The sequence below is a fragment of the Leopardus geoffroyi genome, chromosome B4, assembly GCF_018350155.1.
Source record: "Leopardus geoffroyi isolate Oge1 chromosome B4, O.geoffroyi_Oge1_pat1.0, whole genome shotgun sequence".
NCBI classification, from domain to species: Eukaryota; Metazoa; Chordata; class Mammalia; order Carnivora; family Felidae; genus Leopardus; species Leopardus geoffroyi.
Window position 1 is genome coordinate 26,235,515 of NC_059341.1, and position 144,179 is coordinate 26,379,693.

The window sequence follows — 144,179 nt, forward strand, 5'->3', positions numbered from 1 at the left end:
ACAGTAATTCAATGTTTAAACTTTGAGGGCCCCAGAAACTGTTTTCCATAGCGGCTGCATGATTCTACATTCCCACCAGCAATTTATGAGGGTTTCAATTTCTCCACATCACTGCTAATACTTGTTTTCAAATTATAGCCATCCCAGTGGGTGTGAAGTGGTATTTTACTGTGCTTTTGATTTGTATTTTCTTAATGGCTTACATTGTTGGGCATCTTTTCATATACTTCTTGGCCATTAGAATATCTTCCTGAGAGGAATATAGTCAAATCCTTGCCTATTTTTAAATTGGGTTGTCTTTTTATTGATGACTCACAAGAGTTATTATATACTTCAGATTACAGACCCTTAACAGATATATGACTTGCAAATATTTTCTCACATTCATTGGGTTCTTTTTCTTGATAATGTCATTTGATGCATAGAAGTTTTAAATTTTGATAAAGTCCAATTTATCTATTTTTCATTTTGTCACTTGTGCTCTTGATGTCATATCTAAGAATCCACTGCTAAATCCAAAGTCATGAAGATTTACGCAAATATTTTCTGACATCTGTACAGTTTTGCTATTACACTTAGGTCTGTAATTCATTTTGAGTCAATGTTTTTACATGGTGTGAGAAAAGGGTTCAAATTCAGTCCTTTGCATGTTGATATCCGGTTTTCTCAGCAGCATTCATTGAAAATACTATTCTTCCCTCAGTGATCTGTCTTGGCATCTTTACCAAAAATCAGCTGATCATATGTGGTGCCTAGGGGGGTCAGTTGGTTAAGCATCTGACTCTTGATTTCAGCTCAGATCATGATTTCATGGTTTGTGAGATTGAGCCGTGTTGGGCTTTTTACTGACTGCACAGAGCCTGCTTGGGATTCTCGCTCTCCCTCGCTCTCTACCCCTCCCCTGCTCATGCTGTCTCTCTCTGTCTCTCAAAATAAATCAATAAACCTAAAAAAAATCAATTGACCATAGATGTATGCGTTTACTTTTGAGCTTTCAATTCTATTACATTTACGTATCTATTCTTCTGCCAGGACCACACTGTTTTCATTACTATAGATGTGTAGTAGGTTTTAAAATCAGGAAGTTGAGGTGCCTGGGTGGCTCAGTCAGTTAAGCGTCCAACTTGGTTTTGGCTCAGCTCACGATCTCATGGTTCATGGATTTGAGCCCCACATTGGGCTCCATGCTGGCAGCACAGAGCCTGCTTAGGATTCTGTCTCCCTCTCTCACTGTCCCTCTCCTGATCTCTCTCTCTCAAAATAAATAGACATTTAAAAACACTACAAAAAATAAAAATGAAAAAAACATCAGGAAGTATGAATACTCCAACTTTGTCCTTTTTCAAGATTATTTGGGGATCCTTTGTTATTCCATATGAATTTTAGGATCAACTTGTCAGTTTCTGCAAAAAAAAAAAAAAAGATGTTGGGATTTTGGTAGGTATTACAATGAATCTGCAGATCAATTTAGGGAGTATTGTCATTCTAACAATATTTGGTCTTCCAATATACAAACATAGAACTGTCTTTCCATTCATTAGGTCTTCTTGAATTTCTTTCAAAAATGTTTTGTAGTTTTCAGTGTACATTTTTTACACCTCATTTAGACTTAGTTCTTGGTATTTTATTCTTTTTGATGCTGTCAATGGAATTGTGCTCCTAATTCCATTTTTGTAATATTCATTGCAAACGTAGAAAGGCAACTGATTTTTATAGGTTGATCTTGTGATTTTGCCAAATTTGCTTATTAGCTCTAATAATATATTTTGTGGAGGGGCGCCTGGGTGGCTCAGTTGGTTAAGCGTGTAACTTCAGCTCAGGTCATGATCTTGTGGTTCGTGGGTTCTAGCCCTGCATAGGGCTCTGTGCTGACAGCTCAGAGCCTGGAGCCTGCTGTGGATTCTGTGTCTCCCTCTCTCTCTGCCCCTCCCCCCACTTATGCTCTGTCTTTCTCCCTCTCTCTCAAAATTAAACATTAAAAAAATTCTTTTTTTAAATTGAAAAATATTTTTTGTGGATTCCATTTAGTCATGGAATAGAATCCTTTTACTATGCTGCTAAATTCACTCTTGTTGAGATCTTTGTATCTATATTCATTAGAGACATTGGTCTGTAGTTTTATTTTCTCATGGTGTCTTTGTCTGGGTTCAGTATCAGGGTAATGCTGACCTCATAGAATGAGTTAGTGTCTCCTCTTCATCTACTTTTTTTTTTTTTTTTTTTTTTTTTTGCTAAGACTTTGAGTCTTCAAAGAAGACTTTGAGAAGGTGTTGTTTTTTTAAATGTTTGATAGAAGCCACCAAGGAAGCCATATGGTTCTCAGCTTTTCTTGTTGAAAGTCTTTTTGATTACTGATGCAGTCTTGTTACTTGTGGTATTATAGGTCCGTTCTATTTCTAATTGAGTCAGTTCTGGTAGTTTGTTTTTAGGAATTTGTTCCATTTAGATCATCTAATTTGTTGGCATATAATTGTTAAACAATTCCATTTATTTCAAGGTTGGTAGTAGTAGTAGTAATAGTAGTAATGTCCCACGTTATTTCTGATTGCAGTAATTTGAATCTTCTTTTTTTCTGGTTTATTCCATTTAAAAGTTTGTTAATTTTATTGATCTTTTTAAAGAACCAACTTTTGGTTTGATTGATTCTTCTGTTTTCTATTGTTTATTTCATTTATATCTATTCTAATATTTATTATTTCTTCCCTTCTGCTTGCTTTGGATTTCATTTATTTTCCTTTTTCCAATTCCTTAAGGTGGAAGGTTAGGTTATGGATTCTAGATCTTCTTTTTAAATTTAGGCATTTAAAACTATAAATTTCCTTCTTAGCTCTGCTTTTGCCACATCCATGTTTTGGTGTGCACTGTTTTCTTTTTCATTCCTCTTATTTTAAAATTTCTGTTGTAGTTTCATACCATTGTGGTGAAAGAAGATAATTGATATGATTTCAATCTTTTTAAATTTATTGAGACTTATTTTATGGACCAACCTATATTCTATACCTGAGACTGTTCTGCATGCATCTGAGGTATCTTGGAATATCTCCTTCTATCCTTTCAACTCATTGGTTCTTTGGTTCTAGAGTGAGTCCCTTGTAGAGAGGATATAATTAGAACATTAAAAAACATCCATTCTAAAAAAAAAAAAATCCATTCTGCCTGTTAATTGGAGTTTAATGCATTTATATTCAAGGTGATTAGTGATAAAGACTTACTTTGCCATTTGCTTTCTCATATGTTGTATATCTTTTATGTTGCTCAGTGCCTCCACTACTGACTTCTTTTGTGTTAGCTATTTTCTAGTGTATCTTTTACTTCTCTCATCATTTATTTTACTACATAATTTTTAGTCTTAATAGTTGCCCTGGGGACTATAATTAGCAACTAATAACAATATTGTTCAAATAAAAATCAACTTAGCTTCAAGGGTATAAAAAAATCTTTGCTCTTAGGCTTCATCCTATGTTATTGCCAATTACATCTTTATACACCATGTGCCCAATCATATAGATTTATAATTACTGGTTTTTGTTGTTGTTGTTGTATTTTAAGTCATACAGAAAAAAAGCTACAAACCAAAAATACATTAACTCTGACTTTTACATTACCTATATAGTCACCTTTAACAGTGCTTCCTCATGTGGATTCAAGTTATTGCCTAGTGTCCTTTCATTTCAGGTTGAAAAACTCCCTTTAATATTTCTTGTAGGGAAGGTCTACTAACAACAAATTCTCTCAGTGTTTGCTTCTCCGAGACTGTCTTAACTTCTCCTTCATTTTTGAAGGACAGTTTTGCTGGATATAGAATTCTTGACTGACAGTTGCCTTTTCTCTTTCAGCACTTTGGATGTCATTCCACTGCCCCCTGGTTTCCATAGTTTCTGTTGAGAAATCAACAGTTAATTTTATTGAGGATCCCTTGTATGTGAGGACTTGCTTCTCTCTTGTTGCTTTCAGGATTCTCTCTTTGTCACTGGCTTGTGACAGTTTGATTACAATGTGTCTTGGTGTGAGTCTCTGAGTTTATCCTACTTGGAATTCATTGAGCTTCTTGGATATTTAAGTTCATGTCTTTCTTCAAATCTGTGAAGTTTTTGGCCATTATTTCTTCCCTTTCTCTCTCTCCTCTCCTTCTGGGATGCCCGTTATGCATATATTGGTATGCCTGATATTGTGGCACAGGTCTCCTATATTCATTTTTCTTCATTCTTTTTCTTTTCTGCTCCTCACGTTAGGTAGTCTTACCTGACCTATCTTGAAGTCTGCTGAGTTCCTTAACTGACAGCTCACACATATTGTTGAATTCCTCTAGTGAATTTTTAGTTTCAGTTATTATATTTTTCAACTCCAGAAGTTCTATTTAGTTCCTTTCTGTAATTTCAACCTCTTTATCAATATTCTCTATTTGGTGAGACTTCAACCTCTTTATCAATATTCTCTATTTGGTGAGACATTGCTGTCCTGATTTCGTTTAGTTCTTTGTTCACGGTTTCCTTTAGCTATTCCAGCATATTTAAAAGAGTTGGTGGAAGGTCTTTGTCTAGTAAGTCCAGTGTCTGTGCTTCCTTGGGGACAGTTTCTATTAGCTTCTTCTTTTTTTTTTTTCCTGTATATTGGTCACACTTTTTTTCTTTCCTTTTTTTTTTCTTTTTTTTTCTGCCTGGTTATTTTGTGTTGAAAACTGGACACTTTGATTATTACAATGTGGCAAGTCCGGAAATCAGATTCTTCTTCCTCCCTGGAATGTTTTCGCTGTTTACTGTGGTTGCTTTTGTTTGTTTAATGACTTTTCTGAACTAACTTTATGAAGTCTGTATTCCTTATTTGTTACCACTGAAATTTCTGTTCTGTTGGCTTAGTGGTCAGCTAGTGATTCAACAGAGATTTCCTTAAGTGCCTAGAGTCAAAAAATGAAGAAAACAATTTCCAGGCTTTATAGAGGGCTCTTTGTGTGTGTTGGAGCATGTCTTTATCACCCAAATGGGCAATTTATAAATCTTAGATTTCATTAAGCAAATCTGAGCAGATCCTGAACATTAGCCAGAGGTGAGACTTTAGGAAATTTGCAGGGTTTTTTCTGACCATTTGCCCCAGGTAGTCTTTTAGATTCCAAGGAATATGTAGGAGCTTTTCAAAGATTTTATTCTCCAAAGTATTTCACTCTTCAGCCTTTCCTCCCAGGCCTTCTGTTGTGTCTATTGTTTGCCCTAACTGTTACTCCTTTCCCCAACTAGCAGCAGCTAATAAACTTGCCTTTAAATGTTCTTGACAAACATCCCCTCAGTAGTCACCTTTGACTCAGGAGAGTTCCACATCAGGCAAAATAAGGGCAAGCCCTTGCCCCAGTCCTTCAGGGAGCCACCAGACAGGTCAAAATAAACTACTACAATTCTCCAATAACAAGGTCCATTTTGCTACCTCTGGTACCAGGAACCTACACCAGAAATGCAGGCTGTTGTCTTCAAAACTGTCACTGAACTGGGGGTGAAGAAATGGGGCTAGGGTTAGTTTAAATAACACAAAGCTCTCCCAATGGGATTCTACCACCTTGTTCTTGATTAAATGTTTGCCTGGTTACTGTAACCTTTTACTAATTTCCAGTTCACGTAAACTTGCTTTTGACAATAATTGCCAAATTATTTGCTGTTTATGTGCAGGGACAGGTCCCTGGAGTTCCACAATGGACATTTTTGTTGACATAACCCACAAGAGACTGATTCATGGAGAACTTCAACATTTGGTAGTGGAGTAGAAGAGGATGAATCTGCAAAGAGGAATGAGAGGGGCTGTCAGAGAAGAAGAAAGAAAACAAAGAATGTGATGCATTATAGAAGCTAAGAGAGAATGTAATGCAAACAGTAGCTATTCCTGCCAAATATTCTAAGACCAAGTAGGAAAAAGATTGGAATGTGTTCAGTGAAAACAGGTATATAGAAGTCATTTGTGACCTTAAGACTGTTTTTCAAGAAGTTTTCTTTCTTCCTTTCTTCCTTCTTTCCTTCCTTCCTTCCTTCCTTCCTTCCTTCCATCTCTATGCCCAATGTGGTGCTTGAACTTATGACTCCAAGATCAAGAGTTGCATGCTCTACCAACTGAGCCAGCCAGGCACCCAAGACTATTTTTCAACATGATACTGGTATTTTGAGAAGGGTAATTCTTCTTTTCTTTCTTTAAAAAAAAATTTTTTTTTTACATTAATTTTTGAGACACAGAGCACAAATGGGGGAGGGGCAGACAGAGAATGAGACACCGAATCCAAAGCAGGCTTCAGGCCCCAAGCTGTCAGCACAGAGCCCAATGTGGGGTTTGAACCCACAAACCGTGAGATCATGAGCTGAGCCGAAGTCAGATGCCCAACCGACTGAGCCACCCAGGTGCCCCTCTTTTTTTCTTTTAATAATTTTTTTAAAGTTTATTTATTTATTATTGAGAGCACAAGCTGGGGAGAGGCAGAGGGACAGAGAGCTATCAGCACAGAGCCCGAGGCGGGGCTTGAACCCACAGACTGTGAAATCATGACCTGAGCCAAAGTCAGATACTTAACTGAGCCACCCAGGCACTCCAAGGAGGATAATGCTTAAAGGTGAGGGACTGTCCTACACATTGCAGTATGTTAGGTATACTTGATCCCTGATAACTAAACAGCAGTGGCATTCTTCAGCCTTAAGTCATAACCAAGAATATACAAATCAAAACCAAGAAGTACTGCCACATAGCTCCAAATGCCCCCTAGAGAATAATTAGCACTATCTCTTCAAGAACCACTGCATTAGAAAACTGTATTTTGGTGATATTATGGGGGCAGATGACAGTAACCTGGAATGAAACCAGTGAGGTGCCAGAGACAAGGCTTACTGGAAGTTCAGCTGAACTGAGGAATGGGACAGTGTAGCAACTGGGATCAAGGAGGGGATGGGGTTTTTTGACATAGGATTCAGGCATGTTTTTAAAAAAATGGATACAATCCAAATAAAAGGGAGAGTTTAAACACACAAAGAAAGGGGTAATTGTTAGTGTAAAGTAACTTAAGAGGTGGAAGGAAAGCATGGGGGAAGGAAATAACCTTAGAGAAGCTTAATTCCTGTTTTGAAACAGGGACCTTGGGACGATGCAGTAGCATCCCAGCTAATTTCTCTGGCTTCTTCCTTGCCATATAGACTATTCTTAACACAGTAGCTAGCATTACTTTTCTGCTTTTAACTCTCCAATGGCTTCCCATCTCACTCAGAATAAAAGCCAACCTTCTCACAATGGCCTGTTAGATCCTTCATGATCTGCCCCTTAATCCCCCTCCTTTAACCTATTTGATTGCATTTCCTAAAACTTTTCCCTTTTGCAAAAAGGAATGAGAGGAGAGGAGCTGTCAGAAGTAGAAAGAAGCAACCACTCTCCCTCCCCCCCCCCCCCCCCCCCCCCCCCCCCCAGCTTCCTTATTGTTCTTACACACCAAACTCCTGCCTCTAGACGTTTGCTTTTGCTGTTCCTCCTGCCAGGAATACTCCTCTCCAAACTGCCAAACAGCTTGCTCTCTCACCACCTTCGAGTCTTTCTTCAAATGTCATCTGCTCAATGACTACTCTATTGATTACTTCTTAATCAAGTCCTTCTTATAACCTTCCGCTCTTCTCCATAGTACTTACTACTTTGTAAATTGCCATACCACATATTTGTTTTATTCCCATCTTCCCCCACTAAAAGGTAAGCTGGTGAGGGGGAAGTAAAGATTTTTCTTTGTATGACTCATTGATGTATCCCCAGCACATAGTGGCTACTCAGTAAGTTGTTAAGTAGGGAGGATGAGTGTAGGTAGATCTGCAAATTTGGAAAGATAAAATTTCTCTTTGATGGCTTCAGTTTGGGAGGAAAGTGATGATGTGATCTTCTGAGAGTGTCGGGGAGGTAGTAAAGTGAGGGGGGGTAGATTTGAGGAGAGTGGAAGTTTGAAAACCTGGTTAAAAGTTGAAGAGATATATAAATAGAAGATTATCTAGATGTACTTAGGGTTCATTTGATTTTGGTGATTATGAAATTTTAGTGGAATCAGACTGCTGTATTTTCCAATAGCCTTTGGCAGTGTGCAATTGCTCAGATGTTTGGTCTAATTCAGGCCGCAGTTCTGCCAGACAGAGTCAAAGGGTTTAGGGTACAGTTCTCAGTCTTGGCTGTATTTTACCATCTATCACTTGGAAGGACTTTAAAAAGTGGCTAGTTTGTAAATTCAGACCTCACATGAGTAAATAAGGCCCTCTGGACCGGTTAACTATTTACACTATTATCTCTGCTTAAAAAGATACACCATTTACTAATATGGTGCTGTCCTGGAGATTTTTACTCCCCTTTTCTAAGTACTGATTTTGGTTGCAGCTTTCCTAGTTTTCCACATATTTGAATGAAAGCCTTACATCACAACTCTGAGAACTCAAACGGTTTCTTTTTAGTTATATATTGCATTTAAAATACAAACTCTCTTGGGGGCACCTGGGTGGCTCAGTTGATTAAGCATCTGACTTCAGCTCAGGTCATGATCTTGCAGTCCGTGAGTTCGGACCCCACATTGGGCTCTATGCAGACAGCTCAGAGCCTGGAGCCTGTTTCAGATTCTGTGTCTCCCTCTCTCTCTGCCCCTCCCCTGCTCATGCTCTGTCTCTGAAAAATGACTAAAACGTTAAAAAAAAGTAACAGAAACTAAGTTAATTTGCTTAATATTGTGTTCCCAAGACATGATACACAGGTCAATGTTTTTGTTTTTTTTTAATGAATGAATAATCACCACCAGCAGTAGGGCATGTATATGCCAGGTGCTGCCAAAGTATTTATGTAATTTCATTTACTTCTGACAAACAGCCTTATACCCGATCAAGCCAATTTTAGAGACAAGGAAGCATAATCACTGAAATTTTAGTAATTTACCTGACGTCAGTAATTTACCTGACTGCTTGCTAGTCAGTGAATAATGTAGCCAGAGCTTTACATTATGTCATTCTGATTCCAAAAGCCATGCTTTTAACCACTATACTATGCTGTATGGGAGGAAGGCAAGGACAGAGAAAATAGGTAAAAATTTCAGGGAATACATTCTTATTTTGTGATCCTTTAGAAATTCTAGCAAAACTGGGGCACCTGGGTGGCTAAGTTGGTTGAGCACCTGACCGTTGATTTTGGCTCAGGTCATGGTCTCCCAAGTTGTGAGACTGAACCCTGTGTCAGGCTCTGTGCTGGGTGTAGAGCCTGCTTAAGATTTTCTCTTCCTCTCCTTCTGCCCCGTCCCTGCTCTCCCTGTCTCTTTCAAATACTCCCGCCCCTTCAAAAAACAAAACTAAAAAAATAAATTCTAGCAAAACCTTTTTAAGTCACTTTTACAACTAGAGGCTTGAGGACTTCACTTTTTGACTCTCCTCCATGAATAGGATCACATTAAAATCATGGTCACCTACAGCCTAATGGGCCAATAGTTCTTCCTCTCTATTGGCTGATACGTTAATCTGTTGAAATATGGATCTTTTGTGCACATACAAACTTGCAATCTCTCAATAGAGAGGAATGTAAATAGTTTAAGATTTGTTATACATGTAAATTTTCAAATGTTATCTAATACAATATTTTATCCGCATTAGGAATAAGCCAGCTTTTCTCTATTTTATTTGTGACAGCCAGACTGGATCTTATAGCCACATGTCTTTTCTTAAGATTACAATACTTTGCTAGTTTCCTTTTTTAGTGTTTATTTATTTTGAGAAACAGTGAGCCCAAGCAGGGGAGGAGCAGAGAGAAAGGGAGAATCCCAAGCGGGCTCTATGCTGTCAGCACGGAGACCAATGTAGGGCTTGATTTCATGACCATGAGATCATGACCCGAGCCGATATCAAGAGTCAGACGCTCAACCAACTGAGCCACCCAGGCGCCCCTTCTATTTCTTTTAGCAATTTTGTAGGTAAATATCCTTTCATTCAACATATTTTTCTGATGTCACAGAGATATCATTATAGTGGGGGACAACCAATAAACAAAATATGTATTATATGGCAAATAGTTTAAAAAAAAAAAAAAGAGGATGACAGAGAGAGAATGGTGGGGTGCCATAAACAGAGTCTTCAGAGGAAAGACCTTTCTAAAAGTGAAATAGTGTGAACCACTCAGGCGGCCCAAGTTTTTTTTTAAATGATGGCAACTATTAAAACATGTTTTTAAGTTGACAGGAATGAATCACTTAAGAGTGAAAAAATCGTAAAGTAGACAATTCCAAGAGTTAAACAGAATTCAAGGCAAAGGTGGCCAAGTTTGCTCTTAGTAATTTTGACAGTTTATCCATAGTTACTGGAGTATAGCAGCATATTCAGAGATAGAAAGGTTGGTAGATGCAATGGTGAGTAGCAGACAGCTGTTATTGATTTCTGATTTTTTTTCTATTTCCCTGGAGAGATTAGAAGCATGATAAGGATCTACTCAGGAGGAGTGGGATTAAGAAGTTAAACAGCTGTTTAAGAGAACAGGCGTAAACGTATTAGGGAAATTAGACTAAGGGTATGGGGAGAACACAAGGAGCTCAATCCGGAGTTAGCAGGGCTGTGTTTTTCTCCAGCCAAGTTCAACTGCTCCGCAGCAAGCATACAGTGAATTAACCAGGACTGTGGATTAGAAAGATAAAATGGAAGAGAGAAGGAAAGGATTGAAGGTATTCACAAAGGGTTTATAACAATGGATAATGGAATCTAAAAATAGGCAAGGAATTTTTTAAAACATGGGTATAACATTTAGATGTACCTTTTGGTAAATAACTGATTCTTATTTTGTGAGGTAGTTCTATGAAGTCACTGTGAACACTGATCTGTTCCTAGGGGAAAACAGGGTTAGGTTCCAGAAACACTCTGGTCACAACATTTTCATCAGTTTCTATTTAAACATCTTATATTCATTATTGATTCCTTAACACTGAACTCATCCCAGTCAAGAGCACAAATACGAAGCCTGAAAGTTTATCTAGGGCCTGTGTTTTCTCCACAAGGCACATCACATTTTGTGCTTAGGGGTACTAGACAGCACTTTAGCACTACGCTTGGAGGGGCATTTAAAACAGCAAAACCAATAAAAAGCATGAAAAGTGCAAAAACCACAAAAGTATATATATTATGAAAAGTACATTTATTTACAATATGAGAGCTGAATTAATAAGGGAGTGCTATCTTGTTCAACACAGCTGGGAATGTTACATTTTTTGCCACTGTGTGCATGCCCATGAATGCTATGCACACTGATTTGGTTACAAATTTTTAGTGAGTAGGCAAATTTGCAAATATGGAATCTATGAATAATGAAAACTGTACATTGCCTTGTAGTTTCCTCCAGTTCGCGGCTTTTGATCAAACGGTGTATGTCAAAGTTTCAGCACACGATTACCATCAAGAAATTAGTAATAATTTTTGCTGCCAGTTTTCAAAAAGATTCTGCAAAGGATTTATATATTTGTGTGTACTCTGCTAACCTGTATCTTCAGTGCATTTGTTACAAACGTGTTAGAAATTGCACGTAAGACTCTAGGTTTTTAATTTTTTTCCCCATTTCAGTCACTAGCAGTTTTGTTTTAGTTACCAATAGCTCACAAGGGGTATTAAGCTTTTACTGGTCCTCACAAAAAGCAATAATCTTAACACCTGGCAGGGGGACTTGACAAATGAGGGTATGTAAGCATTTTTTCTTCAATCAATTGTGATTTCAGGGCCTCTTCCCCACTTCATTCCTTCTCTTTATTAGGCCCAGCAATAAGGATAATTGTTGGAAACCAAGTCAGCTACTTTTGGATACTGGTTTTTGGTGGGGTCTTGTTTTTTTCTGGTTTCCCGTTTTACCTTTCTCTTTTACGCAAATAAGTATATACTTCTTTTATGTTTATTACAATCTATTCGTTAAGTTAATGCTAACGAAGCATTATAAGAAATATAAGAAATTTCTTATAAGAAATTCAGCGCAGGGGGAAAAAAACCCATCTGAATATCAACCACTAACCACCCCACGCTTAATTTTGGGGGGTACACCTGACTTTTCCCCTCCCAATACGCCAATGTTGGCATTGCGCCGGTAGCGGTTTATAAAATTCAATTCGTAGCAACTCCATTTAGCACCCCCTATGCCTTTATTCACATGCAGAACGTTCGAATGAGTTTTCTTTCACCAAAGGACTTCAAGGACAAAGAGGAACTAGAAGAGAAAAATGGGAAATAAAGGTGAGGGTGGGGAGGACACTGCCGCGGACGGAAAATACTCCTCAAGGATGAGGCGGGTCAACCCTTTTCCCCTGGAACCCATCCCGCTCCAGATCAGTTTCGGTTTTAATTCACTGCCCCGAGCCGCGCGGGCGCGCGCGCGCGCGCTCCCTCCTCGAACCGGGCACCTTCGCCTTACAGCCGCTGGGGCGCCCGGTCTTCCCGCATTCCGTACGACACCCCGTAACGCCTGCGTCTTTCCTCGCCCGGCAAGCTCGCTTTCCTGCACGCCTCCGGGGGTGACACTTACTTCTAGCGCGTCGACGGGCGAGCTCCGCGCAGCCCCTGCCCACCGAAGGCCGGCCGCGCGCCCGGCTTCCGGTCTGAGGCAGGTGCCCAGGCCCGGGTTCCGGCTCCCGGGAGCGGGCCAAAGGGAGCAGCGGCACGCTCCCCACCTCCCCGAGGGCGGCTGCTGTCGTTGCCAACCGAGGAAGCTCCTTGGTAACCGTCCGCCCGCCGCCTAACCGGGGAGTGGGGGAGGGGGGGTCCGACCACCCCGCCGGAGCCCGAAGGGGCGGGGGCCGGCGGCCGAAGAGCTCACTCAAGGGCACCCGCCCACCCCCGCGCCTCTGGGCGCACGCGCAGCAGCCGCAGACTCCTTTATTTAGTCCGCGATGGCTTCTCTCGCGCCCCACCGTCCTCCTCCCGAAGGCGGCTCCCTCCCCGCGCATCCCGGAGCCCCCGGGAACAGCCTCGAGCGGGTCCCCGAGCGGGACTATCCCTAAACTGGAACGGCAGCGGCCAGATTTGCGTGTGAGGAAAAGAAGCGGCAACCGGAAAGACCTGCCGGGTAGCGAGGAGGCGAGCCAGGCCTCAGAGGAAGAGGAAGGCCGGGGCGGGCCGAGGTTTGCCGAAGGCGGCGTTCCGGAGCCGCGCGGGGCGGGGAGGCAGGCAGAGGGTGGGAGAGGAGGGGCGCGGCGGAAACTGCCGAGGTTTTCCGAAGGCCGCGGCGTCCGAGTTGCCCGGATGTAGTTGGTGGAGCGGCAGCGGCGGCACCAGCGGCGGCGGCGGCGGCGGCAGGAGGCGGAGGAGAAGGACCAGGCAGCGGCGGCGACGGGGGGAGGAGGGGAGGAGGCGGCGGAGCAGGAGGAGGAGAAGGCGGAGGAGGCGGTAGCTCTCCGCGGGGCTGAGCCGGACGCGTCTTCTTGCCCCCTCCCCCCGGTTCGCCGCTGCCGCCGTGTAGTTGGCGCCGCTGCCCGGGCTGAGAGTGAGCGTGGTGTCGGCAGAGGGAGATGGCCCGGGAACGCCGGCGCCACTAACGGGGAGGTGCTGAGAGTCGCCGAGGGCGCGCCGGGCCCTGGTGCCGGTGCTGCCGCCCGCCCGCCGCCTGCGCGCCCGCCCGCCCGCCTCTCGCGGCCGCTCTCCCCCTCCCCCGACACACACTCACAGGCCGGGCATTGATGGTAATGTATGCGAGGAAACAGCAGAGACTCAGTGATGGGTAAATTGTCTTTTCGTTTCGGGCCGGGCCGCAGCGCGGGCGGGGGGCGGTGGCGGCGGCGGCGGCGGCGCGGGGAGGGGGGGGGGGCTGTTCCTCCTTATCTGGTGCTGGCCGAGCCGCCATTTTTGTTGTTAACCCTGATCCGGATCGGGCTGGGGAGGAGGAGCAGCCGCGCGAGCAGGCGAGGACTGAGTGAGTGTGGAGGCAGCGGAGGGCCGGGTTCGCGGCGTTTCGCCCTCGTTACCGCCTTTGAGTCGTGTGTGTGTGTGTGTTCGTTGCCGGTACGTTTGATAGGTCTCCCGCGGGGAGGGGCGCTGGGGGGGCACCCGTTTTCTTCCTCCCCGCCCGAGGTGTCTCATATCGCCGTCTCTCTTCCTGTTTTTCAGCTGTCACGACCGGAGGGGGGACTCGCAGCCTTACCAGGTACCAGCCGAGGCCGGGGTGGAGGGGTGGGTGGGGGGACGGAGGGGGAAGGGAGGAACTGCTACTCGAGCGCAGGCTTCAGAAGTCGCTACAGGCCCTTCGGTGCAACAAATCTGAAACTAGCACCGCGGGTCCCCTTAAAATTTGTGTTTAGTGCCATTAGCGCTCTCCAGCAACGTTGAGTGACTTATTTTGACAGGTGACTGGAGGAAGTTCAGGGTTTGTTTTTTCTTTTTCTTTCTTTTTTTCTTTTTTTTTTTTTGGAAAAATATTCTTAGCCAGGAAGGACCTGACTCGATTATTTCAGTGTGAAGGAATCGATGGGATGAGGTGATAGGTGACTTCTAAGCAGTATTTATTTATTGTATTTGGGCACTAAAAATAACGTAATGATATTTAAATTAGGAGGGCCTAGGAAGAAATGATTAATCGATCTGCAGCTCTTAGTATGTCCTAAACTATCTCCTCCCCGTTTGAATGGTTTTGGTGCAAGGAATTGCCTTACTAGTGAGAGATAGTGCTTTTCTCTTTGTACGAATTGAGATCTTTGGATACTTGGATAATTCATTCTAATATAGATGGCTCTAGGTATGTAAGGTTCCTTTTTGTTACTGCGGTTTCTGCATATCAAGTTTTTAAAAATTATAGAAGTGGGCCCTGTTTTGAGGGGGAAGAATCTCATAAACGGTAACTATCAGATGACACCAGAAGTAAATACATTCTACTTAGTACATTTAATCGCTGAAAGGGGTTTCTAAGCTGATAGTTCTGTTACTGGCTAGCCGGAGTTGTTAAAGCTCAAGTTAAAAGCCTTAGGTCCCTTGAAGTGTAAAATCGTTGTTCATTACCTTTGGATGGTCAAGAGATTAAACTCTCTTGAATCTGCTCCTCTGAAACGTTGTAATTACACACTGTGAAAGACTGGTCTATTATGGTTGTCTTAAATGTGTGTTAGAATAAAACTGAACCATTTTTCTGAGGGAGTTCCATTAAGTTATGTTAGGAAATAGGAAGTATTGACCAATGTTTTTATACCTTAAAATTATTTTTCCACACCTGCAAGAGTAGGTGAGTTAGGCCTGAAATGTTTTATTTGAATCAGAAAGCTGGAGAACCTGATGCTTTCTTTTTTTGTAGGTTTTCAGAAACCTGCTTCTGCTTATTTATGCCTGTCAGTTGTAGAACACAAGATTACACTAGTATACAAGATCACAGACGATGGAACTAGTACATGAGTTTCTACTTTGGGCTAAACTTTGTAATTTGCAGAAAAACTTACTATGGAATAAATGTGCCAAGGTGTTTGGTTTCTGGTATTTACAGTATATTTAATGAAGTGTTTTTTTGTTTCCTTTTTTGAACATGATTTGTATGAGGAGCCTTATCATAACTCTGGGGCATTTAAGTCTTGTCTGAATAACTTAGAGGCAGAATTGAAAATGGAAATTTTAATTTTATTGATAAAAGTTCATGAAACTGAAGTTAATACGCCATATGCTACAATTGATTTGGTTTATTGTTAAGTTTAAAGTTTCAATTCTTTCTCTCTTTTTTTTGGGGGGGTGATGTTTTACAGGCACTTAAGTATTCATCGAAGAGTCACCCCAGTAGTGGTGATCACAGACATGAAAAAATGCGAGACGCCGCAGATCCTTCACCACCAAATAAAATGTTGCGGAGATCTGATAGTCCTGAAAACAAATATAGTGACAGCACAGGTCACAGTAAGGCCAAAAATGTGCATATTCACAGAGTTAGAGAGAGGGATGGTGGTGAGTAGCTTTTTTAATGAAACTTCCACATATATTTAACAATAGCTCTGTGTAAAACAATAGGTAGCAGTGATATTTCCAGCCTGTGGACATGACCATATGGTTGTGTCATCAAAATATTTTATTTCCATCAATTAATCCCTAAACAAGTCACTATAGAAGTAAGGTGCTGATCTGAGGAGCATCTTAAAATGGATACCAATGACATGTAATAAGAAAATGCCTTTATGAATATAACCTATCAAATGCTTTATTAATGATGAGAGAAATGCAGAACATTTTTCCAAGGAAGGAATTTTCACCTTTTCAAGTAAAGATTTCAGTTTATTTGGCTCAGTTTAAAATTTTTATTGCTGCTTCATTTACTTTTATAAGGAGTTCAAATGTATTTCCTACTGATACATTATGAATTTAAAAGTTCAGTAGGGTTTTTGAGATAGTTTACAGGTTTAAAAAACCACTTGTGATTATAAAATTCTTATGGGTTTTTGTTGTAAGGATTTAAAATGTTACTTTCTGTATTCTCCAGGGTCTTATTAATGTAATTTCTATGCTGTGTTCATACAAATATTCAACTTTTTAAAAGTATGCCTCATTTCTTTTGTATAGTGCTGTTACCCTTAAGTTACTACCTTACCTCATCTTAAGTTCATTGTGGTGGGAGGCTAAGAAAAAGTAAATAAAGTAAATTCAATAACTTCAGATTTAATTTGCCCAGAATTTATCAAAAAATGCAATTTCATGTCTAAAGCATGTATTGAGCAACAAACCAATTTCACTAAGGTGATTAAAACATGGTTTTTTCTCCACTATAAAATTTCTCGTTAATAGGTAACATGTTTGATATACAAATATTCAACAGTGATTGTGCTTTTAGAAGCTACTAAGGAAACTCGAGTGCCATGTGGCTTTCTGCCTCTGGCTGCCAACTACCTTCTCAATACTTCCTTTTAAAAAATATCCTGCATCTTCTGGTCTTCTTTTTTGCCTCTTGGGATGGAGAACTGCTTTGTTCAGTGTGCTCAGATAACTCGGAAACATGGGTCTCCTGTGTACATAGTTACTGGGTTGAGGAAATTAGCGATGGTCAGAAGATGGTCAGATTGTGTTGAGATGGAAGAATTTAGATGGTTATTGGATGGGAGGTGAATATAGTTCTGATGAACATAGCTGTAGTTCTGTGCTACTTATGCAGATAAACTATATTTTTGTTTGTAAGTAACCAGTAGCAGGTGGGTTTGGTTATTGTTAGAAGTTCTTTGATGGCAAAATTACTTAAACTATTAATATTTTTAATTTTGTGGATAAATTTTCCCTAGTGTTATGTACAGTCTGAGATGGTACCATTCTCAATCACTCTTATGTAGTGGATTTCATCTTAAACGTTAGCTCTTGGAAGGCAGGTACTGTTTGCATTGTACTGTGCTTTATTTTTCAAATTTTGGTGATTGTGACAAAATAGGATGTGGCACTTCATCTCCTTATGGATAAGTATCTTGGGTTCTCTTTTAGTGATTGTGATCTGGTTTAATGTATCCTCTATTTCTAAATCCAGGAAGAAGTCAGTTTAGGTACTCTAGGAAAGTTCTGTAAATGCTTTCAAACATTTATAGTTAACTGTACCTGATAATTCCTTTATAGGTGAAATAATCCCAAGACCATTCTGTTACTTATTCAACAAACATGGGGCAACAATTGTGTTGTATTCCTGGAAGTAAAGATAAAATGTGATCCTGTCCTGGAAACAAGTTTGGAAGACTGACTCTTGTCAGCTAGTGGTGGTTTTAGCTTAACTGCTTACTTTCTCTGTACTCCTTTTTTCTTCATTTTTATTTTAATTTTATTTCTTATATGAATTCCAGATACCTTTTCTAGGCTTTTAGTTTTCTTTCTTTGCATCTGTTTGCTGATTCTTCCATTTGTAAGAAACTTCCTTGTTTTTCTGATAGTCATTTGCCGAGTTAGGCCCTACTTTCTGATTTGCTTTTTAGCTGCTTATCTGTCTTCCTCTGGAGACTTTAACTAATAGAAGCTCTGTTCTGAAGTTTGGAGTGCAGATTTGGTGTCCATTCTTTTAAAGATATGAAATCATTTTCTCATTTTAATACTTACTTTGTCATTATACATTGACTCCAGGTGTTTGCCTTGATTGCTGATACGTGTTTGAAATGGAGTTTTTCAAAGTGTATAAGTATCATCTTATTACAAACATTTGTATCTTTTTAGATTTTAATTTTTAAATATACATTTATGTATAGGTATCTGTACATAGATAGGTATTTGTGTATTTTAAACGCAAAGCCATTACCCAAAGTCAGATGGAAGTGAGTTGGGTTCTCTGCCCATGTGTTAAGAAACAACTTGATATAAGAACGGGTTACTACATTGTTTATTGATTTAATATCAGATGTGTTTTCATTTTAGCGTTTTAAAAAAATCTAATGAGTTTAGTAAATACCTAATAACGTAAAAGCCTATGTGCTATGCTTTGTAACTTGCATCTTACAAAACAAACGGATGTGGAACTTAGAAAATGTGTGTTTTTTCCGAGATTGGATTTTACTGGCATCTATCCACATCGCAACATATTTTTTACAGTAATTACTAGATGTCTTCTATAGCACCTTGGATTTCCTTGAAAAGTGCCAGTTCAGATGTATAAAATGACTTTAATTTACCATGAAAAGTAAGAAAGCAATTATTGAGAAGGATTGTCTATCGGATTGTTTGTCCTAGAAATCCTTAGCTAAAAGACTGACTGCAACATAATATGTGCAGTTAAGAGTTAAATTTTGTCCTTTAGGATTTATTAAAGGGAATGTGGTTTATTGTAAGTAAAGGGAAGTTCTGTGAGAGTATAATATTTTAACTTCGTGAATCAAGCTATTTTTTATGTATTCTGTGATTTATTTGCAAAGCAGTCTTTTGTTTAAAATGCTTTGTTTAAAAATAACCAAAAACAAGAATCTTAAGGGTTTGTTTTTTTTTTTTTTATAGCTTAGACATGTTTTAAAAGTGCAGCTGACATCTAGACCTTAGAAGTATGAGCATACAATTCAGGTTGAATTTGTATTTTCGTGGCATTTTAAAAACACTTTCTGTTTGGTTATGAAAGTATTTTTTCTGGAGAACGAGTTTCAAATGATTATTTTACCAAGTAACTAAATTTAAGAATGATGATAGTACAGATGAGTTTAGGAGGGAAAGGTATCTTTACAAGGATTCTGGAAAGCTGTTCCACAAAACTTCAGCCTCGTGGGAGTTGTTCCATTTTTCATACTATTCCTCTCAGAATTAACTGTTAGGAAACTTACAAGATACATTTGGAATACTTTTTAGAAACCTCTTTTCTGGGGAGACAGCTCAATTGACTGATAGCAGAATAATCTTTATTGGTTTTCTGATTTGTTGGACTTCATTGAATTTGCATAGCTTTTTAGTTAGCATTCAAATGTCTTTTGAGTACAAAGTAAAGTACCCTTAATGGTTTAGTAATTATTGTTCTAAAGATTTTAAAGTTTTTAGCTGCATAGTGAAAGCTTTTATCTTGTTTTGTCATTTAGCTATATATTTGGAGATATTCAGAAATGTATTTTCATCTAATTTTCAAACGAAGGATACTTTAACATTTGAAATTGTTCAGTAGAAACTATTTGGGGATAATGGGTACTTTTATAGTTTTTAAAATATACTTTAGTAACATTTGAAGCTTTTCATGTTGGATGATAGACTGGTACTTGTGAAACATGGCCTTATAGTTACTCAGATAACTTTGTTTTGAATAGAAAGGAAGTATGCTTTGCATTTATAATGCTAGAAAGTATTATAAAAATAAACAGTTTAATTTGATCCTCATGTTGCTCTTGGGAGGTAGAACAGATAGCATCCCTGTTTTACAGTTCTACAAATGAGGGAAAATTTACTTGTATAAAATTGAATAGTGGACTCTAGAAATTGGTCCTTTATACTCTGGTAGATTGTTCACACTCTCAGATGAAACATTTAAGCATATTGAAAGCTTATTTGGTGGGTGTTTACTATAGCACAAATTAATTTAAAGTCAGTTTGCTTGTATCCTCTTAATGCTTTCACCCAGCATCCCCTGTGGTTACATCATACCTAATTTAGTACATTATCAAAACCATGACATTGGCATTGGTACAATATATGTGTGTAGTTCTAGACCAAGTTATCAAGTCCGTGTTTTAGTTTTAGAAAGAGTTTTAATGTGAAAGTTGACCAGAGTTTTTGCTTTGATATTTAAAGTCTGTCTTGATTGAACAAAATGTTTTTTAGTTGTGTAAGATAAATTTAAAGTTTTTGGTGTAACATATTTAGGATTTTTGGTCCATAATTCACAGGAAACTTATTCTAGATTGTCTCTGTTAAGCATCTGCTTCTTCTGTTGTGCAGAATGGTTGTGGTGTATGTAGTTTATCATGTTATGCTTGAAAGAGTAAAGATAACAATGAGCTGGGGCATCTTTACAGGGTTTCTGTAAGTGGGACTCACATTCTATAAGTGGGACTATTCCGCTTCTGGGATTCTGTCCTAAGAACTGGAGATAACTCTTTGTTAATCATTTCAAAACCAGTTACTTAGGTCTTGCAAATGTATCCTAAGAAGAGTCTCCTTTCCATTTATGATTTATGTGATAAATCATAATTTCGAAAGCTCTTTTACATTGTTTCTCATCTCATTCTTTAACAACTCTTTGTGAAACAGGCTGATGAGGATTATTCCTGTTTAAGTGGTTGTTCTTAGAAATATAATTTGAAGATCAAGCTAAGGTTTCATATAGTGCTAAAAACTTGCTTTCCAGTTTCAATAATTAATAGTAACCTAAATACTTCACTTGGATTGCACTTATAACCACTTTTTAATAGTTAAAATGCAACCATTATACTCCTAGCTACTATCTTCTCTTACCAGGACTGTGTAAGAGCCTGCTGAATGGTGTTCTTTTTGCTTCACACAATCATTTGCCCCCACAGTCCAGAGTGGTCCATTAAAATACTGGTCAGTTCACATCACTCTTGCTCAGAACCCTCCAGTGACTCTCTGTTACTTACAAGGCCTATATGAAAATACTCTGTGTAATCTGGTGTCTGAGTTTCTTCAGCCTCTTCACCTACCACTCTTTCCCCTTGTTTGTGCTTCTCCATTCTGGCCTTACAGGAAGAAGTTCGTTCTTATCTCAAGGATACTGCATGTTATGCTCCTCCTCTCTGGGATGTTCATCTTTCTGTATGTCCTCCTGGTGCGCTTTCACTGAATAATGTGCTTAAATGGCACCCTCTCCCAGAGGCCTTCCCTAGTGTTTGTTCCTGGTTGCTCTGAAACAGCCATCCCCAGCACTGTTTATCCTTTTCATTGCTTTGTTCCTTACTCATATTTAACATGACTTGATGTTATTTATTTATAGTCATTCTGCTATAACATGACATGTGTTCCTGAAAGGTTTCATGCTATGCAAAATAGCACCACAGGACCTACGGGAAAAATGTGGTTAGGGGCACATTAAAAAGATAGAAATCTAATAAATCCTAGCATAACATTAAATGGTTAAGGAGTCCATTAACAGTGCAGTACATATGGTACTTTGACAAAGACCTGGAGTTAGCTTGTGGAAGTGGGCATCTTTTGAAAGGGTTGCAGATTGTGAGTTATTGTGAATTGATGGGAAGAGGGTTACCTGAAATAACCCTCGTAAAGTTGTAACACAAATTGTGGATGGATAAGAAAGACTCCTACTGGCAGGATGAACCGAGGTAGCTGGCAGATGTTTGGGGTGTGCTTGTGAATTCCTGTGTAGCTTGGTTCAGCTGGGTGCAGTTAGTGTTTTTCATAGGTGAAACCACTCAGAAGTGGTAAATTTGTTATGCTCAAATAATTTCCTGATTTATCAATAGTGCTGGGACAAATTTGTGTTTTCAAAATAAGTGTTAATAGCAGAACTAACTGTATTTTAGTTTATTTTTGCTTATCTTCCGTGGAATACGCTCTAGAACAGAGAGTGAGTTTGTTTTGTTAACTTGTATTCCTATTGCTTAGAACAGTGCCTGACCCCTTATAACATTTCAGTAAATGGGTAGATAGAATAGTAGTGGGATTGTCAGTATAATTTAAGGGAAATGAATATTCCAGTTTTCTGAAACAGTGCTTCTCAAACTTCAATGTGTATAGTAATCACCTTGGGATCTTGCTAAAATGCATATTCTAGTTAAGTAGTGCTGGGGTTGGTTCCAAGGCTCTGTCTTTTTAACAAGATCCCACATGGTGCCCCTGTTGCTGGCTGCGTGTGAGTAATGGATCTACAGCAGCTCTGTCCAGTGGAAGAAGATTGTGAACCACAAATGCAAATCCCACGTATAGTTTTCTAATAGTCATAATGAAGTAAAAGTAAAGTACGATTAATTTTAGTATATTTTATAAACTAATTTGTCCAGAATATTACTATTTCAACATGTACTTGATATTTTAAAAACACTTAAGATTCTTTACATTCCTATTTTTGTGTGAAGTCTTTGAAATCCAGTATTTTACACCTGTAGCACATTTCAGTTTGGACTAGCCACATTTCATGTGCTTACTTGCCACATGTGATTATTGGCTACTGAATTGGACAACACATATTCTCCATATTCTGCAGAGTATGATCATTCTGTTGAATGGTCTAGCTTCACACATACTCCTATTTCTCTAAAGAAATTTTTCTTTAATTTTTTTTTTTTTTTAACGTTTATTTATTTTTGAGACCGAGAGAGACAGCATGAACAGGGGAGGGGCAGAGAGAGGGAGACACAGAATCTGAAACAGGCTCCAGGCTCTGAGCTGTCAGCACAGAGCCCGACGCGGGGCTTGAACTCACGGACCGTGAGATCATGACCTGAGCTGAAGTCGGCCGCTTAACCGACCAAGCCACCCAGGCGCCCCACTAAAGAAATTTTTCGTATGCCTGATGATTGAAATATCACGTAAAATGCAAGGTATGGTTAGAGTTGATGAATCCTTGAGCCATAGAGTGCTCCTATACTAAAATTTTTCTCTGTTAGGACCCGTTTGTGATAGAAGAATTAGGAAATGTGGAGAATGGGGGAAAATGAAATTGCCTTAAATGCTGTCACTTGGAGTTAATTGGTTTTCCCAGTATACATTTTTATGTCGTAAAATATCGTAGGGTTCCACAGGTAGCTTTTCCAGAATTTTTATTAAAATGGTTTCATATTCTGTATTCTGTTATGCCCTTTTTGGGGGCTTGTATTTAAGATTTGTGTAGTGGATTCAGTGGACACTTGGTGTTGATGGTATCAGTCTCAGAGGACTGATCAGGAATACTTTTTAGTTCTTAGAGATTATGCATATTTATCTTTTATCCTTACCTAATAGATTGAAGTCTTCTTTCAGTTAGATTAGTGCTTTAAGTCTAGGCTCTGATACTTGTAGCTAGGTGATGTTAGGCACACTACATACTCTGAATTTTTGTGTCCTGTTCCCCTAGGATTGTTGTGCCTATTATGTATCTAAAACACTTCCAAGCAGTTAGGTGAGTGCCTTGACTGTGGCACCCTAAATGATTAGGTTTACTCGTATTCCTGTCACTAAGTTAGTGGTAGATCAGCAGGTGTAGGTCTCAGGCTACTGCTTTCTTTAGAGTCAGGAAGGAAAATACTGGATATTTTAGTTGCCGACTGAGGAGCCTGGCAAGTGAGAGCTGTGTCGGGGGCAGGGCGACACGACACGGCAATTCTAACTTGGTACCTGCTCCTACCCAGGACTTTGCAGTTTAAGGTTTTTAGGATAGATGTAAGGATAATTTCCCTCAGATGTGGCTGCTTATTAGAATCACCTGACAAACTTAAAGCTACAAGTTCCTTGACTGCCTCTGAATTACTATAAATCAGAGCAGTTTCTAGGATGTAGCCTAGAAAACTGAATTTTTAAATAAACATGAATTTAATTTATTTATAAAGTGCAGGTCTAGAGAGAGTGCATGTAAGAGGAGGAGGAATTCTGAGCGAGATTCAGGAATCTAGAAGTTAGAGTGGTTATTTGCCAAATCATAACGTTAACGTGTTACCTTGAGGTTTTTTTTTTTAATTTTTTTTTTTTCAACGTTTATTTTTTGGGACAGAGACAGAGCATGAATGGGGGAGGGGCAGAGAGAGAGGGAGACACAGAATCGGAAACAGGCTCCAGGCTCTGAGCCATCAGCCCAGAGCCCGACGCGGGGCTCGAACTCACGGACCGCGAGATCGTGACCTGGCTGAAGTCGGACGCTTAACCGACTGTGCCACCCAGGCGCCCCAAACCTTGAGTTTTAAAGAATTTTCTTCTCTTTAATGTTTCCTAATTTATAAATAGTACAATTTCTTTGTAGTTATACGTTAAATACCTAACCTAGTGTTCTGTGGCACATACATCTGATGCCCTACTGTAGAATTCGTGCTGGATGGTAGACAAGTTTCTAACCAGTATCAGTGACTGGGCAGGCTGCTAAGCTACTGGGGTGGTACCAGGAGCCACTATCACTGCGTGAGGTAAAACCGTCCTTGATGCTCCATGTCCTCTGCCACCACCCACCCACACCGTCCCTGTGCGTTCACGTTGTCGTGAGACCGTTGAATGGTGAACTTCATTTAGTTTTTGTTTGAGAAACAGGTTTTGCCTGTTGGCGTACTCTGGCTGACTTCAGGTGTTCATAAACCATTTTCTTTTTTTTTTTTTTTTTTTTTTTTAATTTTTTTTTTTCAACGTTTATTTATTTTTGGGACAGAGAGAGACAGAGCATGAACGGGGGAGGGGCAGAGAGAGAGGGAGACACAGAATTGGAAACAGGCTCCAGGCTCTGAGCCATCAGCCCAGAGCCTGACGCGGGGCTCGAACTCACGGACCGCGAGATCGTGACCTGGCTGAAGTCGGACGCCCAACCGACTGCGCCACCCAGGCGCCCCATAAACCATTTTCTTAAAATCGCCTTTTGGGAATAAGTGCATTTTAAAAGAAACTTAGGATCTGAGTGTGGCTGGTATATTTACTTAGTGTTAGTCTTTTGTTTAATCTTTCGTTACTTTTGAATCGTGTGACAGTATACCAGAAGAGCGTGACATATGTTGGCTTCTTCTGAAAGATTCTGACCTGTGCTGTCTGAATAGAGTTAGTTGTTTTTGGTAGCCAAAACGCAACGCTAGCAAAATGCAGTATTTTGAAATATTGTGGCTCCTATGAGGGAGAGGATCATGGTAAAGTTTCTTCACCTAATATACTGCCTGTTGCCTTTTCTGTGGTGGTTTGGTCCAATTTCTTTTATGCCGTTTTTTTGGTTTCCTCTCAGGGTTTTAAAGCATTTGTATATATAGTATTGTATGCATAAATATCCGAGTCTCATTTATCATGGGACGTTTAAAGTATTAAAAATGTTAAAGTCACGGGGCGCCTGGGTGGCGCAGTCGGTTAAGCGTCCGACTTCAGCCAGGTCACGATCTCGCGGTCCGTGAGTTCGAGCCCCGCGTCGGGCTCTGGGCTGATGGCTCAGAGCCTGGAGCCTGTTTCCGATTCTGTGTCTCCCTCTCACTCTGCCCCTCCCCTGTTCATGCTCTGTCTCTCTCTGTCCCAAAAATAAATAAACGTTGAAAAAAAAAAAAAATTAAAAAAAAAAAATGTTAAAGTCACAAAGCAGAGCTATACTTTGTAAACCTTAATTTTATATTTTTGTATAATTATGATAGTTCCTCTTTTATATAACTGCTAAATGTCAATGTTGATTATTTTGGAGAAAGAGGAAAAAGTGCTTAGCCCCTCAGAGTCTCCCCTTTGATTTGGGCCAGTTTTATTACTACCTTGAAAAGGAGTGGGTGAGTCCCTGACACTGACTCATAATTTTGGGATGTTCTTGATGTCTTGGGGAGAACAGGTTTCAGAATGCAGCAGTCGTTTTAGTATTTCTGTGTTTAAATCCATTAGTGGATTTTCATTTCCATAGTTCGTGGAAAGACTTAAGTATGGTCAGTCTAGAGCAGAACTACTGGAGCTGTGACTCCTAACTGTTCAAAACTTGACTTTGTCAGCACATGTTATTAGCACAGTGAGGAGATTATATACTGTTCACTAGTTTGTCCCCCCCATGCCCTTGTACATTGGCACATTATACATTTAGGATTTGAAATTGTCGTTTGCTGATTTGGGGGCACATTAGCTAAGTTTTGGTTATATAAAGCCTTATGTTACTAGCATTGCTTGTCGTACTGTAGATTTGAGGTAATTAGGATTTGGGTTAAGATAGTGGAAGTAGAATTTAAAGAGAATTGCGGTCCGTATGAACACTTTTGACATCAAAATGGTTAGAAATGCTAAAGAACAGCTCAAGCTTGAACCTGATAGTCTGGGTGAATCCAAGAAACAACTAGTTTTATTCATATAGGAGTGAGGCCTAGAAAGTTAGATTTTGGACATGTGTTATTGGGTTACTTTGGTTGCTTTTATGGCCTTTTCTGGAATTTTACTAATATGGGAAACCTCAAAATGTCAGTCACGTGGACACTTCTCATTTCTCTTTTAATAATGTAGAATGGGTTGAGTTAAAAACATCTTAAATTTCCTAATTTATTTTTTAAATGTTTGTTTGAGAGAGAGCATGTGTGCACGAGTTGGGGAGGGGCAGAGCAGGAGAGCCAGAATTCCAAGTAGTACAGAGCCTTTCTTGGACCCACGGACTGTGAGATCATGACCAGAGCTGTGATCAAGAAGAGTTGGCGCTTAAGTGAGCCACCCAGGTCCCCCCGCATTTTCTATTTTAAAACAGGTTTACTTAATTTTTACAAAATCAGTAGGACTGTATCCAAAGAGAAAGGCCTGTGCAAGGTAGCCATTATATGTAGTTTGTGCTAATTATATGTGTTGTTTCTTCATTAAAATTAGAACAGCAGTGTTGATGAAATGATGTACATTTCAGCTGCTTCCCCTCACTGTAGTTTTATATTAGGTTAATTTGTATAATGTTGCTATTTCTGTAAGTAAAAAAAAGAATCCTCAATTTCATGTGGTTCCACTTAAGTTATTACAGATTTATAGCATATTTTACTGCTTATTAGGGCAGTCCTCATGTTTTCAAAAATATCTAGGATATACTTAAATATATTTTCCTGCCTGGATAATCTTTTTATTTTTTGTTTTTATTTTTTAATTTTATATTTATTGCCAAAGATGGGTATCCAGATAATAATCATTGTGTTGATACGGCATCTGGGTGGCTCTGTTGGTTAAGCATCTGACTCTTAATTTTGGCTCAGATCATGATCTCACAGTTCTGAGGTCGAGCCCTCCATCTGGCTCCATGCTGATCATGGAGCCTGCTTGGGATTCTCTCTCTCTCTCTCTCTCTCTCTCTCTCTCTCTCTCTCTCTCTCTCTCCCCCCCCCCTTCCTCTCCCTCTCCCTCTCTCCCCTTTTCCCACCCACCCACCCCCCAAATAAATAAATGAACTTAAAGACCAAAAAAACCCGAAAAACAAATAATGTTTATTGTGTTGACAATGAACATCCTTGTTCATGACTTTAATGGGCATACTTTTATAGTTTCATCTGTAAGAGTACTTTTAGTTTTTTTGTGGGTATTTTACCAAATAAGATGGTTTCTTTTTCCTAGTTTGCCAAAGTATTTGTCAGGAATGGACCTTGAATCTCCTGCTTTTCTGCAGCCGTTAAGAGAGATGATTTTGTTTTTTTCTTCAGTTCGTTAATATAATAAACTACAGTATGTTTCTTCATGTTGAAGTACCTTTTCTTGGTCATGGTCTTCATGGTTTTGACGTGCTAGTGTTTTTTTCCCCCCCTAATGTTTATTTATTTTTGAGAGAGAGAGAGACAGAGCACAAGCAGGGGAGGGGCAGAGAGAGAGGGAGACACAGAATCTGAAGCAGGCTCCAGGCTCCCAGGTGTCAGCACAGAACCTGACACGGAGCTCGAACTCTGGAACTGTGAGATTGTGACCTGAGCAGAAGTTGGATGTGTAACCAACTGAGCCACCCAGCCGCCCTGACGTGCTAGTTTTTATTTTATTTTTTAATTTTGTGTCCCATTTCTTTATGTCCAGAAATGAGAGGAGAAGCACTGTTTAAAATAGGTGAGAAATACTTTTTTTCTGTGTCTTGAAGCAGCTTAAATAATAATTAGAATTACCTGTTTATGAAAGTTGTAGTTGAATTCTGCTATAAAATTCTGCTCTTAATGCCTTAATGAGTGGTAGAACTTTGGCTCTTCTCACGTTTTTTGTGCGGTTATTGATTTCCTTTTCCCTGCTTCCTTTAATATTTTATTAGGAAATGTATTGATACAAAGTTTAAAATTTATGTCTAACAACAGTTTCTCTTTTTTTTTGTATTAACATTGTATCCTGTACTTTTCAAGAATCAGACTTAACCAAAGACTCTTTTCTTATATTGGTATTTTTAAACAAGCTACAGAGAAAGAACTCTTGTTTTCTATTTTTATTTCGTTTTTTATTGGATTCTTCTTTGGCCTTAATTTCTTCAGTTGAATCAGTTGGATAGTTTATTTTGATGTTTTGTTTATTGAAAACATTTAAACTTGTAAATTTTCTAAACTTGACTGCTTTGTTCATACTGCATAGGTTTTGATGCAGAGTGATTGCATTTTTATTCATATCTCGATGTGATTCCAGTTTTGTCTTTTTTCTGTTTTTTAGCCCGAGTATTTGGGAGTGTGTTTTAAAAATGTTTAATGCTGGGGCACCTGGACGGCTCAGTTGGTTGAGTTTTTGGCTCAGGTCATGATCCTGGAGTCGTGGGATGGAACCCTGTGTCATGCTCTGGGCTGAGCATGGAGCCTGCTTGAGATTCTCTCTCCCCCTCTCTCCCTTGGCCCTTCTCCTGAGGGCATGTTCGCCCTTGCTCTCTCTCCCTCTCTCTCTTTCTTTCTCTCTCTCAAATCAAATGTTTAATGAATTTTATAAACCAGTATTTTAAAAATTACTATTTAACTTTCTGCTAAATTCTAATTTTCTTGGCCTGTTAGAATTATTTTTTCCTTACCTCAGGATAATTATTTTAAGTATTTTGTGGATGTTTGAAAATAATCTTACTTCTTTTTGGTACAAAGAACTGTCAGATCAAGTTCTTTAGTTGTGTAACACCTGACTACGTAATATCAGTCCTTAGTAATTTTAATTTTGATCTGTTTTCTGACTGATGAGAAAGTTTTCTATTATGATAGTTGATTTCACTTCTCATTTTTTAAAAACATTTTTGCCTTACATGTTCTATATGTTTGCATGGAGATTTATAACTGATATTTTTTATGAGTGGTAATGTGAAGCTTTGCATGTCTTCATTTGTCTTTATACAAGAAGAATGATCTTTTGGCTAGATTAAATACAGATCTTTTTTTTTTCTTTTCTGAAGATACTTCTAAATTGGCGATTACCATTCATTGTTGCAGATGAGAAGTCTGATCTCAAATCTGGTTGTTATCTATAGGTAGTTTTCCATTATGATGTGTGTCTTTTACTTTAATTCTCCTACCCCCCAGCTTGGGAGCCTTTAAGACTTTTCTTTTTCTTCATCCTAAAATGTAAAACTTCACCAGTCTTCTCTTATAAGTGGGGTCTTTTTTCATACTTCTGCTTATGGCTCTTTTAGTCTAAAGAGAGCCCTTAGAGTTGTTCCTTACTCCTACTGCTACTTTCCCCCTCTTTTTAAAATTGTTTCTGACTCCTCACCATTCGGAATTCTTGTTATATGTTTTTTGGTTATATTCTACTTCCCTCTTTTCTGATAAACAGTAGACATTTGGATACTTTTTTTTTTCAAATGTCTATCTTTACTTTTTTGAGAGAGAGTGAGTGGGGCAGTAGCAGAGAGGGAGACAAAGAATCAGAAGTGGGCTCCAGGCTTCAAGGTGTCAGCACAGAGTCTGACCCAGGACTCGAGCTTACAAACCACAAGATCATGACCTGGGCCGAAGCTGGATGCTTAACCAGCTAAGCCACCCAGGAACGCCAATTATTCAGATGCTTTTTGAGTGAGAATACATTGCACTCCCGTGGCATATTTCAGCACACTAATTATATTTAAAGATGTGTTCATATCATCTACCTATTGAAAGTTCTATTTTGCACAATCTACTTTTCTTTATAGCTTTTAGTTTTATGAATCTGATTCAATAGAAATAGTCTGGGAATTTAAATTATATTTTTGGTTTTTTTCCATGTCAAATGTTTCCTCATAAGGTTTTCTGTTTGAGTTTAGTGCATCTCTTCCACATTATTGGGCTCCATGAATTTTTTTTTTTTTTTAATTTTTTTTTTTTTAATGTTTATACTTGAGAGAGAGAGAGAGACAGACAGAGCATGAGCAGGGGAAGGGCAGAGAGAGATAGGCAGACAACAGAATCTGAAGCTGGCTCCCGGCTCCAAGCTGTCAGCACAGAGCCTGATGCGGGGCTTGAACTCATGGACCACAAGACCATGACCTGAGCCGAAGTCAGACTAAGCTTAACTGACTGAGCCACCCAGGCGCGCCCCGAATTCCATGGATGTTTGCTGTTTATAGTTGAGTGTTCACATTTGGAAATGAGAATCTAGGTTAGCCACTGTTCAATAGAATATGTGGTTGAAATGTTTGATGTTTGAGCTATCTATATGGTAGCCACTAGCCACATGTGCTCGTGGAACATTTGAAATGTGACTAGTGCCACTGTGAACTTCAGGTTTTAGTGTTACTTAAATTTAAATTTAGCCCATTGCCCTTATGCTGTTTCTCTCTCACTTGAGGTTTGTTTAAAAATTTTTTTGCAACTGCTTATGATCTCTTTGTTTAACAAGTCCACTGAAAACCTTTCAGTCCATTAGTTTTTTGAAGTTTTCTCTTTCTTTATAGTATTTCTTACGATGTTGGTTTTCCTTTCTCTGTTGCTGTTTTCATCTCATTGCCTGCACTGAACAGTGTTATTCCCTGACAAATTCTGTCTTTACTGCTTCTCATTCTGTAAATCCTACCTTTTGGTGTCCAGGCCCACACGTCTTTTTTGCTTATTAGGCATGTTTCGATATTTTCCATAGTTACTTTCCTAAAATCTCTTCCTAAATTGATTATTCCCCGGTTAATGCTTAGGAATGCATCCTTGATTTCCTTTCCCTTTTTTTTCCTCCTGTGGGGAATTCTAGACCTCATTATCCTCTTTAAGTATTGCAGCATCCTTTTAACAGATCTTTTGTCTCATTCCTATGCATTGCTATCTGAGTAAAAATTTTAGACTATATAATTTTAAACATATTCCCTTCATTAACCCTTAGAAGTCTTCATTAATATTGTATTGCCAACACGATTGCCTGTGTATATGGCTTTCCTCCTTTGTCATGTACTTATCTGGGAAATCTGTCTGGTGTACATAGGGGACACTGAAACGAAAAGGGAACAGTTATGTTCATGCCAGAAATCTAACTAGCATCTCAGAGTAGATGTTTTGCTTGTAAATATAGCTTGAAAATTTGAAGAATTTAAAATCTAAGTCATCCTTGCCAAGAGTCCAAATTTCTGTCTCTTCTCAACCTACTGCCTCTCTCTGTACTACTGTCATGTAAATTTATTTACCCAGTCCTAGAACATCAAATGCTGTTGTCCTTCTGTACATTTTCACAGCTAAAACTGTCCTCTCCTATCCCATTTTTTTTTCTCTTGGTAATCCTTCAAGATTCCAGCTCTTTATTGTATGGAGACTTGCCTGAACCTTTTTATGTTACAGTTGTTTTTTTTTTTTTTTATGGGGAGGTTAATTGTTTGCATATGTGGTTTGCCTGCTATACTGTAAGCTCCTAGAAGGCAGAAACTGTTTTAATTTTTATTGTATCAAGGCCTGGCATATAAATGTATATGCTCAGTAATGTTAAATTAATGTCTGGTATGACATTTGACATGTCTAACACATGTCAAAAATAGGTAAGTGGTAGTAATCTTCAGGGAATTACTTGGGTTCAAGTGAGTTAATTTTTCAAGTGCAGTTGAGTAAAATAGTAAGAATTTACTATTTTAGAATTCCTAAAGTGGTTGAACTTGCTTTTGTACTATTCGTGAAGAAAGCAAATAGTTTATTCAGATCTTGAGGAAAATATATAAAGTTTTAGTTATAAATTTAAAAACAAATTGTAATTGATGTGCTAATTCCATCACAACACTACCAATCCCTTAAGTAGCCCTGATTTTTAGACTGGTACCAGTAGCTTTATTATAATTCTATAAATACGTATATATATAATTAGAATAAAATGACATTTAAAGCACTTTTTAAGTTTATTTTTTTAAACTTTTAAAAAGTTATTTTGAGAGAGAGAGCGTGCACGTGTGCAAGTGAGCAGGGAGGGTCGGAGCGAGGGAGAGAGAATCCCAAGCAGGTTCTACACTGTCAACACAGAGCCCGATGCAGGGATCAATGCCATGAACTGTGAGATCATGATCTGAGCTGAAATCAAGAGTCAGATGCTTAACCTACTGAGCCACCAATGTGCCCTGACATTTTAAATGCTACAGACTTTTTACTAATTTTTAACTGTTCTTTTCCTAAAGCATAGTGTCTTTTCCAAATATAACCCTATATTTGAATATTCAGTTTTTCGAGCTTTATTGAAATTAAGAATTTCCCCAGAAATTCTCATATGTGGTGCTCCATTTCTCAAGGGTAAACCCTTGAGAATTACTGCTCTAGTTATTTTTAATTAGTGATTCATTGTGTTGTGATTTTTATTCCTAAAATGATTAAAATGTTAAGATCATTTTGGATCAGGAAAAAAAGAGTGCAGCTATAACGTGGCATATTTGGGCTCATGAATTTGTGCCTCTTGACAATAAAACTATGACTTTTAAAAAGTAAACTCTTTGAAAGAATATAAGCTATTCTAGTCCAGCAGTGACTCAGTTGAAGTCTTTTGGGGTTGAATACATATTTTGTTGAAAATCCAAGAGCCACAGTAGCAGATCATTCTTAATTTCTCTTTAGTAACTCATTTTGTTTTTGATATGAAACATTAGCCAGTATTCCTTCTACCATATTTACCAGTATTTTAATTGAATTACTCACTATTTTTAACCCATCTCCAATGTTTGAAGAATTAGCTTAAGATATTTGAGTGAATATATTATAGGCTTTGAAATGGTTTCTCGAGGAGGAGTGATAAATGGTTTGAGAAGTGACACTGGAGAGTCTTAAGGTGAATACTTTGAAGGTTTCTACTTTTTTTGTATGTGAGTATTCTAATTTTTTTTTAAATCACATATTTGTCCCTTTTCCAATTTTTTCTTTGTCTTTAGTCTTAAGGATGTGTGTGGTTTTTAAAAGCTGTCTTGCTTTGAGGAGCACCTGGGTTACTCAGTGGATTCAGTGTCCAGCTTGGGCTCAGGTCATGCATGATCTCACGGTTCATGAGTTCAAGCCCCGTTTCAGGGTCTGTACTGACGCCTCAGAGCCTGGAGCCTGCTTCAGATTCTGTGTTTCCCTCTCTCTCTCTCTGCCCCTCCCCTGCTCATGCTCTGTCTCTGTCTCTCAAAAATAAATAATCATTAAAAAATATAAAAGCTATCTTGCTTTGAAAAGCGCTGATTTATTTTTGTAGATGGTGTATCATAAGATTTTTCCTCTCGGCTCAGAATTGATCAAATTAAGTGGAGAAAGTCCATTTGTTTGGCAGAGTGGTACTTAAGTTTTCGTTTGTTAGCCCTGTTTTGTTTTATTTTGTTTTTTTGTAAACATTGTAATGCTTTCAGTATCACTAAGATTAGTATCAATGGAGGAAGGCAGGGAGGCATATAGAGAACTTGCATTATGTGCAGTGTTATTTCCAAAGACTCTTTATTGGTTAGCCTTTGAATATACATGTCAAAAGCATCATGTTAAGGAACTACTACCAAATAAAATTTACAACGTAAAGTTGTCGGATCACAGAGCCAGAACTCTGAATATTGACTGGATTCTAATTGTCTTATAAGAAAAGTACCTTTTAGGGACACCTGGGTGGTTCAGTCAGCTAAGCGTTCAACTTTGGCTCCAGTCATGATCTCGTGGTCTGTGAGTTCGAACTCTGCATAGGGCTCTGTGCTGACAGCTCAGAGCCTAGAACCTGCTTTGATTCTTTGTGTCTCTCTCTCTGTACCTCCCGCGCACTTTATCTCTCTCACTCTCTCAAAAATGTTTAAAAAAAATTTTTTTAAAGAAAAGTTCCTCTTGGGGTTTGGATATATTTTCGGGATGCTGTGCTGCTAGAGATAGATCATTGTTAACTTGATAACAAGAATTAAGGTGGAAACGTGTAACGCGGAAGGAGATATCCATATCTTGAGATATGGGTTGTAGTTGTGTTTTTTGTTTTTTTTGTTTTTTACTGGTTATTAGCTTTTTTAACCATGGGCAAATCACGTTCATATAACTTCTTGGCTACTGCTTTTTTTTTTTTTTTTTCCTTCCCCTTTTTATAACAAGGTTGGATTGATAATCTCCAAGGTCCTTTCCAAATAAATGGCTTGAGATGTGTGCATGAGAATTTTCTGATTTTTGTGCTTTAATTTATTTATTTTGAGAGAGAACTCACGTGCACACACACACAGGAGAGGGGCAGAGAGAGAGAAGCCCAAGCAGGCTCTGCACTTTTAGTGCAGAGGCTGATGCAGGGTGCGAACTCAAGAACCATGAGATTATGACCTGAGTTGAAGTCAGGTGCTTAACTGACTGAGCTACCCAGGTGCCCCTGCATTTACTAAGTTTAAATTGAGAAACAAGATTGACATTTTTGAAGACTAGTATAAACAGAAGTCCTAGATTTTTACTGTATATGCTATATATAATATAGAAATCAGATTTTGTTTATATAAAAAGTGGTTTAGTTTTTAACCTTGTCAATATAAACTTCTAGTTTATTAAGTCTTAAGTTGACCACCAAATTCAGAATTCATTTTTTACTTTATTTACTTATTTTGACTTTCCAGAGTATTAAACATTTTAAACTTAATCTACTGGTCTAACACCAGTTTCTTGTGGGTTTACTTTTAAAAAAAAAAAGTGAAAGATGTTATTTGCATATTCTAGAAGTTCTTTTGTAGTCTTTGTATTTTAAAAGTGGAGTCTTTCTGGTTTTTATTTAATGGGTGAGAGATGGGTATTATAAAACAGGCATTATATAGTTATATAATGCCATTTAACATTGTGGGAAGAGTCCTTACAGATTTAAAATATAAAATTTAAATTTTTACATTTAAAATTTTACATTTAAAATCTGTAAGTGATGGGCCCCCGAGTGGCTCAGTTGGTTAAGTATCTGACTCCTGATCTCAGCTCAGGTCTTCATCTCAAGGTTTTGAGTTCAGGCCCCTGTTCTGGGCTCTTTACTGGTCCTGAAGCCTACTTAAAAATATATATAAAGTTTGTAAGTGAAGCGTAAATGTTAATTCCTAAATTTGGCAATTTATTTCCAGTGAAAATTGAGAGTCAATATTCATAATGTTGTGTATGTTTCTGTAGCTGCGGAATGGAATGAGCACTGAGGCTTGGGTGAAACATCCTGGGTGTGCAATTATATGGTTGTATGAGCTTCAGTTCTCTTTGCATCTTGGTTTCCTTTCCTTTCCTTTGCTTAGCCCTTGATTTTCTTAATGCCCTTATCCTCCCTTATCCCCAATATCCAGTTTTTGAGTCTCTTAGATCGTGCCTCTGAAGTAGCTTTTGAATCTATTCATTTTTTTCTCGGACCCTGATCCTCTTTTGCCTGAACTAAAGACGTGGGATACTGCCCCTTCCTTCCCTACTAGTTCATTCTCCCCAGCACAGCCAGAATCACCTTTTAAGGAAAGTACATTTGCTCTTTCTTTATGTAAAAAATCTTTCAGTGTCTTCCACCCCCTTAAGATAAGGTACAAATGTTTCACTGAACAGCTTGCTATATCTCTTTCTCATTTTCTTGCTTTCTTACATGCTTCAGTTCTTTGAGGATAATGAGTTCTGTCACACATGGGTACTTCACACATGCCGTTTCCTTCTAGGATATTGTCTCTCCTCCACCTCCTTTAGCCTAGTTAATTCCTTCCTGTTTTTTAGGGTTCAACTTAGAAGTTACTTCCTCTAACCTCCAGTCCTCAGTCTCGGTTAGTTAGCACATCTGTTACCACATGTAACACCTTATTTCTGGTGATTGTATGGTAGTGTCCAAAACGGCCTCTCCTTTTCCCCTCCCAAGCCTGCTTTTCCCACAGTCTGCTGTATATTGTTAAATAGAAAATACAGCCTCTCAGTTGCTCGGGCCAATAATCTTGAGCCTCCTAAACCAGTCTTTCTGCTTTCCTACTTTCTAGCTCTTCAGTTTATTCTCCACGCAGCAATCATATCAAGTTACCCCTTTGCTCAAAACATTCTCACATGTCCTTACAATGGCCTACAGGCCCGGTGTGATTTGTTACTCTCTCCATTGTTACCTCTGACTTTGTCTCTAGATTTTACTTTTCATTTGTTTGGCTTTAACCACAATGACCTTGTAGTTCCTTGAGCGTTCTATGCACATTCCTGCCTCACAGTCTGTCTTTGCTTTCTTTTTTATTGGATATCTCAGATGTCTTCTGTCATTTAGGTAGTTTGAAAATGACATACAAAATGTGGATTAAGAATACATATCCGAGTAATAACACTGAATTGAATGGAATTATCAAAAGGATTACAGTGACATCTGTGGTACCATGGTTCTTACCCAGGCCAGCAACAGATTGTTCAAATGCTGGGTTTCTCATGAATCTTTTTTTCTCCTGCCAGAGGAGTAAATCTCTAATCTTAAAGACTAAATTCAGTGTGGTGATTTAGAGTCTATAGTTTTTTTCTTTTTAACAAAAAGTGAACATACACTATCAAATATATTCCCAGTAATCTTAACAAGCCTTTGGTATTCTTCAGAATACTTTAGTGTATTTTGGAGAAACCTATATTCATTATATTTTTAGAGAAACATTATGGCTTTTTTTCCCTTTCAAAGAATCACTCGGAGTGTTTAAAAATGCCACTCATTCCCACTCAATGACTACCTGAATCAGAACTTCTAGGTGATGAAACCTGGATGTCTGCATGTTGGGGCACGTAAAAATTTGACAACCAGTACTTCGTGCTATAGGAATGGTAGAGTTATAATGGAATAGAGGAATTAAGGATTCCAGGGCATGATCAGTGGCAGAAAGTTTGGGGTAGACTTTTAATTTACAGCTTGTCGGTGTTCCTGTGCCTTCTGATTCTGAATGACATTTTGTTACTTGAGGGTTACACTAGAGAACCTTGAGGAATACTCTTTGATTCAAATCATAGAAACATCATGAACAGTTTGGTAAAGAGAGTTTATACAACTCCTTCTTTCTAGGAAAATGCCTGTTTTGTCTTAGTGCTTTGGTTGCATCTACAAATTTTAGGTGTGTGTTGTAGGAATTGGGAACTGTTTTTATATTAGCACTCAGTTTTTAGCCTGAATGTGAATGGGTTATTTTGGGTTGAGGATGGCTATTTTTTCCTATGTGCTAGCAGTAGTTTTGTTATGTGAAAACTTTGTTGCTTTAATCCTTTTAGTGTATAACAGTGTTAAGTTGGAGATTCTCCTAAACATTTGGGACTGGCAGTTGCATACTTTGGTTATATTTCTGTGAATGCTGCTTAAGTCAAAATTATTTAACTTGAAACAGTCTTTTTCTAGTAAAAACAGGTGGTTATACCCTAAGGTGTTTGGAAATTAGCTTTGAGTATCTGTGTAATTGACTTACAGGCATAATTTAAAGCATTTTCAATGCTGGTGTAAATCCTATTGAGGCAATATAACAACAGCATTATAAAATTGTATTAATGTCATTTAGTATTATTGTTACCTATATGAAGGATACGAAATTTAGAAAGCTCAGTCTTTAGAGAGAAAACTTTACCTCTGTGAAATTACTCATTTTTTTCCCTGCTGCCACTTTAACTTTCTTCTCCAGTGTTATGTGCAGCAGTCTACTTTTATAAAAATAAATTGTAAAAAATTTTTTGTGAGTGGACCAACCTATGTAAGTTAGGAATTTTTATTTTTCTTGGTCTTCATTATTGCACTCCATTGTGTTAAAGACTGTAGTTATATTAATGAAAGCACATAAAAAATAAGTGAATTTGCTTCAGAATCAATAAAACCTGGCAAATTCAAGAACTTCACGGAATCCCAAGGTAGGACTGTCCCAAGGATTAAAAAGACGCTGCCAAGAGTGGAGCATAATATTTATACATTGCAGGCTTCTTAGTTGATGAAATTGGTAGGCACCTAGAAGTCAAAGGTTGACCAGAAAAGAAGTTAGAAGATTTCAAGGAATTGTAGATTGAATCTGTAGTAGTGCATTGGTACAGATCAACGAACATGAATTTGTTATTGTAACAAATGGAATATGTAATTGTAAGAAATTACTGGGGAAAGTGATATTTTCTATAAGATACTGATATAGCAGGTAGAAATAAATTGGACGTCTACCATGTTAGAGAGTTCGAGAAAAGTGCTGCCTCATAGAAAAAGCTGAAGAAGAGGAAATAAAAATAATCTAGGGAAGTGTAGGGGTTGTTAATAAAGAAATGTTGAAAGTAAGGGTTGCTGTATAGAAATGAGGAAGGTAGGATGCCTGGGTGGCTGAGTAGGTTAAATGTCCGTCTTCAGCTCAGGTCACAATCTCGCAGTTCAGGAGTTCGAGCCCTGCTTCGGGCTCTGCTCACAGCCTGGAGCCTGCTTCAGATTCTGTGTCTCCCTCTTCTGCGCGTCTCCATTCATGCTCTGCCTCTCTCCTTTAAAAATAAATATTAAAGGGACGCCTGGGTGGCTCAGTTGGTTAAGCCTCTGACTTCAGCTCAGGTCATGATCTTGCAGTTTGTGAATTCGAGCCCCACGTCCGGGCTCTGTGCTGACAGCTCAGAGCCTGGAGCCTGCTTCAGCTTCTGTGTCTCCCTCTCTCTCTGCCCCTTCCCCGTTCATGCTCTTTCTCTGTCTCAAAAATAAGTAAACATTAAAAAAATATATATATTTAAAAAAAAAATGAGGAAGGTAGGCATACGACTGTGAGGGGAGGAAGTATGTTCCAGGCAGAGAATAGTAAATGGCAAGGGCTTCACATGAGAATGTGTTTGGAATGTTTGTTTGAACAAGATAGCTACAGATGTTTTTAGGGTGAGGGTGATAGAAGCTCAAGAGAGGTGAGGCAAGGGCCAGATCAAGCAGGGTCTTGTAGGCTTTTGAAAGGATTTGGGGTTTTACTCAGATGAACCATTGGAGGATATTGAGTGACTTAATCTGTAGGAACAAGACAGGTAGGTCACTTAGGACACTATTGCATTAGTGGAAAGAGACCATAGTGGCTTTGGATTCGGATGAAACAGTAGAAGTGGTGTGATTCTGGATGTATTTTGAAAGAATCAACAGATAAACTAGAAGTTAAGAATGACTCCCAAGAGTTTTCGCCTAGGCATTTGGAAGCTGGAATTGTCCTTTATTGCATTGAAGAAGACTATAGAACAAAAGGTTTGGGGTTGGATAGAATTGCGAGTTTTGTGGTTTTGGGTTGTCTTAAATCTGAGAATCTTGTTCAGACATCAAAGGAGTAGGCAGATGGCTGGGTCGGAATTTAAGGAGGAGATTGGGTTTGAGTCCTCTGCATATAGAGTGAATTTAAAAACTAGGAGACTAGATTTCACCCAGACTAGAAAATGAGTAATGATGAGGGTTCTGCAGCCTTTCTTTTCCGTAAAGGACCTAGATAAGTAAATATTTTTGACTTTGCAACCATATGGTCTCTTACAAATACTCTGCTCTACCAGTGTAGTGCAGTGGAACTATGATATTGTACAAAGGAATGAGTGTGGTCAGATGGCCAGATTTGATTAGCAAAAAGTTTGCACACCTCTGCCATCAACAAATTAAGATATAGCTGCAAATTTATTTGGTGGTGCCACCGTGTTTAGAAGTCAGGGACTTCTCCATGTTTAGAAATCAGAGAGTGACTAGGAAAGGAGATGGGGAAGGAACAGCCAGTGGAGTAAAAGAGAACCTTAGAGTATCTCCTGGAAGCCAAGTGAAGAAAGTGTTACATGATGTTTGTGATGACTTCTGTCTAGGTCTGTCAGTAGGTTGGGTAACGTGAGAACTGGTGTCCTAGAGGGTATTGACCTTCAGCAGTTTCAGTGGGCTTGGGGGAATAAAGACCTGATTGGAGTGTGTTTAAGAGCATAGAAGAGGTGAAGACATTGATGAACACTGGAGTTTTGCTATAAAAGAGTAGAGAACAGAGGTATGGCTAGAGTAGGATGTGTGGGTTAAAGGAAAGGGTTTTCCTTCCTTCTTCCTCCCCCCCCCCCCCACTTCCTGTCTCCACCTCTTCCCTGCTCCGTCCCTCTCTCTTTTTTTGAAGAGTCATTAAAATATACTGATAGGCTGATGGAACCGATCTAGTAGTGGAAGAACTTGCAGAGGGACTATTGCTGGAGCAGTGTTGAGATTTAGTATCCAAAATAAAGGGTTGACCTGAGATAGGAGCATTAACTATTCATTGATAATAAGTAAAGAGGACAGCCTATTAGTATTTGAGTGTATATACTGATTGTTCTTTGTCATTTAATTATAGCTGGAGAGATCACTATAGCACCATTTTTTAAGTAAATCATAGGAAGATTTATTTGAAACTATAGTTGCTAAATTGGTGTTCTTAATGCTTTCAAACTGCATCCTTTGGTGCCATTGGTGTTCTGCAAAAGTACCTTGCCAGGTCACTATTAGCAAGGGAAGAGAGACCAATTCTATTTGTATCTGTTTTATATATCTCTTCTGGGTAAGATTTGTTTTTGGAAAAAGATTCTTCTTTAAAGGTTTTGAAAACTATTTGTCAAAATATTTTATATTTTGTTCATATGAAGTGATAAATGTCAGAGTTAAAAGAGGGCCGCCTGGGTGGCTCAGTCGGTTAAGCGTCCAACTTCAGCTCAGGTCCATTATCTCAGGGTTCATGGGTTCGAGCCCTGTGTCAGACTCTGTGCTGACAGCTCGGAGCCTGGAGCCTGCTTCAGATTGTGTCTTCCCCCACCCCTCTCTCTGCCCCTCCTCCACTCACAATCTGTCTCTCTCAAAACTAAATAAATGTTTAAAAATATTTTTAAAAAAGTAATGGAAGGTGATGATCTACTACACCTCTTCAGAACTCTATGCTCCCCACTTAATTGAAGAAATACATCATTAAAAATAAAGGAAGCCTCTTGTGTAACTGCCCTTTTTCAATCATAGTATCCTCTGGATGTCACACTCTCAACCTTGTCCTGCTCCTTTCCTAGAATTACCCTGATTTTGGTATTTGTTGTTCCCAAGAATTTGTCTTCTTTTGATTTTGTGTCACCTAAAATGTACTTTTACAAATTTTCTTTTGACAGAAATGAAAAGTTTCCCTTTATCTTATTTATTTTTTAAATTAAAAAAATTTTTTAATGTTTATTTTTGAGAGAGAGGACAGATAGTGCAAGCAGGGAACGGGCAGAGAAGGAGACAGAGAATCCGAAGCAGGCTGCAGGCTCCAGGTTCTGAGCTCAGCACAGATCCTGATGCAGGGCTCAAACTCTGGAGTTGTGAGATCAGAACCTGAGCTGAAGTTGGATGCTTAAAGGACTGAGCCCCCCAGGCGCCACTAAACTACTGTTTTTAAAAACACTTATATTTAAAAGTAAACTTTTTGGGGCTTTGTGCTGACAGCTTGGATCCTGGAGTCTGCTTCAGATTCTTTGTCTCCCTCTCTACCCCTCCCCCACTCATGCTGGCTTGTTCTCTCTCTCTCTCAAATATAAATAAACATTAAACAAACTGAAAAAACAGTAGTTCAAAAGTCTGTATTAGGTAGGGTATGTGGATGTATGTGTATTTTAATGAGATTTGACCCTAGATTGCAAAACTTAAATTTTTTCGTTAGGGGAGGATGGTGAGTGAAATACTTTCTGGCTTTCTCTGCTAGACTCTTGCATCAGAATCTTTTGTCGGTGGGGTGGTTGGGGAAGGGTTAACATTGAGACGACAGGAGAACAGAGAACAAGAACTGATCATGATACACGATATATTGCAGACATTTGAGATGCGTTCTGTTTTCTTTTTTTTTTTTTTTTAAGTTTATTTATTTATTTTGAGAGAGTGAGTGGGAGAGGGCAGAGAGAATCCCAAGCACACGCCACGCTCAGTGCTGAGCCGGACCCTGGGCTCAGTCTCCCCATTGTGAGATCATGACCTGAGCCAAAATCGAGTCAGACACTTAACCCACTGAGCCATCTAGGCAGTCCGAGTTCTGTTTTCTAGTAGATTTTCTAGATGTTTTCCCCCCAGGCTCCTTAAAGACAATGACATTAGTTGAAAATCTGATTCAAATAGAGTGATCTCACCTTTTATAGCATGCTCTTTGGTCTGGTACGTGCTGTCCTTCCATATAATAGATGCTGAATAATATGATTTAATGAGAAAATAATGTTACGGTTAATAGTAGTTTTTGAATTTGAATATAACTTAAGAATATATTTTTAGGAGATAAAGGTAACAAAAGTTAATGAAATTGACAGTATTTAGGCATTTTCTGTTCCTTATTTGAAGGGGTCAGACTAATTGAATATTGGTTTTCCTATACCATAGGATAGGAAAAAGTTTAGTGGGGATAGTCAATTATGTTAATACCAGTGAATTAGTGACATTGTGGTACAAGGAAAAGAAAGAAAATTTAACATTAGGGCAAAGGACTCTAACCTATGTTTGTCTTCCGCTTATTAACTCTGTAGCCTTGGGCTCATTATTTAAAATTTTTCTCTGGATTTTGAACTGTAAAGTAGGTATTTTTACTACCCCTCTCAAAGACTTGTTTGAGGATTAAATGGAATAAGGTACCTGACATCTGTAACAGTCCCTAACGTGTACAAGGTAATCAAAATATGTTACCTTGTTTTTTTTTTCTGTTTTGTGATACTTTCTGTTTTGAGTAAAAATCTATTTGATTTAGGCACAAAAAGCCATATTCTTTCAGCATTACCCTTTTTAAGTAATCTCTTATTCCTCCCTACTTGTACCTAATATTTCTGTCTTTATTTTTGGCTTCTGCCCAAGTTTAGTGATTGTGTTGTAGAAGGTAGAACACATGAGATTTTGGATTTCAACAAAAAAAGGGAATGTTTAATGTGGCACTGTTTTTTATTGAAAATATTTCTTAAAATTTAATTCTTAAAATGCTGTATTTTATAGCTTTAATCAATTAGGTTTCAGCATTTTACAGCGAGCTTGAGCTGAACTGTCTGAAGTCTTTTTGATTACCTTCTACTTTTAAAAGTTTATGGCAATACAATGATAGCAACACAAGAGACTTCTCTATTTTTAAGAATTACAGTAAAACCTTATTTGACTAAAATAAAGTCTTTCTGAAATGACATCAAATATAGAAGTGTAAAAAAGGAAAGGATGGTGTGAAGTTCATTGATGTGATTGGCTGGTGTCGGTGTTGTCTCTGCAAGGCAAGATGATTTATGTGAAGGTGATAGAATGAGAACATGGAGGTTAGACAAGTGAACAGGGTGATTAAATATGAAAGAGACTTTGTGGAGAGGAGGAAGTTTAGTTGGGATAGTGAGGAGCAATGATGAAAGTCACCTTCCAACAAGAATGGCTTTATGATTAGGGACTGTGAGAGAAGAAAGCCACAATGTCCCCTCTACTTGTCATCAACAAGCAGGATATAGAAGGAGCTGTCACACTTGGGTTTAAATCCCAGCTGTTTGTTTTTAGCTGGTTTCCTTTTTTAAAAAAAATCTTTTAATTATGAGGTAATTGTAGATTTGCTTGCAACTGTAAAAAATACTACAGAGAGGCTCAGTGTACTTTTTATCTAGTTTGCATGCATGCAGATAATATCTTCTGTAACTATAGTATACTATCATAAGCAGGAATTTGACATTGTTACAGTTGTAGGTGTGGAAAACTTTTCCTTTCCCTTCTGAGGTTCTTTGGCTGGTCTAACAATTAAATTGGCATCAAACCGATAAATAGGAGAAGACAATTTGATTTCCTATCTACAAGAGCCCCAGACAGGGACTCATGAGTCCATCAGTTGAGGCACATATGATGTCTTGAGTCAAGGAATGGGATGGGGCCTGGGGCTTCATAGGGGCGGAAGGTAATTCACAGGATGATAAAAGCAGATGTTTGTAATTAGAAGTTTGCCCTGCCATACAAATAGGTCTTTTAGTTTAAAAAGTTATCTCAGGTAATTAGGAAGCTCGTACCAGAAAAAGACTATCTAAATTCTTTTAGGTAGTTATGGGAGAGGGAGAACTTTTTCCTGAGTCTGTAGGGTCTTAATTTTCTTTAGCTCAAAAATATCCACATGCTGAAGTGGCATATTTTTGGGTGACGTATTCTGCTCTCCTTCACAGTCTCCTGTGGCCGTATTCAGATTTTTACCAATTTTACATGCATTGCATATGTGTGTTTCATGCAATTTTATCACATGAGTAGATTAACATGACTGCTGTCACAGTCAAGATACAGAACAGCTCATCAAAGTAATTTCTTGTGCTTTTTATAGCCACATCCACTTCCCTCCTTCCACTCAACCTCTAGCAAGCTAACTGCTCTCAATCATTACAGTTTTGCTGTTTGAAGAGTATTATATAAATGGAATCACAGTATGTATGTAACCTTTTAAGATTAAATTTTTTAACTCCTCATAATTCCCTTCAGAATCAAGGGTCTGTGTATCAGTGATGCATTTCTTTTGTATTGCTGAGTAGTATTCTATGGTATGGTGAACCTCAGTTTGTTTAACCATTCACTTGGGTGGTTTGCAGTTTTGGGCTCTTACCAACATAGCTGTGCGTTCACGTACAGACTTTTGTGTGAAGTAACTTTTCTTTGTTACAGATAGCTAAGGTACAATTGCTGGATCATATGGTAGGTTAGCTATTTATTTAACTCTTATTTTTTTTAATGTTTGTTTATTTTTGAGAGAGACAGACACCGTGAGCAGGGGAGGGGCAGAGAGAGAGGGAGACACAGAATTCAAAGCAGGCTCCAGGCTCTGAGCTGTCAGCACAGAGCCTGACATGGGCTCAAACTCACGAACTGTGAGATATGACCTGAGCTGCAGTTGGAAGCTTAACCGACTGAGCCACCCAGGTTGCCTCAGCTGCTTAGTTTTTTAATGACAGCTATAAGTAGAAAAATTTTCACTTAATGGTCATCAGTCATCAAACTGTATTATTATAATTACTGTTGCCAGAATTTAATCCTCGTGTATTGTCCTCTCCGTAATTATATTCTTCTGTAAGTCATGATACAAATACCTGCATGTTTTTTAGGAAAGCCTTTAATCGCTGGATGCTAATTTAATGTTTCAATATTTATATCTAATGTAGAGTGATATTAAATGTATCAGATTTGCTTTCTTCTGTTTTACTTAGAATGTAATATAAGCAACTCTCCTGGGTAACTTGTACTTTCATATTTGGTCATTATACTTATTGGAACAAATAACACTATTCGTTTAATAGATTTAAGGCAATTTTTAACCTGTCAAACTCTCGAGCTGTTATATTTTCACAGAGGTACATATTGCTGCTACTGTCTTTTTAAGACATTTAAAAATTGTGTTCAAAAAGCAGTCACATACTCTAGAGTCCGACGTAGCACGGTGCCAATACCTACTAAACTGCAGTTGTCAAAAAACTCACCGTAATATAAAATACAATCAGCAGTAAAATTACTGGATGTTATTTAATCTGCCTTTGAAGATTTAGGAGACTTAAAGAGGTTGTAGTATATGTTGTAGCCTTTGGCACGTGTCTGTCAATCACCTGGGTAGCTCAGACAAACTTGAAAATTCTCGTTATTAAAAGTGGTGGTATGGGACTAGAAATCCCATAGTTTCTTTTGATACATAGTTAAGTCTGTGAAACTAAACAGAACTCCAGGGAAGAATGATTTCTGGTTTATTCTGTTAGTGTCTTGTACCATCTTTGGTATTTGCTCTTCAGTATTTGTCAAATGTGAGTACTGTGTGCAGCGGGGCGAGGGGTGTAGCCGAGTGCTTTTATGAAATAAAATTACAACAAAGGAAACATTTAAAGTCTATTTTGAGTAAATTAATATTTGCTGTATAATGTCATTTGGCATAAAAGTTTTCAAAATAATCCGTAATCATAAGTGGCTGTTGATTCCAGATGTTAAGCAGGTGAGTTTAGCTGCATGTAGTGCACACTGCTATCTTAGCAGTACAGCTTCTCTCCGTTTGAGATTTGTTATTTCGATTTTTCTTATGATTGTTAGTCTGTGTTAATCTACTAACCCCATCTTTCCCCAGGTTATGAGTACTTTAATTTTTGAATTCTTAAATATTTGATAATGTCCTATTGTTCATTATAAATGGCGTCTTGGTCAGAAAAGTAATTTTCTGGGTCACATCCATTTTCTTCTTTTAGCACAAGACATTATCACTTTGTATTCTAGCATTTAAGGTTTCTGTGGAGAAGTATGAGGTGAGGTCAGCCCTTTTTTGTTTGTTTTATAAGTGACCTGCTTCTGCTGCCTGGATGCTTTAAGAATTCTTTCTTCATGCTTAAAATTCAGCAGCTTTACCAGACTGTGAAGGAAGATATGCATCAGTTTTATCGGTTTTTAATTTTTCCTCCTATATGGTGACCCCCTTCAATCTCCAGAATGAGATCTTCCTGTATTTCAGGAAAGCTTTTTTTTTTTTTTTTTTTTAATACTTTAGTGTCCTGTTTTCTGTTCTCTTCTTCACGACCTCCAGTTTTATGTATGTTGGCTTCATTTTTCATCTGTGGCATTTTATCTCTAAGTGCTAGCATCTCTGTTGTTTTGTCTTCTGTGCTTTGTGTTATTTTTCAGGCCTGTGTACCTCCTTATGGATGACATCACTTTCAGCAATGTTGATTCTTTCATTACCTCAAATGTTGTATTTGTTTCTTTGATGATTGCATCCTTAAGTTTTTCCTCTTATTTCTTCCAGCTCCCCCACCCCTTTATTGTATCCTTTTGTTTCTTGTTTTGCTTTTGTTTCATAAAATTCCTGTTCTTTGTACTCTGAGATAGAACAGAATTTGTCTAAAAGTTAACTTTTTTCAAAGTTTTCTCTTCACCCTACTAATGGTATATACCATTACTTTGGTCTGTGCATAGGTTCTGTGTAGGGTGGTTTCTGTGTACTTCAGTGAATTTGAGTATCTGTGTGTGTGTGTGTGTGTGTGTGTGTGTGTGTGTGTGTGTGTAAATTGTGATTCATTTCTCTTCGATTCTGTTTCTTATTCTCCTGGACACTACATTAATTATATCCTTAGAAATTGGTTTTTTATAAGATGCTTGGCGATTAGGGAAAGGGGTATGGGAAGTGTCTTTTGGGAGGAGAGTCATGGAAAGGAGTGTCATGAGAAGGCAGGTCATTTGTTTTTTTCTCAACCCACACTATATGTGATTAACTCTCTCTTCAGAGCTCACTTTTGCGGTCAGTGCAAAGGTTTAGCGTGGCAGGGCCCTCCTTCCTGTTTCAGGTAGTTCTGTACTTAATTGGGCCAAAAAGTCAACAAATGGGCCAAGTGACCTTTCTCTCCCAGCTCTTCTGCCTGCTGTAGTTTTCAAAATATATCCTAACAGACTTCAGAGGAACTGGGTATTGGTCTTCAGCACTTTTCTGTACTGAATATGGATTTGATTTTAATTTTCTCTTGAAACCATCTGTCAGTGCCAGTTTGTTGGGTTGTGACCATTCCATTGTTGGATTTGATTAAATTTTCTGTTCCCCCCCTCCCCCCACCCCCCGATTTTGATAGGTTTTATAGAGGGCAAATATAGAAACTTGTTCATGTGGTCATCCTTCTGAAAGTCTGCCTTCAATGTAATTTTCATTACCAAGTTTTTGTGCTACATAAATCATTTAATTGTTGAAATATATTTATCATTTGAATCATTGAAGTACAGGCTTTTAAAATCAATTTGGAAGTAGTCTCTTAAGATGACTCTTCATGGTTCTTTTCAGTGTTAAGGTATTGCTAACTCCATTTTTGTATGGGTTGGGAATTCTGACACCTAGGTAAGTGGTCACTAGAAGACACAAATATTTCTCTGATTGGGTATTAGGATATTTGCATGCTATGTGGAGTATAATGTTGTCATTAGAAACAGTGATGTAGAACCACTTTTTTATTGAGTGAAAGTGTTTCTGGATATTTAGGGGAAAATCCACACATTAAATAAGTAGTATGCTTCTGTGTTTGGGTATTATATGTACATGTAGGAAAAAAATCTAAGAGGATAGAGTTATTTTTCCTGATTTTTTTTTTTAAGATTATGAGTATAGTTAGTATTAATACCTGTTTCAGATAAGTTATTGCAATTTAAAAAAAAGTAAAAAAAAAAAAAGGCTTGATTGGGAGTGTTCTTGGTATTAAAACGTATTACTTGGTGATAAATGATCATTATGTATAAAGATCATCCCTTCTTGAAGTTTATCTTCTTCATACTAAGGAAACTACCTATTCCTACAGTTGGTAATTTGTTGTTAAAAGTCTGTTTGAAATTTATCAAATGCTCTCTCAATCTGTTGTTGTTTTTTTTTTTTAAACGTTTATTTATTTTTGAGAGAGACAGAGCATGAACGGGGGAGGGTCAGAGAGAGAGGGAGACACAGAATCCCAAGCAGGCTCCTGGCTCTGAGCCATCAGCCTAGAGCCCGACATTGGGCTCGAACTCACAGACTGCGAGATCGTGACCTGAGTTGAAGTCGGACGCTTAACTGACTGAGCCACCCAGGTGCCCCTCTCAATCTGTTCTTAAAAATCGGCATTCAAGATTTATATTCATGCAAGTTCGATATTCAGATATTGTGCTTTCCTGGCCTGAGGTGCATATATAGTTGTGAATTCTAACTTCTGTAACGCCCTATGGTTCTTGTTGTCTTTGTTAGAATTCTGTAATGGGTTTCTTTTATGATTGAGTCTGTTTCTGGAACACATGATCCATTATAGGAATTATTTTTCCTTGAAAGCTTGAAACAGTTCCTAAATCAACCTCTGTAATCTAAGTCTGGCTAGAGCTGTTATTGGACAGGGAGGGGGGTGAGAGATGGAACAATGAGACTGAAGGGAGAGTGAAGAGATCTGTAATATTTATCCAAAAAATGTTGCCATAAAATGGATACGTCGGTTAAACATTATCAGCAAATGTGATCTGTTGAGCTTCTCCTCTTCTAATTATTGAGCTTCTGTTTTTATTTTTAAAATACCTCATAGTAAGCAGCATTTGCATCTATGTTTATAAAACTGGTTTAGGCAATGTGTCAGTGTTTACTTTTCCCTTTAATAGACACCCATTTCACAGTTGGAGAACACCTAGACACAGTGTCCAATGTTACATTATTAGTAGCTGTATGTAAAACTTCAGCCCTGTCTCAACGCAAAAGCAGGATGGCTTAGCAGCAGAAACCGACGGGAGTTTTGGAATAAATGCTGTTTATGCGTCTCCACTAGGAGCCATGGAAGAGCAATATTAAAAATGTCTTACCTGGGCTCCTGGGTGGCTCAGTCGGTTAAGCCATGACTCTTGGTCTTGGCCCAGGTCATCTACCAGTTCGTGAGTTTGCACCCTGCATCGGGCTCTGCGCAGACAGTCTCGAGCCTGCTTGGGATTCTCTCTCTCCCTGCCCCTCCCCTATGCAACATGCTCTTTCACTCTGTCTCAAAATAAATAATAAACTTTTAAAAGAGAGATATCCTAACTTAAAAAAAAAGTTCTACCTGTAAGGGAAAACCCAATGTTTTCTTTGAGGTTACTCTTCTGTAATGTGCTGCCTTTTTTTCTTTTAATACCTCATAATTTTGGGAAAGCACTTTTCCAATTAATATAATGGTGTACAGGGAGGAGGGTAGAATAATTTTTTACTAATATGTACTAATTATACAGTTTTAGTGGGTGTTGGCAGGTAGTGAAGGTCATCTTAACACTTTTTTGCTGTGTCATATTAGTTACATTTAACAAGTGAAGTTTATATACTTATATATAACCCACAGGATTTGTTACTACTACCTAGCTTTTTGATAGCTAATATATAGAATTTATCTGTATCATTCCTTTTGTTTGTTTTATTTATTTTTAAGAGCGAGAGAGAGAGAGAGACAAAGTGTGAGCCGGGAAGGGGCAGAGAGTGAGGGAGACACAGAATCCGAAGCAGGCTCCAGGCTCTGAGCTGTCAGCCAGATCCCGTCGCGGGGCTCGAACTCATGAACTGTGAGATCATGACCTGGGCCGAAGTTGGATGCTTAACTGACTGAGCCATTCAGGATTCTGTGTCATTACTTTTTAAATGATACTGTATGGAGGCTAGAGGTTCCAAGGATGGGACTGAGCATGTCTTCAACCCCTCATACTCCCATCACAATAAGAGAGTATCCTGCTGTACATATCGGGCTTCCATTCGTGCATTTGTTTTATTTTAGTCTACTGACAGACCCAAGCGCTGTTACAGGTATTCTAGCTGTGACATGACAGGCAAAGTCCCTGTGTTCAGGGAGCTTTTCTCTCCTAGTAGAAGAGACAGACAATATGAAATAGACAAACAGGATAATTTCATATTGTGGTCTGTGCTATAAAGAAAATAGTGATTTGACATGGTAATGGAATGTGACAGGAGGTGGTAAGGTAAAGGCTCTTTTAGGGGGTAACTTGTGAATTGACATTTGCAGGAAGAGCAGCAAGCCATGTAAGGAAAGAATTCGGTGGCTTAAAGTTGGGAAAATATTAGGCAACTATTTCTTTGAAAGAATTTTCTTCTTTAATCTTTTGTGTTATTCTTAAAGATAAATACTCTTAAGTCTCCTTTTTTCATGGTGTACCTAGTACTGTTCAAAAGCATTGGGGGGAAAAAAACAAAATACTCAAAAGCAAGTAACAGTTCTTAATATTTTGAGAGTTCCTTGTCTGAGAGATAAACTCTGTTTTTCCCTTAGTTTGGCTTCCGAGGTCCTTCAGTAGTTTTTTCTTAATTTAGCTTTACACCCCTTTTAGCTCATCTATAGAAAGTTTATGTTCCTATCCCACTAATTTTAGTGGGAATCGTTATTGCTCTCTGAACCCTTGTCATCCTGTGCTTTCCTTACGCCATTTCTCATATTGTTTTTCTTGACCGAAGTTTATTCTTCATTTCATTTTATCCAGTTAAATCTTTTGTTAGATGATCTTTGTAATCTCTTTGTAATTTCCTTTACTATCTTAATATAAACTGAGAGTTACAAGTGTGTGAAACATATGAGAGCGTAGCACATACTTGAGGATTCCTTTGTTTTCATTTTGCGACCATTTCTAGATTGAAGAATACCATGAGGCTTCCAAAGTTGAAACTGATTACTTTGCTCAATTGATTATAGTCAGGAGGTAAAATTACTTGGAGACACATAGGCATGACAGGACCTGCCTCTCTTTCGCCTTGTTTGCTGTACTCTCTCTAAAGGCATCAGCTTGGGAAAGGATAGTTTCCAACTACATTGTCTCCTACCCACCTATTCAGAATCTTAGGATAATTTGGTAAGTTTCCTAAAACTCAATTTTTTTCATGCTAACCTATGCTATATTCTTTTCTCTTTCAAAGGAATGCGTTCCTTACTTTGGCGAGCCACATAGTTAATATAAATACAAGAAAACAGAACAATGTGAGTTGTAATCTAATTACACTCCATACAAATAGCTGTTAAGGAGAGATGTGCTATGAGAGGGGGCTTGTTTTAGGTTGGAGGATTAGGAAGGGCATTTCTAAGGATGTGGCTTTTAAGCTGAGACCGAAGAAATGGATGACCAAGAGATAGGCAGATAAAGAATGGGAGATAGAGGTGAGATAGAGTGTATGAAGGATCTAGGGTAGGAAAGAACTGGGCATGTATTCAAAAACTTGAAAGTGGCCAGGATAGCTCAGGTGTAGAGAGCAAGGTGTGGTTAGTGCTGCAGAATAAGGCTGGAAGGGTAAGTAGGGCCAGAGAAGTTGAATGGCTTCCCACTGTAACCATTAAAATTCAAGACACCTGTCATGATTGAAGATACAGGCTTGAAAGATTACTTCGACTGCTCTGTAGAGACTGTTTTCAAATGGAGACCAGAATGAAAGTGGGAGAGCAGTTTGAATATTACAGTGAACCCAGTGAATTTCTACTGGAATTCATAAGAATGAAGAGATCCTTACTTCAAGATTAGTTCTACATCAGCCCTGTCTTGCTGTTTGCTCTGTGTCGTACTGAATTAAGTGCTTGAGATCATTGAAGAGTCCAGAGTCCTGTGTTGATAGTTTTTCTAAACAATTAGAAGTAATTCTGCACACTGTCCAGCCAGTATCTTATTTGACAAGTGAAGATAATTGTAGAAGGTGGGTGACCTCTCCTCACTTTTATTTAGTAAGGCAGAGGCAAAGTCTGGACTGAAGCCCATATTTACCTGCTTGAGTGCTGTTTTCCCCATGTGGTTCTCAATTTTAAATGTCTTTTTAAAAATTGAGGTATAGGGGCGCCTGGGTGGCTGAGTCGGTTGAGCATCCAACTTCAGCTCAGGTCATGATCTCACGGTCCATGAGTTTGAGCCCCGTGTCGGGCTCTGTGCTGTCAGTTCAGAGCCTGGAGCTTGCTTTGGATTCTGTGTCTCCTCTCTCTCTGCCCCTCCCCGACTCACACTCTGTCTCTTTATCAAAAGATGAATAAACGTTAAAAAAAAAAAATTGAGGTATAATTCGCATACCACACAATTGCCACCACCACCACGACCCCACCAGTAGCAGTCACTCCCCATTTCTTCCCCTCCCTGCCCACTCCCCATCCACTGATCTGCTTTCTGTCTGGAGAGATTTTTCTGTTGTGGACGTTTCATATAAATGGATTACATGTGGTCTTTTGTGACTGGCCTCTTTCACTTAACATAGTGTTTTCATGGATCACGTATGATGTGTCATGTGTCAGTACTTAATTCCCTCCCCCCCCACCTACCCAGCTTAAAGTTTCTTTACTTCAGTAATTCTTAGATCCTTTAAAGTACATTTAAGTTTTCTATGAGAGAATATCATATACAACTTTTTCCATATTTACATGACCATGTGACATTTTGTATTCAAAGCATCTCATAGAATTAGAGTTTAAGAAATGATGAATTAAGGGTTTCTGTCTAAGCTAGACAAGTCAAAGTCACATTAAAGTTACGGCAGGTTTTGTTTTTTTGTTTTTGTTTTTTTTTTTTTTTTTGGTGTGTAATCCACCTCCTGTACAGTTGACTAATTTAAAGGGTGCAGTTCAGTGGTTTTTAGTATACTCCCAGTTGTGCAACCATCACCACCACCCATTTTAGAACAATGTTATTACCCAAAAAGAAACCCTATAGCTTTCACCTTGCCCCCAGTCTTAGGCAGCCTTTATGTCTCTATAGATGTGCCGATTGTGGATGTTTCATCCTAGTGGAATCCTACAAGGTACAGTCTTTTGTGACTGGCTTCTTGGATTTAGCATAACATTTTCAGTTTATCCATGTTACACTTTATGGCAGTACTTGTTCATTTTTATTGTCGGATAATATTCTGTATCTTATTTATCTGTCAATCAAGTAGACATCTTGTTTGTTCCTATCTTTTTTTTTTTTGTTTTATTTTTGAGAGAGACAGACAGTGCACAAGCATGGGAGGGGCAGAGAGAGAGGGAGACACAGAATCTGAAGCAGGCTCCAGGCTCTGAGCTGTCAGCACTGAGCCTGATACGGGGCTTGAACTCAAGAACTATGAGAGCATGACCTGACTGAAATTGGAGGCTTAACCGACTGAACCACCCAGGTGCCCTGGGTTTGTTCCTATCTTTTGGCTGTTATGGACTCTGAACATTTGTGGACACATGTTTTCATTTCTCTTGGATATATACCTAGAAGTAGAATTACTGGGTCATATAGTTCTGTGTTTAACCTTTTAAGGAAATGCCAGACTGTTTTCCAAAGCAACTTAGTATTTTATATCTTCAACACCAGTGTGTATGAGGATTTTGGTTTCTCTACATCCTCCTCAACACTTGTCCATCTTTTTTGACTATAGCTATCCTCATGGATGTGAAGTGGTGTTTCATTGCAGCTTTGCTTTGCATTTCCCTAATAGCTAATGTTGGTGAGCATCTTTTCATGTGCTTTTTGGTCATTTGTATGTCTTTGGAGAAATGTTTGTTATCTTTTAGTCATTTAAAAAGTACTGTTTGGGGACACCTGGGTGTCTCAGTCGGTTAAGTGTCCGACTTCGGCTCAGGTCATGATCTCGTGGTTGGTGGGTTTGAGCCCCGCCTGCGTCGGGCTCTGTGCTGATAGCTCAGAGCCTGGAGCCTGCTTCAAATTCTGTGTCTCCCTCTCTCTCCGCCCCTCCCATGCTCGTGCTCTGTCTCTCTCTCTCAATAATAAATGTTTAAAAAAATTTTTAAATAAAGTACTGTTTGTCTTTTATTGAGTTGTAAGAGTTCCTACTAGTAGATCTAGGTAAATGTCCTTTGCATATATATGATTTGCAAATATGTTTTCCCATTCTGTGGATTGACTTTTCACTTCCTTGATGGTGTCCTTTGGAGCACAAAAGCTTTAAATTTTGGCAGAGTTTAATTTATATTTTTTCTTTTTTCACTTGTACTTTTGGTGATGATTCGAGCTTATATTTACTTATAACAGTTTTAGTTTCATCTCTTACATTTAGGTCTGTGATTCATTTTGTATTATACGTATGTATAGTGTATAATGTATGTATGGGGTGAGGAAGGAGTCCAACTCAACTTTATTCTTTTGCATGTACACCTTCCCTTAAAATATGTTGTAAAATTCCATTTCTAGTCTGTAGGTAAATATAAATATGTTACCTACACGTTAGAGTAAGAAAGATGTGGGTAGTTCTTTTTTTTTAATATGAAATTTATTGTCAAATTGGTTTCCATACAACACCCAGTGCTCATCCCAACAGGTGCCCTCCTCAACACCCATCACTCACCCTTCCCTCCCTCCCTCCCACCCCCCATCAACCCTCAGTTTGTTCTCAGTTTTTAAGAGTCTCTTATGTTTTGGCTCCCTCCCTCTCTAACTTTTTTTTTTCTTCCCCTCCCCCATGGTCTTCTGGTAAGTTTCTCAGGATCCACATAAGAGTGAAAACATATGGTATCTGTCTTTCTCTGTATGACTTACTTCACTTAGCATAATACTCTCCAGTCCATCCACGTTGCTACAAAAGGCCATATCTCATTCTTTTCTCATTGCCACGTAGTAATTCATTGTGTATATAAACCACAATTTCTTTATCCATTCATCAGTTGATGGACATTTAGGCTCTTTCCATAATTTGGCTATTGTTGAAAGTGCTGCTATAAACATTGGGGTAGAACTCAACTTTGTTCTTTTGCATGTACACCTTCCCTTAAAATATGTTGTAAAATTCCATTTCTAGACTGTAGGTAAATATAAATAATATGTTACCTACACATGTTAGAGTAGAAAGATGTGGGTAGTTCTAAAGGAAGTATGTAATACATACTTTTCACAAAGTAGTTTGTATCACTGTGCAGAAAAATAGGTAGCATATTCATTTGGGATAAACATAAAGGATAGCAGTACTGCTTTTAAAACAAGCATTATTAATGAAATTCAGTGAAAGCTGCATCTTTCATTTATCTCTGCTAGTTTAATTTTTGGTCCTTACTCTTAACAAAGGAATCTCTTTGATATCATTTGTTTGTGATAGATACAACAGCAGGTATGTTGTATGATGTTGTTGGTGATGAAGTTTTTCAAAGTGGTGAGCATCTTGGTAAGAGTTTGAAACAGAACTAAGTACAGTACAATCTAAATTTCTAGAAAAATTTGCATATTGTGTTAAGCAGAATTAGGTTCTAGGCTTAGCTAATTATAAGCTAATTTTTTAGATGGGACAGATCTTTGAGAAATGGCCTCTGTACACTAGGCATCTCTGGCCCTCTTTCACTAATTGTCAGTGGGTACCTTCATCTAGAACGGTGCTGTCCAGTGAGCCATGTATGCAGTTTTATTCTACCAGCCAACATCTGACGTTAATTTTAATCATATATACTATTTAACCCAACATATCGAAAACAGGTCATTATGTAATCCATATGAAAATATTAATTGTGCTATTTTATATTTTTTGTATTGAGTCTTTGAATCCAGTGTGTGTTTTGTACACACAGCGGATTTCAATTTAGAGTAGCCACATTTCAAGTGCTCAACAGCTATGTGTGGCCTAGTGAACTATCACTTGTATAACACAGATCTCGAAGGAGTAACTCAACTACAGGGGACTGTCCAGTGCAAGCCTGTTGTCAACACATTATCTTATTCATTTCCACCCTCACCGAGAAACGTAGTCTGATTAGCTACATTTTGCTTTTCCACCACCGTTGAGCTCGTGTACAAGTAGTAAATTGGAGAATGACATCAATATAAACTGAAACTGTGTTCGTTCATATGTGAAATTTTTTTTTTCTAGGCAGGGAGAATCAGAATAGCAGGAGTAGGTTATGACCTTCAAATAGAAAGGATAAAGCCCTCAACCAGCTGCTGCACAGGCAAGACCCCTAAAGTCAAGTCTACTCCCCCAGCCTTCATGGCTCCCTGTCTGTGGCAAGTTGCACTTTCTTCTCTGTCCATTTTAACTGTAGCCTCAATGCTCAGAACTTCACTTCTCTGTTCTCAGCCTCAGCAAGCTGCATTTCTTTCCTAATTTTTTTTGCGTTTTTAATATCCCCTGAAACAATCTACAACCGTGCTGAGCTGCTTGCCTGTGCTATTCAAGTTTTTGTTTATGCTCTGGTTGTAATAAAGTTGCATAATTTTGAGTGATTTGCTCTTATTCTATTTTTCCCATAAGACTTATTTTTAGTGTGAGTTTGCAGAATTTAAGGTTTTTCAGGAAAATATTTGTCATGTTATGGTAAAATTACTCATTATAGGTGTGGCTTTCCTTCTAAAAATCTCCTTATTTTTAACTGTTTGTGGCCTCTTTCTTTGAACTGTTCAAAGGAAGACTGAAGACAGTGGAAGGCAGTAGAGCATTTAAAATAAAAGTGTGGCCTGGATACTGACCATATTAAAACCCTCTTATGAAAAATTTATGTCTTGGGGGTCTCATCCCATATACCATGAATCAGAATCTTTGTGACATTCAACCTTGAAATCTATATTTTTTTAATATACTAAAGTTTGAGATCTGCTGAACCTTATTCAGGCATACTTACTATCTGCTTTTATTAGTTTGAATAGCAGTTTAGGGTGGTTGAAATCTTGCATTTAGCATTCTAGGTATACCTTACCCATTCCAGTTATTTGTTGAAGGCATTAAGACTTAATTTCTAAGTCTGAGGATCTGATAACGGTTGTTCTGAATAAGGATACAAATGCTGTGATATTTATCCCTAAGTAGAATGAAAACTGTTGTTTCACTTTTTGAAAAGCTGGTTGCATTTCCCAGCCTTGTTTGATCATATAGAAGTTTATACCTGCTGTTTTTCCTCTACGCAGGCACCCTTACTTTATCTTAGATTAACGCCCAATCTAGCAATATTTTAGTATCGTAGGTCTCACAGTCATTATTACAATTAAAAGAGAAACAGTAGCCATAGGTAATACTTAAATGGTTGGCTCTCACTGTGTTCTGATAAAACTATTGATGAAAACTTATATCCAGCAGGTTGTATTTTGCTGATACCTGGATTCTAGTCTGACATTAGCATCTAATCATGTTAGTACATCTCTGTTTCATTTCTGCCTTTGCTTAAACATAGACCTATAACCCCTTTATTCCACTCCCCACCCTACCTTTAAACCTAAATCTCAGTAATATCCTTTTCTTAGAGGTCTTTAAGACTTGCTTCACCAGTCCGCACTTTTAATTTTTTACGCTATCGTTTAAAGTTGATTTTATCCCGCTTATCCATAAATACTACCTTTCTCAGATTTTTTAAGTAGTGAGCCCTTTTTTGGTAATATACAGAGAGCATTGGGGAGCCTGGGTGGCTCAGTTGGTTAAGCATCTGACTTCAGCTCAGGTCATGATCTCACTGATGGTGAGTTCGAGCCCCTCATCGGGCTCTGTGCTGTCAGTTCAGAGCCTGGAGCCTGCTTCAGATTCTGTGTCTCCCCCTCTCTCTCTGCCCCTCCTCTATTCACACTCTGTCTCTCTCAAAAATAAATAAACATTAAAAAAAATTTGTTTTTAAATATACAGAGACCATAAAGGGTACCAGACCATATAAACAGCTTTTGCTTCTATTATTTTCCTGGGCCAGACAGCATCTATGAGACTGTCTTTAACCGGCTTTATATGTATATTTATATATTATATTAATTATTATATATATAAGTGTATGTATGTGTATACGCATTTTTTTCCTCACCAGCATATAATCTTCCTTTGTGCACTTGTATAGTCAGTGGATATAGTATTAAAATTCTGAGTTCAAGTTTTATGCATCTTTGGATATATTGCCATCCACAAATCACTTATTTTTTTCTCTCAGTCTTAGATTCTGCAACCTACTAATAAAAATTTGTGTTCTGGGGAACCTAGGTGGCTCTGTCGGTTGAGTGTCCGACTTCAGCTTGGTTCATGCGTTCAAACCCTGCATTGGGCTCTCTGCTGTCAGTGTGGAGCCGACATCGCATCCTCTGTCCCCCTTTCTGTGTACCTTCCCTGCTTGCTTGCTCGCTCGCTCTCTTTCAAAAACAAATACACATTAAAAAACAACGGAAAACTTGTGTTCTTACTCTAAAATACACAAACTCATTGTAGGGCAGTATACAAAAACTCATGTGAATTTTTAAGATAAAAGATTTAGAAGAAATTTTGTGATGTAGCACTTTTTGTATAGGTATGGCAAATGTAGCTCTGAAAATCATAACCACCATCACCATTAACTCTGATGCTGGGTGTGTATCATCACTATACTTTTCTACTTGGGTGTTACTTCAGTTTGGAAAGAACTACATGGAGAAATGAAGACTCAAATGGCATACCCCCCAAAACTGCATTAGAAGATAATATAAATTGTAGCTTTTATTATAGAGAGTTAGTTTTAACTTAATATAATCATGTTATTCAGAAGCAAATCTGCCCTGCCTTAAGTTCTTAAGCACACCCTTCTGGCTAGAATGTACGGATTTATTGCCTACCATATCATATCATGCTTTTTATAAAAACCTCTTTTACTTAGTTTTGAATTCTCTTTAAGAATGTCAGTTTATTTTTAGTCTCTTACTAAAATATCTGTGTCTTAATCTTGCTTCTCACTTCTAAGTTTCAGTTGTTTTGCTAAGTGGTCTAGATAAATCTGTTTCACAGGATGTAGACTCTAATCCCTATTGAAAAAGCTCCTGTCTCTGAAAGTGCCTTCTCTCTTAACAGCTGATTCAGTTTTCTCTTCTCTCTAAAGTCTTAGACTGGTGTGCCTCTGTACTTGGCGTTTTTGACGATTATGTTACGCCCTCTGAAAACACATACACCAGGCCTGAAAGCTCTCTGATACCATCTGTGTCAGACTTGTGGAAAGTACACTGTTTCTTCAGAGGCGAGAGCTTAGCTAATTGGGTGGTTGTCAATTTTTGAATTTTTGTTGATAGTAAGAATAACATTAAAGTGGAGTAGATTCGTGGATTTTAACCTCATGGGAGGCTCAGTCAGTAGACCTCATTCCTAATATACCTTATGTTTATTTTTTTGAAGTTTGTTTATTTTGAGAGAGACTGAGATAGCACAGGTGGGGGAGGGACAGAGACAGGGTGAGAGAGAGCATCCCAAGCAGGCTCAGCGCTGTCACCGTGGAGCCAAAACCCATGAAACTGAGATCCTGACCTGAGCTGAAACCAAGTCAGATGCTTAACCAGCTGAGCCATGCAGGCACTCCAAATATACCTTACGTTTATAGAGTACTTCACTTATCATGTCTTCTCAACAAATCTTTAATTTGGGTCTTTTATTTCATAGATTTAAGCATAGATTGTCTTGCTTAAGAATATATACAAGTAAATGTCAGGGCATCTAACACAGGCTTCTTAAAGGATTATTCTAGGATTCTTTTCAGTCTTTAAAATTGGCCTTGATTTTCTTTATTTTCAACATATCTTTGGAAATTTCAATGGGAATCTCAACTCTACTAGGGATGTATAAATATGACATTCCAAGTGTGTATTATTCTGCTTTTTATTTGTAAACCTGACTTTAAAATAAGAGTTCTAAAGAGTGCAAAATTTGGCATAGATCTGATTTTCTTAAAAACCTGGGAGTATTGCCTTTTCTTTGTAACTGAGTGTGTTGGGACTTGGTGATTGTCTAAGAGGCTCACAGGACCCAGTGTGTAATTACTACCCTGGCTATGACCTATTATTGTGAAAAGATACAAAGCATAGTCAGCTAAGGGAAAAGGTATGCAGAGTAAAGCCTGGAGGAGACCAGGTGTGGGCCTCCAAGAGTCTTCTTCCAGTAGAGTCAGACAAGACATACTTCTTCGTTCCTTCAGCAGTGAATTGTGACAATACATGTGAAATGTTGACTACACGGGAGGTTTATTAGAGAATTAGTACCCAAGATTTTTACTGGATTTGGCTTGTCGTTACATAGGCACCTCTCCCTAGCACGTACCAAAAATCTGGATTCCCAATAGGAAAGCATATGTTAAGCATAAACCATATTGCATGCACAAACAGCTTAGAGCCAGTGAGCAACTGTCAGCTGTTGTGGGAACTCTCCAGAAATCTAGGTTCCCACATGTGAGCCAAAGGCCAACTGTGTAAGCGGGCTTTTCTAAGGATAGCAGTCTTAGCCCGGCTCTGATAACTTTTCTGCACACTGAATTAATCTTGACTGATTTCGTCTTGATTGTGTTTTACGTTGTTTATTGAAGAATGTTTAGCCAACTGTATTAAAGTTTAGGGTGTTTTATATAAACACATTCCATACAGCAAGAAAAAAATTAAAAACAAGTAGATGAAGAAGTCTATCAAGCAGTAGCCTTGTTGAGAAATTTCCTGTTATACCACCTCTGTTTTGCCAGGTTCTTAAGTAACCCTCTTTTGTCACTTCACTAGCTTTTTTGGGTCTTTGGATCTGCTTCTGGCATCCCTTGCAAACTGGCCCTTATCCAAGGTTAAGTGTTGGTCATTGCCTTTACTCTTGCCATATTCTTACTTCATTCCAAGCTCATAGTGCTTGTTTATATTATCATGCAAGGTAAAGTTAGAGTCTCCTACCTTTCACTTCTAATGGAGGAGACTTCCAGATCCCCTTCTGAATTCCTGGTTCTGTGTAGATCTGCTGACCACTTCCACTTGAGTATCTTAAAACTTTATAGTCCCCTTCTGTCCCCAGTTCACTTTCTTATCCACCTAGTTTCCTCTGCTGATATAGTTAATTCTTAATTATTTCTACTAATAACAACTCTGGTTCTAAGTGCTAATTCCTAGACCAGTCATCCATTTAAATTACTCTTTCCACTTTTTTGTTCATTATAGGGTACCCTCCATACCATTGACAGCGTAGTTGTTTTTCTTTTTTTTTTTTTTTTTTTTTTTTAACAAAAGTTGAATTATGGTACCTTGTTGCTGAAAAATAAACATGTGGAATGAAATTTGAAATACTAGCAATTAGACTTTTATGATGAACCTTTTCATATCCTTACCAGCGTTTTTACAAGTCTATGTTTTTATACCTTGGCTTTAAAATTTTTTTTTTTTTTTTTTTTTACTATTTATTTTTGAGAGTGAGAGCAAGAGGGGAGAGGCAGAGAGAGGGGGAGACACAGAATCTGAAGCACTTCCAGGCTCTGAGCTGTCAGCACAGAGCCCAACGCAGGGCTAGAACTCATGACTCGTGAGATCATAACCTGAGCCGAAGTTGGACGCTTAACCGACTGAGCCACCCCGGTGCCCCTCTTTTTTTTTTTTTTTTTTTTTTTTTTACAGACTGTGAACACTTATCATCTCTGATGGTCTCTGAGATGTGTGGTTTATTCATAAAACTTATGAATTACTTTAAAAACCATTCTTAGGTAGAGTTGGTCCTGTTATTAGGGGACTTGATAACATTTCACCATCTTGAAAGGGAAGTACTTTCCCTAAGATTTAGTTTTCTTGATATTGTTTTAGTTAAAAAATTGGCAGAACTCTTTAAAATAAAGTTGTAGGAGCTATTTAAGAAATTGAAAAATAGGGGTGCCTGGGTGGCTTGTCAGTTAAGCATCTGACTCTTGATTTTGGCTCAGGTCATGATCTTGCGGTTCTTGAATTTGAGCCCTACATCCCCACATCGGGCTCTGTGCTCACAGTGTGAAGCCTGCTTCTCCCTCTCTCTGCCCCTCCCTCCACTTGTGTGTGTACTCTCTCTCTCAGTAATACGTAAATGTTCAAAAATATTTTTAAAAAGAAATTTAAAAATAATTGCAAAAACATATTGGATATTTGTGACTTTTAGTTGTGTATCGCTTGAAATTTTGTGACTTTTTTCTTTATGTGTGGTTGTGTTTCTGTCTTTCCCTGATATAACTTATTTAAAAAAAAAAAAACAAAAACAAGTTGCCAGAAATGATATAGATTAGGTTTTGCTCATCTAAATATAGTTAACATTTTTCCTTAGGCTGTCAGCCATGTAAGATACATGCTCTTCAAGCCACATCTTTAGTTGGCTCACAAATGCTTAATATTGCAAGAAGTATGAATATGTATATATTCCTGATGCTTATGTAAAATGATTTAGGGTTACACGGTGATCTGTAGTATGGTAGAAACCAGTTGAAATTAAACATGAAATATGATTTATAATTCACTTTGCTCTTTATTTCTTTTAAGGGACCAGTTACTCTCCACAAGAAAATTCACACAACCACAGTGCTCTTCATAGTTCAAATTCACATTCTTCTAATCCAAGCAATAATCCAAGCAAAACTTCAGACACAGTAAGTATATAAACATGCTCACTTTTGGTTTTTGGGTTTTTTCTGTTTGTTCCATTTATTGCCCTACCCACCTCCACTCTCCACCCCTTCAACCAAGTCTTTTGTTGTTGTTGTTGTTGTTGTTGTTAAATCTAATGTCTTTTTTTTTTTTTTTAAGTAAGTGTTGACCTTTTTAAAAACGTATTTGAAGTAATGAGCTTACCTTTTAGTAGAATTGAGAATACTTGGGAGACACCACTTTGATATTTCTTCACTTTTTTACTGTACAGAGCAAAATCTACTGTTGCAATATCTGAGATATAAAGATCTGTAGATTATGAAACTTCTATAGTTACCTAAAGTGGTTTAACTTGAGCTTGTTCTCCTTCTATAATATGTACACATCTTACAACATCTGTTAAGAGCATCTCCTGTGTTACACACTGTACTAAACACTAGTGATGCAAAGATTCCTGTCCTCAAGGGAATTTAAGTCAGGAATTTTAGATATTTCTAAACTGAAGTAATAACTCAGCTTGTATTTTTTAAAGTCCATTTTACAAAAGTTGCCAAGCATATGCTAGGTTGTAGCTATATAGTACTAAGAAAATGTGGCCCATCCTAAAGGAACTTTTGGACCTGTGGTGAAAACTGAAGAGTGAACAGTTACAACAGTGTGTGTTAGGGGTGCCTGGGTGGCTCAGTCGGTTGGGCGTCCGACTTTGGCTCAGGTCGTGATCTCACAGTCTGTGAGTTCGGGCCCCGCATCAGGCTCTGTGTGGACAGCTCAGAGCCTGGAGCCTGCTTTGGATTCTGTGTCTCCCTCTCTCTCTGCCCCTCCCCTGCTCACAGTCTGTCTCTCTCTCTGTCTCTGAGAAATGAATAAACCTTAAAAAAAATTTTTTTTTTTTAAACAGTGTGAGTTAAAGTTGCTTTGGGAGCACTCAGAAGGAGAACTCCCAGCTTGGATGAGAGTAAGATATTAAAGTACAAATAACACTACTGAGCAGATTGAATAGAACTTAGCCAGTTGAAGAGGTCTGGAATTTGTGTGCTATGCAAAGGGAACAGCATCTACAAAGACAGTGAAGTGTGAGATAGCCCAGTGTATTTGGAGAACGGCAAGGATTTGGTAGTGTGAAAGAATGGCAAGAGTTCAGGTTACAGACGTGAGTGGGAGCCAGATCACAAAAAAAAATATATCTCACCAAGGAATATGAATTTTATAGAAAGGCAGTGGAGAGCTATTGAAGCATAGAATTGGTGAAGTAACCTCATACTTGCAATTTAAAAAATTCTATCCGGTAGTACCTTGGAAAATCTAGGAAGGAAAGAACAACTAGAAGACTATAGAAGTGGAGGTTGAATCCAACAGATTTTGCTTTGGTGATCATCATGACTTAATCAGCATTGAAAGGTGCTTGGGATTATTTCTTGTCCCTTGTTGAAGCCGTGTGGATAGTACATTTCTGCAGAAAGTCGAAACATAGATGGTAGTATTTTCATAAAGGTAGATTTAGAATGGTTTTAAATATTGTATTAGTCAGGGTCCAGGTAGGCGAACAAAACAATACTGGATATTTCAGCACAGAAAATTTAATAGTGCAAAGAATTTTATATATAGGATTAAGCAGATACTGCATGCTTTTGAGGACTGAAGAAACAAAAAGGAACATTCAGCTATTGCATCTATAGTAATCACCATTAGGGCCAGAGTACAGTAAGAAGACGTTGTGGTTATTAGAACCTAGTAGTTTAGAGGAGGAGTCCTGCAGAGATCTGGTTAGAACCTCAGTGGTATGAAGCTAGTTCTGGTTTCAGACAGCAGAGAGCCAGAAACTGGAGCCAGCTGTGGCTGCTAGGCTTCTCCTTTCTCCTGCCTTTCAGTCCTGTTCCAGTGCCTACTGTTGGCAGAATCTAACGGGAAGCCAGGTGACTAAATAGAATGTAATTTGCAGTATTACAGAACAGCATAGAAGTGTTGGTGTTGGGGTGCCTGGGTGGCTCAGTCGGTTGAGCATCCGACTTCAGCTCAGGTCATGATCTCACAGCTCGTGAGTTCGAGCCCTGCGTCAGGCTCTGTGCTGACAGCTCAGAGCCTGGAGCCTGCTTCGGATTCTGTGTCTCCCTCTCTCTCTGCCCCTCGCCTGCTCATGCTCTGTCTCTCTCTGTCAAAAATAAATAAACATTAAAAAAAAAAATTTAGTAGGAGTGTGGTGTCGAGACTGAGACAACAGCTTGGTAAACCTTAACCGGTGTTTACCAAACTACTTGTGAGGAGTCATTTCCATTAAGGTGTATAGTCAGGATTTTAGGATGAATCTTTTTTGTGGAAAATGGCTCCATTAATTTACAAAGTAACAAGCAATAACTTAAAGTTCCATTTATCACTCACAATTCTGATTTGGTATTTGCTGACAGTTACAGTGGCAGGCCATGTGGACATTAGTTTAAACAGAATCTTTAATTCAAGGAAAACTAATTCTGGTTATTTTGATTTCCAAGATGACAATGAGCAATCAGAAGTTTGATCAACCCAAATCATGTTAGGGGATTTCATTATGTGGGTGGATGCTAAAGACTGTACTGAAATGGAATGAATTAAGTGTTACATGTTTTCAGAATCAGGATTTCCCTTCTGGTAAATTTCAACTATAGGTATATAATTAATCTCCAAGCAGGTGTCTTTTTTATTATAATGTACCCAGTGGGCATGACACATGTTTTATAAAGTATAAATTTAATCTTACCTGAGAAGTTAGCTTTTGAAACTTCTGCATGTTACTTAGTTGTAAACTGACTTTCTCTTCAAATCACTTCTAATGGAAGTTTTTGAGTAGAAAGTAAAACATAAAATTAGTCTTTAATATTTTCATAATGGAAGAAAAGATGAATATTAGGTAACTTAGGTCAACACAATATGGAATAACTTTTTAAAAAAGTAGTTCTTTTTTCTCTTCGAAGTTTTCACGTTTTAAATCTGTCTTTGAAAATCTTATTTAGTTATCTACAAAGACATTTTATTGTTGGGTGATTTATATTTATAAACTGTTGAAAATCAAATTGAAGTTGTCTTATTTTTTCAGTATTAGATTAAGATGCTCACATGTCCTGTGATGATGAACATTTATTGTGGTTTAACACAGAACCCAGCCCATGGTAACTAGGAAAAAAGCTTTTTGAATGCGTCCTGCTCCCTAATCTAAATCATAATAGGATTTACCTCATGTAGATTATTTTAGATTAGTTATGAGTATCTGTGATTTTTAAGAGGCCTCTAAATTGCTTCATTTAGAAAAAAAAATTATTCCCATTTAAATACATAATTGGTATCTTCCCTTCTGCCTATCCACCAATTTTGATTTGCTAGGGATTCAGTCCTAGTTTGAATTCGGTCCTAGATGACTTTGCATTTATATATCAGCTCTACTGTTAGGGCTTAAGTATCTTCTGCATATTTATTTTTGAGACAGAGAGAGACAGAGCATGAACAGGGGAGGGGCAGAGAGAGAGGGAGACACAGAATCCCAAGCAGGCTCCTGGCTCTGAGCCATCAGCCTAGAGCCCGACATTGGGCTCGAACTCACGGACCGTGAGATCATGACCTGAGCCGAAGTCGGATGCTTAACCGACCGAGCCACCCAGGCGCCCCACAGCTTAATTTTTTAAAAATTAGAAATTTATCAGAGAATTCTTAGGACTCCATGAAATTCTTTTGTTACAGTAAATGCCATCTTCGATGTTGTTGTTCAGTGAACTGTTCCTTAATAACCATTTGTAGGTTAATTCCAAGATTAACCATTTCTTTCCCATGGTCTCACTTGGGGAAGAAGTAGTGGGATTCTGTATTCCAAGAAAGACAGTAGAAAGGGATATGCTTTTTTAAAAAGAGAAAAGCAGTGTTTGCATAAGAGGTAAAAGACATTTTGAATTGGAGAACAGATGGTGCCTATGGAGTACTAACTGTTTAGTACTATTCGTTAAGTGCTTGTTTTCATTCTTTCTCAAGATCTTTCTACATTCATGAGTTTTGAGAGCCTTTGTTTATCTTCTATCAGTATTTGCCATATTAAAAATTAAAAGTTGATAAATATGAAAAATAATTTTTAAATTGGTCAATTGTAAACCCTTAAATGTTAGCGTATGTAATGTTTTTATGAAAAATAACTATAAAACAAAAAAATAGAATCGAATTATCTCTTTAACGCTTGTCTTAATAGAAGATACCTAGAACTTCACATCTGCTCTGCATTCAATCTCCCATGGTTGGGTTCCTGCAGCTTGGTACTTGTAGGCTACTTCTGGAAACTAGAAGGATTGAGAGTTAACTTTCCACTGGTATCAGAAGTTTGGAGGCACATGGGTGATTTCCAGTAGCTTCATTTTTGGGGAGCATACTCCCAAGAGCATAAATGTGGCAGAATCTGCAATATTTTTTCATCTACCCTCAAAATTATTGTGACCTATTTAGAATTGGAGTTGATTTGGTGGAAATAATGGGCATCCAGAAACAGGTGTTGACCCTTTTTTCTGTCACAATTAGTTTTGTGACCTATGGACAACTTGTAAGTTCTCTAGGCTTATTTCCTAGAGAAATTAAAGCAGGGCATGAGAGTTTTGTTCCTCAAGCTTTAAAATTGTTCACTTTACACCTGTGAGCCCAGAAGAAGTGTGGACTACCAAAGTATGACATTGTTTCATTTTGATCTCAAAGCTCCTTTGAGAAAATAGTCAACTTCATCTAGAAGTACACTTGGAAACCTATCCAATTTTCCTGGGGCCAGTGCAGGCACTTAGACTTCATACTTTTTGAGATCAGTTCCATGGAAATGGGGCCTCCTTTTAGACTTTTCTAATTTCTTTTTAATTTAACAGTATCTATAAAATACCTAGAGAATGTGAGAATTTTTGAAAGGCTGGTTTTTGTTACAGGGAAATGAGTGATGCTGCTGACCCTGTGTATTAGACAAGGTTTAGCTAACACTTGGCCCATCTCATGGATTTTGAAGGTGAAACAAATTTATAGCACAAAGCTGTGTTTACATTTTTTTTTTAATTTTGTGCCTTTTTTTTCCACTAAGTAAGTTAATATAGGCAGGATGTTCTCTCTTACATTGTATGTGAGTACTGTTGTGCCATAATGAGTTTAGAACTGCTGCACTGTCCTGTCATCAAATCAGTCAGTTGAGTGGGTTTTCTAAAACACTCTCCCTCCTGCTGCCATGTGACTCGATTTCAGCAATTAAAATTACAATAATGGGGAACTTTTTGTAATGCTTTTCTACAGTCAAGATGTGTTAATTTTGCGTTTCTTATTCTGTGCCTAATCTAATGTAATCTGTTTAATTTTATAGGATTTTCTATTGTTATTTTTGATGGTTTTCAGTAGACCAAGGTTTCCTAAGATATATATACAGAGAATTACATTCTAGGTCAAGATCCCTTTGTTTCATAGTCTTTTTCCATATATATGCTTTGAAAACCTTTGGCATTCTTGATATTGATTGATTAGCATTAACATTTTCTAACTTGTAAAAATGTATTTTTAAGCCTTATGATTCTGCAGATGACTGGTCTGAGCATATTAGCTCTTCTGGGAAAAAATACTACTACAATTGTCGAACAGAAGTTTCACAATGGGAAAAACCAAAAGAGTGGCTTGAAAGGTATTTGCTCTTATTGAAAAATAATTCTTCTTGATTCTACAAGTTAATATCTTAGAACATTCTGAGTTTAGATTTCTTATAGTGAAACTCCTCGTTCTCCTCTTTAGTTATAGGAGTTGGCCCATTGTGTTTTCTATAATTTCTCTTAAAATAAAAAAAATAACTTGGACAGATAAGCAGCTGTCCCCAAGGACTTTGTAAACAGTATATTTAATTATAATTTTATATTCTGTATTTATGTGTCTTACAATTTGTAATAGAGATCTTTATAATTCTTAAAGGATAATATGTTTCCTTCATACATGTAGAATTAATATTGGAGAGTTTTGGTTGTAGGGTTAATGGCATATAAATAATTGGCTATAATATTGCCATCACTGAGAAACATTAATGTTCTGTTAGCTATGTCTCTCTCATCTTCCACACCACTTGATAGTATGGCTGTGTTCAGTTCTTTTATTTTCCATATACCATTTTGTTTTGACCATTTGTTGAGAAGTGGCACATGTAAACTCATTGTACTTGATATTATTTTTATGGGTTTATCCATGTTTTATTTTTAGAGAACAGAGACAAAAAGAAGCAAACAAGATGGCAGTTAATAGCTTCCCAAAAGATAGGGATTACAGAAGGGAGGTGATGCAAGCAACAGCCACTAGTGGGTTTGCCAGTGGAAGTAAGTATTAATTATTGTCTTTGCAACAGTATAATGTTTGATTCACTCCTATAGATCATGTATTTATCTCTGTATGCATAACTGTTTACATATGTAAACTAAAATAATAGTAACATACAGGGTTTCTTTTATGTCAGATCTGTCCCCTTAACCTCCACCATTTTGATTGCTGAAAAGAAAAAGGGTGCACAGAGGAATAGTACATCTATGTATTCATCACTACTTATAATGGCTATAATGCAGCTGAATTGGTGAGAAATAAAATTTCATAATGTGGACTGACTGCTTTTTAAGGCAGGAGTTTTGTGTTTTTTCACCTTTGCTGAATTGTGTCCTATTAAACTGGACAGTGAAATCCCTTCCAAAACTCAGTGTTTCCATCTAATTATTGATTTGTGGCCACACACAGATCGTGACATCCAAATATCGGTGCTTTGTGTTTATCAGGGAGTAACTTTTTTATCCTCATAGCTGGATACTGATTTTGTCATAATCCTAGATCTGTATAACATCTCCATAATGTGGGCATACCTTAATATTTTTTGAGGTCAGATTATGTCTAAGTGGGACAGTATGAGTCCTATACTTTTATTTCTTAATTCAAATTGAGTTTGAATTTGAAGCTTTTTACTAGTGGTAGTCTATTCCCTGTGGCTTCCCTTGCCTGGAATAGAATTTAAATGCCACTGTAGAATTTTTAGGCTCTTTGTCAAATTTGAAATTTTGAGAAGAATCTTAAAAAGATGTGTTCTGGAAATTCTTGGACTTAAGCATTTGAATCTTCCTCCTGTAACTTATGTAGGGGATGTGTTTGGTCTCAGCAGAGGATGCTGATTTTTTGATGGGAAAAACTTTAAGGTGAAACAGATAGTTAACAGTTCTTCAGCACTGAATGTTTAATTTACATTCCTTGGAACATTTAATTTTTTTATATTCGTGAAATTGTACTTAGTTCTCAGAGAACAATGACTTAAAGTACTGAAGTAAAATTAAAACAATTGTATTTTGAGACAGAAGGCTTGGGTTCTAGGTCCATTTCACTTACTACCTTAAGTAACTGACTTCTGGCAAACAATCAAAAATGAGATAAAGGTTTTTCTTTCCAGGTTAAAAAAAATAGCACCCTGCTTATGGGCCTCCCGAACAAACTGCAGAAAAAGGGATATTAGGAGGTATGGAGAAGGAGTGGCAAATGGGTGTAAAAATAATAACTTTATTAAGATATTGGGGCAGGCCTCTCAGTGGCTCATGGTTCCCGGATAGGAAAACAGAGCGTAGTGTGTCTGCTTTGTTCTTTCCAAAATACTCTTATCAGTTAAGTCTCTTTTCCTCCCTTGAGGTAGAGTACATGAGAGAAGTAGTTAAAGAGCTGATGCAAATAATGATGGAAGTGAAAATGTTATTTTTTTGTCTTTTTAATAAACCACCTTTAAGGAAATAAAATCAGTTTTTAAATTGTGTGCTTTTTCTTTCAAAGATGAAATAGTTTTGTCCTTTTTTTCCATAACTTCACAAGTGAGGCATGTTTATTGTTAAAAAATTAGAGGGGTCGGTTTTAAATTCCATCAGCCAGGAACATTTGGGGTTATACTTTTTTTCTGTATGCTTACAAAGGTTTATAAAAACTACATATATATATATATATGTATATGTATATATATATAGGATGATATGTTACTGCTTTTAATCTTTTGTTCAGTAGTATTTCAAGGAAATGTTTCTGTGTCAGTTTATAAATCCATATGTGTTAAATTGGCTGCATGGTTTTCCATTTTTGGTTGTGCCCTCATATATAAATAAGATACTTAGGTGGTTTTTTGCCTTTTCCTAATGTCAACAGTGCTGCGATTCCTATTATTACTTCCTCAGCCAAATTCCTCGAAGTGCAAATGATGAGTCAGTAGGTCTGACTTTGTGTTGAAATACAATCGTGAGTCACACCTTTTCAGTTTTAAGTAATGTTTGAGAAAAACCTTGACTTTCTCCTTTTATTTTTCCTTAATTGATCAACTGATTTGTACTTAAGTGTGGTAGTAATGAAGTCATTATGCCATTTCAGTGCTTAACTTGGTCTATCCAAAAAATGTTGGCAACTTTCCCATATGTCCAGTGTATTGGTGTTCATATAGGATAAGGCCTAAAGCTTTGTAGTTCATAAATGCCAATAAAATGTGTGGGGCGAGGCGGGGCAAGATGGAAAGGTTTTATATGTAAAGACATCAAGGTAGAAAATAGATTTGTTTTTTGCACTATAGCAAATAATGTTATCCAGAACTTGACATTGAAAACTTTCTGGATAAAATTTTTAATTTGACATTACTGCTGCTAGGTTTTCATTGTCTTTAATCTGTGCCTCATAGAATGATTTCTGTGTGCTTAGAGAAACCTTAATTTGGGGTTTCTCAACAGTAGCACCGATGACATTTTGGCTTGGGAGATTCTTTGTTGTGGGACGCCGTCCTCCATACCTGTATACTGTGCCTGGCCTCTACTTGCTGGATACCAGTAGCACACCTCCTCTCTCCCCAGTCGTGACAACCAAAAATGTCTGCAGACATTTGCCAAATGTCTTTGTTGTGGGGGGTGTGCAAGCAGAGTCATTGCGTTAACTGTTTTGTCTAGAGTTGTGAATAATAGAAAGTTGTTGCAGCTGCTACTTCCTTAGCTCCTGTAATCCTGCTGCCATTTTTTCCCCTAAAGCTTACAAGTGAAGAAGTATCAGCTTTAATTTTCATCTGAATGCATTTGCTTGTTGTACTTTGACTCCAGTCATACAGAACTGAAAGGGACTTTTGTTGGTGTCCAGGAAAAAAAAGTTCTTGGTAATCAAGTGACATGATTAGGGGGAATTGGGCATGGTGTTATTTGTTTTATCTGTCCCGAAAAGTTTCTATTGTAGCGGTATTCTTCCCAGGAAGACATTCTAGAACAAAATTTCTTAAGTTTCGTGTGCTGCATGCAAGTTGATGGTTTAATGATGAGTTAATATCATGCAACAGATGTTTGTATTCTGCTCTGATAGCTCAATCTGTGTGTTCATTTTTTTTTTTTTTTTTTTTGCTAAGGTTAATATATGTGTAACTTACAACATTGAATTTCATTTATTAAGTCAAAAGACTTTGTGTTTTCGTACAACTGAAGGTTTTTTTGGCAGTACCCAGTGCATTTTGTTTAGTGTAACACGTAGGAGTTGTGCACTGAAGATTTGGAAACTGACTTGTAGTTTCAGTATACTTCCTTCTTTGCACTGTCTTGATCTCTAGACTCAGAGGAACCACGAATTGGAAAAAAACTAAAATATTCAACAGGGAGGGCATCCTTTGGTAATATTACTGCATATGTGCTTGAATCTTAAGATGTTTCTCTACTTGAAAGTTGCTTAATTTTTTAGTTATAAATTAGATTATTAGAATTTTGGCTATAGAATTTTTGATAAATCCAAATTTTGTTATCATGAAATTTTCCTTGTACTCTTTTTTGGAAGTAGAATATTTCTGAGGTTTAAATATTTTTGTGACTTTAAATCGGAAGGAGATGTTTTTAATAGAACTGGTAAATAGCGAGTAGAATTTTCTGACTGTGCTGCCAGATGCAGGCTTTGTATTTTCAGATAGCATTATCTATAACTTGAGTTTATAACTAAATGGTATTATTAGCATTATTAAAAATATGAACTGATTTATGTTTTGAAAGCACAGTACATCATAAATTCAGCCATCCCAAAATAAGGTCATTTAAGCCCTAGCACAAACTATTTTAGAGACCACTAGTTAGCTACTTTACTATTCAGAACAATCAGGCTAATAAAGCTAATATTCCTTTGCAGTTGAACCACTGTGGATAATTCAATTATTAGAACCTGTGGTCCATATTTTAAAGGAATGGACCATTTCCCTTTTCTATTTTAAAATTTTTAAAAAGGTTTTCATTTGAGTAAAATGTTATAACTCCATATATTTATTTTTTTCCATGTTTTGTGTGAACTGTGGTGTGGTTCTAAAGAATCGCCCGAAACTAGTAGCCCACTTGAAATCTGAGTATAGATTAATGCTTAATTACAATTGAGCTAAAATTTCTCTCTTTCAGTATTCGGATTTTTATATATGCTAGTGGTAAAACTGCAGATACTAACTGGGCTTGCAGTTTTATATCAAGATACAAGTACAGGTATGTTGCTAAATTAGCTGATGTTAAAGACAGGATTCTAACGTAATCTTTTTTCTTCCCCCTTCCGTCATTCCAACATCTCTTTTTTCGAACTGTGAACTAAAGTGGAAGACAAGCATTCCAGTGATGCCAGTAGTTTGCTCCCACAGAATATTTTGTCTCAAACAAGCAGACACAATGACAGAGACTACAGACTGCCAAGAGCAGAGACTCACAGTAGTTCTACGCCAGTACAGCACCCCATCAAACCAGTGGTTCATCCAACTGCTACCCCAAGCACTCTTCCTTCTAGTCCATTTACGCTACAGTCTGATCACCAGCCAAAGAAATCATTTGATGCTAATGGAGCATCTACTTTATCAAAACTGCCTACACCCACATCTTCTGTCCCTGCACAGAAAACAGAAAGAAAAGGTATGCCATTATTACTAGATGATGCACGTTGAACTATAGTTTCTGAGTTTTTGATTATATTACATTATCTCCATTAGCTTGAATAAGACTCTTTAAAAGTCTTTTAGAATGTTACTGCATAGTTTTAGGTCTAGAGTTAGCCATATTTAGCTTTTTCTTTTACTTTTTAATTATGAAGCTTTTGCACTGTTTTTTGCCTTCGACACTTTGAAGTCAAGTGCTTAATTTATAACAGTAATGGTTTAAATAACTTCTCAAAGTCAAAGGACTGTCCCTTCATATTTGTATAATTTTCAGGTTTTGTAATAATTGTCATGATGGTTTAGTTCAGATATGGTCTCAATTTTCTGTTAATTAAAATTTAATATGAATATAATATGAATAGACATTTTAAAGCTTGTTATTTCTGCATACCGTGCAACTATTGGTTTTAATTTGTGAATTAGAAAACTGTGTCATGGGCCATAAGATAGAGTCTTAATGTCTGAATTAGAACTTTAATCTGAAGAGTAGAAGTTGAACTTTGCAACCCAAATTGTGTTTTTTATACAACTCAGTGCTGATAACCGTAGCTTGTTAAAAGAGTTAAGAGAAAAATTGTGGCAACAACTACTTGGGAGGTAACACACAACAGAAGCAGAGCACTGAGATAATTATATCTGCGTGGACCACAGTTCTACTAAACTTCACACGTAATAACGCGTTTTAAGAAATAAAGGCAATTAAAAGGCATTAAGGAAGTAAATTATAGGCAAGACCCATTAGCAGACTAATTGGCAGATTAGCATCAGTAACTATTGAGAAACTTTTAAACGTCCTATGAGTTTGGGAGATGCTACATGGATCTGATGAGTCTTTAAGCTTTTAATCTATTACCCGATTCGTTATTTCACATTAATTTGTTGACAAAGGGTTCTCATAGTTCGGTTTCTTTTGCTTCTTGTTTCCTTTTATGCATGTTACTTGAATTTCTCTTGTAGTAGTGGTTACGTATTAAGCCACAGACTTTTATCGTATAGTCTTTTTAATACATTAAACCTTAAGCAGGTTGTTCCAAATGTCAGATTCCCCTAAGATGGTGTAAGTCCTATTTACCTTGATGCAGAATTAAGTTGGTGAAGAGAATTCTTGAGAGATGAAATCTGAATTAATGCAGTAATTGTTAATGTGATAGAACTTTCTAAAGGATGTTAATGGTTTATAATTTTGATTATTTGGTCACAGAAATTTTATTTTAAAATCCTGTCAGTTAAAATCCTGTGGCCTTTAAAAAGTCTTTGTCTCATTTCCTCTCTTGTTCATTTAACACTTACTTCTTAGCTCTTACCTCCCTTTTGAAATTCTTTCTTTCCTTAGCTTCTGGGATACTGCCACTCTTCAATTTACTAATTCTCTTTGCCCTCCTTAAATATCGGTATCGTTCAGCCTTTTCCTGTGGTTTGTTCTTTTTTCTTGCTCAGCATGTTCTCTTTTGCTGAACAGTTGTTCTTGTGGCTGCTTTGTCTACAAAGGTGACTCCCAAATCTTTATTTCTAACTCCTACTGCATGTATGTGTCCCAGATTCCTCCCTTTCCCCACAATTTATTCTTAGGTTCTCAGTGAGTAACTACACTATTCTCCCAGCTATTCCTTGTTCTTCAACAAGGTTCATCTGCACCTACCCTTACCTGTCTATTGACAAATCCTGGATTCTGCCTTCTGTATCTTATGTGTGTGTATATATATATATCCTTTCTCTGGTTATTGTTACTACCGTTATTGAAACTCAGGGCATCTCTTTTGAAATAACTATCTGATAACCGCTCTGCTTCCTTCTACCCAGACTTATGGTGGCATCATCATAAAATTTAGGTTGGATTGTGTTAACTTCTTTGTTTAAAATTTTGTAATAGTTTTCCATTATCCACAGGATAAAGTCCATACTTTTTAGTAAGATGATCATAGCAAGTACTTGATAGTCTGGTTGCCGCCTGTCTGACTGGCTTGATCTCCACCATTCCCCATAATTCATCTTTTGCAAACTTGTACATTTCTTAGGGCATGTTACATTCTTTCGTGTTTTGAGCCTTTGCTTAAAAGAAGAACATGTTTGTTCTTCCGTTCCATCCTGTTGAACTCAGTACTCTTTCTTTAAGAGCCAGCTCTAATGTCATTGGGTTCTCAATGTCCGTTAACCTTTCCCAGTCTCTGTGTTTCCCAAACATCGGGTGCTTTTATTTATTACAGCACTTACACATTTTAATTTTAGTTCCTTTAATTAAACTGTTTAGGGTTAGATGTTAATTGCATGTTGAACTTGTTTCACCTTCTGCCCTCTCCCTCCATGCTGTAAGCACCATTCCTGACAAACGTTTTAAACATCATTAAAAATTAACTGTGTACCAGGTTTGGGGCTAAGTGTTTATCATACAATTTAGTTTATTCCTTAAAACATAATTATACGGGAAGGTGGTGTATCTCTTAGCTAAGAAGAGCCTGAATGTTGCCACCTGCTGTTAGAGGCAGCTTCGCCATTGTTTCCATTAAAACTGTAGGTAATGAAAGACACAAATCTATATTAATTTGGACTCCAGTAACTCAAAATTCCTGACAAATCGTAGATATTATAGGAAGAACCTTGATTACTTTGGAATTGACTATGATAGAGGGAAAATCGTATAATCTTTGCAGGTACTCCTTGCCTCCGAATTGAAGACAATATTCTTATATGACTATTTGGATCTTTTCAGATTGTTTAGCACTTAGTCTAAATTTGTGAACTGCTCATTAATTTGAAATATATTTTTTTCCTTAATGGAGACATCCATGTTATTTAAGTTAAGCTTCCTATTGACTCTTCTCATCAATACAGTGATTTCCTTGTTTGGATTTGCCCTAACAAATAAATTTATATTGGGAGGTTGATGGTTCTGGTAAGATCAGACTCTTTGGACTCTTGGTAATAAGTGCTGATAGTATGTATAGCTAAGCTCTATCTAGGGATATCAGTGGTAGGGTGCTGTATTAAGTAATACAAGAGCAAGGTCTTTGTTTTGTTTACCACTGCTCTGTCTCTAGTTCTTGACAAAATAATAGGCAGTCAGTAAATATTTGTTGTAGAAGGATAAATACTTGAAAGAAGGGTAATGAGTGTGTTAAAGGTTGGGGAAACACCTGCAGTGGTCATGTTTTAAAAAATGTATTTGCAGAAATAAAGTATTCTGTATTTGTTGTGAATCTAATTAAAAGATACCAGCAATAGATTTAGATGCCAAAATGCCAGTGTGCCTTTTGAGAAAAAGAGCCCAAGATAAATTCAAATGCTTGCTTGAGAAGCCAGAGTGTGGAGAATCTGAAGCTCCCGTTTTATAGGGAACAATCCTGGTGTTCAGTAGAGTGAAACAAGGTCGTGTATCTTCTTTTAGATCTGTATCTGTTGCTAGGGTAACATTTGAACATCTACTGGCAAGATTACTCTCCTGAACAACCGTATAACAAAGTAACAGAGATAGTGATGTGCTTAAAAACCTAAAATTTGATTTTTATCGGTTGGTACCCTATTGACCATTCTAAATCGGTCCTAACTCTGCCCTCCCTTCTGGATTTGTGACACGACAAAATGGGCAAGAGACCTTTGCTTTGGCCAAATAACTGCCAGTCCAGAGGAGTTTAATGACCTTAATTATGAAGTTTCTTATTTAGTAATTTAGAGTTTTGATTTATTAACATAGATAAGCTTGAAAAGTAAAGCAAAATGGCCACAGAAGCAGATCTATTCAGTGATTTACAAGATAGCTTTTAGGAGATTAGCATATCTAACCATTTACTTGGTTCCACACTCTTAATCTAATGGGAGGGGAGATTAGTCCTTCATTAACATGAGGTGAGTTAGTCACTTGGAATAAATTTCCCTTTTGTGTTTTGATGGTATCTGTAGTCAGTGTGAAACCTGAATGAACCTGAAGACTTCAGTTGGTCATTAACCAGCTGTAGTGGGCCACCTTCAGCCCTGAGTTGCTTTGCTTTATAATAACTTTTAGGATTAATAACTATTCATGAAAATTAATAAGACTGGCCATAGAGTTACTCAAATTTTGTTGAATAACTGAATACATTAGTGGAAGAATTTAGTCTGTTTTAATCAATAAGTTTAAAATGATGTTAGTCAACCTAAGATGGCACTTTGAACAGTGGGGCAGGAGAAATGCAGTATCTGTGATGAAAGAATATTAGAAAATACAGTTTTAATTTGAGAGGTAGGGGAGGACTTTTTAAATCAAGACCCAAAATGCATTTGCCTTTGAAAAAAATGTTGATAGATTTGAACACGTAAGACAAATGAGCAATGGATATGAACAGGCAGTTATAGAAGAGGAATTTAAAATTGCCAGCCTTGGCTTACAGTTATAAAAAATTAACTTAATGGATCAGAGACCTTAAACCTAGGAGCTAAAACTATAAAACTCTCGGAAGAAAACAGGTGAAAATCTTTAGGACATTTGATTTGGTGGTGATTTCTTAACTATGACACAAAAAGCACAGGCAACAAAATAAAATAAATTGGACTTCATCAAAATGAAAAACTTGTGCATCAGAGGACACTCTAGAGTGAAAAAACAACCCACAGAATGAGAGGAAGTAAATTGTAAATCATATGTCTGATACAGAATTAATGTCCAGAATATATGAAATCCTGTAACTGAACAATTAAATGAAACAACTTGGTTCAAATATGGGCAAAGGATTTGAATAGATGTTTCTCCAAGGTAGATGTTCTAGTGGCCAGTCAGTAAGCTGAAAAGGCATTCAGCACAGTGAAATACATAGTTCACACCCATAGGATGACTACTATAAAAACAGCAATGAAAATAAGTGTTTTTGAGGATGTGGAAAAAATTAGACCCCATGTACATTTCCTGTAAGATTGCAAAATGATGCAGCTCCTTTGGGATACAGTGTTTCCTCAAAAAAACAAAACCTGGAATTACCGTAGGATCAGCCAATTCTGTGCTTAGGTACATAGCCAAGAGAAGTAAAAGGGAATCAAACAGGTATTAATACATGGACGTTGTTCTTACCAGTATTCTTTACAGTAGCCAAAAGGTGGAAACAGTCCAAGTGTCCATCAGCTGAAACAGGATAAACAAAACGTGTGACACATGCAGTGTTACCCTGAAAAAGGAAGGAATTTATGACACATGCTGCAACATGGATGAACCTTGAAGACCTTATGCTAAGTGAAATAAGCCAGACCCAAAAGGACAGATGCTTGTGATTCCGCTTCTATGTGGTACTCAGAGTGAGCAAATTCAGAGACAGAAAGTAGAATAGTGACTTCTAGGGAGCAGGATGGTGAGGAATCCTTGTTTAATTGGTTACAGAATTTCTGTTTGGAGAGATGGAAAAGTTCTAGAGATGAATAGTGGTGATGTTTACATTGCACAACAATGTATATACTTAATGCCACTGAATTGTAAACCTAGAAATGGTTAAAGTGGTAAATTTTATATTGTATGTATTTTAACAGCATAAACATTTTCAAGAGAAAGCTTTGTCAATACAAATTGGAGAGTAAAATGAGATTTTGCATCCTTAAGATTAGTGACAGTTAACAGTTGAATGTGGGGAAGCACAATCGGTGGGAATATGTAAGTTGGTTATTGCAGGAGTCATTTTAATAAAATCTGTTAAAAGTTTTAAAATGTTTATCCTTTATATCTGTTAGCCTAAAGATTTTCTCAGTTGAATAAAAAAGCAAGTTGCAAAAATATATCCTAATACATTTCACATCAACACCATACTTAAGTACCTTAGTGGATGGATAGATGATTTAAAGTATTCATGAGTTACCAAAGTAAAAATAAATGAAAGTCACAGATTATATTGCTGTCAACAAGCTACTTCACAGTTTTGTTTTGTTTTCTTATTCTACTATGCTTGAATACTTTGTTTCCTTTGCAACTTCTCCATATTGTAATTTTCAGTGTCACACCACTACTACAAAATAGGACAAAACAGACTGCCCTTGTTGCATCGGTGGTTTGTGCTTGTTCGCATGTCCTGGTGGGGTGGCATTACAGCAACTGTCCAGACATCATAGGAGATTAATGTTCAGAAATGCAATATAGTACCTTTTACTCTTTAAGTGCTGTATCTGTTTAGATCATACTGTGTAGTTCAAAAAGGAATTACTTGGCATACCAGAAAAATGTAGGTCAGAAATAGATTTTGACTTTGGTTTATGCTCTTGGATATTTTGAATGGGTGCCTAGAATTAGAAGAGGTGAATGTTACTTTTAACCTTAACAACTCAGAGTATAGTAACAGATTTCTGTGTGATTTGTATGTGCAGTTTAGTCTTTAGTAGGTTTCGCCCCCTACTGGTAAGCGTTGGAAATATAAATGAATAATTCATAGTTACAGGCATAAAGGGAAAGAAAAAGGTTTTGTCAATGCATATATACAGAAGTTAAAATCAGAGGATAACATACTTATTTTAAGGCTCATATTAAAGTGAATATAATTGGTTAGAGATCTGTAAATCATAGAAATATCAGATGGGAAAGTGACTTAATTTATTTAAGTTTAAAACAGCTTTGGGAAGAGACTAAAAAAATGCTCAAAGGAACCTAGGTTGGTTTGAATGCTTGGGAAAGTTTGCTTTTAAAGGAATGAGACTAGAGGCTGATACTCTTTAAAAGTGAAAGCCTATAGGAATGGCTTTGTAATGCAAAATAGTTTTTTATTTATGTTTGATACACACTTGTAATGAGCATGTTATTAAGTATATCAGCCTTACTTCCTAACAGATTAAATTCCAGATTAAAAGGTCTCATAGAAATGTTAATTACAATTAAATACCTGAGGGCACCTGGCTGGCTCAGTTGGAAGAGCTTGCAATTCTTGATCTCAGGGTTGTAAGTTCAAGCCCTAAATGAGGTGTAGAGATTACTTAAATAAAACTTAAGAAAATTAAACGTCTATATAGAAAAAACTATATTTGATGACTGTTCCAAATAGTTTTGTTTCCTTTCTTATATTTTTTTAAAAAAGCGATTGAGTATAAGATATTTTTGAGAGACACAGAGAGAGTGCGCACGAGAGAGAGAGAGAATCCCAGGAGGGCAGAGGGAGACAGAGAAAGAGAAGTGGGGCTTGTGTTCCTTCTACCTGAAGGGGAACATGAGCTCACACCATGTAGGACTCAAACCCATGAACTGTGAGATCGTGACCTGAACCGAAGTCCGATGCTTAACGACTGAGCCAGCCTGGTGCCCGAATGTAAGATTATTTAAGATAAGTTTAAATAAGTTAAATTTATCTCTAAGACTGTATACTGTTAATCCCTGTTTTGAAAATAGCATAAAGTAAGCCGTTAATTGGCTGTTTGGAGACCTTAGGCTTTCCACCCCATTATCATAAGTTCTACACCTAGAGGTTAAGAGGGAGAGGGAGAGCACATGTATGTGGACCTGGGCCTTAATGACAGAATCAGGCACCCATTCAACAAATACTTGTTGATGCCATCTTGTTGCCAAGTCCTATTTTTGTACCAGGGCTACAGAAGTAAATACAACAAAATTCCTCTCTTGAAGGAGTTCAAGTTCTAATAGGAGGGAAACATAAAGATAATAAACTATATAATAGAAGATGCTGAGTAATATGATAGATCTGTGTTAGGACAGTCAGAACTCAGAGGAAAGGTACCCAACCAATACCTTTTGTGATATTTAAAAAAAAATTTTTTTAATGTTTATTTTTAGAGAGAGAGAGCACGAGTGGGGGGGGAGGAGCAGAGAGAGAGGGAGACACAGAGTCAGAAGCAGGCTCCAGGCTCTGAGCTGTTAGCACAGAGCCCGACGTGGGGCCCAAACTCACGAACCACAAGATCATGACCTGAGCTGAAGTCGGACGCTCAACCGACTGAGCCACCCAGGCGCCCCACCTTTTGTGATATTTTAATGATAAAACTAAGACTGCCTTTTGGGGTAGCGTATTTATATTAATAAGCTCCATTATTTTCAGTTATACATGTAGATTGAGGCAACTAATATTTTAAATGTATAACGTAACATGCTTTGGAAGGGCGTTTGTATGGGTATGTGTCTTAGGGTGGAGCTGTTATTTAAAATAGCATGGAAATATTTATATGAGGAATCTAAAAATATAAAACCAAGCTTATAGATACAGAGACCAGATTGGTGGTTGCCAGGGGGGAAATGAGTAAAGGAAGTCAAAAGGTATAAACTTGCAGTTATAAAATGGGAAGCATGGGGACAATAATGTGTAGCATGGCAACTATAGTTATTAATACAGTTAATATTGGAAAGTTGTGCATATTTGAAAGTTGCCAAGACAATCAATCTTGAAAGTTCTCATCACAAGAAAAGTAATTTCGTAATTGGTGATCATTTCACAATATATATGGATAAAGATTGTTGAACACCTGAAACTAATACAGTATTGTATGTCAATTATACTTCAATTAAAAAAAACAATCGTATACTGAAGACCTGCCTTGAAAAAAAAGATTTAGTTTCCCTGTCTTGCATCTTATCCTTAACTCTATTCACTCCTATATGTTTGTGGTATGCTTTTTTTATTTTGTTTTGCTTTTGTTTCCTTTGGTTTTTAAAGTTAAAAGGAACCTCAGAAGTTCTCTAATCTATTTTTTCAAAATCAGCAAGGATGTCAGAATCACCCATAGAATTCTCACAAGTTCAACATATGCTCGGGCCTCCCCAGGCTCAGTAGGAGTGGAGTCCAAGTATCTAGGTTTTTGTTTTTGTTTAGTTTTGTTTTAATTTTGTTTCAGCTTTATAGACGATTCTGATCAGCATTTTGTTGAAAACTAATATTCAAAATCAAACCTTTTAATAGAAAAATCCTGGCCTTTCGATCGAGATGTTACTTGTTTAAGGGTCTCATAGGTATTTAGTAGTACCAGCTAGTTTTATACTGCTCATCAGTAATCTTCCACAAAACTTCAAAAGAAATTTATTCTTATGGTAAATAAACATTAAAACTAGGAGGTAAGGATATTTAGGTTTTGTTACTTTATTTCTTTATAGTGATGTGTATTAGTTTTCTATCTTGGGAGTGTTTCCTTTTCTTGGATTAAAGGGTAACACTGAAAAGTTTTTAAATTGTGTTGATTTTTTAAAGTCTGGGTAGATTTAACAGCATCAAAATACAGTTGGAGACCGTTTTTACCTTCTTTAGTCATAATATCACTGTTCACGAGTTCGAGCCCCGCCTTAGGCTCTGTGCTGACAGCTCAGAGCCTGGAGCCTGCTTCGGATTCTGTGTCTGCTTCTCCTTGTGTCTCTCTCTCTCTTTCTCAAAAACAAATAAACATTAAAAACATTCTTTAAATATTAACCAGGAATGGCCCTAAGGGGGGTGTACCTGGGTGGCTTAGTTGGTTTAAGATCCTACTCTAGATTTCAGCTCAGGTCATGATCTCAGGGTTGTGAGATCCTGCTCCTTGTTGGGCTCTCTAATGACCTGGAGTCTGCTTGGGATTCTCTCTCCCCTCTCTGTGCCTCCCACGCTCTCACATGTGCTTGTTCATGGGCCCTCTCTCTCAAACCGAAAAAAAAAAAATTTTGCCCCTCAGCAATATGTTGACTAAGCTGACCCTTGTGGAATATGATCTGGAGAAAACTGTTACTATAGTCTTTACCCCAGAAAATGTAATAACTGACAGCATGTTTTCACAGAGAAAACCTTACTTCATTCAAGTTTCTGTATATTTGTGAATCCAGAACAGCAGGGTTAGACATGATAAGCGGTCTGCTAGGCTTAATAACCCTCCTTTAGAATGTGTGCCTTACAAAAATTAAAATGTCTTATACTTTATGAATTGGTCGTAGTTGATCAGCATAGCCTTGAAATGTATTTATAGCAGCTATGAGGTCCATACTTGAGAGAGCTATTGCCCCTGGTTGTGTTTTACTATTACAGTGGTGGTGTAAAAAGGCTGATAGAGGATTCCCTTTTCAGTAAGTTTGCTAGTAATTCCCAGCTTCTTTGGGGACATGAAGATTAAAGAATGTTTAGTTCTAAGAATTGGAAATGAGGATTTACAGTTACTAGGTAGCAGTGTAATATTCCTGAAACTTTTATGCCTTGTAATAGTCTTAATTTGGGTTGTACAATGTATATATGAGCTTGAAAATCATCTTCAGGAAATGGGTGTGTATGGGAAACTAAAGATACTTAAGCAAATCTTCATATTTAGTCTTTAGGCCAGTATTGTAAGAGCGTGTATGAGTATCTTGAATAGTTGAGTCTTAATGTTTTTTACCCAGATGTCCTCTAACTCATTTTTTCGTCCATTAAAGTTACTTTATTAGTAAAATTCCATGATATGAAAATAGTTTATGTTCATCTTTCTGTTGGTAGACATTTAGTTTGTTTCTAGTTTTGTGCTAAAATGAAAACAAGCATAGTACTATTATAAATATTGTTGAATATTTCTCCCATTTACATACATCAGTTTCTCTTAAGGGTATTCTACCTAAAGGGAATTACTGAGTCATCAAGTGTGTGCATCTCCACATTTCCTAGATAATTCCCAATTATTCTGCAGTGTGGGTACATCAATTTAGTGTCCATCAGAAATGTTCCTGTTACTCCTTTTCAACATTTGATATTGTCAGATTTTCAAATTTTTGTCAATCTGGTAAGCATAAAAGGATATCCTGTTGATGTGCATTTTCCTGAATATCAGTGAAGTTGATTACCCCGTGTTTTCTAAAGCCATTCAAGTTCCTTCTGTGAAATGTCTTTTTATTTCAGGTCTTCTGTTCATTTCTCTATCATGTGGTTTCTTTCTTGATTTCTAGGTAAAGTACTTCGGTTATCAATACTTTGAATGTAATTGGTTTGTTTTTTGTAATTTTCTGTATCTAGATCTCAAAGATACTTTCCTATTTTCCTTTACTAGTTCTAAAGACTTAAATATGTATACAGAAGCTTGATCTTCCTTAAATCGGTTTTGTTTTAAATGTAAGTTTTTATACTGGCAAGACACATCTCACTAGCTGTGTTCTTTTTCTTCACGAATTTTGTGGCTGTACCAGCCCTTGTCTTTTTTAAGTAAGTTAATAGAATCAGCTTGTCAAATGCTGCTAAAAATGCTATTGGGGTTTTGACTGCAATTACGTTGAATCTATATACATAATTTGCATGGACTGCTTTCAAATGATGATAATTTTCCATGAATGTTTTATATTTTTTTTAAATACTGAATATAGTGTACTGGGATCCTTTTTATTGCCCACAGTTTAAATGCTACAAATAGAAATAGCTAGTTGCCTTATATATTATAAAAGTATGTAATCGTAAAACTCAATTGTTAAGTATAAAAGTTCAAAGTAGGGAGTCTCCTCATTCATCTGTCCTTCCCCTATTCTGGAGGTGCTCATCATGGTGCCAGTCTTGATTTGTATTCAGGCCATTGTGTTTATTAGGAGGGTTGTTACTGTGGTCATAAACATTTTCATCTTAAATTAAGTTCAGGAGAATTACATTGCCCGTTTATCCTAATGGAAGCTTATTTAACAGTGTAGTTAATTCATAACTCTTTGAAACAGCATTACCAGTAAACAGAGCATGGTACTTTCAGAATCAGACATGAATGTGGTTGAATCACTGCTTTATACCAGGTGTTGTGATTTCAAGCAAGTTCCATAATCTCTCTTTTTTAGTTTTCTCACCTATGAAGTTGGGATATAAAAATGCCCTCCCTCATTATTCTAATCAGTCAGATATTTACTGAGCCCCCTCTGTGCTACCTTGGAAAGATTAAATGAGGTTGGTTACTTGAGTTAGGTGTTTGACGCAGGAAAGTTGTTTTTTTGCTGTGGGTTCCAGTTTTCTCTATTCAGGTAACTTTTTTCAGCCTTGTTATCTCCTTTTTACCCAGAGTCTACGCCAGGAGACAAATCTGTATCACATTCTTGCACAACTCCTTCCACATCTTCTGCCTCTGGACTGAATCCCACGTCTGCACCTCCAACATCAGCTTCAGCAATCCCGGTTTCTCCTGTTCCACAGTCCCCAATACCTCCATTACTCCAGGACCCAAACCTTCTTAGACAGTTGCTTCCTGCTTTGCAAGCCACACTGCAACTTAATAATTCTAATGTGGACATATCCAAAATAAATGAAGGTAAATTTTCATAGTCAAAACTTTTTAAAAATTCATTTGCATTGGTCTTTGTTTCATTTTGAAATTCACATTTGAACTTCATTTGCTAGGATTTAATTGCATTAGCAATATTTGGATTTTTTCTGTATATTATTTAAGACTTGCTGTGTACCTGGTAGGTAGTGGAGATGAGCTGTTCTGTGTTTGTGTAATGTGTATGGTGAGGTTTTTTTTTTTTTTTTTTTTTTTTTAAGTAAAAACAGCATTTCCAAAAGCTGATATGAAAATACTTGAATTCTAGAATTTCAAAAAAAAATCTTGAATTTCAAAAAAACCTCTTGTATAGGAGTACATTCTTTGGGATATTAAGCTAATTAATAAAAGTAGGAATTCAGGTAGTTCCTTATAATATTTGAAAAAAATTTGAGGTGAGAAATAACATTTTTCTTGTTTTTCTAGTTAATTGCAGTATTCCAACTTTGCTTGTCAGCATGCTACTTAAAGTATTTAGGTAGTCACCTCAAAGAAGTCTGAATAAAAATGGATGTAGTTTTAATTCACAAACCATTCAAACAGTCCTAAAGGCATTGCAAAATTTTCTGTTTAGAATAGTCAATTTTGACTTGTGTCCATTGTTGTCCCAGAATATATTTAATAGTAGTGTTAAGTGGTTAATTTCTTCCTTTATCTTAAACATGTAGCTATTTCAGGCTAGTTGGTCAATAATCTTCTGTCTTTATTGTACTTTTCTGTATTTTGATTTTATTGTGTGATAGGTAACTGTGTTATTAGGGATTGTGGGGCTTTTCAACACTTTGAAGAAATGATAGCGTAAAAAAAATGCCAACAATAAAAAATCTTGTATGTCGAAAATACATGGTATTCCTAAATTACCTAGCTTTTTAATGTCTGCCTTTAAAAGATTGTTGGAGGGCGTATCAGTGCAGGATTTGAATGGTCAGCTTGTCTAATAAAGCATTTGCATGAAATAGCTACCATTTATTTATCCAGTTAATTCCAAGTAACATACTGAGCACTTTAACAGTGGATGAATAGGTTTCTGGTTATATAATCAAATTCCCGGGAACATGCTTTACTGTTTTTATCAAGTCTTGGAGGAGTTTCTTTAATTGAACACCTTAATTTTAGTGTGAAGGAAACTACTGTTTTCCTTTGCTATAAACTGAGTAAGTTTCTTTTCCTCTGTCTTGTCATTTCACATTTCTAGATCCATTTTATTACTCCTATCTTCTAGAGTTCTAAGTTTGAAACACTGTAGTTTTCTGTGGGTTCTTTTGAGTTTTCAAGTTACTACTAATGCCATAAATGCTTCTGTGTTTTTATTTTAATTTAAGGTATAATATGTTTTTAGTTCTTACAGCAGCTGTGACACAAGCCTCATTGCAGTCTATAATTCATAAGTTTCTTACTGCTGGACCATCTGCTTTCAACATAACTTCTTTGATTTCTCAAGCTGCTCAGCTCTCTACACAAGGTATTATTCATATTCTTAGGTATCACGAGAATTGCATATTAACTTGGAGGAGGGTTTCATAGCAAATTTTTCTTTAGTCTTTGAAGAAGTTAGCTATAATAATGATTTGGGTTTTTTTTTAACACCAGTATATACAGTATTTTTACTTACTGATTCTTTTTTGAGATGAGGCAAGCTTTGACATTTGTTTTGCAGTATTGCCATTAAACCTGTAATATATATTTAATTCAGAATTTAAGTTGCCAGTGAAATATTTTACTCCAAAGCTAAATGTAAACTGATGCCCTCAATCTTTGTGAGACCTTGAATGTATTTTAAGAGTTGACGTTTGGTTTCAGCTTTGATGGTAGATGGTTTTTGACCAGAGGATACAGAAATGCTCAAGTCTTGTCTTGAATCAGCCATTTCTCTTCTCTGTGGAGGTATTCAATGGAGAGGGACATACATAGGAAAAAAGAGAAGTGAAAGGGTCACTTTGACTTGTCCCCCGGCCCCAGTTCAAAAAATTGATAAACTGAGCAGGAATACTTGTTCTGAAATTGAAATGTAATAGTGCAAAGACTTCTATTCCTCTGGTTAGCCTCATGAAGCAGGAGATACAGGGGATAACCAGGCTTACGTGTAGAATAGGAAAGAGGAAATCAGGATGGTGAGGGTGCCTTCCCATGTAAGAACAGGTTCAGGCTTACCTTCTTGCTCCAGCCTAAGAAAGGGGTTAGGGGAGGCACACATTAGGTGTGCCTGTCTAATCCACAGCTAATGTAGTCCATGTGGCCCCAGTGAGTACTTCAGGTTCTTGACTTTCTCCGATAAGTGTTAAGTGTTCTCTTTGGGGGGCAGGGGGCCTGTGAAGAGATGGAAAGACCTCTTCACATACATTACAGAGGTTTTGGTTTCTTTGAAATTAATTGCTTCACTTTTTTGCAGCCCAGCCATCTAATCAGTCTCCAATGTCTTTAACTTCTGATGCATCATCCCCAAGATCGTATGTGTCTCCAAGAATAAGCACACCTCAAACTAACACAGTCCCTATCAAACCTTTGATTAGTACTCCTCCTGTTTCATCACAGCCAAAGGTATGTCACTTTTGAGGGAAATTTGGAAAAGAAACCACTCACTTTTGGAAAAAACCAACTTAATGTTTTAGAATCTGTAGGGTCGAAAAAGCTCTCTTTGAGAATGTAGGCAGTGGTGGAATGAATGAGGGGTGAGAATAGATGCAGGTTAGACTTGGTAAACTGAGGGCTAGATTAGGGAATTTCATCTGTGCTTCCTCTTTACACACTGATTCTGTTCTCTTACTCGCTTTGGGATTTTTGACCTGGAGAGTGGGATAAAGAAGGATATGCTAATTGTCTTAATGTTTGTAGAATTGTTTAACTCTAAAAGGTAGGAGAGAACATTTTCCAGTGGCTCCTCCTACCCCATACTTTTATTTCAGAGATGAGTCTGTTTCTGTGCTGTTGCCTTTAACATACGTATATATTTAACGTCACATGAGAATCAACGACTGTTTGCTTCATTTAATAGATAAGAAAACTAAGCCTTCAGTTAAATCTAGTTTTTTGTGATGGACTCAGAATTTGAGACCTAGGTCTTTCTGAACACAGAACCCATTTTACTAAGCTATACTGCCTGTGTTTGTCCAGGAGAAATCTTCTCTAGATGGCTCCTCAGGGCACAGTTAGAAAGTTGCTGGTCTGTTCCTTTTGGAATATATTTAACAACAACAGTGCTGCACCCCAATTTTGTACTACATCATTTGAGTCTTGCCTACAGATTCATAAGTAAATCCCAGCCCATGCTCCTTCTTGGCTTTGTAGTCCTACTACCAGCAACACATTAAGAGATTTGGAAGTTGGTATGTACGAATTGCATTTGTTTTTTCTTAATGGTAAATTTAGGAAATTCTTTTTAGTTGTTGTAAAAAGTGGGCTGTTTCAGTCCTTGATGCCAAGGAATTTTTTACTGAAATAAAATCATAAGCAGAAGCCTAAAAATAAAAGTGCCTTGATCCATAACTTGAAATTGATGGTAGGCCAGCTTAGGTCTTCCTGTTGGCTTATCCCTTCCTTTTTCAGTCCTTTATGCATGTTTTAAGGTCAATCTGGATTGAGTTTTTAAAACTCTGACTTAAACTTGTTAGTTTATTGTGCAGTTTCTTATTGTTTGCCTGTATTTTGATGGGAGAATTGTGAGTTTCAGCTAAAGAGACCTTATTCTTAGGCCTTATCCTTAGAGCTTAAAACTTAACTTCAGGGTGGTGTCTTAAGAGTATAATAAATGATGACTGAAAGGGAAGTAAGTGGTAGTGTTAGTTTTATAGTCAGTTATAAAATTAGCATTTCAAATCCCTTAAGCATATGGCTATCAATTTTTTGCATTCAAAAACTTTTTCGGGGTGCCTGGGTGGCTCAGTTGGTTAAGCGGTCGACTTCAGCTCGGGTCATGATCTCCCAGTTCGTGAGTTCAGATTCTGTGTGTCCCTTTCTCTCTGACCCCCCCCCCCCCCCCCCCCCCCCCCCCCCCGCGCACGCGCGCTCTCTCTCTCTCTCTCTCTCTCAAAAATAAACATTAAGGGGCGCCTGGGTGGCGCAGTCGGTTAAGCGTCCGACTTCAGCCAGGTCACGATCTCGCGGTCCGTGAGTTCGAGCCCCGCGTCAGGCTCTGGGCTGATGGCTCAGAGCCTGGAGCCTGTTTCCGATTCTGTGTCTCCCTCTCTCTCTGCCCCAACCCCGTTCATGCTCTGTCTCTCTCTGTCCCAAAAATAAATAAACGTTGAAAAAAAAAATTTTAAAAAAAAAAAAAATTAAAAAAAAATAAACATTAAAACAAAATTAAAAAAAAAAACTTCTTCAAGTTTTTTTTTTTTTTTTTAAGTGGACATTTGGTATTCTATAGATCTTCTAAAAATGGTCTTTATAAAAGGACATGTTCTTTTACATTCAGAAGTTTACCAGGCTATCCACAGATTTGTTTTGGAGAAAATTAATCAAAAAAAGAAAAGAAAAAAATAACTGCTATCGGAGGATGTGACTTAATCACAAATGGCTGTTGTTGCAACCTTTGCGCCTTAATTTGGGGCTTATGTTTAAAACTACTTGTTTTCCCTCTCAGTGGCATCTGAACCTGCCTAGTATATATATCGCCACTGACAATTACGGACCTCTTCTTGTTCCACCTCTACAGGGTAACATCTCTTTGAAGACCACTCCAGTTGAATTTTCCATGGGCCATACCTATACCAATATATAGGCCAATCTATACATTCTCTGCACATGTCGTTGAAATTTGAGCCAGCTGTATTTATGTGATGTGTTAACATTAATTTTTCTTGATCTATAAGTAACAGTAAATCAGAAAAGCTATTTTAGCATATTGGAAAGAAAACTTTGCACAACAGTAGGCACAACATTAGGAGAACTAGTTTCTTAGACTGTTGTGCTAAGAAAGTAGTCTTTTTTTAAATAATTTTTTTAAATGTTTATTTATTTTTGAGAGAGAGGAGGGGGAAGGAGCAGAGAGAGAGAGCGGGGCAGACAGAATCCAAAGGAGGCTCCAGGCTCCGAGCTGTCAGCACAGAGCCCGATGCGGGACTCAAACGGACGAACCGCAAGATCATGACCTGAGCCGAAGTTGGACACTAAATCAAATGAACCCCCAGGCACCCAGAAAGTAGTCTTAACGGCCTTGGGCCGTTTTATGAAGAAATTAGATCCTAGTCTCAAAACTTGACTGTCTTCTAACTACATGAACTTGGGGAACTTACTTGATTTCACTTCTTTAAATCTCTAGATTTTTCACAGTTCAAGATTTTTCAACCAGATTTGGAGGGGTGTGTGGATTTGGGGGCCTTAAATTACCATGATTTATACTATTAAATATGTCTGTATCGCTAATACTAATTTTATTATGAAACAGAATTAGGACAATTTGTGTTATCTTAAACAAATTACTAAAGAATAGAAATAACAGGTACTTTTCATTGATAGTACTTTTGCTTTTATTTAGTTTCCATGGTAGTTGTCTTATGTGAGAGAAGGATATCTCACCAGATTTTGACATTTCAGGTTAGTACTCCAGTAGTTAAGCAAGGACCGGTTTCACAATCGGCCACACAGCAGCCTGTAACTGCTGACAAGCAGCAAGGTCATGAACCTGTCTCTCCTCGAAGTCTTCAGCGCTCAAAGTAAGTTGATAGGTGTTGAAACATTTTTTCCTTAATATTGCATGCTGCATTGTTTGAATATTATAAATATATGTGTGTAATAGAACTTGATCTTGGAAGAATCCATGGATAGCCTTTGTTTTGTGCATTATAAGATTTATAAAGGGAAATCTTATTACAACTAGGTGATTTATCTCTAGTAGTGAAGCTGGGTTATTCTTGAAGAAAGTGATTCCTTTCTTTAGAATTTTACTTAGTGGAATATGATGGGATTAACAATATGTGATACTTGTATAAAGAGCGCACATGAGTGTATAATACTTTACTTGTTGGAAATGACATCATTTTTAACCTCATAGCAGTTTTAGATTTTGAGTGTATTGACGAAGCCAAAAATGTTACGTCTAAGACTTGGGCCAGTATTTATTTCCCAACTGGTCTGTGTCAGGTTTTCCTGATAGCTTTAACTCTGACCCCTATGTGGATTGCTTGTCAGATAGGGCTGTGTTGTGTTGTCATTTTCTTTGTTAATTAACAAATACAACTTTAAATGATTTTCATTTGATTGATTTTCCTATTTTTATTTCTTGCTATGAGGTGGCAAAATAATTCAACTGTTGTTTTTATTGTTGTTTTCTAAACAAGCATTTCAGAACTTATACATCCAAATGAGAGTTGTTCCCTTCAAAATAATCACCTTGGGAAGCTGTCTTCTTACTCCAGCAATGTTGCCATTGCTCAGAACATTTTTGGGAAACTCTTCTTTTAAATTGTCTTTAGAGGCGGCAGTATTATTTTAAATATCCTCAGTGATGAAAACTCTTCATCCTTTGGGAGATTTAGTTTTTGGAAATAACTGAAATTCATTCAGAGCCAAGTCTGGTGAAGCAGGTAGGAAATCAACTTGGGTGATTAAATTTTTGGTTCTCACCACCATATCCCCAAACCCTAGCCCAAACCATACAGTTTTAAAAGAAGATAATCAATCTCAGAGTGTTACTTTTTTGGTCTTATTTTGCCACTAAACTCCTTCATTGCTCTCCAATAAAATGCCTGTATTTTGCTTCACATTATCTACCCTCTGATTCAGTATTTCGTTCTGATGTTAAGCAAAGGCAATAGATTTTTTTCCCCTCCATATCTACATGTATGTAAAATAGAATATTCAGTTGTTCCTTCTATCTACAACGGTTAAAACTGGACCGTTTCTAACATTCTTATTAGTGTCTCTGGTATACGAAATCAACAGTTTCTGTTGTCAAATTTAGAGAGCAGTGGTAGTTTAACTGACATTAGTGTTAAAAGGGCTCTTTTTCCCCCCTAAAGTGTGGAGAAGAATACACGATATAAATACAGTTTGGATTTTAAATTCTATTTATTTGATGTTCAAATAACACATTTTTCTTAGGAATTTGGATATCTTTAAATTAATAGAAGGTATTGACACTTTCTAGGATACCTACTTTTTTAAACATACTACACATTCAACTTTGTTTTCTCTTCCAGTAGCCAGAGAAGTCCATCACCTGGTCCAAATCATACTTCTAGTAGTAATGCATCAAATGCAACAGTTGTACCACAGAATTCATCTGCTCGACCTACATGTTCATTAACACCTACGCTAGCAGCACACTTCAATGAAAATCTCATAAAACATGTTCAAGGATGGCCTGCAGATCATGCAGAGAAGCAGGTATGTTACATGATTCACAGAAGATGTTTTACCTTTGGGTGAGTGACGAAAATACAACTTCTACTTTTAGAAAATCTAATCCAAATCACTGAATGTAAGCTACATTTTAAAATAACTAATTTCTAATTAGATTGTAGTCATTTTATAAAATATTTGATAAATAACTATAGGGTATTTATGAGGTGACTTTTTATCCTATTAAAATAATTACTGTTACAGCTACCGTTATCAAATACTCAGCAGTTAGCACCTGTGCTGAGTCCTTTATTTTTCTCCACTTCTCAAAACTGTTAACCATTGCAGGTAATGAGTTTTCCCATTTTACCAATGAGTCCCTTACGACCAAATAAATTCTATATCAAGGTCACCCAGTTAAATCATGATGGAGCTCACATCAAAGCCATAGTGTTTTTTCCACTCAGCTGGCCACTCTGATATTTAGAACCCGTTCGTATAGTTAGTCTTACGTCGTCCTCTCCACTAGACTAGCAACTAGAAGTGAGGCAACAGTTTTGCTTTGTAGTGAGGGACCTTTGGACAGTGCAGTTAACTGCCACTGGCTTCTCCCTTTGAGCAGATTACTGACTGTCTGAAATTTTCTCTCAGTTCACAGAGATAATGTTGTGTGTCTTATGACAGAAGAAAACAGTGAGGCCCTTTTATCAGTGTTACACCTGAACTTTACTCTAGCTGACTCAGCATCTTTTATTAACCACACATCATGAGATCTATCCTAGTGCTGTGCATTACTGAAATTGGAAATACTGTTTTCTCAAGCAGTTGAAGGGAATCTTTGAAAAGTACTTTCCACCATTAGCGATGGGTTTTCTTTTTTTAATTTAATTTAATTCAATTCAATTTTATTTTTATTATTATTTTTTAAATGTTTATTTTCAAGAGAGAGAGCACAAGTGGGGGAGGGGCAGAGAGAGAGGTGTGGATTTAAAGGAAAAGAATTAGGGGCGGCTGGGTAGCTCAGTCAGTTAAGCATTGCACTCTTGATTTTGGCTCAGGTCATGATCTCCTGGTTTTGTGAGATCGAGGCCTGTGGCAGCACGACATGGAGAGCCTGCTTGGGATTCTCTCTGCCCGTGCCCTGCTTGCACACGCACCCTTTCTCTCTCAATAAGTAAAATAAACTTTTAAAAAAATAAAAGGATTATTTTGTAATCTTGGTTTAAAGTTCTACTCAGCAGTTTGATGTTTTTTTGGTATGTGATTGTGACATATTTTCCACGATTTGTATTTCTTTAACTATAGGCATCAAGATTGAGAGAAGAAGCCCATAATATGGGAAGTGTTCACATGTCAGAAATTTGTACTGAATTAAAAAATTTAAGATCTTTAGTCCGAGTATGTGAAATTCAAGCAACTTTGCGAGAGCAAAGGTAAGTTTTTCACTGAAATCCATTTTTGTGTGAGCGTTGTATATCTTCATGTGAAGAATATAAACCACATCTCACTTCTGATATTTAAAGTTCCTTCTGCTATATCATGTTCCATACTACTGTAACTGCATTTTTATAGTTTAATAGTATTCCTGGTGAATGGTAATGGCATCTAGATTTTAATTCTCTAACCCATGGTAAATGCTGTGATAGACTTCTTTTCCCCTTATGTTAGAACTCTGTAAGGTACAGTAAGTTTTAAAAAAATAAAATGTTTGTGTGCCTGGGTGGCTCAGTTGGCTAAGCGTTCGACTCTTGATTTCATCTCAGGTCATGATCCCCATGGTTGTGAGATGAAGCTTCACAATGGGGCTCCCCATTGAACATGGACCTCGCTTAAGATTCTCCCTCTCCTCTTTCTGTCCCTCCCTGACTTGTGCTTGCACGCTTTTTCTCTTTCTCAAAAAAGAAAAAAGAAGTGAAATGTTGGCAACACTGCATGTTAAGTATACAGGAATTTTTAAAAAATAAAACTGTTTTTTAAAAGTGAAATGTTGGCAGCAGCTGATTACAAAGGGTCTCTTCTTTAATTGAGCATGGGATTCTGAGGATGCTTGTTTCAGCTGAAATTTCAAATCGTTATTTACATGGTGTTTGGATCATCTGTGGATCCCTTGGGAATTACAGTAAGACTATGGTTGTCCCAACAAGTATATCTATTTTGTGAATTGTTTTCACTTAAACTCTTCCTGTCTCCTATTTCTTAATCTAGTATCATACTCCAGTAAGGATACCTACATCCCAATAAATAGTATAGATATTTTTTAAATGCCGATTACAGAATGAAGGACAAACTTTTAATGGCTTCACATCCTGTCTGTGTAAGTCACTGGTTTATAGGTAGAGTTACTCTTAACATGAAACCACAGATATTTAGTAAACACTAAGTTGGAGTTTATCCTCAGCTTGGAAAAGTAACGTATCTTGCAGTCACTAAAGCATCTGGAGGTACATTTTGAGTATCACTTGAGAGTTGTGTACTCTAGGATTGCTCTGAAAGTACTTCTAATAGACACAAAGCTTGACTTCATTTTGGCTTGGTAAGATAGACGGTTTGACTTGTAGGAACTTGCAGCCTCAACTGTTGACACAAGTGTACACGGGTAAATACCAGCCCGTCCCTCTTACGATCGTGCCTAATCCACTGCTACAGGCGGTAAATGGCCCACTTCACAGAAGAGAGGGCCAGAAGGGGAACAGTTTCACGAAGCTCCTGGAATCTAGTTGCCTGTGGAGTTGGTGTTTTACTAACATTTATTTTAAATATATGTGTCACTTGGACTGTGACATGGCTCCGTTTTTATGGGTCTGTATTTATGTTGGGAATTGTTCTTCAAAACGATTAGCCTTCTGCACCTAGTTAATTCTAGGCTTACTGGATTGTGGCCCAGAAGTCATGCAGTCTAGGTTTATCTCCTATTTAATCTCCGCTGCCTTTTGTGTGTGGGTCTCTGATGATACAGTAAACAAATACATTTTATAAGTCGGTCTTAATATCAGGGCACCTGGCTGGCTCAGTCAGTTAAGCACCCGACTCTTGGTTTCCGCTCAGGTCGTGAGTACAAGCCCCGCATCAGGCTCTGTGCTGACAGTGCAGAGCCTGCTTGGGATTCTTTCTTTCTGCCCACCCCCCACTCGTGCACACACGCTCACACTCTCGCTCTCAAAATAAACTTAAAAAAAAAAAATGTTACTTTATATTCAAATTAATTGGAATTTTTAGGAAACTAGGAACATTCTAACTTTTGTCATCATAATACTTTAATACGTATCATATACTCACTGGTCATTTTGTGTTAACAAACCCATATTTAATTACTTAGTCTGAACTGCAGTTACTCATTTTATCTTTTTTTAAGGTAATATCTGTAGTTAAAAATTTGGTTTTTGGTAACATTTATATGAATTACATGAGTTCTAATGCCTTCTTTTATTTTTCAGGATACTATTTTTGAGACAACAAATTAAGGAACTCGAAAAGCTAAAAAATCAGAATTCCTTCATGGTGTGAAGATGTGAATAATTGCACATGGTTTTGCGTACAGGAACTGTAAATCTCTGTTGCCCGATCTTAACATTTTTGAGCTGCATTTAAGTAGACTTTGGACCGTTAAGCTGGGCAAAGGAAATGACAAGGGGATGGGGTCTGTGAGAGTCAATTCAGGGGAAAGATACAAGATTGATTTGTAAAACCCTTGAAATGTAGATTTCTTGTAGATGTATTCTTCACGTTGTAAATATGTTTTGTAGAGTGAAGCCATGGGAAGCCATGTGTAACAGAGCTTAGACATCCAAAACTAATCAATGCTGAGGTGGCTAAATACCTAGCCTTTTACATGTAAACCTGTCTGCAAAATTAGCTTTTTTAAAAAAAATTTTGGGGGGTTAATTTATCATTCAGAAATCTTGCATTTTCAAAAATTCAGTGCAAGCGCCAGGCGATCTGTGTCTAAGGATACGATTTTGAACCATATGGGCAGTGTACAAAATATCATGAAACAACTGTTTCCACACTTGCACCTGATCAAGAGCAGTGCTTCTCCATTTGTTTTGCAGAGAAATGTTTTTCATTTCCTCAGTGTGTTCCATTTCCCTCTAAAATCCTCGATCTGATTTTATCCATTTTTTTTTAAGGCTCCTCTTTTTCTCCTTTCTTAAGGCACTGTTGCTATGGCACTTTTCTATAACCTTTTCATTCCCGTGTACAGTAGCTTAAAATTGCAGTGATTGAGCATAACCCACTTGTTTGTATAAATTATTGAAATCCATTTGCACCCTGTAAGAATGGACTTAAAAGTACTGCTGGGCATGTGTGCTGAAAGTACATTGATTGCTCAACTAGAAAGAAATGGCCCAATGAACATGGTTGTGGGAGGGGAAAGAGGAAACAGAGCTAGTCAGATGTGAATTGTATCTGTTGTAATAAACATGTTAAAACAAACAAAAATTGTTATTTTTCTTTTCCTTCGGTCAATGCATATTAGAAATTGAACTACCTGGGGATTCTTTATCAGAACTATTCTTGTTGAATATTTATACTTAATTGAAATAATTCCTTAAGGGAGGTTTTGTTTAAAGCATATTAACAGGAAATTGTGTATAAGATATTTAATGAACTAAGAAATTCAACAAGAATGATTAAATCACTTCCCAAGTGGTTGTCATTTGTTATAAACCCTGGTTTAACCTGTCTTGCTATTATGACATTTCATTTTGAAGGATGTTTGTGTTGTAGCTAACTGTTCAAGTCTGGTGCTGACTGCTGTTCTTAGCCATCACAAAACGCTAAATTTGTGTCATTGGAGCTTCCTTCTGTTACCTGGAAATGGTGGGAAAGCTCAGCTTTGTATATTGTTTCCTAAAGTATATTAAAATAAAAAAAGAAACTATTGCTACTATAAAATTACCTTGGCTTTTTTTTTTTTTTCTTTTCTAAAATATTGGTCACATGGCCTTAGCATGACACTGCCAGTATTCTATCAAATCACAAGGGTTTCTTTATGCAGAAAATTTAATTTCAATTTCAAAAATCTTAACCGATTTAGAGACTTTTTTCCTATTGAGGCAGATGTATTTATGTGCTTTCAGAACTGCCAGCACCAAGGGCTTATTTTGTGATGTTAGACATGTTGTTGCATTCTGGGATACGAAAATTCCAAAATTGCTCTTGTGCTTCAAGCATATTTAAAGTATAGAAGATAATGCTCAAACCTTTCAGTAAACTTTAAAAAAGTAAACTGTAAGTGATAGTATGGATGATACTTTCTAAAATACATAAATGTTCCAGTGTAATTAAGAGGAATCACAATCTTCTACTGGAAACTGATTTTTTTGTTGTTGTTGTTGTAACTTGAGCTTCCTCTTAAAAATGTAAGAAAAGACGACTGTCAAATTCTATCCTCATGGAATGTTCATACCTGTAAGATTGTTAACATTTGCTGGGCTTGATTAGTGCATGTAAATGAAACTCCAAAGGGCAATGTTAAGCGAGAACTCTTAACTGATGGAGTCCTGTATCTTTCCTGGAAAGAAGTGAGCAGTTTGTGATGTAGTAGGCAAATGTTTCCTGGTCAGATGGCAACTTGACTTGTGGTTTAAGGTAAATTGGAATTTTATTTGCTAATAGTTTATGGATCTATGTCACCTTATTCATTTGCTTTGAAAAAATGTTTACATCCCTAAATGAATTGCTCACATATATATATATAGGAGAAGATGCCTAATATGAATTTCCTGGTGAATTTTTAAACAATTAAAATTTTTGTGGAAATATTTTTACAATATTTGATTCACTTATTATTCTGTAGTAAATTATCTCAATCATTGCGTTTAATACATTGTGTCCAGCTACAAACCTTCTTGAGATAACCAGGGAGTATTTCTTAAGATAGGCATGATATTCAAGAATATTCTTCATACAGTCGGCCTGTTGCCATGGCTTGGAACACGTATCTCATTTTGATGGGCACCTTGGCTCAGATAATTTGAAAATAAGAATGCAAAGAGTCCCTAGGAAACCTCAGGGTTTTTATTTTAAAAGGACATTAGCAGTCTTCTATTCAAACCTTAAAAACTGGTGTCGTAATAAAACGTATTTTGTGAAGGTGAGTCTGTTAGGAAGTCTTTACCCTGAAGAACCAGATTTCCTACTTTTACATTGTTTTCTGTTTAACTAGTTTGACTAATTTTTCATTTTAAACCTTGGACTATGACTCCAGATTTTAAGCACACTGAAAACTCCATTCTTCAGCTCTTTTTAAAGACCTGATGCTTCTTTTAATAACCCAAACGAATGGTTTTATCTTCTCAATTTTATATACATTTCACACTTCTGAAACCTTGGAAAGGAGGTGCTTAAAACTTTGCAAAGTGAATTGTTATCCCATTTCCAACAATCTATTGTTTAAACATAACTAGCTTTAAGGGATTATTTCAAAGGGGGGGCACAAAGTAATTTATTCTGCAAACCGGAACTATTGTAGTTGAGGACTTAAAGCTACTGTATTTAGATGTGGGTTTTGAATATACGGATTTCTTTTCAATACCTGTATATATGGCTATATTCTTGTATTTGTACTGAAGTGTACAAAATGACACTTAAAGTAATAAATATGTTTTGACTATATTGTGCAGTTATTTCAGAACAGTCTTTTGAAAGTCTTAGTCTTAGAATGCATAATTTGCATTTGAGTAAGAAAATACCAAATTACTGCAAAAGTTTTACTACGATTCAGTAGTTTCCATATAATTTAATTGCACTATTTTGATGAGAAATTTAGCTTAATCTTTTGAGGTCTTGAGATCCTCTTCTAATTTGCTGTACCCTTTTTTCCTGACCTCTGAGTTTTGAGAGTGCCCTGAAAGTACAATCTGCCTAGGTGATCTCATCTTGGCCCTTGGCTCTGAGAATCCCAATCTTCGGTCAGTTTCATCCACATTAACCTCCAGTCTTGAACCCTTCAGCTCCAAACAGCAGTCAGTGTAGATACTTGCCTTAACATGGCAAATTCTCAAAAAAAAAAAAAATAAATAAAAGCCTTGTGCCTCAGACTTCATTCCCTAGTGTCCCCATTTTCAGTAATTGATCCCGTCATTCCCCATTGCTTGAGACCCAAACGGAGGAAGCATCCTTTGTCTAGCACCCTGTATTTAATCCATCAAACCTGGTTTCCAAAATATATTTTGGATCTGAGCGCTCACTACCTCCATGTTTACAACTCTATTCCAACCCACGATCATCTATGAACCAACCAGACCGCTGGCATGATCGCCCTACTCCGCTTACCACCACCACCACACGTACCCAGTCTGTTCTCTGCCAGAGAGAAATGAGAAGCATGTATCATTCTGGTCAGTGACTTCACATACAACAAAATCCAAACCTCTCCCTGTAGCTTGTGCTCAAGGCCCTGAATACCCACTAGATTCTCCCTCTCACTGCAGTCTCACCTCAGGGTTTTCAAAATACCTGGCTGGAAAGCTCTGTTCTTGGAGACTGGTACAGCTGGCCGCCCATTCAGTCTCTTCTCGAAGGACACACACAAGCCTGTTCTGACCTCCCATCTAAAAGAACACCGTCACTGTTCGTTCATTTCCTTCGAGAGAACAGTGATACGTAGGAAGTACCCCAGAAATACTTGTTGAAAGGGATTAAGAAAAAGGGCTATGGAAAAAATCAACTCACAATTTGTAAAGAAACTTTTTCTTCAAGGGTTTTGATTTTGGTCCTTACACCTTGGGAGATAGGCATGAAGCAGCAACTAGCTTTTTTTCTTTTTTCTTTTCTCTTTCTTCCTTTATTTCTTTTCTTCTTCCCTTCCCTACCTTCCTTTCTTTCCTTTACTGCAACTTACTATTGGTTACCAAAACCTAACTCCGTACCTGTTTTTATTGTGAAATGTGCTCTCTAGACATGTTTAATCAACGGAACCAGTAATCATTAGAGGCCCCTCAAGGTAGGGATGCTTTCACAGGCCTGTTTGGTTCGGATGACGCCTTTACATCCAAGGAAACCGTTCCGACTTTTTAGGACAAGGGTGTAGGCAGAAAACACTTGACAACACTCTAAGATGTGTCACAGAACATCTGTACCACGTGTATATATCCTACAAGAAAATGGCTGGGTTGTGGGAATGGCCTGCCTTTATGACAGGTGGGAAGATTTAAGATTGACAGGCCCTTGACACCATTGTATGCACTTTATAAACGGGATCTTTTTCCTTTTTTAAGGTGGGTACCATCGCTTAGTTTGATCATCCTATGTGGCTGTGTTAGCATCACAATACGTTTTCTTTTTTTTTTTTTTTTTTTTTTTTTTTTTTTTTTAGCGTTTATTTATTTTTGAGACAGAGAGAGACAAAGCATGAATGGGGGAGGGCCAGAGAGAGGGAGACACAGAATCTGAAACAGGCTCCAGGCTCTGAGCGGTCACCACAGAGCCTGACGCGGGGCTCGAACTCACGGACCGCGAGATCATGACCTGGGCCGAAGTCGGCCGCTTAACCGACAGAGCCACCCAGGCGCCCCACAATACGTTTTCTTATCCCTTTTTAGGTAGTTACAGGATTATTACCTTGGATGTGAAAGGCAGAATGCAAGCACAAAATTGGGTCTTTTGTGTTTTGTCTACCTCCCAAACCTAGAAAGGTCAGCACATAGTGGCTGCTCAGAATTTTTGTATGAATGAGTGAGCGAAATACACATTTTAAATATTTTCTCTGTTAAGTTTGCTCAAACTTGTATTTAATTTTTAGGCATAATGTTTTCAAAAATATTTTTTAAATTAAAAGTTTGTTACTAGAGGGGGCTCCTAGGTGGCTCAGTCGGTTGAGCGCCAAACCCTTGATTTCAGCTCAGGTCATGATCTCACGGTTCATGAACTCAAGCCCCACATCAGGCTCTGCACTAACAATGCGGAGCCTGCTTGCGATTCTCTCTGCCCCTCCCCCACTCACACTTTCTCTCTCTGTCTCTCTCTCTCTCTCTCTCAAAAATACATAAACTTAAAAAAACTATTAGGGGCGCCTGCCTGGCTCAGTCAGTGGAGCATGTGATTCTTGATCTTGGGGGTAAATTCAAGCCCCATGTTGGTTGTAGAGATTAGTTAAAATTAAAGTCTTGAAATTATTGACTAGAGCTTTCAATAGAGAGTCAGTCACTCTGAAGCTTCGACAAGCCTCTTGCCTAATGTTTTTTTTCATTGATGCCATGAATATCATATTAATAACTAAAACTGTTAAAATGATAAAATTTTACCATGGTTGGACATGAGCTCTAATTTTTAAAACACCAGTCAAGTCTCAGGCTACATCTCTCTATACCAGTTTCAGAAGCCCAAAACTTCCAAAGATACCATGTAAAAACATTGACAACGGAATTGGAGGATAAGATAGCTGATGAAATTTCACCCAACGCTTAACAAAAGTATTTAAAGAGGCAAAAGATTTCTCCACAAACATCAAAACAATGAAAGAAACAAAACTTCTATGATCTTTGAAAGGTGATGGAGAGAACGGAAAATAGAAAATTTTGGTATAATTTACCACGTTAAATGATCCCCAAATTAGTGAGGGTTCAGTCAGAAAATAGAGGTCCCCTTAGTTATTTCAAAAGAGAGTTTGAAACTAATGGCGAATGAAAACAAGGCAGCCTTATTGGAGGAAATGTCAGGAGAGACCTGGGAAGATAGAGGGAAGGGAAGGGAGGGAGCAGGATCCAAGGAAAAGACAAAACTTCTGACCAAATGCCATGTGAAGCAGAGGTTGGGAGAAACCCAGACTTTCCCTCTTTTTGTCCTCTAGTTCTGCCTACATTGGCAGAACTTACTCAGAAGCAAGAGGACGAGAGAGCTTGGGACAGTCCCTGCAATGCTGAGAAGGGTAGAGAATGAAGGGAGAAAAATGAATCTGAGGGCAAACCCCCAGCATAACCTCTGACCCTACCAGCAGACAAAGGGAAGAAAGAATGTCAATTCAAGCCACCTTTCCTGACAATAATGGAGGCACGTCTATGAAGTTCTAAGAAATGTGTAAGAAAATGTATTGGGACCCAAATATTGTATTTAGTAAGCTGTTCAAATATAAAAGCAACAGTGACTCCCAAACATGAAAGGGTCAAAGACTGTTATTGAACTCTTGAGTCCTTGAAGAAAACAACTGACAAAAGCTAAGAGATGAGTGGTGAACGGTGATGAAAGCATTACTGGTGATACAGAAGCAATTTACATATGCAACCTCAGAATAATGGGAAAAGTACATGAATTCAGTAAAATGTGGCAATGTTGAAATAAAACGGGAAATGGTCAGAAGATGTGAGGAAATGTAAGTGCCTTCATTTCGCTTTAGTCAGAAAGTCCAAAAGTGACATTCCATTGAAGTGAAGGCAGAACAATAATAAGTTGAAAAAGCAAGTGCATGCAAAAAAAAAAAAAATCAGAATTCAATACATAATGCATGATAAATGCAGAAATAATTGTGAAGAATATAAAACAAGGTACTAAATTAGAGACCCACAAGGGAGTGGATCGTTAGCGATTTTAGATCATGTGTTTAGGAAAACCCTTAAAGACTTTTTAAGGCATGACTTTTGAGTTAAGATCTGAGGAGTGAGAACAAGACAGCCATGTGAAGCTTATTGTGTTGTGCTTAATAAGTGTCAACGGATGAAAGGACCAAAAAAAAAAAATGTATTTATAAAATGGAATATTATCCAGCCATAAAAAAGAAAGAAATCCTACCATTTGCAACAACATGGGTGAACTTTGAGGGCATTATGCTGAGTGAAATAGGTCAGAGAAAGACAAATACTGTATGGTATCGTTTTTATGTAGAATCTAAAAGAGCTGAACCCATAGAAATAGATGAGACTGGTGGTTGCCAGGGACTGAGGGGTGAGGAAATTTGGGAGATGTTGATCAGAGTTGCAATTATAAGGTGAATAAGGTCCAGGCATCTGATGTGTAATATAGTGACCGTAGTTAATATTGTAGTGAATACTTGGATGTTTCTAAGAAATTAAATATTCTTTTTTTTTTTTAATTTTTTTTTTCAACGTTTATTTATTTTTGGGACAGAGAGAGACAGAGCATGAACGGGGGAGGGGCAGAGAGAGAGGGAGACACAGAATCGGAAACAGGCTCCAGGCTCTGAGCCATCAGCCCAGAGCCTGACGCGGGGCTCGAACTCCCGGACCGTGAGATCGTGACCTGGCTGAAGTCAGACGCTTAACCGACTGCGCCACCCAGGCGCCCCTAAGAAATTAAATATTCTAACTACCAAAAAACAAAACACACACACACACACACACACACACAAACCAAACCCAAAATCATGTGAGACGAATCTTATTATGGTAGTGGAATATATACATGTATCAAATCATCATATTGTGCACCTGAAACTTGCACAATATTATATATCAACTATTTCTCAGTAAAACTGGGAGAGGGGAAGATATGTGTAAGCCTGTGTGAAAAAACTTTAGGGGTGCCTGGGTGGCTCAGTCAGTTAAGGATCTGACTCTTGATTTTGGCTCAGGTCATGATCTCAAGGTCATGAGATTGAGTCCCATGTCAGGCTCTGTGCTGGGCTGGAGGCTGCTTGAGATTCTCTCTCCCTATCTCTATGCCCTCTCCCTACCAATCAATCAATCAATCAATCAATAAAATTTTTAAATGTCAAAATCCTCAATATATTCAATGTAATTTCAATAAAGTACCAACTTTTTTTTGGTGGGAATTTGATAGAATGATACCTATGTTCACCTGGAAAAATCAACGTACAAATTATTGGAAATAATTTTTTTCTTTTTTTTTTTCCTTTTTTTATTTATTTTTGAGAGAGACAGAGTGTGAGTGGGGAGGGGCAGAGAGAGAGGGAGACACAGAATCCGAAGCAGGCTCCAGGCTCCAGGCTCCGGGCTGTCAGCACAGAGCCCGACGCGGGGCTTGAACTCACGAACCGCGAGATCATGACCTGAGCCGAAGTTGGACGCTTCATCGACGCAGCCACCCAGATGCCCCAAAGCGTTTCCAGTTTTGAACACAATATGAATTCCCCGAGAGAAGTCTTGTGACCAAAAAGTGCAGGTGAGGGTAGAAAGAAGCTTGCTTACAAAATCCTCTTTCCCTGCCTTTGTGTCCTTCGGTTGTTTATCCAGTTATGTATAGAAGTTGCCAAGATGTGCAAACATTTGCTTTAGCTAAATATTACGGTCACAACAAGAATTTTTCAAGTGACCGGAGTGATTAGCTTCAGTATGGATGGCCAACTCTGGGTGCCATCGGCTTGGTCAGGCCCTTCAAATCCGCCTTCCACCTGCACCCTTCCCCCTCCTCCACACCCTACAGAAAAAGACACCAACTTACACTTTCGGGGCCTTCATTCAGCCCCTTCATTTGTTGTTCTTTTCCACTTTGTTTTTGATTCCTTTTGCTAGGCTCTAACGTTTCCTGGTTGAGCATAAAAATGGAAAAGAGGGGCGCCTGGGTGGCGCAGTCGGTTAAGCGTCCGACTTCAGCCAGGTCACGATCTCGCGGTCCGTGAGTTCGAGCCCCGCGTCAGGCTCTGGGCTGATGGCTCAGAGCCTGGAGCCTGTTTCCGATTCTGTGTCTCTGCCCCTCCCCCGTTCATGCTCTGTCTCTCTCTGTCCCAAAAATAAATAAACGTTGAAAAAAAAAATTAAAAAAAAAAATGGAAAAGAAAGGGTGGCTCAGTTGGCTCAGTCTGGCTCTCCATTTCGGCTCAGGTTGTGATCTCACTTCTTGGGATTGAGCCCCGCGTCCGTCTCTGCACTGACCGAGCAGAGCCTGCTTGGGGTTCTCTCCTTCTCTCTCTCTCTCTCTCTCCCTCTCTCTCTGTCCCTCTCCCACTTGCTCTCTCTCTCTCTCTCAAAAATAAAGTTAAAAAAAAAAAGCTTCGGGCAACAACAGATGCTGGCGAGGATGTGGAGAAAGAGGATAACTTTTGCAGTGTTGGTGGGAATGCAAGCTGGTGCAGCCACTCTGGAAAACAGTATGGAGGTTCCCCAAAAAATTAACAACAGAACTACCCTGTGACCCAGCAATTGCACTACTAGGCATTTATCCATGGGATACAGGTGTGCTGTTTCGAAGGGACATATGCACCCCCATGTTTATAGCAGCACTATCGACAATAGCCAAAGTATGGAAAGAGCCCAAATGCCCATCGACGGATGAATGGATAAAGAAGATGTGGTACATATATACAATGGAGTATTACTCGGCAGTCAAAAAGAATGAAATCTTGCCATTTGCAACTACGTGGATGGAACTGGAGGGTATTATGCTAAGGGAAATTAGTCAGAGAAAGACAAAAATCCTATGACTTCACTCATATGAGGACTTTAAGAGGCAAAACAGATGAACATAAGGGAAGGGAAACAAAAATAATATAACAACAGGGAGGGGGACAAAACAGAAGAGACTCATAAATACGGAGAACAAAGTGAGGGTTACTGGAGGGGGTGTGAGAGGGGGAATGGGCTAAATGGGTAAGGGACACTAAGGAATCTACTGAAATCATTGTTGCACTATCTGCTAATTTGGATGTAAATTAAAAAAAAAAAAAAAGATTAACAGGAGAAAACCAAATTTTAATTTTGTAAGTATGGGAGCCCTGTAAAGACGGGAGATTCCGAGGGCAGTCTGGTAACGGAGGCTTATCTAACATCCGGAATTAAGGCAAAGGGTGGGGGTCTGCGGATAGGGAGGGAAGGTGACATGTTTGGAAAGCAAAGTTTGCCCTGTGGGGCAGGTAAGTTTATTAAGTAAGAAAAAGACATCTCTCTGGTAAGGCCATCTTCCGGGTCTAGGTCTCCTTTCTCATGTAAATTTACGTCGTTGAGCGACACTAAAAGGCTTTCCCTGGATCTGCTGGGTTTCTATTCCCTTTAGCTCGAACTAACCCTCAGGCCCAAGCGACGTATTCTGGGGTAGCAAATTTCGCTCCACTTAATTGACCACAGTATGCAACTCTTCTGTCGCATGCTGTGTCAGGTCAACTTGGGTTGGGCTGGAACCACTGAGGTTTTTCAAGTAGAGGAAAATTCCTTATGTCCAAGAAGGTTTGATGCTACCCCCGGGGGGTGGAGGCTGGAATACAGTCCCACAAGATTCAGTTTGCCCGTGAGCCCTCCCCAGCCTCTAGAAATTCTACTCACTACTCACCTGGAAGGGCGCGCATGCGCGTGGGCCACATTCCTAGATTTGGACATTAACCCGTGAACCCTGCCTAATCTGTCTCCTCCCACTCCCAGTGATGCTTGTGACTTTTTATGGGAAGACTGTCACACATACAAAAAGTTACCACCGTCTGGATTCAATACCTGGGCTCTCTTTTGTCCCCCGGATCCGTTTCCAAGCCAGACGCAGACGCTGCGGCACTTACACCTACGCCCTTCAGTGTGAGTCTCCTAAGAACGAGCCTGTTATCCTACATAATCAGGACACCGTTGTCACAAGGACAGGTACAATTTCATGGAACTGGGGGTTAAGGAAAATTAGGGGAATAGAGGTCAAAGCAGGGCCGACTTGGCTTCCCACTGTAGAAGCGAGCTTTTAGAATCATTCTTCCCAAGCAGACTCGCAAGTGTTACAAGGAGCGTATTTCTTTTGCAGTCCGAAAAGCAAACCGAAACAAAGACAAGGGGGAATCAGGGCCGGTAGGTTCTGTGTCTGGTGGCCGCTCTGGGTGCTTCGCGGGCCTGGGCACGCCTGCTGCCGCCACCAGGTGGCGGTGTTGGGCTGCCGTCAGCCAGCTCACCCCAACTGGTGAGCTAGCCCCCCAAGAAACTTTAGGTAGGGAGCAAGAGAACGGTTACGTTTTCAAAGTCAATGTTAGAACCGCAGGCAGACCCTGAAGAGGCAGGAAGGGGGAAAATGACAGAGAACTTATTTTCATGAACGCACTTCGGGGCTCAGTCGGTTAGGCATCAGACTTCGGCTCCGGTCATGATCTCAGGGTTCGTGGGATCGAGCCCCGCGTCAGGCTCTGTGCCGAAAGCTCAGAGCCTGGAGCCTGCTTCAGATTCTGCGTCTCGCTCTCTCTCTCTCTGCTTCTCCCCTGCTTGTGCTCTCTCTGTCTCCCTAAGTATAATACCTGGCATAAAGCAGACGACTTTATAAATAAGTGAACATTTAGTGAATACATAAAGGAAACAAGCAAACAGATTTTTTTTTTAAGTATTTTGTGGGCATTCAGCACTGTGTTAGCCACAAGCAACTGGTAAGTTTCTCAGTCTATGGAAAGGAAAAAAAAAAAATAATAAATCTTCCCCTAAAACTAAGGATGTTCCAGGAGTGACCCCAGAAGCTGCCTCATCTGTGCCTCTGGGCCCACAAGAACTGAGAGCATTCGTGGTATGAGGGGCCAGCTGGGTTCTTCTGTCCTGATGTGCCGAAGGCTGCTCTGGACAGGGGTCCCCAGTACCTGCCGAACCGCAAAGCAAGGCTTGTGAAATAAGAGAAAATAAAAAAGCAGGGCACCTGGGTGGCTCAGTTGGTTAAGCGTCCCACTGTAAATTTCAGCTCAGGTCATGATCTCACAGTTTGTGAGTTCAAGCCCCGCGTTGGGCTCTGTGCTAACAGCTCAGAGCCCGGAGCCTGTTTCAGATTCTGTGTCTCCCCCTCTCTCTCTCTCGCGGCCCCTCCCCCACTCACACTCTGTCTCTCTCTCTCTCTCAAAAATAAACAAACTTGAAAAAAACTTAAAAAAAAAAAAAAGAGAGAGAGAGAGAGAGGCAGAGAGAGAATCCCAAGCAGGCTCCTCACTGTCAGCGTGGAGCCAGACATGGGGCTTGAACCCAAGAACCGTGAGATCATGCCCGGAGCCGAAATCACGCTTAACCGACTGAGCCACTCAGGCGCCCCTCGATGACATTTTTATAACCTGAAATTACAGGCTGTTTGGGGGAACTATTTTGAACTCAGGGCTTTGTGCTGCTTTTCCATAGGATGCAGACCTTTCCAGCAACTTCCCTCTGGCTGTCCTGCTGAAGAGCTAAGTAAGTGTTTGGGAGCAGCACCTCTTCTCCTGGGGAAGGGCACCCCTCCAGTGGTCCCGGGGTGCTCCCTGACAGAGGTGGGGTGCTGGAATGTGGAAGGGAGGCCTCCCTTGGGTCTTCCCGGCTCTGGGGGCCGAGCTCTGCCCTGGCTTCTCTTGCTGCAAACGTTGGTGGGTGGAGTCGCCTTGGCGGTGGGCTGGGGGTGCCAGGCCGGCGGGTCCTCTGTGCGCGGCGTGGCCAGGGACCAGTGGACGCGGATGAAACCGGCAGAGGCAGTCCTAGCCGTCCCTCCTGCCTCGGGCCACCTCGCCCCTGCCCATCGCTCTGGAGATTCTACCTGAAACCCGAGACGGTGGACCCCAAATTACCTCTGCAGCTGGGGACCTGCCTTCCCAAGTGTGCTTTGAGTAGAAGAGGCCGTTTCTGGGGCAGATACGATGCAGGGTTTTCCACACGAAAGTTAAGGTCTGGTCAAGTAACAGATGGGGCTCGTGTTGTGCAGGACACGTACGACTTCCCTCTTCCCTTACTCCCGGTCTCCCGACCTCTGCCAACGGTTCTGCCCCTCACAGCTCCGAAAAACCAGAGTCCTCAAGGCAGGTGGCATAGGGGGAGAGAACAGTAGCCCCGGACGCCAGGAGCTCAGAACGGCTAAGGGGAAGGCAGGGCGGACCAGTTAGCTGCAGGGTCTCCAGTTTTCTGTGCTGGTCAGACCCTTCCCAGACCGGACGGCACGCAGCATTGAACTCTGCAAGACGGGAGGGATCCCCGGGGCTAGAAGAGAGGTCAAGGGACAGCCACAGTGGTGATTAACGTGGTAGCAAAGGAATTGGAACGATTAATGCAATGAAAAGGGTCAGACCACAGCTCACGGTGGTCTTCTGATACCTGAAGGGGTGTCACCGGCCATGCTCCACTGTTCTTTGTCCCAAGGATGATCGGACGGGAAATGAAGTTCAAAAATTCTGTAAAATGTGTAGGTCCGATGAGAGGGAGACCTTCTGAGTCGTGAAGATCATTAGGCCCAAGAAGGGATGTAGAGGGAGGTAGCACCTCCTTGGGGTCAGCCCAAGGGCCAGGCCCGGTGTCCTGTTGAATGGAGGGCCTGTCTCTCGCTCTATTTGAGTTAACAATGAAATGGGTTTCGGGGGCGGGGGGGGGGGGTGGGGTGGGGAGAAGAGCGTGTGGAAACTGACAGGCAGGTGAGAAATGTGTGTGAAATGGCAAAACGAGTCAACTCTGACACCTGTCACTTGGAGGAGAAGTCAGAAATATTACCTTTTGGGGCACCCGGGTTGTTCAGTTGGTTAAGTGTCCGAGTTCGGCTCAGGTGTTGATCTCACGGTTCGTGGGTTCAAGCCCCGCGTCGGGCTCTGTGCTGACAGCTCAGAGCCTGGAGCCTGCTTCAGATTCTGTGTCTCCCTCTCTCTCTGCTCCTCCCTGACTTTCACACTCTCTCTCTCTCAAAAATAAATAAACATTAAAAAATTAAAAAAAAAAAAAAAGAAATATGACTCAAAAAAATTTTTTTTAACTTTTTTTCATTTTCAGGAGACAGAGAGAGACAGAGCATGAGCAGGGGAGGGACAGAGAGAGAGGGGGAGACACAGAATCCAAAGCAGGCTCCAGGCTCTGAGCTGTCAGCACAGAGCCCGACGCGGGGCTCGAATCCACGAACCGTGAGATCAAGACCTGAGCCGAAGTCCGACACTCAACCGACTGAGCCACCCAGGCGCCCCAGAAATACTACTTTTGTGATGATACTGTACTTAGAAACTACTTGTGCCTTGGCAAATAATTATCACCGGTGACCCTTGAGCAGCATAGTTGTTGAGGCCCTATCTTCCTTCCAGAAGCATAGGCCCATCCCCGAAGCCTGTATGCGCCTGACGAATACTAGCTCAGGCCTCAGTTGTGGAGTCCTCACTCTGGCAGACCTTCTGCTGACGTCAGACGAGGAGGTCTGCTCAAGCAAAGCTACACGATCGGGTCTTGGGAGGGTTTATTTATCTAGAAAACCGAATCAGGCTTGGACCTAAAGCCAAAAAACTGTGACGTACCTAGACCGGAGCTGGGGAAAACACATCCTTCTAGTTTTCAGAACCTTATTGTCACATCTCCTCATTTAGAGTTTATTTAGGATGGTGACCGCCACTCCAACCTTCTCATACTTACTGTTTGCATAGCGTATCTTTTTTCATCCATTTGCTTTCTGTTCATATGTGCTTGTATATTTAAATTGCACGTCTAAATAGTTAACACAGATATATTCATAATACATACATATGTAAAATCTTTATCTGACAAAGCTTGCCCTTTATTTATTTATTTATTTTTTTTTTTAATTTTTTTTTTTTTCAACGTTTATTTATTTTTGGGACAGAGAGAGACAGAGCATGAACAGGGGAGGGGCAGAGAGAGAGGGAGACACAGAATCAGAAACAGGCTCCAGGCTCTGAGCCATCAGCCCAGAGCCCGACGCGGGGCTCGAACTCACGGACCGCGAGATCGTGACCTGGCTGAAGTCGGACGCTTAACCGACTGCGCCACCCAGGCGCCCCACCCTTTATTTAAGTTTATTTATTTATTTTACGAGAGAGAGTTCAAGTGGGAAAGAGGCAGAGAGAGGAGAGAGAGAATCCCAAGCAGGCTCTGTGCTGAGAGAGCTGACTCGGGGCTCGCTCGATCTGATCTCACGAACCATGAGATTGTGACCTGAGCTGAAACCAAGAGCCGGCCGCTTAACCGACGGAGCCACCCAGGCACCCCAGAGCTTGCCTTTCAATCGGAGTGTTTAATTCATTAATGCCTAATGTAATTATTGATACATTTGGGTTTGGGTCTATTGTTGTATGACTTTTCTCTTGGTCTACTCTGTTCTCTTTATTTGTCTCTTTTACCTCCCCACTCCCTTTTCTTTTTTTTAAAGGTTTTTTTTGTTTTGTTTTGTTTTGTTTTGTTTTTAAGCAATCTCTACACCCAGCATGGGGCTCGAACCTACAACCCGGAGACCAAGAGTCACACGCCCCACTGACTGAGGCAGCCAGGCACCTCCTCTCCTCACTCTCTTTTTAGTATCACCGCCATGTCTCCCGTATGCAGCCTGGGTCTCTCTCTCTTGAACTCCAGACTCTGAAATTCAATTCCCTACTCAACACCTGTGTTTGCATATACAACAGGCATCTCAAACTTAACATACCACACCCAAGCTCCTGACAGTCCCCTCCCTAACTCTCCCGGGGGTCCCCCTCTAGGACAATGGCAACTCTCTCCAGTTCTTCCAGCCAAACTTGGGGGTCTTACTTGGCCCTTCTCCTTCTCTCACACCCCACGTTCAACACATGCACATCCTGCCAGTCTTGTCGTTAAAGTATCTCCAGAATCCACTACATTCCACAGCCACTCCAGCTCCCAGCCAAGTGCCATTACCTGCGCCAAAGCAATGGTCTCCAACCGGTCTCCCTGAAGTCCATTTTCAACATGGCAGCCAGAAGGATTCTTTTTAAAGCCACGTTAAGTCACTTCACTCCTCTGTTAAAAGCCTGCAATGCCCTTCATTTTCTTAGAGGAAAAAGGAAAAGGTTTATGATGACCTATAAGACTGCTCCCCATTATTTTTCTGTTCTTCTCTCTTTTTCACTCTTTCCCTTGTTCCCTCCATTCTAGCCACCTTCACTGTTCCTGTACCTCGGCGTATTGCAACTTTTTTTCATTATCGCCCCCACCAGGGGCAAAAGGGAAATGTCTTTTTTTTCAGACATTTTTCCTAATCAACCCTACCCTCACCCCATGACATTTTAATACCACGGACATACAGGCACATCTTGTTTTCTTGTGTTGCGCAGCTACCGCAGCTGTGACACGTCGGAGGTTTGTGGCAGCCCTGTGTCGAGCTTCTACAGCATTTGCTCGCTTCGTGCCTCTGTGTCGCATTTCGGGAATTCTCACAATACTGCAAGCTTTTTCATCGCCACGATATTTGTTGTGACGATCTGTGATCAGTGATCACGGCTCGCTGAAAGTTCAGATGATGGCTAGCATTTTTTAGCAATGAAGTGATTTTGAATTAACCCATACGCGTTGTTTTTTAGACGCAATGCTGTTGCACTCTTAACAGACGACACGGTAGTGTAAACACAACTTTTATGTGCTCTGGGAAGCAAAAAATTCATTTGACTAGCTTTATTGAGATAAATATTCCCTTTATTGTGGTTGGTCTGGAACCGAACCCACAATCTTTCTGAGGTATGACTGCACTGTATACATGTTTACTTACCGTCTCCGTTTCTGTGCTTGCCTGCCTGCCTGCCTTCTTTCCTTCTTTCCTATTTTCTTTTTCTTTTTCTCTTTTTCTTTCTTTCTCTTTCTTTCTTTCTTTCTTTCCTTCTTTGTTTCTTTCCTTCTTTCTTTCTTTCCTTCTTTCTTTCTTTCTTTCTTTCTTTCTTTCTTTCTTTCTTTCTTTCCGATTTTGTTTTTTTTAGTAATCTCTACACCCAACGTGGGACTCAAACTTACAACCCCAAGATCAAGAGTCACATGCTCTATGGATGGATGGCTGGAGCCAGCCAGGCACCCCTGTATCTGTGCTTTATACATTGAAAGAGTAAGATTTTCAGGGTGCCTGAGGGGCTCAGTCGGTTGGACGACTAACTTCGGCTCAGGTCACGACCTCACGGTTCGTGGGTTTGAGACCAGCATCAGGCTCTGTGCTAACAGCTCAGAGCCTGGAGCTTGCTTTGGATTCTGTGTCTTCCTCTCTCTAGGCCCCTCCCCCTCCCCCGCTCACATTTTGTCTCAAAAGTAAATAAACATTAAAAAAAATTTTTTTTTAAAGAGTTAGATTTTCATCATCCTCCCAAGAATGACTTTTCACCCCCTTAGGAGGATGTCTCCCCTGTTGGGAATGCATACTTTCACTATTTGCATATAATTCTACCTCAGGACCTTTGTACTTATTACCATCTGGCACCTTTATATGTTCCTTGGCTGTTTTTTGTTGCCTGTCTCCCTTCATGAGAATGTACGTCCCAGGAGATATTTGTGTTCCTTGAGGCATCCCAGATGCCTGGTTCCTGGCACACAGCCCGTGACCATTCATATCTGTTGAGGGCCCACACGCCGAGCTCACTTGTGCACACCTGCCTCGGTTTTGTGTGACTTCGTCTGCCGCCATGTCATCTTTTCTCCCTTTTATCAACCAGGTCCTGTCCTTGCTTTAAAACTCGAATCAACGGGCGCTTGGGTGTTTCAGTAAGTTGAGTGAGCGTCCGACTTCAGCTCAGGTCATGATCTTACTGTTTGTGAGTTTGAGCCCCGCGTCGGGCTCTGTGCTGACAGCTCGGAGCCTGGAGCCTGCTTCGGATTCTGTGTCTCCCTCTCTCTGCGCCCCTCCCCCACTTGTACTCTCTCTCTCTCTCAAAAATAAATAAACATTAAAAAAATAAAACAAACAAATAAATAAATGAAACTCAAATCAAGCAGCAACTCCTTCCTGGCTGCTTTTCTGGCTTGATGTCCTCAAGAGTATTATAAAGTTCTTTATACCCCACACTCCTGGCAGGAGATATAGAATTAGAATTAATTACTGAACTTTTTTCTCTTTGGTCTCATCTGCCTCAAAACGATTCGGGCACCTCCTTGGGCACTCACTATGAACACTACCTTTTAGCCTCCGGAGGCGCTTGGTTATTCCTAAAATCACGTATGTTCGTGTGCCATCGGAAGACTGTGTGTGTGGACGTGGGGGGTGCTTCTGAGTTGGGCGTGTGGACACGAAGGAAGGAGAGAAGACCATTTAGTCTTTAGGCTGATTAACACTGTCTAAGTACGCTTTGGGTACATTCAATTGGCCTTGTGCTACTGGAAATAAAGAATATATTTTTTTGTTGTTGCTGGTTTTCATTGCATTAGATCATGTGGTTTTAACCCAGGGGCCTCAGGAAGTGCACAGTAAATTCGAGCCCTCGATCAAATAAAACAAGTGCGCTTAAACTGCGTTATGGTTGTGCCACAAATGCTAAAAGTTCAAGTTGACATTCCAGCCCGAGCTCCTAATGTTATTAGTGAGGAGCCCGGGGCGGGGGATGGGTGGGGGGGGGGGGGATAGGGGCGGGCGGGGTGGGGGATGGGGGCGGGGAGCAGAGAGGGTATCCGACTTCAACACACACGCGGTGACGTTTGTGGCTCCACAAGAAATTGAACTTGGTGATAACCTCACTCCTTTGCGTTTATCCATTTTCTCGTGTGTTCAGAGGTCAGGTCTGGGTAGGACAGCGAGTGTCCGTATGTTTTGCCAAGTAGATCTTTTGTTGGGTGGGCATCTGAGAGGAGGGACAGGCTTTAGGGAAAATCACTATCTGGCCCTCCAGCCCCCCCCCACCCCCCACCCCAGCTTGGCTCTCCAGTGCTGAAGGACTGAGGGTGGGGAGGGGCTGTCCTGTAGCGGGAGTGGGGCCTGCAGCCCGCTACCCCTGCCCCCCCCCCCCCACAGGCTGGCAGCGTATGGCCTTGTCTGTGTTCTGTTTGTCAGCAACCCGGGGACCGTGAGCAGTGAGCGTGCAGCATCTCAATTCAAAGAGCAAGCACCATCAGGGACGCCTGGCTGGCTCAGTTCATGCAGGTGACTCTTGATCTTGGGGCCATGAGTGTGAGCCCCCGTTGGGCCTGGAGATTACTTGTATTTTTTAAAGTTTGTTCATTTTTTTAGAGAGAGCGAGAGAAAGCGGAGAAGGGGCAGAGAGAGGAGAGAGAGAGGATCCAAAGCAGGCCCCACGCTGTCAGTACAGAGCCTGACGTGTGCCCTACTCACCAACCCCGAGATCATGACTCAAGCTGAAATCAAGAGTCAGACGCTCAACTGACTGAACCGCCCAGGTGCCCTGTGGAGATTACTAAAAAAAAAAAAAAAAAAAAAAAAAAAAAAAAATGGCAAATAGGGGCGCCTGGGTGGCTCAGGCGGTTAAGCACCCAGCTTCGGCTCAGGTCATGATCTCACAGTTCCTGAGTTCAAGCCTGTCTGTGCTGCCAGCTCAGAGCCTGGAGCCTGCTTCAGATTCTCTGTTTCCCTCTCTCTGCCCCTCCCCCACTCGTACTCTGTCTCTCCCTTTCAAAAATAAACGTCAAAAACATTAAAAAAAGAGTAAATAATATTAAAATGTTGCCTATGGAACATACCAAGCCCCAGCACACAAGCCCCAGACGGAACCACATCTGGAGAGCCAGACTTTTCGGGCAGCCGTGGCAGCCTTTGGGCGTAATTACGAGAAGGAGAAGTCTGTGTTCAGGGTCTTCTCCGGTATCCTTCCTTCGATCTCATTCTCCTGTCCACGGTCTGTCCTCAGGTTTTAGTCCCTTAGCCTTCTGGGAATTAATCTTCACAGCTCACCAAACAGAGTCTCCGGTGATGTTTTAGTTTTAATCCTTGCAACATTCCTAGGAGGTGGGAATTATCGTGACCTCCGTTTCATCGGTGAGAAAGCGGGAGCAGAGGAGACGCTGAGTCAGGTGACATATTTTGGCATCAAAATCATAGATCATGTAACTTCCTAGATCATATAACCCAGGCAACGTATAGATTCTGGCCAAGAACCTCAAATCCTAAGATTTTCCCTTATCAGGTAACCAAAGTAGTAAGGATAGCCAAATGCAATGAGGGCTCACTCTGAATAGTCGTTTATGCCATGTGCCTTACATATAATGTCTCATTTTTTCCTCCCAATAACCTCGTGAAATGGTTATTTAATTGCCATCTTTATTTCTTTTTATTTATTTTGAGAGAGAGAGACAGAGTGAGCACAAGCAGGAGAGGAGCAGAGAGAGAATCCCAAGCAGGCTCCTCACTGGCCGCGCAGAGCCCGATGCAGGGCTCGAACTCACAAATTGTGAGATCATGACCTGCGCGGAAACTGAGAGTCGAATGCTTAGCCCCCTGAGCCACCCAGGTGCCCCTTTATTCCAATCTATAAAATGAGAAAATGGAGGCTTAGGAAGATTTAAAGACTTGAACCAAGTGTCTTCTGAACAAATCGATCCATTAAATCCACTGTAATTTAAAAAGAAGTATCGGGGTAAAAGGGCGCCTGGGTGGCTCGGTCGGTTGAGCATCGGACTCGATCTCACGATCGAGCTCAGGTCACGATCTCATGGTTTGTGGGTTCGAGCCCCGCCTCGGGCTCGGTGCGGACAGCTCAGAGCCTGGAGCCTGTTTCGGATTCTGCGTCTCTTTCTCTCTCTGCCCCTCCCCCATTCACACTGTGTCTCTCTGTCTCTCAAAAATGAATAAACATTAAAAAAACTTAAAGAGAAGTAGTAGGGAAAAGGAAGTGGGGGGAAGGGATAAAGGGGAGGGGAGGGGAGGGGAAGGGAGGGGGGGTGGGAGAGGGAGGACGGTGAAAGAGACAGAGGAGGAGAGGTCTACAAGAGCCACAGACCCAGTCCTGGCTTGGCCAGCGTACCAGTGGGTGTTTGAGTCCAGAGCATGTCCACGGCCACCCGCCGCCTCCCCAGGCCACAGCCTCCATCGGCCCCAGAGGGAAAAAGTGTTAGGTGGATATGGGGTCAGGAGGTTTGTGGGCGGAAAAGCATTACTGAGCCGTTATCTCAGATGCCAGTAGTTTGTATCTCGGACCAATGTAATAATGGAGGAAGGGGCATGACTCCCACCTAGTTTAGCTGGAAAGGTAGTCGCTTGCGTGGGGCAAGTCCAAGCCAGGAAGATCCCAAGGGAGAGACCAGCTGACCACTCTGGGTGGCTCTCAGTTTGCTAAAAACCCTTCTGCCAACTTAGGAAAGTTGGCAAAGCTCTCTTAAGTTTTTTGGTTTTTTTTAAGGTTTATTTATTTCTGAGACAGAGAGAGACAGAGCATGAGTGGAGGAGGGGCAGAGAGAGAGGGAGACACAGCATCCGAAGCAGGCTCCGGGCTCTGAGCTGTCGGCGCAGAGCCCGACGCGCGGCTCGAGCTCACAGACCGCGAGATCATGAGCTGAGCCGAAGTCGGTCGCCTAACCGACTGAGCCACCCAGGCGCCCCAAGACTCTCTTAAGTTTTTATTAAAAACATTGTAATGCATGTTTTGCCCCTCCCCCTATTGCCAGCACTGCTCACCTCCAAGTGCAGACAAATCCGGCCTTTGTCTTTGCTCTGCACAGCCATTGCCGCTCTCCCAGGCCCATCTCCTTCCAGCCGGTGCTGGGAGACTAATCATCCAACTTTCGTGGAGGCCAGCAGGCCAACAATATTTTTCCATGCCTCTGTCCTTAGACACCTGTCTCGAGGGATCCGGTTTTGGTGGACCAGGTTTTGGGTGTAAGGGCAGAAAGCCCAACTCGGTGCCCTGCGGCTTGGGAGCTCCCCACTGGGCAGCACCTACTCCCCGTGTCCCCCCTCCCCCACCTCCCAGTATCACTGACGAGGGGTGCAGGCCCCTGCTCTGGGCTGAGGCTCTCGGGGTAGATGAGTAAGGTTTTTACTCTCTCTTGCAAAAGCTCTGTTCCAAGAGTCACTGTTCGACAAAACGATAAGCACAGTTGAATCGGTGTAAGAGTCCGTGCGTCCTCCAGGGGAAGCATTTAACAGGACACGCGGGGGTTTTCGTTCCTTTACCCCAAGAAGGAGGTCGGACTTCCCTAGAGCTGCACTGGAGTGTTCGGCAGGAAAGACTCTTCTCGGGCAGCGCTCCCAGGACGGGTGATGGAGAATGAGCCTGATGAACCACTTCAGTCACGTTGGTCGGGAAGCTCATCATTGTTGATGGGGAAGGGGTGCGGCCTCGTTCTGTCTGCTTGCAGCCATCACTCTATACTACCAGACTGCCAACTCTCTCCGAGGACTTGCTGTGAACTGCATTAACGACAGAAAGGAATCCAGCAAGCGATCAGACATTCTAAAATCAAAACCGAGAGCTAAGTGCTGAAAGCGGCCTTGTGTCCGTCTTATCCGGGGAGTCCTCGTCTAGGACGCTGGGTTGTGCAGAAAAATTATCTGGTACAACTAATGGCGGTGACTGAAATACGATGCAAATTCATTCACCGTTTCCCTTAGACTGTTGGAAAGCCACACTGAGCGAGAGTCAGGGCCTTCGGCTCAGGTTTCTGCTGCGTTATGGCAACGGAGCGGGAGAAAACAGCTTTCTGAATCATCTGGCTTTCCGCGTGTGAAAGCGATACCTAATTAGCACTTCAAGGAAATGATTATTTGGGTAGAAACAGTGCCCCAGTTACCCAAAAGAGTACACTCATGGGCAGCTTGGTGAAGCATGAAGAACAGAGAAGACTCGAAAGCTTTCGATGAACCGTCCTGAGTCCCCCTTCCGCTGCTCTTGGGCTGTGTGATACTGATCAAACACGTGACCACTTGGAACTGCGGGTTCAGCCTCTGAAACTGAGGATTATCCGGACCATGGGATTGCCAGGAGGAACAAAAGAAGTAAAGCCAAATCCCTCCGCAGATTGTAGAGCACTATATTAGTATCGGTTACCGTTACATCCTTCTCCATGAGGTTAACTCTAGGAAACAGGTTGTAGGTTCTTTAGGGACCTGTCAACAGGGGTCGGTTTGGGTGTCTGTCTGAAAGAGCCTCCCTCTTGGCTGGCAGGACAGGTCAAGCTCTCTGAGCCATACGTCAGTCTGTCATTTGGAGCCTCGGTACTTTGGTGCTTCCGTTACAGTGCTCAGCCAGAGGTTCCCGAAGTGTGGTCTCCTACCAGCAGCCACCTGGGAACTTAGTAGAAATGCAAATTCTCAGGCCCAACCTCAGAGTTTCTGAATCAGGAACTCTGGGGGAGGAACCCACGAATCTGTTTTAACAAGCCTTCCAGATGATTCTTCCGCTTGCTCAAGTTTGAGAACCATTGAACTAGGTCTTGGAGCCTCTGCAGAAACCAAGAACAAGGGCCCCTTTAACAGCCTGTTACTCATCCTTCACAATGTGAGCGGGCAGGACAAAGGAGGCTTAGAATTCCAGACCCAGGAGGGACGTGAGAAGCCATTTGTCCGGTTGGCTCATTCCATAGCTGAGGATACTGCAGCCCCGAGGGGTCAAGTGAGATCTGACCCCAAACCAGGCCGAGAGGTGATGTCAAGACGACTCAGTCCGGTGCTCTTCTCCTCCGTCCCATTTCCCTCTTGCGTCCAGATCACAAATGCCATGCAGTTGCTACTCAGAGAAGGGGGTCCAGCACAGAGAAGCAAAGTCAGGTGAAGAAGCTCGGCTTGGTTAGACCCACTTACCTCCAGCCCAGAGGGCAGGACTCCAGGGGAAGTCATGGCTGCCTTCCTTGCTCCTGGTCTGGAAGATGAAGTTATCTGCAGGTTCTTCGTAATTGGTGGCTCTCCCGTCCATTGTCCTCAAAACACAAATGAGGTATGGACTTCGGAGGCCCTGAGGTGTCTCTTCCAATGGAAGCCACTTCCCTGATTGGTGTGAAAATTCTGGCTGGTAGGAAGGCTGGGATTCCTAGATGTTTCTGCTTATGCACTTAACGAGCACTGAGGGTGAAGGTCAGGGATCCCATAGAAGATTTCCGCAGAGGAAGGCCAAGTTCTGAGCAGAAGGGGCCTGCAGATACAATCAAGCCATCGGGGAAAGCAATCACTGACAGCTGCCTAGGCAGGTTGGTTCCTGCAGCAAAGACTGACACCCAAGAATGACCCCAAAGCTCATTCCCAGAAATCCTCTCTTCAGGCTCATAGGACCTGAGAGAGGTTTGGGAGCGGCAGTGATTCAACCCACTTATAAACAGCCTTTGTTCTCAGCAGTCAAATGCCTCCCTCTCTCTCTCTCTTTCTCTCCTCCTTTTCTCAGTCTCCTTCAAATTACTCCATTTGGCAAGAGGTGATTTTACCTTATAATACGGCCGAAATGTTTCTATGGAATCTCAGCTCAGAACCCTAACAAATTTCCTTCTGTATCTTTGTTCAAGGAGAAACTGACCCCGATTTACCAGTGAATGCAATGGCCCCTCACACCTTCCCACCTTTGGGATGGGCCAGAAGGTCGTGCCCTGAGCCCTGAGTCTCAGTGCAGCTGGTGTGACCTTGGAGAGCCACGTAGCCTTCTCTTGGTTTCTTCTGCTGTAAAATCAGAGACGGAAGTGATCATTTTCATGATTTAATATAAACAGTGGCTGGCGTGGCCTCATGCAGCTCTTAGTACCCAGAGGAACTGTTTGGCTAATTTCAGCAGTCGAGACTGGCAACTCGTGTAGAGTTGGAGACTGAATTATCCTGTTAGACTCTTGGCTTTGACCTTGACCCAAATGAGAGTCAGATTTTCATGCCCCATGGCGGGAAGAGTCGGGTAGCTCCAGACTTCGATACAATACTGCCATGCTTGGTTCTGGGGGAAACGTCCATAACCCATCTTTTGGTGGAATACAGATCAGGAGGGGAGGGGATTTTCGTTTAACTCATCTGCGTGGAGGGTTTCTGTCTGTTTGCTTTTTAAAGCTGGAGCTGGCCAAAAAAAGTCTGTGGATTTGTAGAAACAATGCACACATTTAGACTTTAGAGATTAGGAGTCATGCTCTGTGGTGGTTCTGTTCAGTTAACACAGTTCCATTGGAAAGTGTTAGAAACCAAGGAATGAACCAAAGTCTTTGAGAGTATGGACTCCTCTGCGGGGAGAGTCCTGGCTTGCCGGTGGGTGACACAGGCAAGGGTGTTTTGTTTAGAACAGTGGTCACTGTTGTTGTCCACGGCTTACCTGGAGTTGCAACCACCACCTTCTCCTGGCCTTACACACAGAGAGAAGCCTGTTCATTGTTGTCCAAAGCCCTAAGAAGATTCTGGAAATAGGGCTCACAGCCCTCTTACTGAGGTCGCCACATGACACTGAGACACGGTTATTAAAATATTGACTCGGAATCTTCCCCTCGGTGACCTCGCTACTTGCCCCGACAGCAAATCACAGCTCCTGTCTTCCCAGCTGGGCGCTACTTCCGTCTCTCCACAAGGGGGCGAGAAAGACATGCCACCGGCCAGCTCCCTTCCGCCCCCGGGGGGATGTCCACCCGAACGGGGAACCGACTCTGGGCTGCAAAGACCAATGCAATACACTCTCCGAAAAATAAAAGTGACAACAGATGTGCATAATCTAGTGCTGGCTTGGGGAAAAAGGGTTACCCTGGTGGGAGTTTTTTATTTTAACCCATTTTTTCCCTCCAGAAAAGAACACATTAGTTTAGGTCACTTTAAGGATACATGGGTAAGAATTCAAATGTGTGATAAAAGAAGGGGTCTGGTGATGGGGAACAGAGGCCCAGTTCCCAGAGCTGTTACTCTTGCTTCAGGACCATGTGATGTGCAGGACATCTGGGAAGGATACTGGGGAGGACAATGCTTTCAAGAGAAGCGAGCCACTAGGCTAGGTTATGGTGAATCTATTACTGGTTTCGGAGTCAAGTTCCAGGCACACCTCGAGGGGTACTTACCAAGGAACTTAAAATACTGTGCTAGCAAAAGCTGAGAAAATAAATCTACAATTACATCATGAAGAAAGACAGGAGACCTACGTGGGTTCTTTCTTTCTCCTTCCTCTTTTTTTTTTTTTTTTTTTTGGTCTGGAATGAGGATATGATATGAAATCACTTACGAGGAAGGTTGCAAAGGCCTGGCGAGCACAATTTGTCTTTATTCCCATTGAAAGTCAAATCTGTCCAGCAGTCAACTGAAAGAAGATGGGCAGAAGGCATTGTTTAGACACTTGTCAGGAAAGGGATATAGAATGCCTTTTGGTGACACAGGCAGTACAGGGTGGGGAGAATCTGAATCAGTTGAAAGTGGTTTTTGAGATTTTCTCCTTGGTCTTGTACGGATCCCAGCCTTGAATTAAGACCATCTATATTCACATAGCTGTCTTCACGTGGGCGATCTGCCCTTTGGAAGCTATCATTTCCTGCCTGTGAACCAGTCTTGTTAACGTTAGTTAAGGGCTGGGCCTCAGGACTGTGTCTAGCTCATACTAGGCTCATTTTGTACATTAGAAAGAGGCACCCCCTCAAGCAGGCACAGCCAGCTTCGGGGTACACAGCCAAGTCTGAGAGTCACAGCTGAGCCTCAGCCCTCCCTCCCCCCCAACCCCCCATCAGGGGGACAGCCTCAGTCTTGAACAGCTCTGGGCAGCCTGAGTTCAGTCTTAGGTCCTTACTCCTTAGATGAGTTCCAGCGCCCCGCATTTTTCCCACTTCTGGAAAATGACACAGCGTTGTCGTCTTTCATATTCGAGCTGTAGCTGTAATTAGAGCATCTCAGTGTTGCAAGGGACGTCAAAGTGTCACCTGCTCCAACAATTTCTTCACACCCCCATCCCGGGACTTCATCTCCGCACTTGGGAACCACACGGTCTCTTCAGGATGCCTCGTCCGCCTCCGGGTGGCATTATTGCTAGGAAGTTCTTCCTTATTTGAACTCTCCCTGGCGACTTCTGGCGGGTGTAGCTGGCACCCCCTGGTCCTTGCTATGCCCTCTGCGATTATACAAGCAGGTCTCTCTCTCTCTTTTCAATCCCTGAAAGTCTTCCCTTCACATTTATCGTTCGATGTGGTGCTACACTGCGCATTGAGCTCAGGCGTTTCGAAATGGTCGGATCAGTGCAGCCTCCAGTACAACAGTCATCCCTTGGAGCTGGACTTTTAAACACGTATCGGCACCAAGTTGCCCTGCCGGAACCTTGTGTTATTATTCACATCTGTTTTGAAGAAACAACGCTTCTAAAGGACTGATGGGTCACCTAGCTGCCTTGTGAAGGCCTCCTCAAAGCATTTCTTGAAAAGCAGTACTTTTATTTGACTTGCTGGAGGAGGTAATGTCACTTGCTGTGTTCCACCCTGATTTCATTTTCGAAGCTGAACCGAACCTCGAAATGGTCTGTGAGACCATTCTCCTGGTCGGTGTCCGATCAGTGACAAAACAGCTCTAGCGAGATGTAACGATGTTTGGCCCCAACCACACCCTATGTTCATGTGCTTTGTTTCCCACGTGGCTTATCTTCAAGACCCCACTTAAGTTCCGGAGTGATGCTGGTAGTAATGGTGGGATCAAAGCGAGATGATGAGGACAGAGTTGTTTCCGGCCCTACCGACCCTAGCCTGGGGGGAATCTGCCTAGCCTGGGGGGAATTTGCCCCCGCCCCCCCCACACACACAGCCCCCCTTTTACTATTGGGACAAGTCCGTGTCGCTGGACTAGTCACAAGTGAGAGAGGCGGCGGGGCGAGGCCGAGGACCCGGCCGGTGAGTCAGGCAGGGGAGCGCGGCCGGGCGGCGCGCACCTGAACTCGAGCGCGGCCCCGGGCGGGGCAGCGGCAGAGCCACGCGGGCGGGCGGGCGGACGGGCGGGGAAGGGCCCGGAGAGCCCCGCGGGCGTGGACTCGGCGCGGGAGGAGCCGAGCGCCGGTGCGGGTGCGTCCGGGTCGGGGCTGGGTGATGTAAAACAGAGCGGAGCTGCTTGGCGCCTCGGCCCCATTACCTCCAATTATAATAATTGGTGCCTCTCTGCCGCGTTTGCTTTCCCCCCAGGGAGCTCGGCTGCGTCTCCCGGTTTCTCCGCCTGGCTCTCCCGCTCCCGGCCCCGTCCGTCCGGCTTGGTCCGCCACCCCCAGCCTCGCCCTCCCCTCTATCCATCTGCCCCTCCTGGACAGTGTCCCCGCGGGGCCGGGGGTGGGGGTGCTCCCTGGAGCCGACACTGAGTCCCATTGATTGGCCCGAAATGGAGCTGCTGCTGCTGTGCTCTTGCTTCTTTCTACCGAAGCTTCAGAGGGCCTCGTAGGCCCAGGTACCTCTGCTTCCATCCTGAGAACCTGGGAACCAGGGCAAGTGGGCGGGGCCTGGAGTTAACCACCCCCCCCCGCCCCACCCCCCTGGATCTGTCAATGTGGAAGATTCCCCCTTGGCCACCGCCCATCCCCATCACCCTCTGCCTTTATCGCCTGACTCTTGCCGGACTTGGGCTGAGTGTTGGAAACAAGATTTTAGACCTGACGGGGCTTTTGTTTGTACGTTACCTCTGACAAAATAAATAAATAAATACATAAATAAGTAAATAAATAAAATAAAAACACGGATTCTTTTCTCTGCATGACCTACATCAATCAGGGGCCGGAACTCACCTATGTCCAGGAAAACTGTGCTGGTCTCCACGGGATGATTTCAAGGATTAGGACAAAAGGAATGTCAGCCGCACCCCTCCCCCCCCCTTTCCTCCCCTCTTTCTACAAAACTTTGTTAAAATTAGATAGTCACCTAAAAGAAGGATAGCAGGATTGGAAGCATTTGGAGGGCAGGAGCCTCTTCACAACCTTGCTGATGACCCATCAAAAAAGAGTATGGCTCATGGGACAGTTCATGGCAAATACATCCATAACCAATCGGGATTTTACTGGGAAATGCTTCTCTCTGACAGTGAGGAAGCAACATCAGAGTTCTTTGAAAAATGCAATTGACTTGGAGACGGATAATCTTCCAAAGGAGTCCAGTTACAGGGTAGAAGATATTTTTTGTGTTTGCCCGATGACGAGGGGCATGAATTAGGGCTCCTCCTTTAGTGAGCAGCTACGTTTCTCGTATAACGACAACTTAGCCGACCAATTTGTCTCTGCTGATTCTTAGACTAGCAGCCGTCGTGAGAGCTAACCTGTGTTGGCCAAGATCCATGCTGTGTTTACAGAGATATCACCACCCTGCCAAGACTGGACTGGCAGTGCCCTCATTTCTACTTCAGATTTCCAGCTCCGGGGAGAAGAGAATCCTGAAACCAGCTGAAAAGTCCCGACGCTACCGTAAACGTGTTCGAATGAGTGAAAAATAGATTTGGATAAACTCGTTGTTTCCAAGGAAAATCACTGAACGTTTCTGTAGGGTTTCACGGCTAACATGATGGCATCTCAAGTTACTCCCTCAGCAATCTCTGAGACAGCCAGGCCACCTAGCACTCTGGTCCTCGTTTTCTAGGACAGGAAACAGGGGCACAGAGGGAGCAGTTGAGTTGCTGGTGATAACACCCTGAACGGTGGAGCATGGGTACCAATTCAGGTCTCCGTCTCCCAGGGGACTGTTGTTTCCTCGTCCACAACGTTCTATCCTTTCCATTCAGAATTCACTCGTTGACATTAATTCAGTAAAAAATGAAATTTATTCTGGATGACACTGTGAAAGGCATCAAAGGGAATAGAAAGCAGAGTAGAGGTATTTTCCGGTCTTTCTTTATAATCTCTTCGAGGAGCCAGAATGAAAAAAGAAGTATAGTAACTATTGTAACCATGCTGCTTCTTCAGAAAACTCTTATTGGGGCGCCTGGGTGGCGCAGTCGGTTAAGCGTCCGACTTCAGCCAGGTCACGATCTCGCGGTCCGTGAGTTCGAGCCCTGCTCAGGCTCTGGGCTGATGGCTCAGAGCCTGGAGCCTGTTTCTGATTCTGTGTCTCCCTCTCTCTCTGCCCCTCCCCCATTCATGCTCCGTCTCTCTCTGTCCCAAAAATAAATAAACGTTGAAAAAAAAAATTAAAAAAAAAAAAAAAAGAAAACTCTTATTATATTCCTGTGATTTTATGAGGAAAAGCTAAGCGGTATGATGTGGAGCGGGGAGAGGGGGAGGACTGTAAGGAGGCAAATGACTATTCTGGCTGTTTAGTTGAGAGCTGATACGTTTTGTTCACCTATTACGTATAGACTGCAACACCATTTGCTCATAGACATGTCGGCACCTTGGCCTTGAATATCCAAACTACACGTATGGGATAAGCCAGGTGATTATTCACCCCAACGACCCATCTTTCTCAGGAAACTGATTGAAAAGCTCTTTCAGTTGCCACCGTCAACTAAAAAGACGGGATATTCAAGATTGTTGTATATCAAATGTAACCCAAGAGTTAAAGATGGTCCTTCTGTCCTTGTTTGGGAAGGTGCTGAGTCTTAGGCTCTATAGAGCCTAAGGCTCTTCATTTGGTAACATGGTTATTTTATCTATCTATCATCTATCTATCTATCTATCATTTTTAAGCAGGCTTCATGTCCAGCATGGAGCCCAGTGCAGGGCTTGAACTCATGATGGTGAGATCAAGAACTGAGTGGAGATCAAGAGTTGGTCGCTTAACCCACCGAGCCACCCAGGTGCCCCATGAAGTTTATTTTTGATGACAGCAAAACACTCAAGTGGCAAATTCACACTAAATCATTTAAAGGAACTCACTCATACTTTTTTATAGCAAGTTAAACTTTATGTGTGTATCATATCTATAATATAAGCAGGTATATGTTATGCTTTATGTTGCCAGCCTGTCCACCCACCCTTCCTGCTCTTCCTGGCCCACAACCTTGATGAGGGGCAGCAGACACATTTTATATCAGCCAGGAGCGCTACCCTAGCTGAACAGACTGCAAAGTGCACATTTTGGTCTCTCCGTAAGCTGAACAGCAGCCTGTGTAACTTGCATGTCAGATTCACTTAGGAGCTGGAAATCCAGAAGCCAGAGGGTAGAGGTAGTGTGCCACAGGGACAGAAGGAGCATTGCATCTGTGTAAGGGATGCTTATGACTGGGGGGGGGGGGGGGAACCACGCAAGCAGAAGTTACGAGAGAGTAAAAACTAAGCTAACGAAAGGATGCCAGCTCGCCAGTAGAGAGGTGGGAAGAGACAACCCTGAGAAAATGAGACCCAAATCTTCTCATTTCCCATTCCATGGACACTGGTTTCCCAGCAAGATAAGTAATGCTTATCAATTACCAATTAGCTGTATCCCTACAATAAGCCTATTGTATCTGCACAAGAAACCCCTCCTGAATCAACTAATCTTAAGTGGGTCTCTCTTTCTTTTCATTAAACAAGTCTGACTGAACAGCATACTCTAAATGTGCATATTTCAAATGATGTCTTTGAGATGCCTGGCTAAATATATAGGTAGGTGACATGAAACTAGGAATGGGACAGTGGAGACTTATTTGCATTTAAATTTTTTTTTTTTCAACGTTTATTTATTTTTGGGACAGAGAGAGACAGAGTATGAACGGGGGAGGGGCAGAGAGAGAGGGAGACACAGAATCGGAAACAGGCTCCAGGCTCTGAGCCATCAGCCCAGAGCCTGACGCGGGGCTCGAACTCACGGACCGGGAGATCGTGACCTGGCTGAAGTCGGACGCTTAACCGACTGCGCCACCCAGGCGCCCCTAGACTTATTTGCATTTAAACAAATTCACAGCAGAATCGGAACTTGTTTGTTAGGTGGCCAGGTGGAACAAAGGAAGATTATTGGATATGGGGGTGAATGCATTATAAGTTCTTCCCTGAATATCAGGGAGGACAAGAATTCTGTTCAAGCAAAAGTCTAAATGGTTGGCTGTCTAATGAAAATATCAAAGCAGAATTCAGGTTTGAATGTGAATGTTTACAAAAATTGTTTTTAACATTTATTTAGTTTTGAGAGAGAGAGAGAGAGAGACAATGCGAGCAGGGGAGGGGCAGAGAGAGAGGGAGACACAGAATTTGAAACAGGCTCCAGGCTCTGAGATCAGCATAGAGCCTGATGCAGGGCTTGAACTCACCAACGGCAAGATCATGACCTGAGCCGAAGTCAGACACTTAACCGACTGAGCCACCCAGGTGCCCCTGAATGTGAACATAAAAAAAAAAATTCAAAAGAACATAAGCAAAGTACTGTCAGTTAAGGAGCTAGAACTCAACAATACTGTTCACTGCATTACTGAACAGCATTCAGGGTCAAGAATGTTCCTCCAATTAAGTAGCAATTTGTTTAAGGTAATTTCTCTGTTTAAAAAAAAAATTTTTTTAACATTTATTCATTTTTGAGAGACAGAGCACAAACAGGGGTGGGGCAGAGAGAGAGGGAGACACAGAATCCAAAGCAGGCTCCAGGCCCTGAGCTATCAGGGTAGAGCCTGACATAGGGCTCAAACTCATGAACCCTGAGATCATGACCTGAGCTGAAGCCAGATGCTTAACCAACTGAGCCACCCAGGTGCCCTGGTAATTTCTCTGTTTTAAAGGACTGACTTACCATTTTAGTTATAAGAACCCAAGTGGGGGGGAAAACCTGGTTATTTGACATCAGGTAGGCAAAACTAGCAGGCTATTGAATAATTTCTAAAAGTTTTACTGGCTTAATTACATTAACACAAATGAATAGAACAAAGGCTATGGCTTATGGTCAAGGATCATACAGAACATATTTGATGCCATTGGATTATAAATAATACTCATGGTTAACTTCATATGGTAATGTTCTTTAACCAGGGATATTTCTTTTTTTTTAATATTTTTTTTTTCAACGTTTATTTATTTTTGGGACAGAGAGAGACAGAGCATGAACGGGGGAGGGGCAGAGAGAGAGGGAGACACAGAATCGGAAACAGGCTCCAGGCTCTGAGCCATCAGCCCAGAGCCCGACGCGGGGCTCGAACTCACGGACCGCGAGATCATGACCTGGCTGAAGTCGGACGCTCAACCGACTGCGCCACCCAGGCGCCCCTGCTTTCACAATTCTTAAGAAAACTGGGTCACCTGGGGGACTCAGTCGGTTGAGGATCTGACTCTTGGTTTTGGCTCAGGTCATGATCCCGGGGTCATGGGATCAAGCTTTGCACAGGGCTCTGCACTGCTTATGATTCTCTCGCTCTTGGGGCGCCTGGGTGGCTCAGTGGGTTAAGCATCTGACTTCAGCTCAGGTCATGATCTTGCAGTTGGTGGGTTTGAGCCCAGTGTCAGACGCTGCGTTTGAGCCTGCTTCAGATTCTGCGTCTCCCTCTCTCTCTGTCCTTCCACTGCTCACACTGTGTCTCTCTCTCTCTCTCTCTCAAAGATAAACATTAAAAAATTAAAAAAAAAAAAAAGATTCTCTCTGTCTTTCCCTTTGCCCCTCCCCCCTGCTTACACAGTCTCTCTAAAATATAAATAAATAGGGGCGCCTGGGTGGCGCAGTCGGTTAAGCGTCCGACTTCAGCCAGGTCACGATCTCACTGTCCGTGAGTTCGAGCCCCGCGTCGGGCTCTGGGCTGATGGCTCAGAGCCTGGAGCCTGTTTCCGATTCTGTGTCTCCCTCTCTCTCTGCCCCTCCCCCGTTCATGCTCTGTCTCTCTCTGTCCCAAAAATAAATAAAACGTTGAAAAAAAAATTAAAAAAAATAAATAAATAAAATATAAATAAATAAATAAATAAAATTCTTAAGAAAACCTTAACTCCACAGACACTGCAAGGTTTATTTGTAAGACCCCATAGTGTTTTTGCTAGCTTGCAGGAATATGGGCATTTCAGAATGTGGCCTTAAGTCTTTTTTCTATCACACCACCTCCTGGACTCTGCAGTCAGTTCATTTTGAAAAAAAGGGGGGAAAAAAAGCAAAAAAACGAAAACAAAAACACTTCACTAGACAGCCATTCCTGTAGGCTGGGCTAATCACTCACCTTTGACTCCATTCCAATGAAAGTAAACTTGAGTTCTGAACTCCTAACTTCTACTGAGAACAAATGACTTTTTTAAAAAGCTGCTACTGGGAATTCGAAGTGTTATCTAACCTCCGTGGATTGTTAGTTGGTAGAAGAAATGTTAGATTCTATCCCTAGACTGTAAGAGTTGTTTGTATGCTAGCCAGGGACATGAACACAACGGTTTCGCTCCGAACAAAATGTACCAAGAGTTATTTTTCATCTGCATTGTGAAGAGAGAGTCATTACTGAAAATGGGGATCACATATAACCTTGGAAAACAATGGCATTATTTGAGTAAGCAGAGACTGGTATTTATAGCTGTGTTAACAAAACGGGTTGAACATACACCACCCTTTTTTTTTTTTTTTTTTTTTTTTACTATTTATAGAAAAAATGAAATTTAGAAAGTTATTCTGTGGTGTAGAACTACCATATAAATGTGCCATAGCGGCACGTTGTGATTATATACTTATATATAATATATATAATGTACCTAATACATATCCATATGTCTGTGGATAAAACGTATCTAGAACACTCTTTGAAAGTAATAATAGTAAACTATTATAACTTTTAATATTATTGTTAGGTCTAGAATCAGCTTTCTCTTCTTAGGCATGCATAGCTGATTCCAGCTTATATTTTCGTAATTCCCTTCAAAAGAGTGAAAAGAATTTTGGTCACTGAGTTCATTTCTTAATTTAAATTTCCAAAAGACATTAGCTTTTACTATTTTCTCTTCTCCTTACCGGCCTATGTGTAGGAAAGTAATAACTGAATTATTCATAAGACGCAAGTAAAATTCTATAAAGAAGCAATTTGCTTGAGTCTTAAATTGAATTAAAATTGTTACCTATTCTCTCAACTATGAATATGGCCTTATAATTGACACATTATCCATAAAATAATTTTTACTTTCCACATTGATTCAAACACTCTTGTTCACTTAGTTGAAAAGTCCATGTCTGCTCCAAAACCATTAGATAAAGCGCAGACTTGTTTTTCTTAAAACTAATTTCTGGCCATTTAAAAAGCCTGCCCATTAAACTAATAATAAAAACAAAAGAGCTGAAATCATTTTCTGAAGAATGGATCATACATTCTTACTCTGTGTTTGAAACAAAAAAAGTAGATATCCTGGAATGATGAAAGTCACAATGCATTCAATAAAATACAAGTATCATAGTTCACACCCTTTGGGTTGAAAGTAAAAGAACCTTGGGGCGCCTGGGTGGTGCAGTCGGTTAAGCGTCCGACTTCAGCCAGGTCACGATCTCGCGGTCCGTGAGTACGAGCCCCGCGTCGGGCTCTGGGCTGATGGCTCAGAGCCTGGAGCCTGTTTCCGATTCTGTGTCTCCCTCTCTCTCTGCCCCTCCCCTGTTCATGCTCTGTCTCTCTCTGTCCCAAAAACAAATAAACGTTGAAAAAAAAAATTGTTTAAAAAAGAAAGTAAAAGAACCTTAAGTAAAAAGGGGAACTTACAGGGGCACCTGGGTGGCTCAGTCAGTTAGGCATCTGACTTCAGCTCAGGTGATGATCTCACTGCTTATGGGTTTAAGCCCCTTGTCGAGCTCTGTGCTGATAGTTTAGAGCCTGGAGACTGCTTCGGATTCTGTGTCTCCCTCTCTGCTCCTCCCCCACCTCACTCTGTCTCTCTCTCTCCCTCAAAAATAAATAACTTTTTAAAAAAAGGGGGGGAAGGGGACTTACCAAGGTGCCTGAGTTAACCTTAATATGGAACCGAAGTGACACCATGTGACTGTGAATCCATTTGGACTTACATCTTTGTCATTTTTCTCTTTCTTTGCACACAGGTGGATTCGGAATTTGTATGTCTCCTGTGAATTGGCCTCTATAGATTGACCAGCATCTCTGGCCAAAGATGGAGGAGAGAGAACTTAATTGGCCCAACTGGGATCATGTGACTACCTATGCCTAGAGGGACAGAGGCCCCTGGTCTGGCTGCCAATGCCCACTACAGAGAAATCGGATATTCTTTGAAAGGCACTCAGAAAGTGTTCACTACAATAGAACTTTCATCAACACATCCCCCAGACTGCCTTCCATTAAACAAGTATTTATTTGCATTACAGGTAAATCTAGTTATTTCCTGGTGCATCTCTGCCCACTCCTTGCTTCACATTTTATGCTCCAGCAACAAAGAATTGCTCGCAGTCCCAACTCCCTATCCCCTACTTACCACCTATATCCCCCAATGCAATCAATAAATTTCATGCCTAAGTTCCCATGGTCCTCTATGCTTGTAGTGGTCTCCTTGCAACTCTCTTTGTTCTTTAGGAGTCATGCCTGATGTCACTGCTTCCAGCAGACCTCGTGGACTTCTTTACCTTCCTGTCTAGTTATCTCTTCTTTCTTTATGCAGCATAACATTGTGCACATAAATCTCTATCATCGCCCCACTCCATTGTTAGTGATTTACTGTTTAGGTTCTGACATCTTTATAACCCCAAACACTGTGCCTGGCCTATAGTGGGCGCTTCAAGATAGTTGAATGAATATACTCTAAAAGCTTCCTTTTAGCTAATGATGGACTCTTCTAGAGTTAAAAAAGAGTGTGTCCTTACGTGAAAAGTACTGTCTCGTGAACCCCTTAGAACTGTTGACTTGTCAAAGAAGCAGATGTCAGGAAGTTCTAATCAGACTCCTCCTCAGGAGCAAGGGTCAACCCACCATTTGAGAAATGCCTGCAGTTTACCTGGTGCTCCAGCCAGGTTAATTTCCCCCTAAAACTTCTCCCATCTTTTTTAGATGCAATTTTGATCTAGTGAAGTAAAGGACAGCGCATCAACTTATGAAATTATTTTATTTTTTCTGCATATAAACATTATTTTTTAATGGCAATTTCATTAACTGTATCCTGTATCCTCTGTGAACTTTCAATAAGTTTAATTTACAAGGTTCACCTTGATTTTCGGTCCTCCAGACATGTACATTTTTTTCTTCGTCTTAAAGGTCATTTCTGTACAATAGTCCTAAAGGGTTTGACTTTACATCTCCCACCTTAGAATTAAATGCTTTTTTCCTCCTCCCCCTCCGCCCCCCCCTCCCCCCCGGCCTTGACATTTTTATCAGGTAGGGAAATGTTGGCTGATCCTAAAAGGAAATTTCGCAAATGGTTGACTTGTTAATCTCAGGTTATGGGAGGAAGGGATACAAGAGCATTCCCTCGGATCAAGAGTTTTAAGTTGAATTTCACCTCCTAAACACCAAACCAAACCAAAACAAACCAACAAAAACAAACCAAACAAACAAAAAAACAGCACAACTTCCAGGAACGCCTTTGGGTACGTTGGGGCCGACAGCCCTGCAAGTCCTAATAAATGAATTAGTATCTCAGAAAGGAGATCACTGCGGGACTGATATTGATCAGAGTCAGCCGGTGTGTTTGCCTGCGATTGTTTGGGGGGTGGTTAATTGAGTGTCAGTCTCGGCCAGTGTCGTCTCGCTGGCGCCGGGTGCTTTTGGATTTGCTAATTTTCGTTAAGTGTCTCTAGCCGGCTACTCGTCCCCTGTCTACCCAGGAGAACTTAGCGGCTCCCACTGATCAACAGTCTGTCTGTCTGGGCTTTATTGATCACAGGGCAGGCGGCTCAAGGCGGATGCGCTGAGAGGAAGGGCGGCTGGGGGAAGGCAGAAAGCAGACCCTAGCGCCCGGCCGCCCCCCTTCCGGGCTCCCGACGGAACCCCCTCCTTGGCCACACGCAAGCCAGGAGGGTTGGGCAGGGGCGCCTTGGCCGTCGGCGCACGCCGGGGGACCGCCACTTGTCCCTGGGGTTCCTAAAGCGCGCAGCGTGGCCCGGGAGGGCTTTCGCAGGCGGCCGCGCGGTCTCTCGCGTGTTTCGGGGGCAACAAAAAAGAAGCCGGCCCAAGGCTGAGTTGTGAGGGTCTCGGTGTCGAGTGCCAGAGACAGACCCGGAGGCCGGGATCGACCCCGCGCCTCCAGAAGGTCACGGACGCGCAGGCATCCGCGAGGGGGAGCGCGGGAGACGGCAGCCTCCCAGCCCGCGGCCCCAGACGCCGGCGCCGCCAGGAGCCGCGGGGCAGGTCCCTCCTGGCCCCCTCTGGGCCCGCCTCCTGGCCGCGGGGATGATTGACTGGAGCCTGGCGGCCAATCGGACGGCGCTGGCGCTGCCGGGGCGGGGCCGGGGGCGGGGCGGTGTCTGGCCGGCTCCCGGCTCCGGGCGCTATTTACGGCGCGGGTCCGGGCCGGCTGAGGCGGGCGCAGGCTGGAGCTCGCGGCTGGCGGTGTCTGCGTGCGCTCGGGGAGCTTCTCCCCTCGCGGAGTGCCCGGCCAACGCGGATCGAGGCCGGTAGCTCACGCGGGACTGCAGCGCCGAGCGGAGCGGAGGAGCCGCTGGCTGCGGGGTCGGGTCGCGAAAGTCGTCTGGGCTCCTCCGCGCCCCTCCAGCCGCGCTCCATGCTCCGGCCGCGGCCGGGCCCCTCGCCCTGTCGCTGACGGCGCCCGCCGCCCCGGGCAGCACCCATGCACTGCGCGCTCCGGGAGTCGTAGGCTGCAGTTGCGCCGCGGCTCCGGGAGCCGGCGGGGGCGCCGCGGCCGTGGGGGGCGTCAATGGATCGCCATTCCAGCTACATCTTCATCTGGCTGCAGCTCGAACTCTGCGCCATGGCCGTGCTGCTCACCAAAGGTGGGTGCCCGCCGGCCGGCCCGGGGCGCGGGCTCCCCGGGGAGGGGCGCGCGGGGTCCCGGGGCGGCCGCCGCCGCGGGCCTTTGAAGGCGGCTGCCAAGGCTTTGTTAGCGGCGGGCGAGGTTTCCTCCCGCGCTGGAGCCCGCAGGTCGCGACAAGTTGCCTGTTCTTAGAAGTCGCGGCGGTGGCTTCGCGGCCGCCCCCTCGGGTGTCCCGGGCGCGGCGCGTGGAGGTGGAGTCAGACCTCAGGGCAAGTGCTTGTCACAATGTTTTTGGAAGTCCGTCCGTAGCGAACTTCTGAACGTCTGCAGCCGGGTAGCGGGGCGGTGGAGTGCGCTGGGCCGCCGCCTCCCTGCACACCCCGCGGGCGGGGGCGGCCGGGCGGCACAGCGCTGGAGTGTGGGGGTGTCCCCGCACGTCTCCACGTGCGGCCCTGTCCGCCACTGTGGCTTTGTGTGTTTGAGTGTCTTTGTGAGCCAGCGAGTGTGCGTGACTCCCTGTGCGAGAGTAGGTGCTCGAAGTGTGTGTCTCTGTGCCAGGAGTGTGTGCTGTGTGGCTTCGCGGTGGCTGGGACGAGTAGGCTCTGTCAGCGGTCCCACTTACCGCTCACCTCGTATTTTTACACACTACCAAAAAAAGAAAGAAAGAAGAAAAGAAAAGAAAGAAAAAGAGGCACAGGTCAGGGTCTTTATTTCCCCCTGCAGGCTTTCGCCTTTCAGGTCGAAATAACCAGAACTCCTAGATTTCAACGTTACCCTCCCCTCACCCCCCCCCCAACTCCATGAACTCTACCTACTGTTGTGTGAACAGATAATTTTTTTTTTTTTAACTGGGAAGCGTTATTTCGCTTTTGCACCACCCCCCTTCTCTAATTGCCATGTAGCAGGCATGAGGTTAAAGGATAAGCTAGCCCAGCAAGGATGATGTGCTACAGTATTTATTTATTTTGGAAGGAAGGGTGTAATTAACCCTAAATAACAGCCCTGGTAGCCTGCAGAGGGGAGCCTCCTGGCCCTATCAAAGGCCGGCAGAACAGGGAGGGACTGAGGCTGACATGAAGTCACAGATACCGAAACTATGTGCCTGATAATGATATAATTAGGGGATCAGAGATTTCTGACTGCTGCGGACTTCAAAAGCTTTAAAAGAAGCCAGCAGTCTCTCCTGTAGCCATCTTGACTAAAGCAGACATTTTTGTGTAATCACTACATACAGTAACAAGAAAGGGGGGGGAACAGAAGAGCATTGTTCACTGTTTTCAAATACCAGTCCCCTTTTTGGGCCTTTCGCATGCCACAGGAAGAAACTTTATGAAACGACAGAAATATAGTTTTAATACAGTAATACAAAAGTCCATTCAACTTGTTCAAATGTGGCTCCAATTAAAAAAAAAGTTGTTAGAACTTTCGTAGTTACCTGTCAAAATTTTATTAGACTGTTTTAGGTCATGGCAAATATAGCATTTTAAATAGGCTCTCATAAACATTTAACTTTTTTTTTTCTTTTTCTGTGCTAGGAGTGAGGTGACTAGGATCAGAATGGACTTTTCATCTGTTTTATTTCTACTTTAAATCTATACATGGAATTTGTTAGACTAGGGATATGTAGTCCTCCCCACCTAGGAGTGGTGACCTTTATGCAAAACATCAAGATTGGAAAGAGGAGACAAAAACCCAGCCAAAGCAGGGTTCCAGCCCCAAGGTCTTCCCTGGGTAAGGGACTTGGGCCCAGACCTGGGACAGGGAGCGCAGATTTAGGATAGGAGAAAGATCTCCAGCTTTGGACGGTTAAAAACTCCCCATTGCCAAAGATCTGTGTTTAGCTGGCAGGTTTTGGTTTTTTGTTTTTTTGTTTTTTTTTAAGAACCGAAGCATTAGCAGCCTCTGGTGAAAACTGAGCACACCATACGGTGGCCTGGAATCTGGACAGATAATTAAATGAGACACCTTACTCAGGCATTCACATTCACCGAGAGGAGGAGGAAGAAAGGAGAGGGTAGGAAGAGGTCTATAAAGCCACAGTCCCTGGTGATTAATTTCAGAGCACAGGTTTCAGTAACTAGACAGAACTTCAGATTGGGAAGCCGGGAAGGGGTAGTGTGCCTCAGTTCCGTTCTAGTAGCTTTAGTTGTGGCGTACGACAGTGACCTGAGTCCACTGTCAGATACGGTAGTAGGGATAGCTCGGAGACCCAGATTATTTCAATTAGAAATTGATGCTAAAAGCCTCAGGGCGCTCATGCAGCAAAATGTTACTAGTGACTTGCAACTCCCCAAATAAGTTTTATAAAGGAAACTTTTAATCACTTCCTGGAGAAAAATTTGAGGTTTCCTTAAGGATTTTTCATTCAACCAGGGGAGGATTTTCAGTTTCAACGTTTCCCCTTTTAGATCCCATGTTGAATTACATGTAAAACTGGGGAGTTAAGGGGCGGAGAAGTTAGCTTTGCCTTTTTTTTTTTTTTTTTTTAATACCCGCCACCCCTCCTCCCGCTCTCCCCCCCCCCCCCCCCCTCCGCCCCCAGTTTTATGACTTTCCATTTGGGCTGAAAGAAATTGACTTTGGCAAGCAAACCACTAATTGTAAACTGCCTAGTTCCTGTTTTACAATATACTGACTAAAAGCTCCTCTGCATGAAAAGATCTTTATAGGCAAAGTTTGCCTTTTCTAGAGAGGTTGCAAATAGCTGCCCAGTTTCATAGTTTTAAAACCTCCTGACCGGAGCAATTTCTAGATTGTTGTGTTTCTAGTTAATAACTTTATAAGGTGTTAGCTAAAGCTCTTAAATCTTGGCACAGCCCTTTAAGGTAGTAAACAATTCAGTAGTTCCGATCAAATATTTATACTGACAAAATCAAAAAGCCTAGCATTTTTATGTTGTATGGTCACGTAGGATTAAGATGAATAAACAGTGTAATTTACCTTACGGTAGAAATTATCGTGATGATTGTTTTCCTTCAAAACCAACAGTAGTATTTTTAATTCCTTGCTAACTCATCAGACGTGGCTGAACTCTGATACTCTGCAATTGGGATTAATACATTTCTAAAATTACATTGAACTGGATTGAAACTTAAGCACCTAGGGCTTTTCCAGTCTACCGGGGACTGCCATTGTAGGCGCTCAGCTGAATATCCTAAAAGTTAGTGCCTTTGATCTTGGCGATTTAGCAGTTGCTTAGGGGGATGCATTATCTGCCCCCTGAAGGAGTGTGACGCAATTTCTTGTTGTTTTCAGGTGAAATCAGATGCTATTGTGATGCTGCCCACTGCGTGGCCACTGGCTATATGTGTAAATCTGAGCTGAGCGCCTGCTTCTCTAGACTTCTCGATCCCCAGAACACAAATTCCCCGCTCACCCATGGCTGCCTGGACTCTCTCGCGAGCACAGCGGACGTCTGCCAAGCCAAACAGGCACGGAACCACTCTGGCACCACCATGCCCACGCTGGGATGCTGTCATGAAGATATGTGCAATTACAGAGGGCTGCAGGATGTCCTGGCTCCTCCCAAGGGGGAGTCCTCAGGTAGGTGGAAGCCCTTTCTAACCAGAACGCTTGCCTGATCTACGGGCTTGTGGCAGCCGCGACTTGGTGTGCCTGCTGTTGATTTTGCTGTGAATGTAATTAGAGACACCGGAGGGAGAGGCATGGCTGGGTGCAAAGATGCATCTCTGTTGAGTCGCTTTTATGTCTGCCTGAGCATTAAATGTCTGTCTACATGATAGGCTTTGCCTGGTTTTTCTACACGTTCAAGACCTCAGAAGACCATTGCTCTTCAGCAACGACAGTCTCTAAACACCTGTTTTTTGTAAGCCTCTGGGCATCGTGTTTGCAACATTCATTTTCTGAAAGTTGCCGAGGTCACTATAAGCTTCTTTTAGATGGGGTGCGTCGTGCCAGACGGATAGATGATCGTAAGTGTCCAGTCCACAGGAGGGGTTAACACAGTCTCCTCGTTCCTTGTACTCCCTCAGGACCAGGAAACCGGTATCGGCACGACGGGAGCAGGAACCTCATCACCAAAGTGCAGGAGCTGACCTCTTCCAAAGAGTTGTGGTTCCGGGCAGCGGTGATCGCTGTTCCCATCGCCGGCGGCCTGATTTTAGTGTTGCTTATCATGTTAGCCTTGAGGATGCTTCGAAGCGAGAACAAGAGACTGCAGGACCAGCGGCAGCAGATGCTGTCGCGTTTGCATTACAGCTTTCACGGACACCATTCCAAAAAGGGGCAGGTGGCAAAGTTGGACTTGGAATGCATGGTGCCCGTGAGCGGGCACGAGAATTGCTGCCTGACCTGTGACAAACTGAGGCAGGCGGACCTCAGCAATGACAAGATCCTCTCGCTCGTTCACTGGGGCATGTACAGCGGGCACGGGAAGCTGGAGTTCGTATGACAGGGCCTCATCCGCACCCAAGTTCTCGGACGCTTTGAAGGCCTTGAGTTCTGCTGGACAGGAGCACTTTATCTGAAGAAAAACAAACTCACGTCATCATCTGGGAGAGACCAAATGACCTCTGCGGACAGAATCTTGGATATTTCTTCTGAAGGATTATTTGCACAGACTTGAAGGCAGTCAGATGTATTCTTTGCTTATTTAAAATTAGAAAAAGCAAAGAGAGGACTGTGCACTCACTGTTACCAGGGTTATTTGCATCTGCGCGAGCTGGAATCGAGCACCTAAATAAACTGACATGTGCTCTGTGTCAGCTCCGACGTCCTGATTTATTGTAAAGATTTAAAAAATATATCTATATTTTTTGTCTGAAATTTAGCCGTGTCTTGTCATAAATTAAAAACAAACTAAGTGGGAAGTGTAAGAAACGACACGTTCATTCCACAAACGAAGATCTGTTGTTGATTCTACTGTTGTTGGTTCTGATAAGGTCTCCACTCTAGGATTGGGCTTGACTTTTGTTTTGTTTTTTGTTTTGAAACAAGACCAAGATCTTGTTCATTCTTACTTGTGTATTTGTCATTTTCTCACAGCGTGGAAAATTTCCAAATGTGTACTGCCCATCGTTCAGTGTCTCACCCCCCGTTTTTTGTTAGGACAGTTCTGGTTTTTAGCTTTCATCTGCGAGAAATCTTATTTATACCAGATCAGATATGATGGATCAGTATCTGGAGTTGCCTTAGCAAAGGTAGTATTTCTCAGCTTACTCCAGATGCTCTGGAATGCTTCTTCTTAAAAATGTGTCTACCTCCAACCCCAAAAGGAAAGCCAGACCAAACCCACTAAAGGAAACTTCTCCTAGTTCAATATAGTCATTGTCTCCTTTTGCTGTTGATTATCAGTTAACTTTGTGTCAAATCACATTAAATATTGTGGACCCCAAATTAGCCAAACTTGATTGTATCCTGCTCCTAGTTTGCAAACCTTCCTTCAACACAGTGTTATGCTAACTTGTTTTTTGTTTTTTGTTTTTTTACCTCTCAATGTTTAGAAAGGGTTTCAACAGTGAACGTTATTTGTATCAATTGAGATTTAAAGAACACACAGTACCACTGGGACCCCCTGCCCCTGACATTGACTTCAGCCACTGATAGACTGTGTTTCCATTCCTGCAGGACTTTTCTGTCTGGCAACACTTCTCAGGCTGAATTTAAACCCATGCTGCATTTGCATATTTTTCCCCCAAATAGGTCTTTGTTATCTTACACGTGAGAAGAATTTGCCACGTAGGATTTTTTTTTTTCCTCGACTCTTTTGTATATTTGAAACTTCTGCTAAAAATTAACCTCTAGTCTGCATATTTGAGTATGGGGTTGTCTTTGATAAGTGTTAAGGGATTCTTTGTGTGTGTGCGTATTTGGGGGAATATTTTATGATCAGCATAATTTGGATCCCTGAAGACAGATGCAGTAGCCACGTTCATGGAAGAATCTGAGTTGCAATGACTAGTCTAAAAACAATAACCTAGATTATTTAATAATTGGTAGACCACAGCCCCATACAAAGTAGGCTATGGAATAAATACACATTGTAATAAATGACAGCATTCGTTTTGTGCTTTTTGAGAATTACGGTTCTTGCATGCGTGGTTTACAGTTTATAAAAGGGGTTAAGTTTTAGGAGTGGCACTTCTTGAGGGAGCCACAGAATTGTGGGGCCTAACTCTGCACACCTGTCTAGGGAAGAGACTTCACTGAAGTTGCCAGTCGTTGGGGTTTCTACCCTCACCTGCACTCGTAGCTCCAGATCAAATTACAGTAGCTTCGCAGCTTGAAAATGAAGACTTCCCGCTCCTTGGCCATTCTCCTTTCATGCACAGCATCCTACGAGCTCGGTGATTCTTCCGGGTAGGCAGTGTTTGTATTAGCTCTGTGTAGTTAGTTTTCCCCTGCTGGCCCTGCTGTTATTCTCTATTCACCTCATTTCTTCCAAGTACCGGTTAACCAGGAACTCGGCAATTCCTTAAATAAGGCAATGAAGGATTTCAAGTCCTGTGTTGGGGGTGCCTGGCTGGCTTAGTTGGTAGGGCATACGATTCCAGATCTCGGGGTTGCGGGCATCGGGTGTAGAGATTACTTAGAAATAAATCTTTAAAAAAAAAGAATAAAAAATAGTCTTCTATTTTGAAACGCTTGGAAACCAGGAAACTCCATCCTCCAGGAAGGGCCTGGGTCTCGGCTGGTGCTGTGATCACATTTTGTGGAAGGTGAACGTCGAATGTCTCCATTTCCGTGTTCTGTGTTCGCTGACCTGCCTCTTGTTCCTTCTGTAAACTCACGAGGCAGTTGACACCTCCCCGTTCAGTGGGGTGGTGGCCCTGTGCCCCCCCCCCCCCCGCCCTCGTGGGCAGACTGGGTGTCCCGGGTGCTAAGGTGCTAGCCGCATAAGAGACTGGCCCTGTGTCTCTTCCTCATTACAAGCCCTTTCCCTTCATGGTTAGTATTCATAAATACTAAATGAGATATTTATTCACTTGTATTTGCACATGCCCTCGCCACCAGTCTTAAAAGTCAGATCTGGGCAGAACTTGGCCTTTCGACGAAAATATTACAGGCTTCTCAACTTTGATTTTTACCAAGAACTAAATATAGGTGCCCCTTTTGCTTTCCTCTGAGAGGGTGGAAGTTGCCAGGCGCGGAGATAAAGGGCCCTTCATGAAATAACTACCTACCTGATTCGGTGATGTAAGAAAGGTGATGACTGGTGTGTTGGTTTTTCCCTCATAGAGATGTTTACTGTTACTCTGAGGTGACAGTACAAGGCCGGGCTGACCAGGAACAGCCCTTGTTTAATATTGACACAGAACTCCCCCCAAAAGTAATATTTTTTCCAAGTGGAAATTTGCCCAAACCGGAGACAAATGGGACCAAATTTGCCACGATGTTTCTATACCTACACCCCTTACGTTCTACCCCTTTGGAAAAAATGGATCCGTACGAGGTTCTGTCCTTTATGTTCTTCCCCCCCTCCCCCTTATTTTGAATGGTTCAGAGGCTTCCTAGAAATTGACTGGGGTGTCTCTAATTTCTGCTGAACTGATTTTATTAAAAACACTGCACCATAGGGGGTTTGACCTTCTAAAATACCAAACATGTCTGCTTTAGAAAATCACAAAGCTCTCCTCTGAAGAGCTCGTAAATCTGGTTTCAATATGGGTTGATTATAGGCTAAAAGCTTGAAAGCAGTGACATCTAGTATCATGAGTCTGGAACTAGCCTTTTTGGGGCCAGGACAGATTTTTTTCCTTATAACCTCTAATTGGTCCTCTTCTCTGTCTCGGCCCGAATAACGTTAAGCCTCTGAAAGTTACACGCAACGATGAGGCCCAACTCATACAGGATAGTAGTGGTCAAGTGCACTTTGGAGTCTCACAGCCTGGGTTCCAGTGCTGCCATTGTCTCTACCAGCTGTGTGAACTTGGGCAAATTACTTAAGCTCTCTGAGTACTCAGTTTTGTTACCCCTAAAATGGGGGCGATAATCTCTATAAGATTATTGTATGGAGGTATAGTAATTTCTATTAATATACATGAGGGTCTTGGGTGAACTAGAGTGGCCCAACAGAATATTCCTAAAATTTGAGAGCTATTGCCTTTCCAGTGGCTATTTACCTGACTGTAGTATTTCGGATCGTGCATACTCGAGATGAACTGCAGAATGCATATAGCATTTTTAATATTTGTTTTTAATTTATTGCCTTTAGCCTCATCTACTAATGAGATGTAGAATTGTTTCCTTTTGGGTTAATCTGGTGGCTACTGATAACATTTTGGTTTTATGTACCTATTTGGGATTGTTTTGGTTTGTTGTTTTTGGTAGTTGACAGAATGAAGTGCTGGAATTTCAGCTGCTCCTGGTGGTTAATCCAGTGAGAAAGTCAAGGGAGTCAGTCACGTGGACAACAGATACTGTTCCAGAATCCCTTGACCAGATTGTGTCTGATTGATACACTCTAAACAAGTACCACCATCAATAATAATTTGCCTCATAAAGGCTCCAAACAAAATACAAATAGTTCCACAACAGGTTTTCAGAACTGTGTGAATGTCTATTTTGGGGGTGGGGGGGTGGGGAAGGGTGTCCTAGTTAGTGAAAAATGCAGTTCACTTCCCTAGATGAAATTAATTTAGTCAGTGACTCTGTGGGTCACAAGTGTAATGGAAAAAAGGACTGTTTTAGACACCAACTCACTCTTCTTCCCTCTCTTCATTCTGTCAATGTTGTCCTCACTCGGCTGATTTAAGAAGGCAGGCCATTGATCTCAGAATTTGAGATCCAATGAAGTAACAAAATTAAACGCGCTTTCAAAATTTGACAACTCTTTCTTTGGAGTACAGTTTTCAACCCTGAACATGTC

The 144,179-nt window shown here is 40.4% G+C and overlaps 3 protein-coding genes across 12 annotated transcripts; 2 read left to right on the forward strand and 1 right to left on the reverse strand.

Moving 5' to 3' along the window:
• Positions 1–11,117: 11,117 nt before the first annotated feature.
• LOC123591758 (translation initiation factor IF-2-like) lies at positions 11,118–14,054 on the reverse strand. Its single transcript, XM_045466445.1, has 3 exons — positions 13,832–14,054; positions 12,505–13,704; positions 11,118–12,189 (listed from the first exon to the last, which is right to left on the reverse strand). Exons 1-3 carry the CDS (start codon positions 14,052–14,054, stop codon positions 12,173–12,175), a joined length of 1,440 nt encoding a protein of 479 aa, XP_045322401.1. The 3' UTR covers positions 11,118–12,172.
• Positions 12,588–99,882, forward strand: WAC (WW domain containing adaptor with coiled-coil). 10 transcript variants are annotated; one of them, XM_045465782.1, is made up of 14 exons: positions 12,588–12,695; positions 14,082–14,118; positions 15,695–15,890; positions 62,808–62,914; positions 68,444–68,559; positions 69,123–69,235; positions 73,508–73,816; positions 85,705–85,974; positions 87,326–87,448; positions 88,376–88,524; positions 91,519–91,637; positions 93,123–93,309; positions 94,570–94,697; positions 96,699–99,882. In XM_045465782.1, exons 3-14 carry the CDS (start codon positions 15,752–15,754, stop codon positions 96,766–96,768), a joined length of 1,830 nt encoding a protein of 609 aa, XP_045321738.1. In that variant the 5' UTR covers positions 12,588–12,695; positions 14,082–14,118; positions 15,695–15,751; the 3' UTR covers positions 96,769–99,882. The 10 variants fall into 10 exon arrangements, with proteins under 10 accessions (XP_045321738.1, XP_045321741.1, XP_045321745.1 ...); XM_045465785.1 differs by having other exon boundaries at positions 85,729–85,974; XM_045465786.1 differs by lacking the exon at positions 12,588–12,695 and adding an exon at positions 12,992–13,099 and having other exon boundaries at positions 15,677–15,890.
• A 35,077-nt stretch (positions 99,883–134,959) lies between these two features.
• Positions 134,960–141,364, forward strand: BAMBI (BMP and activin membrane bound inhibitor). The gene is made up of 3 exons (XM_045465791.1): positions 134,960–135,371; positions 138,608–138,895; positions 139,345–141,364. The coding sequence occupies exons 1-3, from the start codon at positions 135,296–135,298 to the stop codon at positions 139,761–139,763; spliced, it is 783 nt and encodes a 260-aa protein (XP_045321747.1). The 5' UTR covers positions 134,960–135,295; the 3' UTR covers positions 139,764–141,364.
• The last annotated feature ends 2,815 nt before the right edge of the window (positions 141,365–144,179 follow it).

Bases quoted from the DNA above. Each gene is read 5' to 3' on its own strand.
- LOC123591758 (XM_045466445.1), bottom strand. From the start codon at position 14,054: ATGAGACACCTCGGGCGGGGAGGAAGAAAACGGGTGCCCCCCCAGCGC. The intron at 13,705-13,831 runs GTTAACAACAAA...CGAAACGAAAAG, and splicing joins CCAGCCCGATCCGGATCAGG to ACAATTTACCCATCACTGAG.
- WAC (XM_045465782.1), top strand. From the start codon at position 15,752: ATGCGAGACGCCGCAGATCCTTCACCACCAAATAAAATGTTGCGGAGA. The intron at 68,560-69,122 runs GTATTTGCTCTT...TTTTATTTTTAG, and splicing joins CCAAAAGAGTGGCTTGAAAG to AGAACAGAGACAAAAAGAAG. The intron at 91,638-93,122 runs GTAAGTTGATAG...TTTCTCTTCCAG, and splicing joins CGAAGTCTTCAGCGCTCAAA to TAGCCAGAGAAGTCCATCAC.
- BAMBI (XM_045465791.1), top strand. From the start codon at position 135,296: ATGGATCGCCATTCCAGCTACATCTTCATCTGGCTGCAGCTCGAACTC. The intron at 135,372-138,607 runs GTGGGTGCCCGC...TGTTGTTTTCAG, and splicing joins GGCCGTGCTGCTCACCAAAG to GTGAAATCAGATGCTATTGT. The intron at 138,896-139,344 runs GTAGGTGGAAGC...GTACTCCCTCAG, and splicing joins TCCCAAGGGGGAGTCCTCAG to GACCAGGAAACCGGTATCGG.